This window comes from Ixodes scapularis, unplaced genomic scaffold (genome assembly GCF_016920785.2).
Source record: "Ixodes scapularis isolate PalLabHiFi unplaced genomic scaffold, ASM1692078v2 PGA_scaffold10__122_contigs__length_95168666, whole genome shotgun sequence".
Taxonomy (NCBI): Eukaryota; Metazoa; Arthropoda; class Arachnida; order Ixodida; family Ixodidae; genus Ixodes; species Ixodes scapularis.
In genome coordinates this window covers 4682157-4826335 of record NW_024609836.1, presented here as the reverse complement: position 1 = coordinate 4826335, position 144179 = coordinate 4682157, and the positions used below count along the sequence as shown (strand labels likewise).

Sequence of the window (144179 nt, the reverse complement as noted above, 5' to 3'; positions counted from 1 at the left end):
TTAAGAGTCTTTGTTGTTGTTTTATGGCGACACATCAAAACTTTGTCTGCGGCACATCGAAACTTTCTGCTTGTAGCGCAATCGCACCAATGCCGAAATATTCTGCACAATTATTCTCCCGGCTGCCAGGAGATAGACACGGCCTCATCCTAGAGGTAATTTAGAAGAATACCTTTAGGAAAGCGATCAAATGTCGCGAAGTAGGTTGCAGCGCACTTACGTTGAGGAGACGAGACTTGAATGGTGTAATCCGAAAGATGTCGACACGGCCAACGCAAAACCACCACTCAAACACAAAAACGAGAAGGAATATTCAACACGATGCCGCACAAGCTGCCATTTGTAGAACCGAACACTAAACGCATCACAAAAAATCTTGGGCTTTTTTGAGGAAGCTTTGAAGGAGAAGCAGACATCCGTAGCAACCACGCAGGGCGAATAGACCGATTCCACCAAGCGAACTGCGCAGGCGCGCGCATTCCGGAAGTATTGCCGCCGCCATGCTACTTGTAGTCTTCGCTCTGCGGCTTCCCGGCTGAAAAGGGCTCATGTAGTCGTACATCATAGTTTGGGAAGCCCTGGTGTTAGCTTGGATTCTCCTGCACATCAGTACTTTATAAGATTGTGTTGTTTGTGATGCCTTAGTTTGTCGTCAGGCGCAAAAAAAAGCAGGTTCAGTCGTCTTATCGCTTTAGAATCGCTTTGTCGTCTGCTCCGTCGTCGTCCGCTTCTTCGCCTTCGTGAACGCGAGTGAACCTACTGCGTTCACGCGGTGGTCTTACTGCAACAGCGGAAAAAACAGCGAGGCCACTACTCCCTCGAGCACTCCGGGTGCTCCTACGTCTCAATAAACTTGGAAGCAAGTGGATATCTACCTCAACGTGAAAGAGCACAAAACTCTGTGCAGCACCGCGGAACAGCGTCAAATGTGTCGGTGAAATACTGAGCTATGTAGTGCGCAGGCTTGGGCATAACTTTTATTTGGCAATGAAGAAAGACGTGCTCAAGAGACATTAGCGGAAAGCGATAGTTTTCTAAAACTCGTTCTATTCTGGTTGAGAGCCTTTGAGACAGGATACATATGAACTGCGGGGGGAAGCCTGCACACAAAGAAACGATCTACAAAAAGAATCTGCCTGACGAGCCGTAACAGCTCGCATTTGTCAAAATGAAACGTAACCATGAGAGATGCCTGAGAACTTCGGGTAGAGATGAGCTCTTGTGTACAGTTTCTATTCAATTCTATTTGGTTTGCTCAAGCTCCGAACGGTAAGAGCTGACCGACGGAGAATGCTTTTTCCGCTGTTTCGATTGGTGTTAATACAGAATGGATCAGTAACGCCAGCAAAATGAGGTTGTGGCATAATGGCCCACAAAACAGTCTGATTTTGAAAAAGTCGTTTTATTTCAAGTTATACCGACATACCGAGAATCGCTGCTGTTTCTTCGGCGATTGTACTGATCTTTTGAAGCACAGTTGTGCTCAAAACATGTATCAATAACAGTTGTAACCACCAAAATGCATCAAGCAAACATTGTATTAAAAACGGTCGCCGCAAGGCAGTGTGGAAGTTCCGATTGATATAGACCAACGGATATACCGCTACGGAGCGAGTGCTCTGAAAGATTCTAACGTACGGAACACTTTGGTACGCCCTACTACGTCTCATGCCCTGTGTAAGCTTACACTCTTTAGTTATCGTGCAATGGGGTGAATATAAAGTTTGAATCAAATAACGAAACAAATTTAAAAACGTTTTTTCCTGCCGCTCTTCTATTGCTCTCTTTACCTGTTTTAGACACTTTTTTTCTTGGGCTGCTTTCTTCCGCGAAGACATAAAATCCGATGCCTTTTTGCCTGGTGCTGTTATTGTAGGACCTTGACGCAGAACGGGTGAAGACACCCATTAAAAACCGTGAGTAAACGGCCGACTAAACGTTTCGTGCTAACCTGAAAATTCCCAAACGCCGGACGTACAACGCGCCTTGACGCGGCCAGAAAACTGGGGAGAACTACAGGTACCAGAATGCACCGCGGCAGCGGTGGCGTCCTGCAACTCCTTGTGAGATCGGTCTATTCACACGCCAAACACGGTCCGGCTAAACGCATTCCGAGATAGCCAACGGCTAATGCGTCATCCGTCAAACCGCACGCCTTAACGCGAATAGTGCAGTTCTTCTCGAAGCGAATGTCGAATTGTCTATTATTCGACACTACTATTCAGAATTTCGAATATTCGCACAACCCTAACCTTTATGTTGACCGTCTGAATGGGGTATTAGTTGATCGCCGGTGTGTGGTAGCTTCACGAAAAAGCTGTAAAACCACGGGTCGGTCACTATCGGGCTCTTTTTTTTTCTTGCGCAGCGTTCAAAAAGCACAGATTAACGGAGCCGTCGATCGGAATTCTGTCGTTTGAATGTTTAGACAGCATGAAGTTAGTCAGCCCCGAGGGCGTCTGGTGCCTTCGTTGCAGATGAAAGCCAGTGCAGTATATCTCTGCTCCTCTGGCGTCTTTAACGTGTGCCACGGAATAGTGACATATGACCGCAAGCCGGTATGATGCTCATCCAGTTTACAACGGGCATGTGATTTAATCCACGATCAGCTGGCTTTGCAGCTCGATCTTTCGCTACACGTGCTACCGATCCCCGAGTCACCGGCCATCGTGGTAGAATTCGAGGTCGAAAGAAAAATAACAAGAAAATCTGCGGTTTAAGGTATTTAGTACGAGTGTCGCCATTCCGTCCAACACGATAAAAATAAACTTAACAAAGTGAGAGTATTTACATAAATACGCAAATACAATATAATTACGGTTTCTCGTCATGGTCCTAAAATTAATATTAGAGCCATCCCTAGTACGCACGGCCAAGCGTTTTGCCACGTTTGTCTCCTAAATAATCTTTTTTTCAAAAATGTTTCAAAACGCGCCGAAAGCAGTCAAAACGGTCATATTTTTTTATTTTATTAAAAATTTTCAACGCTTCCAAGGAAAAATGAAAAGGGCTGTACGACCTTCATTACATCTTCATATTAACCTCCAAAAGATTGAGTACTGTCGTGAATTTCTAAAACTCAGGTTTGTGTAGCGAAACTTGCCCATTGTGTGACGAGCGTATGAATCCCCCTTAAAGCTGAAATGAACTAATCCGGTGCGCGCATCGCCGTCTGCATGTTAAACGAGTATACAATTTTATTTGTATGCGTTAGCATAACATAAAAACCTGCATTTCTTTTCCGCCGCATATTTTCAACTGTAATTCGAATGCCTTCAGTGAATCAATTAATCGAAACATAAAGAAATAAACTTGCATATTTGACATGTGTCTGTTGCATAAAACAAAAAACACTGCTTGCGCACGAATGGCACACTGTATATATTGCTTGCATGTGACGCCGTCGCGACGTGTTGGTGATCATTCGTACTTGTTATTTCCCCCCCACCAAAAAAAAAGAAACACTTTTTGTGGTGCTAAATGTATGCCATAGAACGTTCCTGTGTGGTAGCGAGACCACCATAAAGGCAGTTGATGTGACGTCAGTGTAGGCTGTAGAAAAAAGGCAGGCTTACCGAGAGATGCAGGCATTTTCCAAGGTTGCAGTTAATTGCTAACATTAACTTTTATTGCCTCTCAAAACTCCTTCTGGACCTTTTTAGAATATCTACTGGACCTGCGATATGATCATCAGTAGACACTTTGCTTTGGGGCTCTAGGAAAACTTTCAAGACACCAAGGTGTTCATCACGCAAGCGTATTACCACGCCCTTGCCAACCCGGAACTGGAGATAGTCGGCCCCAGGCACGCGCGCTTCGTGGCTTCTGGTGTGTTTACAAAAGTCTCCGTGCCGGAATCTGACATCTACACAAATGACGTCCCTGACACGCTGAAGAAAAAAAACGGTGATTGTTCCTGGAAGATCACGGGTCGCTGGTGAATTTTAAAGAAGAGTCTGGCGATAACGATCGCCCGCCTTAGACGTAATAAAGGGGTACTGAAACAAAATTACGTCACCTTTGTTATTGCGTAATAATCAGCGATGTTATGGTAACACTACAGAGACACCAGTTGTTGTTCGTAAATGCATCTAAACCTTGTTTAAAACAATTAAAACGATTTCTAAATTGCACCTTGCTGATGACCCCACGTTACTTAGAACTTCGTTATGCCAATTGTAAGAGCCACTGCCTTCGGAGCAGACATAAACCGTGGACGTGCCGGCCGGAGTCTGGCGCCTGGGCGTTCCGCATCGTGTTGGAAGAGTTCGTCATACCGCTGGCCTACTCTCTCGCAATCCTACGCGCGGCTCCCGTTTCGCACCCTGGGGACTGCCGGGCGTTCCTTCCTCTGAAGGCTTATTCATACGATCCATTTTTAAATCGCACCGTATGTCGCGGAGGGGGGGTGGCGTTGTTGTTAAGGGAGACCTTTTTCGGTGAGCTGCTTACTGATTACAGTTGCGTTCACGAAGATTTCGAGATGTTGTCCTTACTGATCGATAAAAAAGTTTTCACGGTTTGTTACCGTCCGCCGGGTGATAATCTTTCTCCTTTTTTACGTATTTAGAATCTTTTTTCGAGTTTGCAAATGATAATAAATACAACGTAACATTGGGGGGCGATTTTAATATAAATATGCTACTTGAAACGCCATATAAAAGACAGATGGACGCGTTGATTAAAGCAAGCGGTTTTATATATACGATATCTTCGGCTACTAGGATTACTGTGGAATCTTCTACATTACTTGACCTGTTCGTTACGAGCTTTCCTGAGTCGCAGATTAGATCTGGCATTGTTGTAACTGATATTAGCGACCACTTGGGTATATTTCTCTGTGTAAAGACAAATATTAGTAAAAAGGTCAATCAGTCGGTGCAGTTTCAGGCTATAACGCCAGATGGCCTGGATAAATTTAGACGAGAAGTTTCTTTAGTAGACTGGAATTATGTACTTCAAGAAACTGATGCAGATAATGCATATAACACGTTCTTGTCTAAATTAAAAGAGCTCTATACAAAATGTTTTCCATATAAATCAAGAAGAACTTCTAGAAAGATTCGTAAGCCATGGGTAACAAAAGAGATTGTCGATAAAATACGTACAAAAAATATGCTATATCAAAAATTTGTAAAAACAAGAGAGGCCGAAAAATTTCAAAGTTTTAAACGTTATCAAAACCAATTAAACAAAGAAATTCGATACGCCCGGGAACGATATTTTTCTGATATTTTTTGGCATGTCATAACAGAAGTGATATCCTATGGAAAAAAACTAAACTCAGTTCTAAATCGTACATATGCTCCAAACCATATAGAAAAGATAAGCTACATTGGTAACGATGTGACAAGCCAAGCTTTAGCAAATGTATTCAATGAGTACTTCGTTAGTTTAAGCAAAGAAAGTCCTGAGTGAGATGTTTCCAAGCTTATAAGTTCTCGAAACTGCGCGTCCATGTTTCTTAGCCCTGTCACAGACACAGATGTAGTAAACGTATTTAATGCATTAAAAATTAGTAAAAGTTGTGACTGTGATGGTTTGCAAATAAAGCATGTTAAATACATAATCGACATTATATGCCCTTGCTTGACGCATATATTTAACCTTTGCCTTTTAAACGGCGTGTTTCCCAAGCGGATGTGATTGGCGAAAGTTGCAGTTTTATATAAGAAAGGTAATAAAAATGAATTGGGAAACTACCGACCCGTTTCAATTTTGTCAGTATTCTCAAAGGGCCTCGAGAAACTTTTGTTAACTCAAACGACAGCGTTTGCAGATAATCATAGCTTGATCAGCACATCTCAATTTGGCTTCCGCAAACAAAGGTCAACTGAACTTGCTTTTCTTCAACAAAAGGAATATATTCTTAAATATTTCGAAAATAAAAAACTAACGCTTGGCTTGTTCATTGTCTTTACAAAGGCTTTTGACTATCTCGATCATGACTTGCTTATTAAGAAGTTAGAAATGTATAGATTTCGTGGTCAGTCAGCAGCGCTTATTAATTCATATTTATCTTATCGTAAACAATATGTACATATCAACGGTCATTCATCAGTAGTAAAATCAATTAGATCAGGCGTTCCTCAGGGAAGCATCCTTGGACCGTTTTTATTCAACCTTTATGTAAATGACGCCATAAATATATGACGAACAGCAAAGTTCATAATTTATGCTGACGACACCACTTTACTGCTTACTGGTGATACCGCCACCGAACTCATAGATAACGCGAGTGATTCACTCAGGCAACTAGAGAGATGGAGCAAAAGTAACGCTTTAAAAGTGAACGTAAATAAAACTAAGGCAATTTTATTCCGCCCAAGGAATAAACAAGTAGATATAACCAATGCAATGTTTTTGAACTCCACTAAAATAGAATTAGTTTCAGCATTTAAAACCCTAGGTATATTTTTCTCGGAGACTATGTCATGGGATGATCATATTAATTTCATTATAACCAAATCATCCAGCGTTGCTGGCTTAATATACCGCAATAAGCATATCCTGCCACGTAGAATAAAACTGTTACTATATAATTATTTATTTTATTCCCACATAAACTATGGTCATTTAATATGGGGTACAACCACACTTACCAATTTTCAAAAGGTATTCGTACTGCAAAAAAAGGTATTAAGAAGTATTTGCAATGTTTCACTGGAATACCCGGCAGATTTGCTTTTCAATGAGCTAGGTGTAATGAAAATTTTTCATTTGTATAGATATCGCCTATGCTTAAAATATAAAATAGGACAAAATATGCACATACGATATCTTGAAGAATTATCAAATCTAAAAAGAAGAGAATACAGTTATCAAACACGTATAATGTTATACTGGCAAGTGCCTTTCTCTAGAACAGATTACGGTCGTCAAACCATAGCTCACACAGTTCCAACAATTCTGAATCAGCTTTCTACAAATCACATAGAACTTGATAACTAGCTATCAGTGGGGGGTCTGCGGGAGATGATGCTCTCTAGCCGGAACGACCATGACTGAAAGATGCTTTTGAATGTTTTGTTGTTTTTGAATGTTTTGTTTTATTTCTTTTACGAGAGTGTTTTGTGCAATGTATGCCTTTTCTTGTGGGTGTATTTCATGTGTTTGCGTTCGAAAGCACTGCGGCACTGTCCTCTTATAGAGCTCGACTTGGTTTCTACTATACGTGCAAATGATTCTTCCGTGTAAAAATGTTGATTTTTTTCCCCATCTTTTTTTTTTCGCTGTTCTGCCGCTGCTGATGTCGTGATGTCGTGGGGGCTTGGGACCAGCCAAGCTGTGCTAACAGCTTGGCGTTTCCCGCCGACGACGACGAGGCGTTTCCCGACGACGTTTCCCGACGACGACGAGGGGGAACAACATCCAAACAACGTCTTCACCGTCGGATCCCCGGAGGTCCTCCCTGAAGGACATGCGGACCGTCGCCCACGGAATTTCACCGCTGATGTTCAGGTGAATGGATTTACATAACCCTTACTCATTGATACTGGCTCCGAAGTTTCAATACTTTCCGAGAGCATGTGTCACAAGATCAACTTCAAGCAGCAAATCCGGCTAAGGAAACCGCCGCGCACTCTTGTGCACTACCTCCGAGGGTCGATTCCAGTCATGGGATGTTTCCAGAGCAAAGTCAGCTTCAAAGAACGCTCCGCCGACATTCTTTTTTACATCGTTCGCAATGGCCGATCCCTGCTTGGGACAGATGCCGTGCATGGACTGCGTCTAATTTTATCGGGCGCGCCACTCAAGTGCTTCCATGTCAATGCAGCTGATCCTCGCTCGGCCATCCCGGGACATGTAAAGTCGGCTGGAGTCCCGCAGCCCTCATGTACGGTGGAGCCCAGTCCTCCACCGCGTCCTTCAAGTGCTCCCTGCAAGCACCCTTCATCATCGTCCTCTGTTAATGGCACGCAGCCATCCACATCGTCTGAATACTACTCCAGTAGAGGCGTCTTCGGAGACCAGCCTTCAAGGGATCCGTCGACGTCGGGACCATCTTTGCAACCTTCATCGGTGAGCGATTCATCTAAGTTACCTTCTGGTTTTGAAGAATTTGAGGATCTCTTTTCTCCTGAGTTAGGGTTAGTTAAAAACCAAACTCACAAATCACTGTCCGGCACCATGTCCCGCCGGTACAGGCTAAACTTCGCCGCTTACCCATCACGTTGCGTGATGCCGTCAGTGCGAAAATTCAGAAGCTCGAGCGCCAAGGCGTTATCGAGCGCGTAAACGCGTCGGAATGGGTGTCCCCCATTGTAGTAGTTAAGAAGAAAGACGGTGGAATTCGTATGTGTGTCGATCTGCGGGCGCCAAATCAGGCAGTCGGCATTGATTCTTTTCCGCTTCCGCACATTGAGGAGCTTCTGAACTCCCTCAGTGGAGCTTCCCATTTTTCTAAGTTAGACCTTGCGTCTGCTTATCATCAGGTCTGTCTCGACCCCAAGAGTCGCGACTTAACAGCATTCATTACCCATGAAGGGCTTATTCGTTTCAAACGAGTTTGTTTCGGGCTGGCGTCTGCACCAGCGGCCTTCCAACAGGTCATGTCCAAGATATTAAAACATTGTCCAGGAGTCCAGTTTTATCTGGACGACATCATTGTCTATGGCTCCTCCCAGAAGGAACATGATAATAATCTCAGACAAGTCCTCAAATGTATTAGAGAGGCCGGCATGAAACTAAATAGAAAAGCCGTTTTCAATGTTTCTGAACTGTCATTCATTGGTCATCGTCTGTCTGCGGAGGGTCTAGCACCCCTTCCGTCGAAGATAGACGCGGTCCTAAATTTTCCAGTTCCATCGGAACCTTCGCAGTTGAAGGCCTTCCTAGGTCTAGTAGAATATTACAGTAAGTTTGTCCCCCATTGTGCTACTCTGGTAGAACCCCTCCGAAGGCTTCTGCGTAAGGGCGCATCTTTTGTCTGGTCAACCGACGTAGAGGCCAGTTTTCAAAGTGTCAAGTCCTGCCTTCAGCAGGCTCCCATTCTTGCAATGTTCGATCCAAATCTTCCAGTTGTCGTCTCCACAGACGCGTCCAATTACGGAGTAGGTGCTGTTCTCCAGCAGCAGCATGGGAAGCAACTAAAGACTGTTGCTTTCGCTTCCCACTCTCTCTCCGAAGCAGAGCGGAAGTACTCAGCAGGAGAGAAAGAAGCTCTCGCAATCCTCTGGGCTTACGAGAGATGGCACGTTTATCTTTGGGGTCGACATTTCGAAATTCAGACAGATCATCAAGCCCTTGTCACACTAATGTCCACTCAAGGGACAGGTGTTCGTCCACGACGCATCAGTCGTTGGACTGCTAGACTTTTTAACTATAATTTCACAATGAAGTATCGTAAAGGCAGCGACAACGTAGTTGCCGACGCTCTGTCTCACCTTCCGGTCCCAGATACCGAAGAAGGGACCTCTTTTGAAGAAGAGGTTGTTTCAATTGTCTGTGCTTGTCTCACACAGAAGGAGTTCAAGGAAGAAACTCTAAAAGATCCTGTATTACCAGTTATCATGACATACCTTTCAAACACATGGCCCTCAGAGGAAAAGTTGCCTCCAGAATTCAAGCCGTATTTCGTTGTAAGAGACCAGCTCTCAGTCACCGATGCCTTGTTGTTCCAAGGAGAGAAAATAGTGGTTCCGTCCACTCTCCGCGATCAAGTGATTGATGTAGCTTACGAAACCCATCAAGGTATCTCGCGCACCACCAGTATCATCAAGGAGCTTTACTGGTGGCCGCATTTAAGTCAACATGTCAGGACGAAAGTTCAGAACTGTTCGGTATGTCAGTCGACAGACAAGCCTGCAAAGGCATCTCCAGCACCTCTTCAACCAGTTGAATTCCCCAACCGTCCATGGGTAAAACTGGGCATGGATATAGTAGGTCCCTTTGAACGAGCCCCAGCTCAAGAGAGGTTTTTCATTACACTGGTAGATTACCACAGTAAGTGGCCTGAAGTGGCACCAGCCCACAACGTCACGACTGCTACAGTCATAAAGTTCTTGAAGTCCATCTTTGCCCGCGAAGGTTTGCCGCAGGAGATCACGACAGATAACGGCCCTCAATTCATTTCGAAGGAATTCAGCGATTTCTTGAAGATGCATGGCATCAAACATGTGAAGTCATCCCTTTACCATCTCCAAGCTAATGGACAGGTAGAGAGATTCCATAGAGTCCTTAAGTCTGCTATTCAGTTGGCTCTCGTCCATCATCGTCCGCTTTCCGAAGCCATTACAGAATATCTCGGGGTATACCGGAGTACGCGCCATGCCGCGACTGGAGAAACGCCAGCTTTTCTTTTACACGGTCGCACCCACCGGACGCGACTGCATCTTCAAGGGCGAGGGACCCCAGAGTCCGCCGTCCCTCCGCAGGTCGTTCAGGAAGAGCTTCCTGATAGAGTCAAGGCATATCAAACGAAGATGAAACAGTATTCAGATGCCAGGCGAGCAGTCAAGCACCCTGTTTTTGCTCCTGGGCAAGCAGTAAAGGTTTTCAAACCTAACATTAGAGGGAAAATGCGCAACAAATATGCTCCACCGCAACATACACATGTTGCGGTGGAGCATATTTGTTCACACACAAATTAGATGATGGAACCATATGGAATGCAGACCAAATGACACGTACAACATTGAAACCACCCCAACGTCAGCCGTGGTGGCTTATGGATGATGACATATTACCTACTTCAACTAATGCGGCTCCAGCTATAAGCCTGGGCCATGTGCCACCTGAGGGTCCGGCACCTGCAACTTTGCGTGCTGCGGCCCCCAGCGTCACTCCTGTCCGTGCGGCCCCTGTTGCCGTTCCTGTTTTTGCGGCCCCTGCTGCCGTTTCTGTTTTTGCGGCCCCTGCTGCCGTTCCTGTTTTTGCGGCCCCTGCTGCCGTTCCTGCTTTTGCGGCCCCTGCTGCCGTTCCTGTCCATGCGGCCCCTGCTGCCGTTCCTGCCCCTGCGGCCGGTCCTGTTTTTGCGGCCCCTGATGCCGGTCCTGTCCCGACGGCCCAAGAGGTCGTCCATGTCACTGCGGCCCCTGTGGCCGCCCATGCTACTGCGGCACCCGGCCCTGGCCATATTGCTGTGGTGCCTGGTGCCTATAGTCAAGCGACCCCTGGCGCTGCCCATGATCCTGCTGTGCCAGGCGTCGTTCCTCATCATACGGCTCCTGCAGCCCATGTAGCTGTGGTCCCTGGTGCTGCCCATGTACCGGTAGTACCCGGTGCCCTTCCTGTCCCTGGTGTACCCGGCACCAGTTCCGTGGTGCCCTGTACCGTGCAAGATGCGGTGGTTTTCGGTGGCCTTCCCGCCACCGCAGTCCCCGGTGCCGTTCCTGATTCCGGTCTCCAAGCGGCCTTCCGCGCTGCTGTACCAGTCCAAGCCAGCAGCCAGCCACCAGTCCCGCCGGCTGCCCCGGCTGCAGTTTTCCAAGAGGCCTCCAGGCTCGCTTTCCAAGAGGGTCCTGAACCTTCCGTTCCTACAAGCGGTGCGATATTGAGCACCGCATCAAGTTCATCTCAACTGGGACTCGGGTATTGGAGCGAGCTGCCGTCATCTAGCTCCGCAACGGTCTCAGCGGAGTCCCTGCACTCCGTTGGGCCAAAGACCTCCATGCTTTCCGAGCCTTCAGTGGCTCCTGGTTTAGCAGAAGACCTGGATTCAAGTCCCGAGGCAACCCAAGAATCGACTTCTACATCAGGTGACGGTGGTGCAGACACACCACCAAGGACATATCATACTCCACCACAATCCCGATCGGACACTCCACCACAACGCCCCACGCGGCGTAGACGACTTCCCGCAAAATTTCGTGACTTTCAAGTGGATATGTACTCCAAAGACGCTCCTTAAAAACTCTGGGACTTAAGTCAAAGTGGTTTGCAATTTCATAGTGTGCACTGTATTTTTATGGGATAGATGTGAACAGATAGTTATTTTTGCATTTTCATATGTGTTCAAATGAAGAAATTTTCATGTCATGGACATGGAAGTTTTGGATAAACTGTCTTAGTGATATTGTCCTTCAACAATGTAGTTGCCATCGAGTAAGTTATTATAATGTAGTTTTCTCACTCTGGCAAGTCATGTCGAAGTTTTCCTGTCCCCTGTAGAGGTTTTTCCAACCGTTATCACTGTCAGGGTGGACGGTCACGTTTCGCCCACCCTGGGTAGTTTCCAGTGGAATGGACATATGTTCGGATATCCGTTGTCTTGTGAGCCGCAGGGCTCCAGCTCCATTCATGTTCATACGTGGACGTGATAGCTACCATTCAACAGTAGAGATAACTCTTATGTTCACAAATCTTTTGAAACGATAAATGATACCAATGCTAAACCGACATGTTCATATATAGTTAACTCCTTCGTTGCCATAGGTATAGGTTATCAGTGTCAACGTTTATTTTCATTTTGCTGCCTGAAATTGTATAATTTTGCCTCAAGTCCAAACCCTCCTCATTGTCATGTAGGTCAACAGTACAATGGGACACATGCGAGAATAACTCTAAATGTCAAATGTTCTACTCGTAGTGAAACTGGGTGAACAAAAGTCCAACACATAGTCTCTCAATCCTACCGGCAGACGTCTCTGCCGCCGTGACCGATGATTGTCCGACGGAGATGCCTAGGAAGTTCACTAGAGCTGTGTTTTATTCAGACAGGTTTTCTAAAGAGAAAAATAATAGTTCGATCTTCCTTACCGATATCAAGGAAATGTGTCTTGATATTGTCGTTATATTGTTAATCTTTTGCCTTAGGTCTAAACCTGCATCATTGTATCAGCATTTCTGATACGATTAATTTTCTCGTGAGATAGGTCATTCTTACTAAGCAGTGTTGTACACGTTCCTCAAAAAAAGGAACGAAAGCTCGTTCCTCGTTCCTTCTGATTTTTGGAACGCGTTCCCGTTACAAGTTCCATATGTGAAAAAGGAACTCGTTCCCGTTACAGTTTGAAAAATGGAACGTATCGTTACATACACGTTACATTTATATTTTTTGCTAATTACCATATTTAGTTAAATCAATCAGTTTTTTTATTTTTTTACCTATCCCATTAAGAGTCAGTATACGAGTTTGTATGTCGTGATGGAAGGGAGAAGAAAACACGCGGAAGCAAGGTTTCATTTGTTGATATGTTCATGTTAAAACTCTCAGCTATTAACCCTGTCCATGTTTGTAGTAGATAATTCAGACGAGCCAAATGTACTTTTACCCAAGATTGCACGAGCGTTTACAACAACCTCACACGTTTCAATTCAACAGAGTCCCGTGTTAGAACTTAACAACAGTTGCTTCTCGATGTTGCTGTCCGTAAGACGAGCAAGTGAAGGAGAGTGTAGGGCTTTTGGAAAGTCAGTCTTGAAAGCTACAAATACTTCGTTGTGAAGGTTGGATTTGTTGTTCAGTTTGAAGGTGGGGGACAAAAGAATGATTAAAGATTTTTTTTTTGTATCTTTTAAGTGAATGATGTTCGGAATACAACGGTGAGTCCGATATCTAACAATCTGTGATCTTGTTGTAATTGTAGGTGTCGTTATTGAAGTTCAAAAATGGCTGTACTCGGAATAATATTTCTGGGTGTATGAGGATTCGTGAAACCAAAGAAAGTAGCTGAGTTTGAAACAACCCTCTTTCTTTGTCTTTTCCTACGACTAAAAGTTTTGCTTTTTGTACCGCAGTTTCGGGCAATCACAAAAGTATCAATGCCCACCAGCTCTCCTGCACCCGAAACTGTTAGCAAGCGAGGACCACACAAAATAATCCATAAGATTAGTAGCCAAAAAGTTAGAGATCCTGCACTTCGTAAAGATATTGTTTTTGTACTTTCATACTCTCCCTGTTAGAAATAAAATAAAAATTACCCCACTGGACGAGAAAAGGAACGCCGTTACTCTTTCCGTTCCAGTAAAAATGTAACGCGTTCCCGTTCCAGTTCCAGCGATGCGAAATGGAACGGCGGCGTTCCTTCGTTCCTCCTAAAAGGAACGCGTTCCAGGAACGCCGTTCCTTGGAACGCCGTTCCGTACAACACTGTTACTAAGTTGTCGTTATCAGTAAGTCATTTCTGGAAATTCGGTTTATCGTCATCGTCAAATCAAGGACGATGCTGATCATCCACTTAATGGAACATGTCTAGGATTTTGCATCAATTACGACTACTAGAGTCGTTCCTTTTCAAATGTCTCTTTCAAGAGTGGCCTTCGGTCAGAATGAGATAATGCCACATCTCTCTCATGTTTTAGAATTGTCCCTCAATTCTAGGTAATGTTCCAGTCTATTGTGTTTCCATAAACTGCCAGGTATTGTGGTACATGTCAGTCCTTGAGACCTGAGTAAACTCAATTCACCGAAGTCCTTAACCATCCAAACTAAATGACATAATCTTTATACTTTGTCATCTAAGCATATAAAGGTAAATCACATCCAATGGTCTTTTCACATGTATGTTTAGTAGAGGTGACTACAAAGGTAACATGGTAATTCTTGTCATGCATATGTAAATGGAGTTTTCAAGTTTGACAGTGCAATTTTTGTTTTCTGATGTTGAATTTTATTAGAGCACTGCTGTCGAGCAGAGGAGGTTACTGCCAATCCAGGGTTCAGCGCTGTGTGAATGTCTAAATAATTCCTGAACTTCACCACCACAGGACATATACGGTGTAGTTCTTTTTGTGTGATGTATGAGTTGCCATAAGAGCAGTCGTAAAAGGAACATCTTATTTCTTGTGTTTAGCAGGACTTGCCTCACTGAATTCTTCCAAGGAAGAAAAGACGTTATTTCTCATGTTTTCAGGAATTGTCCAGTTGAATTCACTTGTGAAAGTGAGTGTTATTTTCATGTTTCTAAAGAACTAGTCATTCATTTCACTTGCTGAGGTGAAAGTGTTATTCTTGTTTCGAAGGACTCGTCTTATAGCGAGATTACTTGAGTGTTCTTTGTTTCAAAAGGTTTCCAGTGACATTTTCACTTCCAGTGGAAATGTAGCATTCATGATCGTATCTTTGAAAATGTATTTCTTTACCCTTATTTTCCCCCGACCACTTCACAATTATTTTCCTTGTAGTGATTGGTCGGTAGGGCTTCGTGTGCGTGTGATTTTCCATATCGTAAAGAGTAAGCTGTTCTTTTCGGTCTAGTACCAAGTTATCCAACAGTCATTTTTCTAAGGGGGGAAAAGATGTAGTGTGCCATCAACTAGCTAGATGGCGCATGAAGTCATGGTGTGTGGCGCTGCAACTAGATGGCGCCACTTGTCCGAGAATTGACATCCGCCCCTGCGAGCGGAAGTGTTGACCCCCGCGGATCTGAATGTTTGTATGCTGGTCAGCCGAGTGCAGCTGTAGCCTCCACCGTGGTAAGGAAAAACTAGCGCCACGAGGCGCTAGTGGCAGAAAGGCGGACATACGTATGGTCGGAGATTAAAATTGGTCTCAAAAGGCTGCCAGATGGCGCCACCACTGCCGTTGGCGTGCGCCCTCCGTCCTCCTCCTCCTCCTCCTCCCCCCCCCCCCCCCCCGGGTTCTTTTTTTTTTTTTTTTTCTCTGGTTTGTTTGCTAGGCTGGTGCCGCGCCGGCCGCTGTGAGCGGCCAGCACGGCACCGGTCTAGCAGACGAGCCGCGCGCGATATACTTCACAACAACTGCGCTTCACGTGATATTACCAGTGCAATCAAACAGAAACAGCACGTTCATTGAAATGTATTTTTTTTATTGAACCCCATTCAAATGAGTTGCGGTACTTCAAACACGCATCTACAAACTCCGTTGGCAGTCCACCGCCCTCAAAGGGGAACCAAGAACTGTAGTAGGCAGTAAACACAGTAAAGTTGTCAAACATGTAAAACGACATTAATTACTTTAATGTACAAACTAAGAGAAAAGCACTTATCATCGAATTATCTAAATGCTCTATAAACAACTCCCACAAACTAAACTTCTGAATACCCAAACAAACAAATCAACACCGAAATAAAGGAAAAGGCTTGCAGGTGAGCTGCATAAGAATAAACGATAAATAAACCATAAACAAACTCGCCAATAGGCAATGCAATTAAGAAAGAAAGAAACTACTGTTTTGGAGTGTCTACATCTCTGACTGTAGGTGCTTTATCGCTACTCTATCCTAACATATAAACACGAAGCTGTCAAATTAACTGAAGATTGCTCTGACAGCAACTCACCCAGAGGAGCAAGTCCTAGAGGCGGATTCATAACAAGAACAGTGGGGCACGCGTTTTTCCACAAACGAATCTTCCCACAACTTGCAAACACGGTAGCACCGAAGTGCTCGCTGCACAAACGACGCTGGCGCAGCTTACTCGTCGGCAAGCCGGGCAGCCCGGGCAGGCTTCCAAAGTCCTGGCGATTTGCATACGCAATCCATTTCGATGCTCTGATGGAAAAGTCGAGTTTCGAACGCTGACAAAAAAAAAAATTGATATAGAAGTTCATCTGTCGTCTGTTGGAAAGCGGAAGAATGGGGACTCCGAGGTTACTTCGCCGCGCTGTAGACTCCGTAATACGCCGTCATGAGGCACGCAAAACACTCGGCAGAATCTCTGTCAAATTAGAGACGTACATCTCTAATTATTATAAGCGCGCAGCAGCGTCGCACCGTACTGCATACTGCCGTATAATCCGCACTTTCGACACTTTCGATTTTAGGACGCGCGGAACGGTTTGAAAGCTTGGAGTGACGAGCGAGCGCAAACAAAACAAAAAAGACAAAAACGGTCGTTTCCCTTCGCTCTTACTGATTGGTCGGAAGAGCCCAGAGTGCTTCGCTTTCGGTAGCGAAGATCATATACACGTCGCCTGCGCTGAAAATCATAGCGGCGAATATGAGCATAACAGTTTGGTCGGAGTCGGCTGGGTAGACCTACAAATCTGCTCTTTGGATGGACGTACAAGAGAGAAGCCAGCGACGCGGCGCCCCTATCGGCCCAACCGGGAACTCCGGAGCTGCATTCGGATGTGCTGGTCACGACAATAAGACAGTCTTCACAAAAACTCCGAGCTGGTGTGACGTCTCTTCCTTTCGTCGGGGTTCCCGCTTTGGGCCCGCACCTCGGCACCCCGCTGCCCACGCGCCGGCAATGTAAGCCTTTCCAGCATCTCTACAGGCCTTTCGGGGCGCTGTCTTTATTCTAGCTTTCCCTGTCTCTTTCCACCCATTCGTAATGGCCCCATGCGACCATAACATTTTGGCGACGAGCTATAACCACTACAAAAAGCGTGTAGCCTGCCAAGACGCTTCAGGGCAACCCTTTCCAGTGGTGTTTCTTTCAGCCCGATCGTGCGTTCAAAGAGAGCCAAGGCGGACTTGATCCCCGTTGCATATTGAATATCAAACGTCGAATAGATTATGAGGCTGAAGCCATGGATGACGTCGCCAACATCCACTGACATGTCCTGCACCTGGACTTGGACCGCTGCAGAATAGAAGACGTCCTCTGTAGAGAATAGGACCGTCGGATGAGTTTATATTTCTCCTGGAACCTGCAATATAATAAAGTACCACAATTAAAAAAAATGTATGCAAACATGGGTCATGATTATACGTTCACCTATTTTGCATATTTAGATATATTAATCAGAGATTGCCTGCTTCCGTATGCTGTGTGAGTGCATAATTTTTCTTTTAATGTCACGTAACGATTTCGATGTTCGCAGCTATTAACTTTACATAGACTATTGAGGCCTTTCACGAAATGGTCACCTGTCACAAGATGAAGTAAACAGGTAGTGTTCAAATTGTTTTAACATACATATGACCTTCATGTGCCTAGTACGAAGCGGGCAAATATTTAGGTGATGCATATAATTCGAATATAAATTTAGCTCAATCTGACCCAATTAATGCAAATTCTCGAAACGCCGCACTAGATTTGGTCATGTACTAGGCAAGAAAACTGTGCCAGTTTAACTTCGTAATTTCACAGGACTCATAAGGAACCCCGTCAAGAACTCGCAGGAAAGGAAATATTGTCCTGCGGAGATTTCATTTTCGATTTAAACAGTGCTATGAGCTGCGTCATTCGCTTGGAGAGCTCTGTAGATCAAAGTGATTAACCCACCGCGTATTCTGTGAGGACGTCGACACGAGTTTCGCTGCATTTTTGTGATGGGTAGGTTTTCTTGATCGGTTGCTTTAGCTACTCTGCTCCAACTGCGGATGTTTGAGGAATAGCGAGGCGTCCCCCGTGGGCCCACCTTCTCCATGTGCGGTTCGAGGATCTGCTAGGACTTTGACTCGAAAAGTAGTGAGGCTTTCCTAGGGCATCTTATCACTGCGCTGCTCGAATTTGTTGAGAATCTGTGAAAAAAAAATGATTGTCTGAAATTAATATTGTTCTTAGAAATAATTAGTATAAATTTGAAGAAGCGTAAGAGGTTGAAAACAGTAGATGTTAAGCATAGAAGAAACAGGCACCCTAGTGAATAAAACACCAACCTCTTCGCATTCTCTCAAAGTCCTGAAGAGATCAACAATGATAAACACTTCTTTGCCGTAATGCAAGTGGAAGTTATACGTGTTCCATGCTTTCAGCGCCTGGCGAGAGTTTGTTTAGCGCATAATCAAAGCAGTTCGCTATGGCCGGAGAATATGAAGGAACCTCGTTGCCTCCGCGGCTGGAGTAATAAATTGGGAGTGTGAATGCCTTTTGGTTGATCTCAACTACACATCAAGGTTGATTTAAAATCCTGAATTGTAAATTGCGCCGTTTATAACAATATTCAGCGAAAGCAAAATATATCGTTCTGAATTTTTAAATCTATTATTCGTGGTAATAAACGAAACCGATTAATCAGTTAATTAATAGAATAAGAAAAATATTTAATTGTGCTAACATTTTTCTTTTTTACCGACGTTTAGCCCTACTAGTAACCAAGCGATTGAGATGCTTTGAAAGACGAATACATGAAAGGTTTACTTGAATTCCCTGAGAGCTCTTTCATTTTGTACTCTTTTTAGTTAAGCAAGAATTTTCTAGACAAGCCAATATCTATGTCAATATTTCGGTAAATAACATTGGTCAACCTAAATAAATATTCCAAGAATATTACTGCTTGCAACATGAGCTCGCAAATTTTGCAAACCGTTTAGTATGCAACTTTTGTTTTCGTGCACGAATTATTCGGCTATAACACCAGTCGACTGCAGACTACTCCGATGGCCTTAAATATAATTTGACGGAAACAGTACGCTTTTAGCAATTTGCACTAAGAGAAATATTGCCGCGCGCCAAGTAGGCAGCGCCGCCGTAGCCTAATGGTTATCGCGCTTGCCTCCCACGCGAAGGGCCAGGGTTCGATTCCTGGCCGCGACTATGCATTGTTGTTAACACTGTAATGTGATGTTCTGGTGAAATCGAGAACCGTCTAGCTGATTCGAGGTCAGAATGTTCTACGCGTCGAACCTTCTACGTCGAATGCTCCAGAAGCCAACGTGTGTACAAAAGCGGCTCCGCGGGCAAGCCGGAGCCAGTCTCGCCCCAGCGTTCGACTCTGCTGCCACGCCGACTTCGACGCCCGCGACGCTCTATTATTATCTTTTGTACTCTTTTATTTTTGGCACAAGTTCGCCACATTAAACGTTTATTTCTTGCTGTTTATTTATTGTTTTTTAGTCACCACCCGTGACATTTTGGTGGAGGTGCGGGGTACCGCATGTCCGTGCAGCGCAGCCCTCCGAGTTCCCGCAGTACAAGTCCAAACCCAAGCTCCCGAGGACCCAACGAAGACCAGATCGAGACTCGATCAAGTCGCCGCACCCAAGGGCTACACCCGGAATACGGACTTTTACCACCCAGGACCAGGCAGCAGACGATGGCCAACCAGTCGCAGACCCCCGCCGCTCCTACCGCCGTCTACCTACCCGTCGCTCCTCGGACACCGGCCCCATTCCACGGCGAGCAGCAAGAGGACGTCGAGGACTGGCTTCAACAGTACGAGCGGGTGGCCCAGCACAACCGATGGACGGACGACCAGCGCCTGCAGAACCTTTACTTCGCGCTCGAAGGAACGGCCAGGCACTGGTTCGAGAATCGGGAGACTTCGTTGATCTCGTGGACCGCCTGCAAGAATGAGTTGAGGCGAACTTTCACTAACCAGTATCGACGGGAGAGGGCTGAGGACTTTCTTCGAATGAGAACCCAGGGCGCAAACGAGACCATCACCAGTTTCGTCGAGGATGTCCTGCGCCTGGTCACTCGCGCCGACCCTCAAGCCACCGACGAAAAGAAGTTGCGGATCCTGATGCGAGGCGTACGAGATGACATCTTCGGAGGCCTCGTCCGCAACCCGCCGACCACAGTCGAAACGTTTGTGACAGAGGCGACCAACATTGAACGGGCCCTGCAAGCACGAGCCGCTCACTTCCATCGAGCTCCTGCCGTCGCTGCACCCACGCCGTCAAGCTGCACCCTCAGCCCCAATATTCCGGGGATCCGAGAAATAGTCCGGGACATCGTCCGTGAATAACTGAAGAAGCTGATACCTGCCGCCGAACGTCCAGCTTCACTCTCGATCGCCGAGATTGTTCGAGAAGAAGTCCAGCAAGCGCTCCAGCCAGACGTTCTCGCCGACGCTGCACCGGAACCACCAGCTGTGACCTATGCTGCCGTTGTTCGTCGTCCGCAGCCTCCTATTGCTCGGCAGTATCCATCTGCACCCCAACGAGAAGTCTCTTCGCCGCAGTACGCGCCGCGCCAAGAGCAGCGTGGACTTCGAAAGGCCAACGTGTGGCGCACGGATGACGGACGCCCGGTGTGCTTCCACTGCGGGGAGGCTGACCACGTTTACCGGAGGTGCCCCTACCGCCAACTCGGCCTGCGAGGATTCGCTCCAAACGACCGTCGACCTTGTTTTGGAGAACGACCAAGGGACATCGAGGAATACCTCCGTCGCCCTCCGTCACCAGCGCCCACCGCACCACGAGGTTCCCGTTCTCCATCCCCCCGACGTTCCGCGTCGCCTTTCCGTCGGTCGCGCCGTGACAGCCTGTCCCCCCTATCTCGTCGGGAAAACTAAGTGCGGCAACGCCTGGAGGTGCCGTTGGCGAAGACGACCCGAGTAAAGAGCCTCCAAGAACGCCGGAGCGCTCCCACACTCCCGACGCCACGCATCGCTACGACGCGCCTGCAACGGTGTCCAACAACCTAAACGTCGTCATCGACGGCCACGACGCATCGGCACTCGTGGACACCGGAGCAGACTACTCAGTCTTGAGTGGGAGGCTCTCCCGCCGACTTCGAAAAGTCATGATGCCGTGGGAAGGACCCCAAATACGAACCGCCGGAGGACATCTCATCACACGAGTCGGGAGATGCACTGCTCGCGTCGAGATCCACGGTGAAACGTGCCCTGTCAAGTTCGTCGTTCTGCAAGACTGTTCGAGGGCCGTTATCCTCGGAAGGGACTTTCTCTGCGAGTATGGCGCCGTCATCGACCTCGGAACAAACCTGCTGACGCTACGAAAACCTGCTTCACCAGCGGAGGAACCCCAAGCGACGTCACCCACGGTCCGAGTCCTCGCAAACCACATAAACCTGCCACCGCGGTCGAGTGTTTTCGTACTTGTCGGGATCGATGAAGCTTCCTGTGGCGAAGTTCTTCTCGAGGGAAGCCTCCAATTGCTCCTGGGAAGAGGCATAGGCGTCGCAAGGGGAGTAGCTGAACTTCAGGATGGGCGGACTGTGGCCCTCGTGACGAACTTCCGAAACGAAACGAAACACCTCACGAAAGGTGCAGCCGTGGGCCACGTCGAGAAACTCCGAAACCCCGCCGAAATCACCGCGATTACTGACGAATCCTCGCCGCCCCAGCAAGACAGTACGTCGCCAGCGCAGCTCGACATTGACCCTAAGCTTCCGGACCCTAAACGGCGTCAGCTGGTTAACCTCCTCGCCGAATACCGCGACTGCTTTGCGACGTCGTCGAAGGTGCGCCAGACTGCGGTTGCCAAGCACCGCATCGTTACCGAGGACGACGCGCGCCCTGTGCATCGATCGCTGTACAGAGTCTCCGCTAAGGAAAGGGAGGTGATCCATCAGCAAGTTCAAGAGATGCTGAATGACGACCTAATTCAACCTTCAAGCAGTCCATGGGCCTCTCCAGTCGTGCGGGTTAAAAAAAAGGACGGAACTCTTCGGTTCTGCGTGGACTACCGGCAGCTCAACACGGTTACGAAGAAAGACGTCTACCCAGTCCCCCGCATCGACGACACTCTAGACCGGCTGCGCCACTCTCGGTACTTTTCATCGATGGACCTGAAGAGCGGCTACTGGCAAATCGAGGTCGACGAACGGGACCGAGAGAAGACAACCTTCGTCACGCCGGATGGACTGTACGAGTTCAAGGTGATGCCCTTCGGACTATGCACGGCGCCAGCAACTTTCCAGCGTGTCATGGACACCGTACTGGCAGGGCTGAAGTGGCAGAGTTGTCTCGTCTACCTTGACGACGTCGTAGTATTTTCAGCTGACTTCGACGAGCACTTGAGATGACTCCGAGCTGTTCTTCAAGCCATTTAGACCGCCGGACTCACACTCAAGCCGTCAAAGTGCCGGTTCGCCTATGACGAACTGAAGTTCCTTGGCCACGTGGTTAGTAACGAAGGCGTCCGGCCAGACCCCGAGAAGACTCGCGCCGTCGCGGCATTTCCAGCACCGACAGATAAGAAGGCCGTGCGAAGATTCCTTGGACTTTGTGCCTATTATCGACGCTTCGTTCGGGATTTCGCAAGGATTTCCGCACCACTTACGAATCTCACGAAAGACGCCGAGAAGTTCGAATGGGCCGAGGAGCAACAGCAGGCATTCGACGAACTGAAACGACGACTCCAGACTCCTCCTGTGCTTGGACATTTCGACCAGGATGCGGAAACAGAAATTCACACGGACGCAAGTAACGTGGGACTGGGTGCAGTACTAGTCCAAGTGCAAGAAGGCATCGAGCGAGTCATCGCCTACGCAAGTCGGACATTGTCCAAGGCGGAGAAAAATTACTCCACGACTGAGAAAGAATGCCTTCCGGTCGTCTGGGCAATAACGAAGTTTCGTCCGTACTTGTACGGGAGCCCGTTCCGTGTAGTCACGGACCACCACTCGCTCTGCTGGCTTGCGAACCTGAAGGACCCGTCAGGACGCCTCGCTCGATGGAGTCTTCGACTACAAGACCTTCAACATGACAGTGGTCTATAAGTCAGGCCGCAAGCACAGCGACGCCGACTGCCTGTCCAGAGCCCCCGTCGAAACCCTTTCCGGCTGCAGCGACGACAATGACGACGAGTGCTTCCTAGGAGCAGTTAACACCGACGATATGGCACGACGTCAACGAGACGATCCTGAGCTGCGCGCATTAATCGAGCACCTGGAAGGGGGCAGGAGTACCGTGCCACGTGTCTTCTCACGAGTACTGCCGACCTTCGCCATCTGACAAGGTGTACTCTACAAAGAGAACTCCGGCGACAACAACACACCGTGGTTGCTGGTAATCCCGAGTGACCTTCGAGAGGAGATCTTCCAAGCCTGCCACGACGACCCGACATCCGGACACCTTGGTTACAGCCGGACACTGGCCCGTATTCGTGAAAAGTATTACTGGCCGAAGCTCCCCAAGACCGTCCACCTATATACACGATCATGCCACGAGTGCCAGCGACGCAAGAAACCGCCGACGTGGCCGGCCGGACTTCTGCAGCCCATTTCTCCTCCAACTACACCCTTCCAGCAGATCGGAATGAATCTACTTGGTCCTTTTCCGCCTTCGATGTCGGGGAACCGCTGGATCATCGTCGCCACAGATTATCTCACGCGGTACGCCGAAACGAAAGCTCTTCCTTCAGGGACTGCTGTGGAAGTCGCCAAGTTTTTCATCGAGTCCGTCGTCCTCCGGCACGGCGCTCCCGAAGTTCTGATTACAGATCGCGGATCTTCGTTCATGGCCCAGCTGACGCAAGAGATCTTTCGTCTCAGTGGCACCGGCCATCGTCGAACCACTGCATACCACCCGCAGACCAACGGGCTGACCGAGCGACTCAACAAGACAATCGCCGATATGATCTCTATGTATGTCGACGTAGAGCACAAGACGTGGGACGAGGTGTTGCCCTACGTCACGTTTGCCTACAATACGGCGGTTCAGGAGACCACTGGATTCACCCCTTTCCAGCTGGTACATGGTCGGAAGGTAATGACCATGCTGGACGCAATGCTGCCCCATGAGCCATCTGACAATGAGAGCGACGACGCCCAGGCGGTTGCTCAACGCGCCGAAGAAGTCCGCCAGCTCGCCCGACTCATGATTCAACACCAGCAACGCGTCGACGCGGGCCGCTACAACCTTCGTCGCAGGGACGTTCACTTCAAGCCCGGAGACAGGGTGTGGGTGTGGACGCCTATCCGTCGCCGCGGCCTCAGTGAGAAACTGCTGAAACGGTACTTTGGACCATACAAGGTACTTCGTCGCCTGGGCGAGCTGAACTACGAGGTGATGCCCGACGGAACAAGAATATCATCACGCCGCCCACCACGACCTGAAGTCGTCCACGTCGTGCGCCTGAAGCCGTACTACGCTCGATAGGACTGTGGATCTTATGTGTTTCAAGTGACTCTTTAGTTTGCCGTTCTTCTTATGTGCTTTGTTTTGTTTTGGGATGCATCGGGGCGATGCACTTTTTAAGGGGGGAGTAATGCCGCGCGCCAAGTAGGCAGCGCCGCCGTAGCCTAATGGTTATCGCGCTTGCCTTCCACGCGAAGGGCCAGGGTTCGATTCCTGGCCGCGACTATGCATTTTTGTTAACACTGTAATGTGATGTTCTGGTGAAATCGAGAACCGTCTAGCTGATGCGAGGTCAGAATGTTCTACGCGTCGAACCTTCTACGTCGAATGCTCCAGAAGCCAACGTGTGTACAAAAGCGGCTCCGCGGGCAAGCCGGAGCCAGTCTCGCCCCAGCGTTCGACTCTGCTGCCACGCCGACTTCGACGCCCGCGACGCTCTATTATTATATTTTGTACTCTTTTATTTTTGGCACAAGTTCGCCACATTAAACGTTTATTTCTTCCTGTTTATTTATTGTTTTTTTAGTCACCACCCGTGACAATATGAAGGGCCACATCTTACCTGAATCATCAGTCTCGTTGACGAGCTCCTTGAGGGACGATTCTAAAAACGCTTGGCGTACTCCTTTCTCTGTTCGACTGCCACCAACAACGATAATTTTTGTAGATGTCTCGTAAGTCACGAACAAGTGACACTGGCGCACGCCGTTGAAGGTAGGACGGGAGGAGGAAGCAGACGGATTGCTAGAGACGAGAGGAGGGCACATCCTTTCTTTCCACCAATCCGCCTGCTTTCCCTTCCCCAGAGTACTTTTCCCTCGCCCTGAACCTCTAGTTGTTGCTTTTTATTTTTATTTTTTATAACCTTTTCTTTTTTTACAACACTTGTCGCCGTACCATGTCGCCGGTGACGCCATACGGGTACGGATGATACGGCTGTGAACCGGACTTTAGAGGAAAGTCAATGCCCATCCAAGCGCAGAAGGGAACAACAAACCTGTCGAGTCCGTCCTTCCCCTAGCTTAGCGAAATCAGGTTGGAGGACGTAAGGGATTATAGAGGAGCGGCCGGGTGCTGGCGCACCGGCCTCCATTATGAGCGTACGCTGGGAAAGCTTCAGCGAAAACATTTTAGAGCCTCGGGAGAAATCATCTTGAGGTTAGTTTTCATAATTACTTGGCCTTCTTGAGGCCGCGCTCTGTATTCTCTATCGTGATTTTATGGGAGAGCAGAGCAATTAATAAAACATTGACCAGACTTGTTCTGACGCCTTGTATATTGAACCCACGTCTCGTTTATATATATATATAAAACTCCTGCCTCCAGAAAAGAATATTTATGGAAGTTTTTAAAATTATTTTTAGCTTCTCACTTCAAGTCTTAATACTGCTTATGCAATGGGAAAAAAATGTTGTGAAGTTTTGTAGAATTACTGAGTTAGATCCCGGCCACTGCCCGATTGGATTCGGATTATCATCGTACAGGAGTGCGATAAAGGGACAATAAAACTGTTCTCCTACTAAGAAAGGGTAAAAGCACAGGCGAGCTGGTGAAGAACTTCCATCGTAAACCGGAGACACGGAAACTTGAGACTTGTTGTTTTGTCCGTTTTTTTTATTTTTCCGTGTCTCCGGTTTACGATGGATGTTCTCCTACTATCGTCAGATACCTCCAGTTTATAACCTATCAAACACTTGTTATTGTTTCTGGCCACGCACGAGTAGTCGCAGAAAATGTTTAATAAAAACAACTTGCTCTTCCACATTGGACAGAAAAAGCGGCCACGAGTTCGAGACTGTGAGGTGTGTTGTAAGTTTTTTTTTTTATCCTCTCCATCACAGGGTTTACAAATACAGCATGTTCTTTTTTCTACCAGGTCGCCTGCCCTATGTGTTTCTTGCAGATGATGTGCCGCGAATGATCATTACAGCAATGCGCAGCGGTTGTCAATGAGCGGTGCACCCGCCGCACTCCGCACTCCGTACATTTGGCTGTTCCGGCCGTCACTGCAGTGATTGAGCTCGAGCCAAAATTTTAATGTCCCGCAAGGCATCGACTGCGGCTAAGCCCAAGTGCAGTGCCAACGCAGTGCTCGAGTCCAACACATGAACCTCATTCAAATATCAGTCACGACAGTTCAGAAGGTATACCCGTGGTATATCAACATCGTGGTTTCCCGAAACTGCGTCAGCAAGCTTTGCGTAGGAGCGACTGCAAGAGGAGTTCGCTTGAACTTTGAAGACTATACGAAAAAGAAAAAACGCACAGTCCAGAGGCATTGCATGTGAGCATAAAGTTCACATACTTCTGTCAGCATTCTTTTTTGAAGTGCTTAATCTTTAAATTCAGTATCGTTTCATGGCAAAATTTATTATTATTCCATGATGAACGTTAAGATCCCACGTTAGCTTCCCCACTGCGGTGGCAAAACTATCTGTCTACAGTAGGGACAGTTTCAATCCAGAACAACTTTTGACTGCATAGACCTCCTCACAGAAAATATGTACCTTTGAGTTTGTGACATGTCAAATAGAGTGCATTGCAGCGAACACCCGAAAACATAAACTGAATTTGTTAAGCTTAATCACGGTGTTGTTTTTTTTTGTTTTGTTTTTGGAGCGTGTGTTTCAAACTTTCGATGAATGCGTGGGATTCCTAGACTGCTGTAAAACAAGCATCTGAATAGCCGGTCATCTCACTAATGCTAAATGTTCTAAAAATAAAGGCGTAAAGCACGCCGAAAACATTACGTCATCCAAATTGTTCCCTTTCAGCGGAAACATAAGAAGTCTTGTTTCCTATAATGAACGCCGTGTACATATTCTGATATTTCCCATCTCTTTTGACAGCTTATACCACCAGAAATAATAGGCGAAGCTAAAGTAGTAGAGACAGTGTATGAAACTCACAAGTAGCACAAAATTAGGCGATTTTATTTGTATTTTAACATGGTTGTTTATTGGGTTCTTTGAGTAGCAAAAAGAAAGCATGGGACGGCCCAGTACCTCAAATGAAATAACAATCAATATATTGCCCACAAGCAGTGCCCATAATGGACGGAGTGACGCTGATCAGCTGCTACAGGCTGCATCTCTCCCGAAAGCAGCTGTCCAAAAATGTGAGCTTGACCCACTTCGGCCTTTATGCTGAGCAGGTGCTGGACAGATGCACAGTGCATGCTGCATTGTTCATACAGGCTGGAGAGCCCCTCACGCGTTCCCCCCAGGTGACGGGAGAATACAAGTCTGAGCCGAACGCTCACTCAGCAGTCGGGTATGTCAGCCGAGCGCTGCGTAATTTTTTGTGGTCCGCATCGGTGTAGTTCTAAAGTAAGCCACTTGGGAAAATACCCGCATTATTATTTGCCCATACGGTCATTATGTCGTGGTTGCAAACACATATGACCTCGAAATACCTCATCTGAGTCAAGAGGTGTCTTCACTGAACTGGACAGTCTTCAGCTTCTCGTCAGGATTTTTTTTTTGCTCTCCGCTGGTGCGTATGCAAAGCGGAACGACGTCCAGGGAGCACATTTGCATGTGCTCCCATGAGGCTAGAAGTATTTTATGGCAAAAGTCAGAATAAACCGTATTCTGTGTCGACATTTTTTACGCGAGACACCAAATCCCAGTAAATACGACATCTAAAACAGTTTTTTTTTTTTTTTTTTTTGCTACGGGAAGATGCCATTGTTTGAGTAGTTGTAGTAGATTGGGGTTTTATGGCGCAAAAGCAACATCGCTTGAGAGTTTGAGCAATTCAGACAAATGTTATCTGTGCAAAAATCCTCCATTCTAGGAATAACTGGCGCAACCTGTCTGAAAACGAGGTTCGGCGATTTCCAGGACCAAACAATACTCTCATTAGGAAGGAGAAGTAAGAAGCGTCTTAGAAACGACCTCCGGGGCCAAAGATATCCAACAATAAGCACAAAGGGATGTTGGGGGTCACTGCAGCTCGATGGAGCCAATTGGATTAGCTTTTATAATCGAGGGAGTGCCCGCGCTCGCTTGAACACGTACTTACAAATTTATCTCTTGAACCGGCGATATTATAAAATGGTCTGCTGTGCGATACGTCCACAACTATTGAAACCATAGCAATTTTTAATAGTTAAAATTAATCATATTTGTTATCTTGGTTGCAACACCACAGCAAAGAGGTTGCCCGTTGTCGAGTGCAAACTTAGTGATGGATTCCTAGTTAATGTGACTTGGGGATTATTCATGAGCAGCCTGCTCCCCGACTCGATGAGGAAGGGCGTTCTGTTAACGTTATAATATTGATCGGGACGCAGAAAAGTCGGTGGGCGGACATGAACGCCAGAGAAGCGGGGAAAAGTGAACTTGCGGGGCTCGGGACCTTTGTTTCTCTTGGGGAATGTCCGCCTGCAGGCCACCTTCTATCGTTGAGGAGCGCCCTCCCTGTGCTGTATGCCGCGCCCCTTCCCGATAACTTGCGTCATCAAACTCTAAACCTAGTACAACACGTTGTAAACCTATTTTCTAACCGTGACATATCGAAAACTTAGAGAGACAAGCCCTAACAGACCCCGGAATCGTGAAGCAAAAAATAAAAACAGAACCCTGCAGGAAAAAAAAAACTAATGTTCCGCATTTTGGACACTTCATTCCCCTAAAAAGGGCTCCAACCACAACTTCAGAGTTGCCCGTGAACACGTTTAGCTATTTCAGAGCTCGTGGTATTGGTCATGGCATTCCTTTCATGCTAATTTAATCTGTCATTAATGCGTCTTTATGTTCACCTACATACGTAGACCCACAAGCTAGAGATATTTCATACACGACACTGTTCCAATAAACTGATTTTTCAAGATGAGCCTTTTGCACTCATTCGTACCCGCGCGGAATGGCGTCATCCTGTTCTACTTGAACACCGAAATAGACACAGGTATCTACACCAAAGTCATTCGCATCAAAGCAGGAGCACAGGCTTAACCTGTGTGTCTGGGTTCTGTAAATAGTCTTTTTAAGGTCGAGCCCCCTTTCATCTTCCCTTTTGTGTCTGAACGTGTGTGTGTGTTCGCATTCTTTCACCACAGCATCATAGGGAATGGTTTTGTGCGCCTCATGCAGATGGCGTCACGAAAACTTACCCAGATATACCCAAATATCCGTCACACCGGCCGCCGCGCGTGGTTTAAAGACCCGAGATATTACCGTTTTTCGCTTTGCATTTCACGAAACGGAATCGCGATATTTATAAAAAAAAAAAAAATAGACGTGATTTTTATATATTTTTTTTTTAGATAAACGATACAAAAATTACAAGCTGCAAATTCCTTCAGCATTAAAATCCTTGCATCGCCCCTTTAAATATTCTTGTTTTCGATCCACCGCCCAGCCCGTCTCACGTTGTATCGTTAGCTGGATTCGGTCGGATTTCTCGTATAACAGGGACATAATAAACGAAAACGACCTAAAATCTGCTCGCAGTTTACGCCAGGGCCGTAAGCTTGTCGAAACTGGAACACACAAAATGTAATTTACGGAATGGCGTCTCGGCCCACCAGGCAGTGCGCCAGCGCCGTCCATGAAGCAGTCAAGAAACTTCTCAAACTGACAAAATGAAAAAAAAAAATTATATATATGGCTCCCAGAAGTTTTGACCCTAGACTATCCTAACGCAAACAGAGAGGGTCATCATACCAAATGAAAAATTCCGACGATGTCCCGACTCCTCAGCACTAATAACTTCGGTTGAGCGAGTTAGAGCGCTGTGTAACAAAAACTTTGTGAAAAGTTGTGCCCTGAATGAGTACGTTGGCGGGCTTTTTATTTCCCAATTTATTTGTACGATATATAAAACGCGGCATAAATTTAATATTGGGTAAGCTTTGAGAGTTCGCAAAAACGTCGTGCCCGCGGAACTTCAAATCTAGAATAAATGCTGTCTTCACGTTTTCTCCACGATTTTATCGTTTTGCTATATATTTCCTCAGTTAAAAGTTTTTCGGTCGCCAGCGCGTGCAGCTGACTAAATTGGTTGTCACCAGAATGCACCTTTCAGTGTCTCCCACCGCTGAACAAATTAATGACGAGATATTTTTATTTTCGTTTTAGCCACCCAGATTGTCGCACATTGGTTTGTGTCCTCTATCTTACCGGATCAGACCTGCGACAAAGACATTTGTATCAGAAGCGTAAAAAAAAAAAAACGATCTAAACCTCTTTTGAATGTTACATGCTTAACCGTAAGCTTGTAAAAACTCGATCTTGCAAAATGTAAGCCACGGCATGGTGTGTCGGTCTGTCGACCTGCCCGCCAGCGCCCTCCATGAAACAGTCAGGTAACTTTTCGAACTTGGAAGTAAATAGGAAAACATAAAAAAGAAAAAAAAAACGAAGGAAAAGGGAACGTCAGCAATTTCAATGTATCTGTGAAGCAAAAAAGAAAAAAAAAAGTAAAGTAAAAGCATAAACTCCAGGATCGGATTTAACTTTCACAAGGCTAGGAAAGGAAGCCTGGCCCGAGGGCAGGCATTCCCTTCCCATAATCCTTTCGAATCCCCAGGGGATTCTTGTAGCACCCCGTTCTCTTTCCCCTTGCTCGCTCCTTCTATTCGAGAGAGGATATTCCTTCCGAAGGGGTGCTAGCGCACGCTCTGGGTGTTGTCACGCCGTCTAACTCCCTTTCTTAGAGTGTAGTTTACGTTCCTTTTTGAAAACGCAAACAAAATAAAAACATTTTTTTAAATCGTAGAGGCTCATAATGCTTGTAAGGTTTCTACCTTTAGTCAACGGAGCACGCATTTCACAGGATTGTCGCTCAAATAAAAGACATGCAAACATTACATTTCTAGACTGTTTTCTTTTCTAGTCGACTATTATATCTAAAATAATTTTAAAAAATTCTTTAGGGGGTGTGTAATGGCTGGACAACGCTGATAAAGCAATGAAGGCTTAGAATATTTCATGTATATATGATCAATCAACTACCCCACCCCATCTCCCGCACCTGGAAATTGCCTATAGCGGTTCGGAACTTCTCATTGTGATTTTGCAATCCTATTCGGGTCGACGCGAACGTGAGTTACATATCACTGTTGAGAAAGCCCCCTGCGCTGTGTCGCTACACCGTGTAGAAGCAATCTCTGCAGAACGTTAAGTGGGGAAAATTACGATACGTGGAACGTATACGTTTAGAGCACCTGAAAAAGCTACAGCGATCGCGATGGTCAGTTAAAGACATTTTTGATGTCTCACTGAAAGCAGTAATTTATTTTGATCTCAATATGCAGCCCAAAAGAGCAAAGAAAGCTGGTAGAACCATCTAAAGAAAAACAGTGAAAGCCGTTTACAACTCCCTGTAACGCCGAATTGGAGCGCAGCTCTTGAGGAGGAGGAGGGAAGGGTACAGGGGGAGGGCAGACCCCTCCTCCTCCTCCCCTCATTCTTGAATATGCTCCGGGGGTCACCTGACTTGGAGAGGAGGGCGTCACTTGACCTAGGGGGGGGGTGTCACGTGACTTGGGGGTCACGTGACCTCGAGGGGGGTCACGTGACTTGGGGAGTCACGCGACCTTGGCTGTCACGTGACCTTGGTGGGTCACGTGACCTCCTCCCTCAAGGTTGCGTGACTCCCCCTCCCCGAGGTCACGTGACCCCCTCCCACCAAGTCACGTGACCCCCCCGAGGGCACGTGACCTTGGAGGGTGTCACGTGACCTTGGGGTGACCTTTGGGGTCGCGTGAACTTGAGGTGACCTTGGGGTGACCTTAGTTACGCCGACGGCAACGGCGACGCCGCTCAGGCTGGAAACGGGCGCCTAAGAGCTGCGCTCTAAAATAAGAATTTACGGAAATGAGGTTTTTGAGAAAATCGACTTCAAACTTTCAACATTTGTGATTTCTCACAACGTTTACGTGGAGGTGTTGGAGTGGCTACTCAACATATCATAATGGTATTATTATTTCTATAATCTGCTTGGTTCGGGCTTCGTATGGAGCTAAAAAACGAAAATTCATCTAAAGTACAGGCAAAGTAAGAACCTGTCTAAAATTGACAAAAATCGACCGGAACAGCGAGTTTTACATTTGTTTTGGAAAAGCTAAATTAGAAAAAAAAATATTTGAAGACATCAAGCTATAATTATAGTACCTATAAAATGAGGGGTTAAAGTTAAGACGGTGCAGGGAAAATAGTAGCGGCAGCAGAGGGTGTGAAACAACCGACCTACGACGGCATGGAAAAATACTAGTTCCTGCCACTGCGGATTCTACGCTTCGTAACTGGAGAACCAATAATCTGGGCAACATGCGGTTTGCGCGCTCCTTCATTTGAGAAATGCCTACAAATGCCCTCCTTAGCCTGCCCAATCTGATGTAAAACCCCCGACCTATTAATCGCTCGATGCCTCCCATTCCAGAAAAAGGAATCCCGACCTCTGAAGTTTTTTTTAAGAACGAAGATGGCCGGGGATTGGGTCGTGACAGTTGGCATGTATAACGCGTTTCTGTAGCTGGCGTGGAACAAAGAGAATTCATGTACGTTCCTGTGGTTCGTAGTTACGTCTATGGAGAATGCCGTTGAGAATCTTGAAAGGTCGCGAGCGACGTTCCAACCGTCGATTTTGATGTGGGATCCGTCCCTTCAGGTATTGAAAGATAGACTGTAAAGATAGGTGAGACTGTTGCGCATCGGCTATGTCAGCATTGTCAAGGTCGGCCATTTTTTAAAAGCGGCGGTGTGTTGACGGGAACGTTGAGCAAGAAGAGGGCATCGTGACAGCCCGTCCGCATCTTAATGTCGCCTGGCTGATTTATACCCCTACTGAAAAAAACCATTTGGCGCCCATATGAAAATTAACGGGTCCATACCGGTAACCGTTTAACCATACTGGTCACCAGTTTGTCAAAGGGGTCGCCCGTACGGCTCAAAAGGGTCCCCCGTATGAGCCATAACGGTCACCTATTTGGCAAACGGGTCGCTCGTCTGGGCAAATGGGCGACTCGTTTGGGCAAAGTTGTCGCACGTTTGCTCAAACCGGCGACCATGTTACAAACTGCACCGGTTTAATCAAACGGCTCTCCGGAGCCCGTTTGATATTGAACGTACAGATCGGCGGCGTGGGCACGCCTAGCGTTTCAGCCGTGGCAGCCAATGTTTTCCGGAAGGCTGGGAGCGCCGGTTCATCGATTTCAGATCGTCCGCGTAATGCAAGTAATTATATTTATATTTCAATTGCGCTGATTTTCGATTATACTGCAACTAAAACTAACACCTTTTTTTTTTTTTTGTTTTACGTAAACGCACGACGTTGGTGAGCCGATATTTTTGACAGACCTTTAATACTTTGTCCATCTTTGTTGCCTCAATTTACTTATTCAGCTCGAATCTCTCTCGCAGAAGACGCGACCGCGTGAAAGAATGTACGTCTAGACTCCGTTTCACTTTAATTCAAGACGCAGCGAAGGTAGCACGCGTACACGCGGCTGCAAGAACATCGAGCATTGCGAGAGCACGCCCGCCGTTGCAGCACTCAAACTACGAGCTTGCGCTGAGTAGTTTCTTCTCTCTCGGGCGCAAGCCGAGCTTCTGGCCGCCCCGCCGCCATTTCCAAAGTTCGAGCGCGCGCGCGCGCGCGCGTTTGTTCTTCGGGACTACAAAAACGCATCTCCCTGGAATGCCTGGGGAGAGGGAGAGGGGCTGTCCCGGTGGTCCCAGCGCCTTGACCTCGCCCACTCCCTCCTCTCTTGTCACCCCTGTCACGGTACCCACAGCAGCGCGCGAGCTACACGCTGATAAGCATCGAGATCCGGAAAGGCGCGCCTTGCAGCCGCTTTTCTCTTTGTCTGCTTGTTGTCAGTTGCTGCTCGAAGTTCGCTCGTCCTACCTGCTTCAATCTGTCGCCTAACCCTGCGGTCTTATTGGGTGTGCACCAAAGCTATCAGTGTTCGAAAAGACCCACGTGTATGTCGGCAACGAGCGATTCTTCAAAGAAGTCGCAAATTCTCGCGGTTTGGTTGGGTTCGGCAAGTGACAGCTTGTGCGCCGCATCGTGTTGAAACTTCCAAGGAGCCGTTCCCTCTCGTTTGTGTTTGTGTGGTTGTCCTGCTTTGACCGTGTCGACAAATATCACGGATTACATCTTTCAAGTCCGCTATTGTTATGGTAAGTGCACTGCAACCTACTTCTTGGCAGCGATTGACCGTTCTTCTACGCGTACTCTTCTAGATTATCTATAGAATTTTGCAGCGCCTATTCGCGCGGCAGCCAGGAGAATAATTTCCCCGAAAGTCTAGCTGTATAGTGTTCACAGATCGCTTGCACGTTTGTACTTGTCTACAGAAGAGGTAATAAACTTCGAGGAGAATTGAAAACAATCTTTTGTGTCGGTTTTCCTGTCCACTTACAAACACCTACGCGAGTGCATTTGTTCTACGTGTTTTCTCCATGTTATAAATACGTTTATGAGTTTCGGGACGTCTTAAATATGTTTAAGATAACCAACCTCCCAGACGATACCCATTTAGGGCTAGCGCATAATTTGCAAATTCGAATGGCACGTTCAAACGTGTGGTCACGTGCCATGTCGAACGGGTACTCGTACCATACGGCACCCGTATCAAACGGGCACCTGTATCAAACGGGTACCGTTTCGAACGGGTACCGTTTCCAAACGGGTACCCGTATCCCATAATCACGTTTGACCTAAACGGATCGACAAGTTTGATTCAAACGGGCGACCAGTTTGCCACCCGTTTGAATTTCAAATGGTTTTTTTCAGTAGGGACGCCACGGTGAAATCGCATTCGTGTAGCCAGACTTGGGAAGTAATCCATTAGAAGCAACAAATTACCTGTAATCCATTACTTTGTCGAGCACTTTTGTAGTAGCCACGTTACTTCTTTTTTCCGAGGTAATTTGCAGTGTAATTTTTTCACAAAATAATAGTAACTGATTACTTTAATTACTCGTTACTTTTTAAAAATACGCACATAATACAGTAACGGGAGCAATACGTGCAGAAAAACATGAGCAAGCTGAAAAAAAATAGAAAACATCAGGAAGGGCAGAATAGCCGAAAAGGAAACACGATTTTTTGTATGACCGGTAACTAGAACCACTAAAAACACGGGCAAGGTATGTACAGGTAAACGCAAGTCGTGTTTCTTTTTTTTCCCCGGGCAGGAGAAAGCTCCTGGTGTTTATTTGTTTTTGTCTTTTCCACCGTTTCACCCTTCCCAATTTCTTTGAGGTCTCCCGCCACAGCCATCAAAGCAGGGTTCCCTCTCGCGTAACTGACGATGTAGCCTCGCGCGAAAGAGTCGAACTCTATTTGTGTCCTAGCAGGCTCTCGAGGCACCGCTGAAAAGCGCCCGGCGCGAGGCTAAGAACATATTTGCCTCGCGCCCAACTTACAACACTTCTGCTGAGAACATCGTCTTCGAGGGTATAGACGATATTTCTTTTGGTTTGCTTCTTTGGGCATGGTCCACTCCTCCCTTTACAGTCAACTGTCAACATAACGAGGGGGGTCATCTAAGGAGTGCTGACAGAGAGAGAACACATACAAGTGGTGCGATCCTCTGTTGCTTTGTGAGACCGGTGGCCACCGCTTTTCTCGCTCTGCATGCCCTCCTATCCCCTGGCCTCCACAAATATTGGTATGAAAGTGAGAACCCATGAACGATCGATAACCCGTAAGCGCCACTTTTTCTCTGACTGGTCAGGTGTTTGGTCATGGAGTGTCCGTCGTCTCCATGGCTTTCTCTTAATGAGATGTTCAAACTTCAGGGTATTAAGAAGAACGGAAACCTGGAGTTTCAGTCCACACTTTCCTTGCAAAAAAAAAGAAAGAACGAAAAAACGCATCGTCTTCAGCAAGGACAACAAACTCTAAACTACGGAAACACATCAAGGTAATCTGGGACATCTGTATTCTGCATTGGCTACACATTGTGCCGATGGAACCAAGTTTTTCTTTCCTTGGGAATAACAGGGGAATCAACCGAGTCAGAAGGGAGGTTTCATAAATCGCTTCTTAAGCTCCGAATCTCGTAGCGGAGGTAGACGCTGTTACTGACCATGCGTACCGCTAGATTTGTCTGCACAATTCCAGGGATAGTTTTTCGAGGCCGTAAGCTAGCAGGATGGCGGTTGTGGTTGCAGCTTTCGCTGCCTTGTCAGCTTACAGGTGAACGGAGTGAACTTACAATTTTTGTCTTAAACATATTATCTTATTTTTACAAGGACTTCCATAATACGGCGTATGAGAAATGAAAAGTATTGTTCCAGAACATTTTTTGAAAAACATCAAAATTATTTCTATTGTTTTCAGAATAATGTACAGAAAAAAAGTGAAAGCCGTTTACAAATCCCTGTAACGCCGAATTGGAGCGCAGCTCTTGAGGAGGAGGAGTGAAGGGTACTGAGGAGAGGGTAGACCCATCCTCCTTCTCCTCCTCCTCCCCTCATTCTTTAATATGCTCCGGGGGGGGGTCACTTGACCTGGGGGGCTGTCACGTGACTTCGGGGAGGGGGGTCACGTGACCTCGGGGAGGCGTGACCTGGGGGTCACGTGTCCTTGGGTGTCACATGGGGGTCACCTCAAGGTCACGTGACCCCCACGTGACCTCAGAGGGGTCACGTGACCTGGGGGTCACGTGGGGGCCACCTTGGGGTCACGTGACCTTGGGGAGGAGACCACGTGACCTCGGGGGTCACGTGACCTCAGAGGGGTCACGTGACTTGGGGGTCACGTGACCTTGAAATGACCTTGGGAAGGGTCGCGTGACCTCGAGGGGTCACGTGACCTGGAGGGGTCACGTGACCTTGGGGGTCACGTGACCTTGGAATGACCTTGGTTACGGCGACGCCGCTCAAGCCGGGAACGGGCCCCTAAGAGCTGCGCTCTAAAAAATGAAAGCCGTTTACAACTCCCTGTAACGCCGAATTAGAGCGCAGCTCTTGAGGAGGAGGAGGGAAGGGTACTGGGGGGGGTGGGTCAAGTGACCTCGGGGGGTGGGGGTTCACGTGACCTTGGGGGTCATGTGACCTTGTGGGAGTAACGTGACCTTGGGGCGTCACGTGACGTCGGGGGGTCACGTGACCTGGGGCCGCGTGACGATGCCCATGACGTCATCAGTGACGTCACTGATGACGCCATCAGTGATGATGATGATGACGATGCGGATGCCGGTGACGTCATCAGTGACGTCACTGATGACGTCATCAGTGATGATGACGATGACCATGCGGATGTCGGTGACGTCATCAGTGACGTCACTGATGACGTCATCAGTGGCGATGACGTCAACGGGGGGTCACGTGACCTCGGTGGTATCCCCAGGTCACGTTACCCCGGGGGGGTCACGTGACCCGGGTAACCATCGTGACCCTCGTGAGGGTAACCCTAGTAACCCTTGTGAGGGCAACTCTCGTAACCCTCGTGAGGGTAACTCTCGTGACCCTCGTGAGGGTAACTCTCATAACCTTCGTGACCCTCGTAAGGGTAACTCTCATAACCCTCGTGACCCTCATGAGGGTAACCCTCGTGAAGGTAACCCTTTTGAGGGTAACTAACCCTCGTAACCCTCGTGAGGGTTACGAGGGTAAGTAACCCTCGTGGCCCTCGTGATCCTCGTGAGGGTAACCCTCATGAGATTAACCCTCGTAACCCTCACAAGGGTTACGAGGGTTGCGGTTACGCCGACGGCGACGGCGACGCCGACGGCGACGCCGAGGGCGACGCCGACGCCGCTCAAGCCGGGAACGGGCGCCTAAAAGCTGCGCTCTAAAAATAACGAGAAACTAATTTGTAATGTAACGAGTAAAGTAATCCGTTACTTTTCAGCGCAAGTAATTTGTAACGGCAATCCATTACATTCGAGGCTCGGTAATTTGTAATTGTAATCCATTACATCTTTCAAATAACGAGCACAAGTCTGCTTGTACCCTTGTGCTCGTATGCTTGTAACCGTCTGAGTCGGCCAGATCGGTCTCTCACAGTAGAAAGCCAACAGAGCGCGTGATGGTCTATGACAATGCGGAAGCAAGCACCGTAAAAGTAGGAAAGGAATTGAAAGATTGCTAAAATGATTGAAAGACACTCCTCTTCCCTGGTAATATAGATTCGCATCTTTGCCAGTGCAGCTGGCACAAGCGATGACGAGTTCTGTGCCGTGAATAGCCCAAAGTTTTGAAAAACAGATGTCCCGCCTACGAGATTCCGGATGTCTAACTAGTCTCATGGTACCAGTCTGTAAGAACATCTGCAAAAACTTGAAGCGTACAAGGCAGGAGAACGGAAACGCAGACAAAACTCGAAAGAAGATCGCGGTGCTACCTTACATTCATGGGATTACGCACAAATTTAAAAAAAAAAAAAGATTGCCGCAAGAAATGACGTTCAAGTCTGCGCCTAACAAAGCCTACTCTATGTGCAGTGAAGTGAACCGGAGAAGACAACGACAGAGCCCGCGAGCCTGCAGAGTCTCTTAAAAAGCCTCTGACACGCCAAAAAAAAAAAAAAAAAGTTCATGCTAGGCGTTGAAATGGCATGTCAGGACATTACAAAAAAAATTGGTTCACTATAAAGGTGCATTGTTTTTTTTTATAAAAATGAGAAATAGGAGGCCCAATTGAAAGTTCCCTCCAGTGCACTGTCACGTAACAGTGTACCGCAAGGTGTCGGGGCGGTCAGAAGGGAGGCATCGACATACGTCACTAAAAGTGGGTTCGCAGGAAGTCACGTGAGTTTCACTCCTCGTGCTCTCCACGAGCGTGCCTGCGACATTTTTATTTTCTGCTCTTTGTACGAGCGATTGTAGAAAACGGAGCTCTTTATCGCTGCACAGTTGGTTAGTTTGCGTGCTGTAAAAGTTGAGGACGAAGAGTCAGTGGATCGACGTGATGGAGGTTAATGATGAAAGCGTTGCGAGTACATGCCAGTGTACGAGTGCGTGCCGTCAGTCCGATGATACAGAGCCATACTGGGCACAAAAAAAGCTATCAAGTTTTGAAAAAAAAAATTAGAACGCTCGCAGAAATTAGGATAATTGCTTGCGTACGACACGCCCAATTGCATTGCTGAAGCTTCGGAGACGCTTTACACACGCGCCAGATTACAGACGCCATTGCCGACCTTCTATTGTCTTACCGTGATATTAAATCACTGAAGCGGGATTTGGCGAGCCTCCACAAAGGCAAATGCTGGGGAAAAAGACACCGTCGTATCTTAAATGCCAGTAACCTGTCCTCCTGTGGTAATGATGGAGCAGAGTGAAAAATATAAGCGAAAACAAAAACTGAAGGGCGGTTATGGCGGCGCCCATGCACAGCTGCTGTAAAGCGTCGATACTCTCGCTGAAGATGCCTACCGTCTCTCGGAAATGCATGCATGTGATCTCTTCTTCGGTTGCTGAAATACCGGGACAATCCCTCACACAGCACCTTCTAAGCATTGTAGTTGATCACGTCCATTCACTGACTCCTTTTCTGCTACCTTTACAGCAACATTAAGCGATGAAAAGCAAATAAAAGAAACCTTGTCAACTTGGACCGCTCGTGGAGGTGCAGAGAATAACAAAACTATTTTAAAAAATATTACACGCGCTCGCGGTAAGCACGGGGAGGGATACAACTCACGTGACTTCCGGCGATGCCTCCCTTCTGACCGCCCCGACACCTTGCGGTACACTGTTACGTCACAGTGCACTGGCGGAAACTTTGGATTGGGCCTCGTATTTCTATTTTCTTATAAAAAAAATAAGCACCTCTATAGTGAAACAATTTTTTTGTAATGTCCTGAGATGCCATTTCAATGCCTAGCAGGAATTTTTTTTTTTTTTTTCGTGTCAGAGGCTTTTGAAGGGAACAGCGGGAGGACATCTGGCAGGTCATTGGAGGACATGCCAGTGCATTGTAGCTCTTAAAGCTCTGTTCACACGATGCATCTTTTAGGCGCGCAACAGTTTCGCAAAATGTGCTCGTTCACACGTACCGCTTTACGTGCAACAACGATGACGTTTAGACTCGCGAAAATAGTTTGGGTGTTGACCATAAAGTGGCACTTCAGTTGAAAGCCAACATCATCATCATCACCACTAGCCATTCAGCGTCGTGTTCTCCATCTCCCCCCACATTCTAAAAACCGCGAGCATCGCCGGCAGCTCCGCCGCCGCTGGTTCGAACACTCCTCCGTCCCCGCAGCGTCCCGTTTTCGGCACGGCGCCCACGGCGCTTTCGCAGGGACGGGGCCAGACGCCGGATGTGGGAATGAGGCCTCATTGTCTTCGTCCATCGCTGGATTTCTTTCCGATATGCTACTCACTTTTCCTTCAGTGGTGCTTGACGTGCTTGCGGAAGCGCCGGCAGTATCCATCGTTCGTGGTTGCGTTTTTTTTCGGATTTGGCTCGGCTACAACACCGGCAGTGAAGTGGTCTTCTCAAACAGCTCGCTCCCCCCTCAAAGGCCACGTGAAAGCGTTTCTGAGCGGCCATTGGCGGCGCCCTCAGAGTGATTGACAGGACTCGGCAAAGTTTCAGCAAAAGCTCCCTTCAAAAGCGAGGTATGCGCGCAACTTTTTTTAGACGCGCGCGTCCTTTTCGGACTCGTTCAGACGGCTCAACCATTTTGCGAAACTACGTTTCGCGACACTAGATGCGCGAGAAAAATGCATCGTGTGAACGGGCCTTAACAGCACCACCATTCTTGCCAGAAACAACAATCCTAATGCACGCGAAATGCTCGAGGCGCTTGCGATCAAGGAGCACGCAAAGGATTGCGTCAGCACCCCCATCAATCACCGTTCACAAAAAAAAAAAGAAAATACCTGCAGAATGTCACGCCTCAACAACAACAGCACGAGCTTGTGGCGGGTTAGGTTAATAAAAACACAATAATTTTTAGGGAATTTTGTTTAAATGCTTTGTATATTTTGTAAAAATGTAAATATTGGCAGTGATTTCTATTAGTGGAATAGGGTAATTTATATAATAGGTTTATTGTGCTCTACTTGGGATTCTAAATGAAGGAGCAAAGGCGCAAGGAAGAAGTTTACACTCAAACATGGTTGGTAGTCAGCTGTGTGTCCTATCCTGTCCTTTTTTTCTTCGTGTTCTATTGTTCAATTCTAAAGTTCAGGCTGATATATTTAAGCCTGGTCGAACGGCCACGAAGCTCTATCGGGAAGGGCGGGAAACAACCTGAGAAACCGAAGCAAAAACGCTTGAAACACGCTAAAAGCCTGCAGCCCCAGCCGCAGGTTAGACCGCGAGTTCCATAGGATGCGGAGCTCGTGAGACTGGAGTTCCGTAAAAAGAGTGATTTTTTTTAGCAAAACAATTAGATATGATGTACACATATGTACCGTACCTTTTGAGCGCATAGAAAGAACTATAGGGTGCTGGGAGATATAAAGCCCTTCCTGTCAACTCTATTTATGAAGCAAAGCCGGAACAAATACAGCACTTTGAAAAATCTTAAAAAGTAAAAACTGCACTCTGAAGTAGCGTCAATTTCTTTTTGAGGTCCAGTGATAAAGCACTTTAGTGGGTTACTTTTTGGCCCAAAGTATTTGTAATTTATTGAATTCCGTGACGTGCACAAGACTTTTCTGTGGATTGGGGTGGAGAGTTGGCAAGAACGCGTACACGAAGCGAGGGAAACAAGGGCCCTCCTGAAATCACAGGGGGAGGTACATCGTCATCCTCCTACACATCGACAGGAATGTCTCCACATCTCGTAAGAAGCACACCAATCAAAGAATTTTACATAACCGGGGAATGTCTGTTTTCTGAAAGGAGGTGTTCATGCATTCAAATGAAGTGCAATCGAAGAGGATATCTGTAATTCAGCTGGTAGAATCATTGAATCAGTTGCATTTCGCCGCCATATTTGGCTCTTTTTTTATTGCGATTGCATTTTTCCGCAAACCTTATCACTCTCAATGATGTCCGACGGTTCGTTGCCAGCGAAGTAGGTGACATGCAGGCGCACACAGTGGAATTAGACAGAGAGGAAGTAATGCGTACATCGAATGTGGTATGATATAATAGCTTATGAACGGCGAATAAACTTACGAAGAGTGTCATCATGTTAAGGCACATTGGGCAAAATCAGTTTGCGCGGCAAGGGAGCGCCAGCCGAAGTGACTGGCTGCGCCTTCTCACGATCCATTGCCACGCTCAAGACTCCCGCTTTGCGCTTCCTTTCGTGTTTGCAGTCCCATTTCGCTCGCTCCGTCGCTTCCGTCCTAGATAACAGGGACTGGCTCAAGGTGCCGCTACATGTTATCTGAGTCATTCACCATGCTGGCTGTGGGAGACGCGCGGCAGGACGGCTGACAACGCGGGATATTGCGCCGGTCCCGGTGACATTCCACACCCCCTGGTGATAGTTACGGAATTGCAGAGGGTAAGCAAATTGGCGATGGAACGAAATCATTTTCTTTTTGTTCCCTAACTTTTAAACTAGGTGGCGCAAGCTAAACGCCCGATATAAAGGGCACAGCCGTTAGCATGCATCAGTCCATTCACCCCGGTTATCTCGTGTGCGTCGGTTGGAAGCGAGAAAAATAAACACGACTGCGAGCACGAAAAGGTAACCTATTCTCGAGGAGTGAGTACTGAGAGCGGCAGCACGCCGGTCAGAAGGTGCAGCCAGTCATTGCGGCTGGCGCTTCTTTGTCGCACAGCCTTTTTGTTTCCGACTGTGCATATTAGGCTCCTATCGTTATTGTAAGGTAATACATTTAAACTGCAGTACTTCTACAGCAAAAGTCGTTAGTTGGTTGCGGGCTGACGAAAAATGTAAATTCAAATGGGCGTTTTTTTTTTAATGCAGCGTAAAGTCGGTCTGATTTTGAGGTGCGGCGACACTGGTTGAAGCTGTACTTGAGAAATTTAGCCAGTGCAGCACAACCGCTAGCCTGCGGTCTTTAACCTGTATCACGCAGTAATGATACACGACCGCATGTCGGTACGGCGCCCATCCTCGAGAAGTTAGATTAGGGAAGTAAATTGGGTTCAAACCTGACAGATGACTTCATGGACTCGTACGAAAAATACTGCTTGACTTTTCACGGAAGCTCCTAATCAAGTAACTAAACAATAGTTTACCAATTACCGAATGGCGCGAAATTCTTATCGCCGATGCACAATGAAAGTCATGTCACCGCTTCATTTGCGATCAGCTCTCTATTTCTTCGTCACTTCGGTATAATAAAGTTTAGAAGAACAGTCATGGGTAATATTAACTGCATGTTCATGCTCACGGTTTTTCAGCGAGACGACGGTCCTCTGGAGTTTTTGTAAGACGGTAGTGGTCGCTTTGCGGTCGGTGCCAAAGCAGCCGCATCACGCACAGTGCTCACAACAATCGCCCCGACGCCCGGAGCAGTCATTTCCCGGGGCCTGACAAAGGCGCGCAACCTTTCGCCCGGTCTGGGAAAGTCCCCGAGTGCGTTGCGATGGTTCCCCGCGTCTTCGGCATTGTCCTGGAGGTGCCAAGGCGTGTTGCATGACTGCTTCTTGGGAAGGTAGCGTTCTGGATAGATGCTACGCTCCGGCATTGATGGTGATGCAGTGGTGGAGTGACCATTCCCACGGGGCCGCTGCAAGACGCCGGGAGAGGACGCTGAAGGGCCCACAACCCATCCCGGCTTGGATGTCGGTAAGACGTTGCCATCGCCGCTCGCACCGGGCCGCGGCAGGAAGCCGTGCGAGGAAGCCGAAGGTCCCACAGCCCAAGCGTAATGATCCTGGAAGAGCCCTCGGTCGTCCCACCACTGCTGGTTGTATGCGTCGTCGGCGTTCAGGTTGAGCCGGTGTCGGTCGCCGGGCCCGATGGGGCCGTCCCTCTGGTTCCGTGTCCATTGACAGAGACAACAGGTCAAAAAGAGCGATTGTAGCAGCACCGGCGTAAGGAGCCGTGGCGTGGACGTGCGCACTGTCAGCATGATGTTGGGTATACTTCTGTAGGTTCGGCAAAGTCAATAGGAGCTTTCTCAGAAAGGCGGCCCAAAGCGACCGTTAGGCAAGGACGTACAATTTTGATCTGACGATAGACGAGGGCGTCGTGGAAGCTCTTTTAACTGATGTCGTAGAGGGGAAATTTAAATGGCGTCGGGGTAGCGCTTGCTCTAGCATCCTCTCCTGTGCCTCTTAGTTCTGTTGGAGAGAAAAACAACAACAACAAAAAACGTTGCGAAGTCAAAAGCGGTGGGCCTACCCCCGACGGGGTAGGCCAAATGGGTATTACCACGCTCCAGTTTCACAAATGTGGGACAAGAATACTGTTCCAAATGTCCGGGGAAACTCTAGCTTAAAGTTGTTGAAAATGGGAATATAGACAAAGACATAATAATGATTCTGTGAATTATTACTGCACACTACGTGGTTGATTGACGTCTGTAAAATGTTCGACAGCACACGTCAGCTCCCGTCGTTTGATCCAAGGATAGAACTGCTCTCCAGAATCTGTGTAATCTCACTTAATATGTGTGCAGACGAGGACTTGCGGCTCATCTTCGTCTAATGGCAGCTTTACTCAGTTTTTAAGGGATACTTACAGGGTATTTATAGTCGCCAGTGTTTTTATTTGTACATGACTTACCCTAGCAAAAGGCCATTTGTATGAGATATTTCTTGCTTCCAATGAACACATGAATCATACAAGACATATAAGAACAGATAAAAACCATATGAGAACTATATATTATATATAAGAAGAGGATACAAGTCCCATATAAAAAACTTCTTACAAGTTTCTTATATGGTTGTTATATGTTATTATATGGTTTATATAGTTTTTATACAGTTGCATGGTTCCTACATGGTTTGTGTATGTTCTTATATGGTTCTTATAGTTTCTACATGTTCTTATATATCTTGTATGATTCAACTCTGTTTATCGGACACAAAAATATTTTTCATACAAATAAGATTTTTATGTGGGGATAGGAAAGCCCATCTACACAAAGCGGTATTTCCGCCTCAACATACAGTTTTTGCCCTTCCAAAAAACGCCGAACCAGAACTGGTCGGTTTCAGTCACACTCACTTCTCTTCGTGGCCACGTGCCGTTGAGACGCATGTACCAAATATACAACTATAGACTAACTCGTGGGTCAACAACGGCAGACATTAAATATTAAGAATAGAAAAAAAAACATATAAAACTGATCTGTTCTTTTCGGGAGGGATTATCTGACACTCTGGAAGCATTGATCAGATCGGCAGCCCCGGAACTGAAGTTTACGGTCGAACGACCTACGAATGGTAGACTGCAGTTCTTTGAACTTATGATTCACAATGAAAAAGGGCTATGTTGGGAATATGGAAAAGAAAACGCAAAACCGCTGCTGTCAAAAAAGAGTTGCCATTCAAAAACAGTGAAAGCGGGTATTGTAGTCTTTAATCACAAATGCAATTGAGAAATCATGTAGACATTTCTTGAATGAATCGGTAGAAAGACAGTGGAGAAGGCTAAACAGTGCTGGTAATGAGGATGAATTCGTAAGGAAGCAATTATCCGTAAAATTCGCAAACAAATGTACAGGAGAACCAAAGCAAAGGCCGAAAAATAGAACTATTGTAATTCCATTTTATCACAAAATTTCTCACAACTTAAAGGCTTGTGCCAAGAAGTTCAATGTAGATCTGGTTTTTAGTTCGGATTATAAGTTGAGTAAGCTCACACCTTTCCACAAAAGTGTAAAGGAATGCGTAAAAACGCATCGAGAAAAGTCTGTTCCGTGTGGTAATGGAGTGGTATATGAAATCCCCCTACAATGTGGCTTTAAATATGTGGGGCAGACGTCAAGGTGTATAAATGACAGATTGACTGAACACAAAAGGAATGTCAAAAACAAGGTGGCCAATTCGGAAATAGCGAAACATGTTCAAGAATGTAATAATTGTATACCCCACTGGTCTGAAACAGAGATAATACACAGGGAGTTAAACGGCATCAAAAGGGTTGTAAAAGAAACAATAAGAATGAAATCAATGGGCAACTGCATTAGTCAGGTGTCGTTACAGCTTAGCAGCAGTGCAAAATCATTCTTGCGGATTTGAAAGTTTTGTAAAGTGCTTGTTGAATGTGAAGATAAATGCTATTATCAGAACACTCGCGGTTTGAGGACGAAAGCAGATGACTGTATGTCAACTATTGTTTCCACTAGTTTTGACATGTTCTGTTTAACTGAAACTTGGCTATTGAAAGAAATTTCCAGCACAAGTTACTTTCCAACATCATACAGTGTTTATTGAAGGGACAGGGATTACGGTGCAACCGGGAAGAAATTTGGCGGGGGGGTGTTGACAGCCGTGCGGGATAACATTAAATCATGCAGAAGGGTAGATTTGGAAACCTATGCAGAGTGCGTATGGGTTGAATTATTAACACGCGATGGGTTTAATTACCTCGTCGGAAACTATTATTTTCCTCCGCTCTCGGATTCGAGTGTGTTCGTAAACCATTTACAAAAGCTTGAACAGCAAATTGGTTTTTCGAAATTTAAAGTACATATGTACGGCGATTTTAATCTACCAGGAGTGAACTGGTTGACCGGCATAAGCAGTAGTGGAAATAATCAAACGGTGGTAAAAGTGTCACGTCTAGTAGATTTCATTAATTTTAATGGTCTAACTCAGCATAATCAGTTCACAAACACGGCCGGGAATGTTCTTGATCTTTTTCTTTCAAACTGCCCCATACACAGTGTCATGCCAGTTAGCGATACTCTTGTGAAACCTGACGTTTTTCACCCGCCCTTCTTCGTATGTTTTTCTTTGCCGGTGAGGTCTCGTGACAGAAAAAATTTAACCAGATGTGACTATCATAAGGGTGATTATTTAGGTTTATATACGTTCCTTCGTGATAATAACTGGTCAACGGTTCTTCATGATAACTGTGTAGATTCTGCGACTGAATCCTTGACGAAGATAGTGAAAAATGCAATCGATGCGTTCATTCCAAAGCGATTGTCTAAGCCTTCTAAATACCAGTTCTGGTTCTCAAGGGAGCTGAAACACTACATGCGTAAAAAAGAACACTATCATAAATTGTTTAAAAGAACCGGCATCGAGTTATGGTACATAAAGTTCAGTGTTTACAGAGCAGTTGTAAAGAAACTGTTTAAACACGACAAATTCATTTATAAAAAATTCGTAGAAAATAGTCTCTACCGTGAGCCTGATAAATTCTGGCGATTTGTCAGGAAGCACACGAAAGAGTCTGCAAGAAATATTTATTTACGTACTGATACGGACTATGTTACAAACCCTGAAAAAGTAGCTAATTTATTCCAAACTTACTTTCGTGAATGCTATTCCAAGGAAGAATTCAAAAGCAAGTCTTCAATCTGCGCTACTGGTTGGAACGACAATTTCACATTTAATGAGGTCGACATAAATGAAATTTTAGAGGCAATTCAAAAATTAAAACCGAAGAAGTCAGCGGGAGATGATACAATACCTAACTTTATTATTAAAGGATGCGCTGATTTGTTTGCCCCTTTACTTATGCACATATTTAACCTATCGCTGAGAAATGGTGTTTTCCCATGTCTTTGGAAAAGGTCAGTGATAGTGCCAATACACAAAGCCGGTGACGCGTCTAGGGTAGATAACTACCGCCCCGTGTCTTTGTTGTGTTCCTTTTCAAAGGTTTTTGAGGTAGTTTTACATGCCCGTCTTTCTTTTTACTTTTGTCGAAAACTAAGCACCGTTCAGCATGGATTTATAAAAGGGCGTTCAGTAGAAACGAACCTTTGTTCTCTCCTTGAGTATACTGTCCCATTTGTTCTTACACGTGGGCAAGTTGATATTGTGTATTTTGACTTATCAAAAGCCTTCGATAAGGTTAATCATGACTTACTCTTGTATAAACTCTCTTTATACGGCGTTTCGTCGTCTCTTTTAAACTTATTCCGTAGTTATCTGTCGGATAGAAAGAGTAGAATAAGAATCTTGAATAATTTCTCAGATATATTTACTCCAACTTCGGGAGTCCCTCAGGGATCGAATTTGGGGCCGCTACTTTTTCTTCTATTCATCAGTGATATAGAATTGTGCATACAAAATGCGAAACTGCTCTTATTTGCGGACGATATCAAGCTTTTTCTTAGTATCCAGTCGGAAGATGATTGTGCTCTTTTGCAAGAAGATGTATTACGTATCTCAAACTGGTGCTCATGTAACTTTTTGCTGGTCAATCCAGATAAAACAAAAGTGCTATCTATGTGCAGAAAACGCGAAAGAATTTTACATCAATATTTTATCGGCAATTCCACTATTGAACGTGTGGAACAAGTTCGTGACATTGGTGTTTATTTCGATAGTAATCTTACCTTTTCATATCATGTTACACAAATTGTTGCTTCTGCCTTTAGAACAATGAGGATGATGACACGTTTGACGCATGATTTTTCAAATATAATGTGCGTAGTTCGATTGTTCTGTTCCCTTGTACGAGTTAAACTTGAGTTTTGTAGTTCAGTGTGGAATTCGCTAACAATGACCGACGCTGCACGGATAGAAAGAGTTCAGAAGCGATTTATACGCCTTGTTTACGATAGATATTTTGATAGAAAATGTTATTTTGATTATGAATACCTTCTTAGAGAACTTTCACTCCAGAACCTTTCAAAAAGAAGGATTGCTCGTGACATTATATTTTTATACAAAGTGGTTCACGGCCAAATTGAAAGCAATCTTGTGTCGTCTTTAAACTTTCATGTACCGGCCCGAGTCGTTAGAAACTCCAAGCGTGTTTTATAGATCTATCCAAACGAGACCGTCCCCTTTGGCTCGAATGCAAATTTGTTTAAATGAATTTTCGACTCATGTAGACATATTCTTAAATTTTGCTGCGTTCAAACGAATACTTGATATGTATATTTTTGGTTTATTATTGTGCAATGTTTTAATTTCGAGAGCATATGTCGGGGGGGGGGGGGGGGGGGGGGGGAGGGGAAGGGGAGGGGGGGGGGGGTTGGGGTTTAGATTGTGTACTGTTTTAGGTGTTTTTTTTTCTCTTTTTAAACTTTTTATGTGCCACCACACTGTAACCAATAGGTTGTTCTGGGGCATTATACAAATAAAGGGTTATTATTATTATTATAAGGTGTAAGTGGTTTCCTCCTTTGTGTATCACGTGGATTGATATCTTCTGTTACCGGGATGCTTTGTGAATGTGGGTCGGAGAGTAGAGGGGGAGAGTGTACTGTGTACGCGAAGGATTCAGTCAAGTGTCTTCCGGATGAGGGGAGATATTGTTGTTGCTTGTAGAAAACGTCACCGTCGTTTGACAATTGTGGTGGAAAGATGTGAGACCTTTGTTATCTTTTGGCATTCGAGATCGGGAAGGTTCTGTGGTGAAGTTCGTGGAGTGTATATAAGAAGGTGACCAAATAAACTTGTCAAAAGCTGTGTTAGAGACGTGTCCTCGACTGTTCATTTTTCTTCTACTTTGAAACTTTCCTCTTTTCCTGCCTCAGTCTCGGGCTAAGAACAAAATGGATATATAAAACTCAATTTTTTGTGGGTTCGAAAAGCTGCAAATAGGTTGATTGGAAAAGAAATGAGTTGCCAAAAGTGCCGGAAGTACATGTACTGCGTAATTATCAACATGGTGTCGTATGTCTGGAGTCGCGGGCTGGACGCCTAGACAAAGTGGACGGGAATCTGTTTGGCTTCGAATTACACATTTTCTGACTATCAAAACAACTAGGATTTATTCCGTACGACACGTCCGACCTCCAAGCTGGTTCGCAGGTTGTCGTCGCCGAGTCGTTGCCCCTTCCCTGGCTAGTAATCAAATTACTAGCGATTAATGGCTTTTATTTAATTTTAAACTTAATTAAAAATTACAAAATACTTTAAAGGTAATTGCGTCTCTATGTGTAATTTGACTGATCGTGTCGCCATGGAAAAAACGCCTCCTCTGTACGACCACAGCTAAAGAGGCATTAACGCAAAATGCCTTTAGGATTTTCAAACCGAATTCGAGCTGAACCGTGGCAGATAACAACGTTGTGCACGGCTCAGCCTGCACAAGTACATTGCTGCAAGAAGCACAGAAAAGCGTCAGTGGGTTGCGACCTCGGGGTTTACAAACTTCTTCTGACATTTGGCGCTTTTTTGTTGGATCAAACGGCTGGGTACATGGCCACATATTGTGTGAACAGAAGCGAGCGTTTAGAACATCGATGAATTTTCAGGATTAGTTTCAGATATCTCTTTTTTTTTTTTGAGGACTGTGGTTTGTTTGGAAAGAAACAAAAGAATTTGATAAGAAGAACGATGAGTGTCTGGTGGAATAATGTTAGCAGCGCATCTTGTTTCTTCAGTATTTCCGTTTTTTTTTTTAGTGACTCATTTCTGGGTTTCTTTCTCTTCCTGGTTGTCCCGGTTTCTCCTGTCGTTACCCCGCCCCCTCTCCCTTTCCCGTCGCCTGGGGACATGGTTCAATGTCTCCTCGACTGTGTGTTTGTTTTGTTGACCTGGAACCCTTTTCCGTCTGGGGCCGGTTGCTTTCTCCTGTATTCCGTTGCACGTTGCGATGAACCGCCGAAGAGGATGCCACGAGCCACGCAAACCATTCCAGTGTCGCATGAGTGTCACGTGCACTTTTGGGGGTGGTACAGCGACAGGCGGAGGGGGTATACTTCTTTTCAGCATAACTGCAGATGTAGCCGATGCTGCAAGCGCGAGCTCCGGGGTTTTAACGTCTCTGCAAAACGCGCGCGCTCGTGCAGTGCGAACACCATTCAGGATCACATGCTCGCGCTTGTAGCATCGGCTGCGTCTGGACTTAAACTGAAACGAGGTATAGTTCCGTCCACGATGTAAGATGTAAGGTACTCTTTAGGTGGGCACCATACCACGGCGAACGCTATTGACCAGACAAAGTCCCGTTGGCGCCCTCCCGATTAAACTCCTCAGGGGACAGCATCTCCGCTGTCCCCTGAAGACAACGGAGACCACACCGTTCCTAAAAAATCGCGCACTAAAAAAAAAAAAAAAAAAGAAAGCTTGACGAGTCGATTTTGGCGCCGGGCCGCACCGTCCGCAACAAAGAAAAAAAAAGAAAAAGAAAGGGAAAAGAGAACTCGCGTTTTCCGGCCCGCAAGATGGACCGCACGCGATGCTACAGACAAGCGCTCTGAGAGCGCGCGCTCAGAAAGCTTTTAGGAGCCGACTGGCGCCGGTCGCAGACCGTCGGCAAAAAAAAAAAAAAAAAAAAAAAGACCACATCTTCATGTGGCGAATGATGTTGATTGGGGCGAAGCTCTGGTGGTGCTGATGATACAGATTTCGTTCATAGGTAGTGCTGATGGTGCTGATTTTTTTTTTATTGCTCATAGGTAGTGATGAGTTCCGGGTTGCGTTTCGACTTCATTAGCCAATGCATGCAAAGTTTAACGCGATTATATACGCATTTGACCGCACTGCCGTCTCCTGCATAGACGTTGAGCGGCTACATGCAACGTTTCATCCATGACATCCCCAGTTCTTGAGTTACCACCATATCTCAGAGCCCCCTACTCGTCCCGCAGTCGTGGCCGAGTGGTTAAGGCGATGGACTAGAAACCCATTGGGGTCTCCCCACACAGGTTTGAATCCTGTCGACTCCGGAAACATTTTTTCTTTTTTTTAAGAACACAGATGGGATGGCAATCGATGTGAGCACGGACGCCGGACAAGGCTAGACCCTAAGGAGCTTCACCCCTAAAAAGGAAAAGAAATTTGCGCTTCCCGGCGCGCGCGCGAAATGGAACGCACACGATGCTGCAGACAAGCGCTTTCAGAGCGCGCTGTCTCCGCGCCCGACCACGTGCTATGTTCTCCGCGCTACTCCACGCCAGATGGGTTGCGTTGGCTCGTGCCATTCGCTACGGTCCATCTCAACGGCGTAGACGAGCAGGCGCATACTTGCGCACGTTCGGCTTTGCAGCGAAGGGCCCGTGTTTCACCCTACGTTGGTGGTTTTTCTGCCGTGGTGCCGTTCAATGAGAGCCGCGCGCATTCGCTCGGGACGAATTATCCCATTCGCTCGGGACGAATTATCCGATCCGGAGTCTTTCCGAGTTTTAACTATCAAACTTTTCCTCCCGTAGAAATATTTGGGCGCTCGCCGGGACTTTTGAACACGATCGAATTAAACGAAAAGTTGAATTAACCGAGGTCGAACTAACGAAAGTTTACTGTCCAAGCAAGCTATACCCATAGTTTGCGTCTAAAAAGAATTAGAATTCTTCTAATGTTATCGTTTTAGTTATTCACCCTCAAACGTGCCCCCTCCATCAGTGCGCGTTAATGCTCTTCATGCATTACAATTTTTCCTCTCTCCAAATATTTTTTTTCTGAACAAAACTAAATGGGGATTTGTTTATACCAGACACCAGAAAATAGCATAGAAAAACATCAGTTGATTTAAAAATGTCGACCAAACACCCTTTGGTCCATCTTATCTGAAATCACCCTATAACCGATCGTGGCACTCGGATGATGGCACGCTCGACTTGAACTTACCTTCAGCACCGTGGCATCCAGCACTCACCTACGACAGCCTACCATCCTGTTGCGAATGGCCCCTGCGAACAAGCGGACAAGACGCTCGAGCAGATGATCAATTTGACAACAGCCGGAGGCGACAAGTGGGCCGACGTCCTTCCCTACATAGTCTTCTGCTATAATACTCGATTCCAGGACACCGTTCGTCAGTCACCTTTTTTCCTAGTCTACGGCCGTGACCCTGCGTTCCCCCTTGATGTTGTTTATGACCGCCAGGAGCTCGCTGAACTACGTGATGCGTCGGACTATTCGGTCGTTGTTCAGGAGAGACTGAACCAAGCTCGGAAACTGGCCGCCAAGCACATCAAGCTCGCTCGACAAAAACAAAAGAGCTACCTGGACAAGGGAAGGAGAGAAGGGCCACCTCGTGTTGTTCAAGACACCCCCCCTTGGGGCTCAAGGCAACCCGACGGTTCTCTGGCCCCGAATTGTGAGCCGGCTCTCTCCTGGGAACTACGAGATTGAACTCATGGACGGTAATGGTTGCGATGCAGTGCACGTGGAGAAACTGAAGCCGTATCTTACACCAATCGCTGAATTCAGACAGCCTCCACCCGAGGACTGAACTTGCGGAATTTATAGTGTGTGCACTATAAATTACGCAAGTTCAGCAATATAAATTCCTTAAATTTCGGCGGGAAAATGGGCGTACTCGGCGGACTACGAAAGCGCGGCAACGTCTTCCGTCAGTTTGGGCGCGACAGCGAGCTGAGAATGCCGTCTCACTTCGTACCACAGGTCTGTAACTCATCTTCTTATCGTGGTAAGAATGTTTCGTGTTATAGCGGTGTTCTGCCCTCACAAAGTGCATCAGCGTTTTGCCTTGCTCCAATAGAATAGTGGCCTGTATAAAAAGACTCCTTTTACTCTGCGGTGACATTGAAACGAATCCGGGCCCCTTTCCTTCTGATACGAGTGAAAACCATGACCAAATTTTTGTCATGTTCACCAAGTTGACGGAGGGTCAATCGCCCATTCTAAATGAGATCAAGTCTCTACAACACAGACAGAATCAAACTGACAAAGTACTGGGAGCTTTAAGGCGAGACACTGGTTCTAAAATGGAACATTTTATTTTTGCAGCTATTCTATTGAAAGTCACTGCATATGTTTCTTCTTCCTCCATTCAAATATGAAATAATTTTTAAAATATCTCAATTAGCTTAAGTTTAAAAAATAGCATTGCATAATTTGGTAATTTTTACGGGTCGTTAAGACCATTTTCTACAAAAAATATTTTTTTATTAATGTAGATGCATAGCTAAAGGTCTGCCATGCATTATAAAGCTATATAAATTTCACAAAATTACATTATTATAAAAAAATGGGCTAATTACGCCAATTATGACATTAATGAGATCACATTATTTATCATAATTTTTTTTGGCACTCTAGACTGTAAAAAAATAGCTTTACTCCGTAGTCCAGTCCTTTCTGAATAAAACAGTATACATTTCCAAAATGCTACGATAAAAACCTTATGAAAACCCCCGCAAGGGACAAAAAACACGAAGATGAGAAAATCAAAGTTAAAGTTTTGACGTTGAACATAAAAATTCTGTGAAGAATGATAAACAATAATTGTCATCAAGGTGTAGTGTAAGTCCTCCTGAACAACTGGACATAAAAATGACGTAATCCATTCATGGAAATTTAGAAAAACAAATATGAAAGAATTAGAGAATGAGTGAAATGTTGATAAAATCCCATTGCGAGGAAGTGGGTTCTCCAAAAATATTTTTTGTTTATCTGTATATCAGTGATTTTTCTGCATAGGCATGCAGTTTACTATAATGATTCCGTAACTGCAATGAGATTTCAGATATCTCTTCTTTGTCAAAAGTTATCAACAATATAAAATATTAATTAACTAATTTCAGCATGGGCTTAAAAAAACCTTATTAAAATTTTAATGCAAAAAAAGTATCAATTGCTTCCGAAAGAAATGCCATGCAAGCTAAAGCTATTTTTATTTCTTTAGCACAATATAATGTAAAGGAATTAAAGTGAACAGAGGTCATATAATACAGGCTATAAGAATGTCTAATAATGAAATGCCACTTCTATATACCTAAAAAATATCAAAATAAAAGTAGCTTTAGCTTGCAGTGTAGTTCATTCCAAAGAAAATTGTACAAAGTTTATGAAAATCGGTTGGGCGCAAGGGAATCAAAAGCCTATGCTGGAAAAACAAAGCTAGTATAGTAGACTTCGAAATTTGGATATGCATAAGTAACAATGTTTTGATGGGATGCCTTTGGTTAGAATTTCATACTAAAAAAGAGACACGGGTAGGGAAAGCAGCCCCATATGCAACAATTGGTTAGCCCTGAGGGCTAACCAATTGTTGCAGTTGGTTTTTTTTTTCCCCTAGGCATCGGCGAAGTTGTCGAACACGAACTTGATCCAGTCGCTTCCACCAGTGGTAGAGCGACTTGTGACATCGGCGAAGTAGAAGGTTTTCGTCGATGCGGAGGTCTAGCCACGTCTCCTCTTTCTGTTTAGTCTGTGCGTGTTGACTTTCAAACCGGAACCGTCGAACCGCGCAGAACGAAACAAAGAACAATGACGCAGAAAAAAGCAAAGCTAAATAAAGAGGAGGTATCAAAATATTTACACGAACGATGCGAAGAAGACAGGGAACATACGAAATACTGGAAAGCACAAAGAAAGCACTGAAAATATCGATGTAGAAAGTGGAGAAATCCGAATGTAACCTGCGTCTCGAACGGCGAAGCGAGGGAAAGCAGACGACGCGGGAGTCCGCGGAGCGACTTGGACGTCGCGCCGAGGAAGCCAGGAGAGAAGGCGCGCGTCTCGGCCAATGAGAGAGCTGCGCCTCGGAGGAGCGCGTGCTTTGCCCAATCAGCGACTCTCTTGCGCTGGTGACGGCCTTTCGTCTGGCATCGATGACGCCACGGCCTTGAAGGGTACGCCGCTTTGGAGAGCGGGAAAACTAAGCGTGGGAAACCACCTTTCGAACAAGACCAAGATGGCTGCAATCGGTTGAGCCGTTGCACGAGCTCAGACGGCTTGAACTTTGTTGACATTTCAGAGATTAGGCTTCAAGTTTGTCAACGCTTACAAATTGTCATTATTTTCCTATTTAGACATCGAATTGAGCATTTATATTTTGTTAGAGTTTTTTGGTTAGAGCCCTATTTTTCGCTTCATGTCTACTCCTAACCAGGCAGAGGGCTGCCGAACGTTTACCTTCAGGACGTACTCTGGACTATATAGGCCTCAAAATCGTGAATTTTGAAAAGTGGCATTTTTTTTCATATTTTAAGTCTCCCCTTAAAGTCCCAGATTTAAGAAATTAGGGGCGAATGCGCTGGCATTAAACAAGTGAAGGAGGAGGTGGAGAGGTTTCGGCGTTGACCGAACAAAACGCTGCTATCCTTGATTTGTAAACACAAACGTGTGAGTACCTCGAGAACCAGTCAAGGCGAAATAACCTCCTACTTACAGCATCCCTGACGTTTCCGGCAAATCTTGGAGTCAGTCAGAAGAAAAAGCTATGAACTTTTGTGCAAGCAAGCTGGGAGTTCAGCTTCCTCCCCCAGCAATAGAACGCGCTCACAGAATAGGGCCCCACCGCGGGAATGGAGAGAACCCTCGTCCGATAATAATAAAATTCAGCTCTTACAAGGAGAGAGAACTTGCTTTTTCGAAGGCGCCCGCTTTTAAGGGCACTGTATTTCGTCTCAGTGAGGATTTCTCCCCAGACACACATACTGCAAGGAGACCGCTACTGTCGTTTGGAAAAAAGTCCGGGGAGAGAATTTAAGCTACGCCATGACAAACTTTTTATTGGAAACAGTCAATACAGACTTGACAGGTCATCTAGCTCTGTGCAGCCTACGCAAACCTAACATCGAAGCAATGTACACACCTGTACGAGCCGCTGTACTTTGATGTCTTTTCTTCTGATCAATGCAAAGAGCGCTTATTTTAAGCAACACAGTCTGTACTCTCTCATGCATACATGTTCTGCGGACGTTGTTATTTTAACTGTGTTAAACTCTAGTATAATGAATTCTGAGCTGAGTGCTCTGACCTCTTACAATATATTCACAAATGATAGGCAGGGAAAGAGGGGAGTGCTCACCTCTCTGAAAGTTCTTCAATCTGACATTGCGCCTGACCTGGAAGCTGTCTGTGTGAGCACTCCAACTACTCCCCTGCTTGTGCTGGCTTGTTATAAACCACTTGGCACTACCAACTTTAATACCTTACTTAATGAACATTTACAAACCCTAGTTAACCAATTTCCTATGGATACAGTTATACTTGCCGGTGATTTTAACTATACTCCGTTTCACCTTATGTTGTACCGCAGACAAGGCTAGAAGGGCGAGCTCATAGCGTTGGGAGCTACTCTTAACGCACGAGAGCTTGTGCCGCCGATATCTGTCCCAGAGCAAGGAGCTCGCGCTTTTAGCCTTTCCTGCGGTACATCATAATGTGAAACAGAGTATATCCTGATATCGAGTGGCCTACAGTTCCCGTGTACGAAACGGCTTTTTACGGATCCTCAGTGTCCACTCCAAGCAGGGAGTTTGTTAACGTAACCGCCTCATTTTCGTTATCTCAAGTAGTAAACCAGCCAACGCGGGTGCCAGCTGTACTTGACCTCTTTTTTATTAATAACCCAGAACTCGTCAGTAAAAGTTCATATCTAGAAGCGCTTAGTGACCACATTCCAGTTAACGTCCAACTTTCAATTCCTCCGCTACGTCAAACGCGATTTAAAAAGACCATCTTTTCTTATCCCAAGGGGAAATAAAGACGCAATTCATGAATGCATGTCTCATTTTGCAGCCACTTTTTTCGATGAATTTGAAAATAGAACCGTTGAAGAAAATTGGAAACTCATTAAGGGGGCTTTGGTCGAGTCACTAAATAAATCTGTTCCCAGGATTTCAATACAGTCTGGCCCCCAGAAGCCTGGGTTCTCTGCTACACTAAGAAAGCTTCTAAGGAAAAAGAAATGTTTTTTTCGAGCCGCCAAGTAATCAGGGTCTTCTGACAGATGGACGAAATATCACGAATGTGCTTCAAGATACAAGTATGAGGTAGAAAAATCTAAGCACAAGTATTTCAATTACAATCTTCGAAATCTTCTAAACACTAACCCTCAAAAGTTCTGGCGAACTATTGACTATAGCGCACTATGGGCGGCACCATTTTGTTCGACAGCAGCGCCCTCTCCATACATCCGGGAAATTCAGCGGGTTCGGCGGGGTAAAACGAGAGAGAGGGCACGCGCCTGACTCCGCTAGCAGACGACAAACCGGGAGGTAGCCATTCTCCATCTTTGGGCTGTATCGGCGGGCTGTGCGGAACATCGAACTTTTGCTCGTGGTTGTCGTTGTGAAGTGGTTCGCGTTCTTAGAATAGTTAGGGCTACTCCAAAATCAGCCTAGAGCTCTCTGTTCTACTACTTCGGTAAATGGTCAACTGAAATATCTTTTTTTCCGTTACTTAAACAGCAGTTGAGTCAACCGGCAGTACTGCGTGTATTGCGGCAAGAGAGCACGTTTTTATTTCTTATTTCAGACTTCCACTCACGGTCGCTAAAGGCCTACACCAGTACGAACTTCGTATAGTGAAAAAGGTACAGCAACCGGATTTACTTTTCGCCGGAGAGACCGGCCAATCTGACACAGTTTCCCCTATTTTTTTTTATTCGCACCCAGGTAAGAGCGCAATTCGTTAGCCTTTTAATGTAGCATAGTATTACACGATAACTGGCATACCAAAATCTGTGTATCTGCGTTTGAAATTTCCCAAGTGACGCGATTTTAAACAGAGTTTGTACGCCAGCCAGATGGTACAGCCCACTCGGCGGAGCAGACTACATGCGGCTGAGAGGGGGAGGGCATTTTTTCTCTTTTTCCCCTCTCTGCTATGACCCTAATGGATCGGTCTTTACAAACTCCCAAAAGCTCTCTACTAACCAAATTTACCGATTCTGACAGAAATTACCTAACGGAATCCCAGGCGTCTGAGACTTTGAGCCGTGTTTTTTCTAGCACGTTCATGGAGGAAATATTTCCGTTGCCTTCGCTGCCCTCTTCACACAAAATTGTCGATGAAATGTCTAGGTTTGATATCTCACCGACTGGTATTGAAAAATTAATAAACAATCTCCCCTTCGATTCCGCCCCTGGTCCTGACGGAATCTCAACCAAACTTTTGAAACTAACAAATGAAGTGTCGTGTGCTCTATTATCCACTTTGTTTAATCAGTCTCTTAATTCCGGTGATGTTCCAGCTGACTGGAGACATGCTAAAATAACTCCAGTGTTCAAAAACGGATCTAAAATATGTTTACCAAATTACAGACCCATTTCCTTGACTAGCCTGCCTAGTAAACGATGGAACATGTTATATTTTCACCGATAAGGAATCACCTTTCTTGCCATAATCTACTGTTTTTTACCAGCACGGTTTCCGGCGGTCCCTTTCATGTGAATCACAGCTCTTTGAATTAACTACTGACATTCATGGAAGCTTAGAGGCCAGGACAGATATCCATGCCATTTTCATTGATTTTTCCAAAGCATTTGATCAAGTTCCCCCCCATTGCCGGCTAATTCAAAAACTTTTCTCCTTCCGTATTGACGAAGGCGTTATAAGATGGGTAGAATCATTTTTAACACCTAGAACGCAGTATGTTTCTCTTCATTATCAGGCTTCTTCATCAACGCTCAGGTGTACCACAGGGAACCATGCTGAGACCATTGTTATTTCTGCTTTAGTATATTAATGATTTGCCTAATCGTGTTAACTAAACTTTAAGATTGTTTGCTGATGACTGCGTTATGTATGCTAGAATTACTAATATAGCAGTCTGTATTTCCTTGCAAAATGACCTTTTTAGCATTGAGTCTTGGTGTCAGAAATGGCAGATGGAAATTAACGTTCACGAAACTAAGTTCATGGCATTCAGCACTAAGCAAGTTCCCTTTGTATTCCATTACACTTTATTTAACGCCTATGTGGAAAAAGGTATGAATTATAAATACCTAGGAGTTGTTCTGACCAGTAGCCTCTCTTGGGAATGTCATATCAATCATATAGCCGCTAAAGCTAACAAATCTCTTTGTCGTACTTTATATCTTGCATCTGGAAAAACTAAACTTGTAGCTTATAACTAGGGTTCGAAGTTCTCGGTTTAAGCTGATAAAAGCCGATAAAAGTACGCCGAATCCATTTTCAGAAATTCGGTTTCAACCAAAAAAGGTCAGTTTGTAGGTTCGCCATTTTCGACTTAAACCAATAAAAACCGATAAAAGTACGTCGAATTCATTTTATTAAATTCAGTTTTAACCGGAAAAGGTCACTTTGACTTTCCAGTCGTACCGCAGAGCCGTAGCGAAAAAATGGAACGACAGTGCCGACCGAAGCGTGTCCGAATGTATGGGATACACGGATGCCATCATAACGTTATGGTTTAATGTGCGCATCATCGATCGGAACGTAAAGTCCGACATGCCCCATGACTTCGCCATGTACAAGCCTGTTTTCAAAGTCGCTGTAAGGAAGACTGGATGCAAGCTCTGCATGTTGTGTTGTGCTTCAAAACGTCGCACCGTGTCTCTTTTGGCCGTCACAACTGGTTGATGGGCCGATTTTTGCTCAGGCAGCGCTTCATCTCCTCAGCCTGCCAGTGTCCAGTATTAGTCTTGAGTGGGCATTCTCGAAGCTCAGGTTAATATTAACAGGAAAGATAGAGTGCGGATCCAGGAAGGTAACCTGGGAAAGTACGTGTGAGTGTACTCTAATAAGATCACATAATCCCGATGTACAGAAGGTGGAGTTCCATTTGTTTTGGGCATAGGCTTCATATCTGACTTGTTTGTACTTCCGTCTTTTTTTGTTGTTTCTTTTACAGTGGCACACATTTGCCAAATGAAGTCTAGATTTCTTTTTCAATGTATCTGTGCAGTTATTCTTTGAATGATCACAAATATCAAATCTACAAGGATCGTCTGATCCGGTGTCCGTTAGTGTTTATTTTAACTCACCGAAAGAAGCCGATAAAATTTTTTGGAAAAAAATATAGTCCGAAAAAAACCGAAAATTGAATTTTAAAATAAACACCAAAAACGTACGCCGAATATTGAAATAATGGAAACCGAAAACGCGGAAACCTACTTATAATGCCTTAATACGCCCCATTTTAGAGGATGCTTGTTCCATTTGGAACCCCCACTAAGTCTTCCTTGAAAGAGAGTTAGAATCCATCCAAAATAAAGCTGCATGTTTCATCCTAAGGAATTATAACCACTCTGTAAGCGTTCCCTCTTTCAAGTCAATTCTCAACCTTCCTCCTCTAAGTGAACGTAGAGCTGTATGACAACTAAAACTACTTCATAAACTTTTCTATCACTCTCCATCTCGTGAGTCTATTTATTGCATACCTGCCTCTTTCATTTTTCGCCGACTTGACCACTCCTGCAAACTTCACCTAGACATTCCCAGGACTAATATTTACAAGTTTTCACCGTTGCAGTTCGCCATTAAAAATTGGAACATGTTACCAGATGCCGTTGTCACGATAACTGACCCTAAAAAATTTGCCGAAGCTGTTATCGGTTACCTGCACCTGTGATACGCCCATTCAATTCATTTTTTTTCTCTTGTGGCATTATTGTATTGTGTTTCTTGACAATGTCCGCCCCCTTTGTTATACCCCTCGTGGGTCTTAAGGGGAACTAATAAATGAAATGAAATGAAACTTGTTTATAGCATGCCTTCTCATTAAGCATTTCGTATGTACATATTTATTCACTCGCGTGCCTATCTCAGAGCACGGTATTCGTTTAGTGTTGTTTTGTTTTTGTCTCATGAAAGCGCACTGTCGGGTCGACAGTTTATGAAACTCCGGCATGTGACAAGCCGCAAAAGACGCCTCGTGCGAGCTCCGGTGCCGCGCATGCGAGCACGAGCAAAGGAGATATAAAATAAAAAAGAAGAGAGAAGTTCTGCATGGAATCTCGGAGGTTGACGTGTCTTTCCGAGCCCACTTCTCTTAACGACCACAGCAAATCGTCACGTTCACCTTTGGGAAAGACTTAGCTACGGCATTCCTATCTACCAGAACGTTACTCTCGAAAGCACGGCTTTGAGATGTATGTTTTACTGACGCTGAGAGTGTAGCCTGTGGGAGCACACTCATAGTAAAAAACAAAACCAGACAAGGAGCTATAAAGGACAAGAACAACACAAGAGCCAAACGGCTCTTTTTACACCGCTTCGACCCCATTGGCTAGCGCATGTCCACAGCCAACGGCACCTTTTACGTCGCTGCGATGCCGTTGGCTCGCCCGCGACGATCAAGCACCCGTTCGCGGGATGCGCAGCGCCACTGGTTGAACAGTCGTTGAAACTGACGCAGCAAAAGTCGAAAGCCAGTCTCGTCTGTTTGTCTTCAATGTCCCTCTTTCCTTGTCAAAAAAAAAATAGAAACCAACATGCTCGATTGTTTACAGCAAGATTGGTGTACATGCTTTCGCCTTCGCATTTCATAAGAAGTGCTTAGGCGTACCTCGATAAAGTCGAAAGCCTGTCTTGCCTGTTTGTCTCCTGCTTTAGCCTTCGCAACTCATAACAAGTGCTCAGGTGTAGCTTGATCTTTTTGCTCCCAATTGGCGTACATGCTTTCGCCTTCGCAACTCATAACAAGTGCTTAGGTGTACGTTGATCTTTCTGCTCCCGATTGGTGTACATGCTTTCGCCTTTGAAACTCATAAGAATTACTGAGGTGTACCTCAATCTTGTTGCGCTCCCGAGAGCACGACTTTGAGAAGTGCATTTTATTGACGTCGAGAGGACGACACTGATAGTAAAAGAAAAACCTGAGACAAGGAGCTCAAAAGGACAAGAACAACGCCGTTTAAGGACACTCACGCTGAATGCTCCCCTGGGCCCTGTAGGCCTCCAAGTCCTCCTGGAAGACCTCGGAGAAGGCCTGCTGACGCTCCCTGAGCACCGGCCGTTCCCTCTCCTCCAGCTGGTGGACCATGAGCAGGTGGTCATCGTCCAGTTTCTCTGCACATGGGCACAAACAGGGTCTGGAACACCGTATTTATACGGCAAATAAAAGCTAATATTATTATTATTATTACTATTATTATCTTGGCTGCAACCTCGAAACCACTGCAATGGACCAGGTAGCCATGCCGTGGCTGCTAAACAGACAAAGTATACACACTGTGTCTGTCTGCGTCTATCTGCAGACACTATCTCTTTCTGTGTCTGCAGACGGAGAATGTCGCGGAGTGGGGCAAAATCAAGAAAAAAAAAACTTTGTTCCAAACTCTATTCTACGGCGACGGCGCAGAGAAACAATCGCACTCCAAATACTCATAAAGAAAAACAACACGCGCTCAACTTACAACCCTCACGTGTTCGACTACTTCATTCTTCTCTTCAACATCTGGGCTGACTTTCAAGAACGTGTTAAACAGAAGAAATAACACAAACTACGAGGAAATTGCTCAAAATACAAGAGATAGCACAAAATACAAGGAAATAGGACAAAATATGAAAAATGGCAGAAAATATAAGAAATTACACCAAATACGAGGAAATAGCACAAAATACAATAGAAGAAATTGCACAAAAGACAAGTCTAGCATTTCTGTTTTTCCGAACAGAAATGCTAGACTCTGACTGGCGACAAACGATGGGTCTGTGCCCTGTGTGGAGTCGACCCAAGACCGCTGTGTGAAACGCGGAGGTAAAAAAAAAAACAAAACAAATTTAATTGGGGCGGTCGACAGCCGCTCACGGCGACACAAACGCTAAAAAAAATGCATATGTGCGCTTTAGCTCAAAATCAAACTGCAAAGAACAAAAAAAAAAAAAAAAAAATCCAAGACTCCAAAAATTAAGACGCGGCGAAACGATGCTCGGATCGCTGCAAAAAATGCAGCCAAGATCCGAGTGCCAGCCAGACGCCCACTCACGCTAACTACAAGGTGTTTCCGCGCTATATACGAAAAAAAAAAAAAAAGGTCACAGCCACGTTCTTGGCAGACCGATTCGCTCTTTTCGTCTTTTCGGCTTTTGGGACGTCGAGCTACTACGAATTTTTGAGAGCGGTACTCCGAGATATGTGATCGGCCCCTGGTTCCACGATATCCCCGCAAAAGAACGTGGTTTTGTGGCCCAGGAATCGTACCAGAAGCCGTTGCATTTAGATGGATTCACTGAAGCCCCTGTGATTGCGCAGTAACGCGCTGTTTGATCAAGCGCATTCTCGTTAACGCAAAAAAATCCGACATTGTCTGCGTATGCGAGGACTTTTACCTCAACATTTGCTACAGAGTACCCACGAATACATTCTGTTTTCAGGATGCTAAGACATAAGGGCTCTAAGTACAATGCAAAAAGGAGGGGAGAGAGAGGGCAGCCCAGCCTTACGGAAGATTTGATCTTAATTTTATCGCAAAGTGTGTTATTGGTTTTCAGTCGTGTCGAACTATGCATGTAGCAAAGTCGGATTCCTTCCAAAAGCGTCTCTCCCACGTTTACGTGCTCAAGAAGGGCAAATAAAAATGAATGGCTCACACGGTCAAAGGCTTTTGGAAGGTCTATTTGTACAAGTGCAACCTGGTTGTTATTTTCTGACACAAACTCTAGGACGGAACGGGCAACATGTACGTTCGTTTGAATAGCTCTGCCGTGTATCCCACAAGTTTGGTGCTCACCTATCAGTTTTTTTTATTACCCACTGAAGTCTTTCCTTCAGAACTTGTGGGCAACCTGGCGATTCCAAGCGGTTGGCCCAGGCTGCCCCTCCGACAATCCCACAAACTTTAGCGTAAATTTTATGATCTACGTTGCAGAGTGATATTGGCCTGTAGTTTTCCATCTTTTTAAGCATTTCAGCATCTTTCGTTTTTAGCAGCAATACCGTGTGTCCACGGTAAAATGAAGGGGGGAGTGTTTTCTGAATGTAGGATTCCTCAATTACAGCGAGTAAAACAGGAGATATGATGTCTTGGAACTTTTCGTAAAATGCACTGCTTAGTCCATCTGGTCCTGGTGTTTTCCCATTCAGGAGAGATTTAATGGCGGCCTTAATTTCGTTTAATGTTATGGCGCCTTCAATTAGATTGCTATCTTCCTCGTCAAGTTTTGGCATCTGTGCTAGAAGCTGTTCTATTTCAGTTTGCTGTTTTGTACGTGTTACTGTTCCAAAAAATATTTGTGTAGAAGTGGTGAAAAGATTTAACTATTTCAGTGGCGTCGGTGATTATTAATCTATCTTTGTTCATTTCTACTATTTCCTTTGACAGTGCGTTACGCCTTTCGTCATCCAGAGATCTTTTTGTAGGTTGTTCGCCGAGGGGAAGGCGTTTCTTTCGCGAGCGAATAAATGCTCCACGGTACCTTTCGGTTTCATATTTTTTGAAGCTGGGCTCGTACTATGTTAACATCATCGCTGTACGCGCCTGGATTTAAGCATTCAAGTTCGTGCAGGGTTACTAAATTTTTAAAAAGGTCACGCTGCTGTTGTTTGTTCTTATATGATGCAACTGTAGAGCGTTCGATTGCGATGTTTTTTACTTCTTGCTTGGAACTATCCCATTTTGCAAAGATGCGCATGTCATTGTTTTGCAATGTATTCGACAAAAGTAAGAAGATGTTAGTTGAAAATTGCTCATCACTTAGAAGCCTAAGGTTGAGCTTCCAGTGTTCCCACTGCTGATGAACACCTCGGAGTCTGCGCGGCCCAAAGCAGACAGTTACCAGGCAATGATCGGAAAAGAAAACTGGTTTGACTCGATAATTACTCATGGAGTCGATTATATCACCAAAAACATATATTCTGTCCAATCGTGCGTGAGAAGTTCCTTGGAAATGGGTGTAGCTTATCGATTCACCTTTCTTATAAGCAACATCAACAAGGTTATGGTCTTGAAGCGTGCTCCGTGGAGCAGTTGCACTTCCGTCGTACCTAGTTTCTGACACCGATCGGTCGTCTGCACTGCAAACACAGTTAAAACTTCCCATTGCAACTATTGTTCTGTTTGTGTTCAAAAGCGGCGAAATAAGTTCAAAAAATGATGTTCTTTCTCTAGGCGCATTTGGAGCATACAGGCAAATAAGGCGCCATTCCATCTGCTTAAAACAAATGCCGCAGGAAATAAGACGCCCTTCCAGGTCATTAAGAATGGAAACTGATGATAGCTCAAGTTGCTTACGAAAAAAAAAGAAAACATCCGGCAGAGACTCCTCTGGCTTGGCTAACGCACATTTCGTAATCCTTAAGAAAAGGTTCTAATGCGTCCGCGATGCCTTCATCCGTAGATAATGTTGTCTCCTGTACTGCCGCAACGTACACTTTCTCTTTTTCAAAAAGGCGCAACAGCTGCAACTGCTTCCTTCTAGATCCTAAACCTGTAACGGTTAGCGTTAGAATATGCAATGGAAGGGCGGGATACATCAGGACATTTTAGTGCCTGTTCTCGGTACCCTTGAGGTTCTCCAGTAGCTTGGAGTACGGCTTGTGCTGCATTCCTGCCGGCTAGCGGTCTTTCTTGGACCTCTTTGAAGAAAGCTCTTCGGAAGAGGAACTTTTGGTCGAGCGGGGCGTTGATGTTCCTTCTGGTTTATCAGTTGGTCTCGACGTCTCAGAGGCCTGTGTGATGATTGTGCGTTCCGCATCCGCCTCGTCATGCTCATCGTCGCACTCTGTAACCACTTCGCCGACAATCGTTGACTCCGATGACGAGGATGACGTACCGTTCTCGTCAGGCGGTGGAGGCTCCGAGAGGCCCCCAGGGTGATCCTTACATTCGTTGATAACGGGTGCTGCTGTTGGGTGCACCTGTTCCACGAACTTTTCTATCGTTGATGCCGGTGGTGTGTGCCCCGAGGCGTCGAGAACCTCCGTGTCATCCATAAGCAGCTCACTTTGTTCTTCGGCCTCTTGGGGTCTCGGTTCAAGGAGCTTACTTGCGTACGTTGTGACACACGTATCAGTCGTGTGCCCGTACCTTCCACATTTAAAGCAGCGGGGGGTCTTGCACTGGCGGCGTACATGCCCAACTCTATTACACCTGAGGCATAGAGGTGGACGTCCTGGAGCGAGTAGGAGGCACTGGCACCCAAAAATCTTCAGGAGATGTGGCACCTCAATCGTGATATCGTCGTGAAGTGTGACGTTCACTTTTGCGTTTAACGTGTCCATATGTTCCATGCCGGGGCATCTCCATTTCTCCTGGCTCATGCTCCGCACAGTTCCGTAGGCCTGCAGGGCCTCAGCGACACGTCGGTCTTCAAGATGGTCTGGTAACCAAATGATTTTTATCTTGATGTAACGAGTGTCTGGGTCTACGACCACACATTTTCGTCCTTTGACGAGAAGTTCTCTTTGTTGGCACAGCTTCGCTTTCGCGAGCGCGTTTGTGCAGGTGACCATTCAAATATGGCTCATCTGGTATTGTCCCGTTGCCTATACGTCTCGGAGATCTATTACGTCTTTGAGGGCATCCCGAATGTCTGGCGCTGAGTAAGGCCTAGCGCTTATGTCGGCATGAAGGAACACGGAGTTTAGAATGAGGTTGCCGGTTGGAAAACGGGGAAGGATTACCTTGTAGTCGCTTGTAGTGTTGTCGGATGATACAGGGTTAACTCGGCCAGTGGCCGATACGGTGTTTCCACCGAAAATCATGTTTCTGGCTGCCGTTCCGAACGGCTTTTTCGTCCTCCCCCACGCTACTTTCCAAAGTTGAATGTAGCCGCTTAACGTCTACACAGGAGAGGGCGCTGCGGTCAAATGCGTTTTTTAATCGCGTTAAACTTTGCATGCATTGGCTCAACGTTTATAGACGAGAAAGCACTGCGGTCAAATGCTCAACTGCGTGTATAACCACGATCCATACCACACATTCTCTTTCTGACATGGACCGTTGACTTAAGGTGCAACCCCACCGTGCATGACGTTTTGGTGCTTTTCCGACGGCTTATAACTTTCTTTCTATGTATTTTACAATTATAGAGTTAGTGTCAAATTAAGGAGCAGTTTCTCAACAATGCTTTAATGTCTTGATATCACGATTATTTTCATTTGTTAGTGAATTATTTGGCTTTTAATAAACCACAGTCTCTAATATTAAAAAAAAATTTCTTGAGTTATGACGTCCCATCGTCCACGATATTTTACGTTAGCGTTCGGTTAGTTGCAATAAAATAAAAAAGTAAGCAACGAACTGTACAGATAGTGTATATTCTAAAATAAAAAAATCAAATTTAAAATTGTAATATTTTATGGCGCTATAAAAACGGAATCACGTCAACTAATCAAAATAACGAGACATTAAATTATGAAGCATCCTTCGATATTACATTTTTCAGAACTTCCATATCGATATTTTACACGTTAAGAATGTTATAAGACCTCAAACTTTTCCCATTCAGTTACGGCGAATTGTAGTTTCTTAATATAAAGTACAAATGGCGACACGTGTTCAAGAACAGCTTGATGTGCATTTTCCGTCGTGCGCCGCTTGGAACGCCACGTGAAAGACAGAAAAAGCGCCAGATGTCAGGATGTCAGATGTCTGGATGCCCGCAGTGAGCTAGCCAGAGATGTGAGAACAACAAGCGCGAGGCTGCGGGTGCATTACAGCTACTTTTGCACGCGTTCTACTGTGCGTCGGTACACATGCCCGACGCGATTGAAATGAAATGGGCGCTATGAAATTCATTCTTCCATTTCAGATTCCGCCACGTATGCGATTACATTTTAATGTTTTCATCACTTGCATAAATCATTTACGATACCAAACTATGCTTGTCGGAATGGTTCGACTATATTTTGTTTCAAAAATCACCTCGGTGGCTCTTAAGTGCCAATGACGTTAAAACGTCTCAGTTCCTCTCAGCCAACGCGCTGGGTAATGCATCTATATTTGTCGGGTTTAAATATCGGCCGAGGCGCCCGTAATCCGACGGAGGCCAATCTGAGATTTCGGTTGCACATCAAAAGATCTACGGTTAGTCAAAATAAACCCGCAATAATTTTTTTTATTTGGGCGTGTTAAGTGCTTTTTGTCAGTTTGGCTTGTGAAACCCTAAGATCTGAATATTTGCTTTGCTTTACCTTAGTTCGGAGCGCAACCAACGCTACGGGCTGATGAAGCCACTGAAGCAGCGCCAAGAGTGCGAAGTTAAGCTGTTCGTTCTCTTTCTGTGCCTATGCGGTCGGGCTAAACCATGTACCCACTAAATAAACTACGCTTCATACAGCTTCATACTTAAAATGATGGTTGTCAGTTATCTGAAGCTTTATCTGAAATCACAGGAAACGCTTTTCCGTCCTCCACAAATGTTTAAACAGTTCGCGACAAAGCAAAGCAATATTACGTGAGCTTCCTGACACCGAAACTATTGCTGAGGAAGTCGCACTTTTTAATCATGACGACAGGCAGTTGCATCTGATTTGTTACTAACCACCAACATGGCGGTGCCCAAAACAATATCGGGAAAAAAATTGCCGATACTCTAAGTGTAGCTCATTTGGTCTAGCTCACAGGATAAATCAAGTGCGGTGGGGGTACGTTGGCCGAGTGTGTTGTGGCACCGCAGATCAGAGCACGTGGAGAAATGCTCGAATGCTAGCTCCGTTCAAAGCACGGAGCTCCCGATGCAGAATGTGCAGGGACTAAATCCCCTCGATGTATTTGCGTTGGTCTTTCAAATAACATCAAAGGTGCCAGTGCACGAAGCGCGCGTCTCGACCGGCCCTTGGACACAAATGGCGACGCAGCACTAATACATTCGAGTTGCCCGTGTGGCACGCGTGCCACACGGGCGACTCGAATGACATTTACAACGAATGGCATTCATGTGATCAACGAATCGGCTCGCGATCTGTCGCGCGTGGGACGCTCACGCTCGGAGTGTCGCGCGCTGATTGTCCGATCCTTCAAATGTTATTCGTTGTAAATGGAATTCCAGTTGCCCGTGTGGCACGAGCACCGTGGGCATGGGTATATAATGACTGGCCCTTGAAAGCGAAAGACGGCGGAGCGCCCGCTCGTGGCACGTGTCTTTCGCGTTTTCACAATGATGGTTGGCGGTACTTGTAAAAAACGCCCTTATCAAGGGGCTTTAGCAGGGACCCTGGGTTCAGTCGCCCATCTGCATCCTACCGTCGTGCGATCGTGTATCACATATACTGCGTAATGCACGTTAAAGACCGCGAGCTAACAGTTGCACTGCACTTTTTATAACCTTCATCGGGTAACAATGTCGTCCTACGAAATTGCTGCTCTCTAAAAAACTAACGACTAATTTTGAATGCGCCGTTACATCGCAATTTTATTGTGTGCGTGTTCTTTTTTTTAATTTTTTTTTGTCTACATCTTTGATTATGTGGCTCTTACATATAAGGAAACAGACTATAGTTGTCAGACTTCTGAAAAAAAATATTATATAACTAAGAAAATGGCACGTGAACGTAAAAGTAAAAAAAAAAAAAAGAAAAACGCATAGGCGCATTTAATAAAAATATTTGAAATAATAGAATTGATCATAATTGTGTTTTCGAAGGTTTGAGCGCCCTAAACGCTATAAAAGCGAGCTCGGTGCTTTGGATGGTGCGCTTGTTCCAGTGGGGGTCGTCGAGCGCACCAAACGCTATAAAAGCAAGCTCGGTGCTTTGGATGGTGCGCTTGTTCACTGGAAGTGAAGTTCAGGACAGTATGCTCGCACTTGTATGTTCCGCTTTGTTCGCAGGATAAAACCAAATACTTTATTGGTAATGTATTCAGTGAGACAACGCTTACCTTCTGTATATGTGCAATGCCCTCAGTTTTCGCGTCATTACACGCTTGTTTATCATTATTGTTTTCGTTTCCCACAGCGATTCAGTTCGTGCTCTTTTGTGTGCTACATGAATTATTAGTGACCAAGGTAACCCAAGAGCAGGGGTGGCCAAGCTGTGGCTCGCGAGGCGCATGCGGCTCTTCGCGTAGTAAAGTGCGCTTCGCGGCTTCCTCCCTCCCCCCACCCCTCCCCCACTCCCCCGCCTCCCTCCCGGTCACACGAGCACTTTCCCAAAAAGAGAAACGAACGCGTTTTAAATCGAAAGACAGGTTGCGGCTTGGTAGTCTTGTGCTACTGCTAGCTTACGTAGACTTGGACGGCTTTTGACTCCGACAGATTGAAAGTAGTTCCAGTTTCGTTTATTGCCTAAAACAACCCCCCCCCCCCCCCCCCCCCCCCGCCGCGGCTCTTGGAAGTTTCGTGGTTTCGTTTGCGGCTCTTAGGCCGGGTCATCCTGGCCACCGCTGCCCAAAAACATTCCTTTTCGCAAATTCTAAAAAAAAAAAAAGAAAAAACAATATGCAACTTGACACGTGTGCCACAAACAATAGAAAATATTCTAAGCTTCACATATGACCGCTTGCCTGACTACACTTTGTTGTTTGTCAATAACAATTGCGATCGCATGAAATCACGTGGGAAAAACTCGTTCTAAGCACGCGACCATTGGCATGCAGTGAGTACTCATAATCGGCGCCGAGATGATTGGTGGCCGTCAGCAAATGGTGTTTTTCTACCAACCCAGAGTTAGAATGTTTCCTTCTTTCTCTTGTAAGCAATCAGGAGACAACTTACACCAAATCTGAGTGTAATAAATTACTATGAGCATTCAAACACAATGGCCTGAGCAGTATATGTGTACAAGCTTTAGCTTTTGATATACCCTAAACTTTCGACACGCTCAACGCTAGTGTAAAACGTCCCTGGCTGTTTCATTCGTAATCAGCGTACCATGTGCATGCTTACACTATATCTTATACAACGTCAAAGCCTACCCGTTTGCAACGTTTTTATTTTTGCACACCACTACTTGCGCGCATGAATCACCAAATTAAGACTGGCACAGGATGTCACAAAAACAATTTACAGGGTTTTTTTTTTTTTTTACCGCAAAAATAAACTACGCATTGCCTAACGCTCATTTTCCGGCCGAAGGTAGCACTAGGTCACAACCAGATGCCAAAGTTTCATCCCGAACGGACACCTTATTCAAACGTTATAAGTGATTTTCTGAAAATTCCAATGGGAAAAATGGAGTCCATTTTTGCCTGTCTTTCGTTTCTATTGCCATAAAGCCCCGTGTATTCGAAAACTCCGTCGGCCGCTATTTTCCCATGAAATTTTTCAGAAAATCACTTATAATTTTTTAAGAAGGTATCCTATTGGGCTGAAACTTTGACATCTGGTTGTACCTCTAGCGCTACCTATGGGCGGAAAATGAGCGTTCGGCGATGCCTAGTTTATTGAAAAAATAGTCAGAGTGCAGTCGGGCTGGTGTAAGTTGAACATGATTGTAAACCTGAGACTGGGGCAGGAAGAGAACACAACAGAAGGTAGTAAAAGAGGAGGCAACGTCTCAATCAGAGTGCAGGCGAGCTGGTGTAAGTTGAACATGATTGTAAACCTGAGACTGGGGCAGGAAGAGAACACAACAGAAGGTAGTAAAAGAGGAGGCAACGTCTAAACTGGTGTAAGTTGAACATGATTGTAAACCTGAGACTGGGGCAGGAAGAGAACACAACAGAAGGTAGTAAAAGAGGAGGCAACGTCTAAACTGGTGTAAGTTGAACATGATTGTAAACCTGAGACTGGGGCAGGAAGAGAACACAACAGAAGGTAGTAAAAGAGGAGGCAACGTCTCAATGGTGTAATTAGAACATGATTGTAAACCTGAGACTGGGGCAGGAAGAGAACACAACAGAAGGTAGTAAAAGAGGAGGCAACATCTCCATGGTGTAAGTTGAACATGATTGTAAACCTGAGACTGGGGCAGGAAGAGAACACAACAGAAGGTAGTAAAAGAGGAGGCAACGTCTCAATGGTGTAAGTTGAACATGATTGTAAACCTGAGACTGGGGCAGGAAGAGAACACAACAGTAGGTAGTAAAAGATGAGGCAACATCTCAATTGAGACGTTGCCTCCTCTTTTACTACCTTCTGTTGAGTTCTCTTCCTGCCCCATTCTCAGGTTTACAATCATGTTCAGCCTAGTTTATTCTTGCGGTAAAAAGAAACCCTGTGTTTTTTTTATTTTCTGACACCCTGCAAGTTGCTTAAATTATGCGTAAAAGCTATCAACAGACCCAGAATCTTTGCATGGTCAGTCATTGCATTTATCACCGAATTGGTATTAAAATAATAATTATTCTTTATGGCTGTGAGTTTATTTTTAACCTCGGCATTTTTTATTATGACCCCCGCACCAGTCCTACTTTGGGTTTACTAAACTCAACATCTAAACCTGAGTGTCATTTTTCGTGTTTTCCAGTCTCGTGGTTTGGGTCAAAATAAACGCCCAGCTACCTAAATGAGACACCTGACCGCCCAAAAAATAGTCTTTTCTTTTAGGTAGTTAATTCGTCAAGCTAGAATTTTGGAAACCAAACTATGACGTCATCACATTTTGCTGGAAATCCACAAAGATCCAAACACATGCACGATAAAAGGGCCGGCCCGTCATATTGCCGCCCGCAGAGCCGAGAAAGCGACGCTCGGTAACGGACTTCTAGAAGATTCGCGTTCATTCTTGCACCAGACGGAATTTTCGCCCTATTTTTTTGTCCTCGAAAGTGCCAGTTCATCCTCGCCCCGAACGCGCGACGCTCGAACCTTCTTTACGGAACTTTTGAGATGGTGACGTGACGCACTCTAGATAAGCAGCTATCCCGCGACCTTGTCGAGTCAGTCTCGCTCTCGCTCTTTGTTACGCTGCCGAATCGCCGCCTGTTTTCTGCTGCCTCGACGCTCTTTGTTTAGTTTTTTTTTGTTTGGAACAAGTTCGCCGATTAAGGCTGCGGTCCCACGGCAGCCATTTTGAACTAGGCGTTAGTTCAACCACTAGATGGCGACACGCACACGTGGGGTGGCCGAAATATTGGTTCACCGTGGGATGGCTCGAGCACCATCACGTTCCCCTCGTGGCCTTGCTCGCGCCGCTGCCAGCTGTGTACAGCTAGCTCAAGTAGCGTGGCCCAGCAAACGAATGTATGCGAGAATGTCAGGCTGGGTATAAATTGTTCTCTGATATAGGGAGATGCGGTTCCCCGGCTGTAACGGGCTTTCGCAATAAGTCTTACCAAGAAGGAATCAAATGTTGATTGACGAGTCAATATTCATTCAAACAAATTTTTTTCTGCAGGAATGCACGCTCAGTGGACTCAATCTTCCAAGACACCAGTGGAAGTGGACGTCAAGTGAACTGCTTCATGATTTACGGTACTTACCTCACCATTTTAATGACGACTAAAATAACGTCACGAAATATTGTGGTTCAGGAGGTCCGGAAGATGTTGTAAAGGTTTCCGGGAACATTATAGTTCCCAGAAAACAAACACCGTTGCAATATTTTGGGAAGTACCGACACGCATAATGTTGTAAGTGGTGGAATTTGATGAAAACCATCAGAAGAAATAGGTAGACGTTTATTTGCAATGAAGACGCTATGAATGAACGGCGTTTAGCGACGGCAAGTTATGAGCGTTCGGGAATTTATAAGTTCACGTGATTGCTAACTATGGACATGCGGACAATGAAGACCAGTTTTGTCGAGAGATGGTGTTGCGGTGATGACCTGATATCGGACGACTCGTGGCAGGCGAAGAAGCAAGCTTCTTCTTAGCGAACGGTAAGTGTCCACTGTCAAGCACAACACGTGGCTACCGACGATGTCGATGTTTCGAACACTTACCGCTTTCGACAAAAGTCCTTGCACCTGGGCTAACTTTCTGGAAAGACTCGAAGTCTTCCTTGAAGCCAACGCCATCATGAACAGTAACTGAAAACGATCCACTATTCAGTCGGTGGGTGGCGAAACGTATCCACATCTGCGGAGTCATGGGCGATGCGTACTCTTAGTGGCTGGAAGTTTACACGATGCCTGCCACGACGTCCTAACACGTCATTGACGTTCTACGATCTCCTTTACCTACTTTTGCCCTGCCGAATATACTTTTCTCTGATAACGCGCCAAATCTTGCTTTAAATAAAATAAATAAGTTTTTGAAGAAAAAAAAAAACCGGCATCAGGCATCACATTAGTGCGCTATACCATCCTGCAACTAACGGGCAAGCGGAACAGATAGTGTGCGAAACGAAAAAAAGCCCTTTTGAAGCTTGCGGAAGAAGCAGTTCAGTGAAGAATCGCCAAGTTCTTGTTCCGGCAGCACGCGTCGGTCTCATCTTACACGGAAAAAAACCCGCCGAACCAATATTCGGCGGACGAAGAGCCACACCCCTCGATCTCATGATACTATGGCTTACGAACAAAGATCGAGAGATACCCACATCGGGAGTAATGGCAGTTTATTCGGTTGGACAACTCGTCTACGTGAGGAATTTCAGCGGAAGTCTGGCCTTCCATGTAAAACTTGAGTAAAAAAGGCTCTATGTTGGTTGACCAGGAGGTGTCATCTTTCTGAATACGTCGGATATCAATGCCCTTAAGTCGAAATATAACTAAATCACAAAACTTTCTTTGTGTATTGTGTAATTGCCCTTGTATTTGATAGTAGAAGCTATGGTGGTGATCTGGACCTTTCACACGAGGCTCCTTTTTCTTATTTTTCGCCTCATACTCCTTTGCGGTGTAAGTATCCTTCAAGAATCTTTTGGAACGGGCACACTTTACGTCAGCGAGGCCATTTGTTCCAACTAGTCAATCAGGGAATGCTGCTAGAAATCCGTCCCTCATATTAACGAATAAACCGCACTTCTGCACGGTGCAGTTTTCCTGTCCCACGTACAGTTGTAAAGCAGCATCCTCATTAGGGAGTTTTAGAATAGCGCACGCTAGAGCTGCTAGAGCTTTGCGCACGCAAAGAATAGCGTCGTCGCCACTGCGCATGCTCCGAACGCAAACCAGGTTTTGCGCTTTGCGTGCGCAATTTTAGCGTGCGCTATTTCTCGGAAATAGCGTGCGTACGCAAAGAGTTTTTGCGCTTCTCCAATGAGGATTCGCGATGACAAGTTGGCTAAAGCAAAGACGAGCACAGTTAAAAAAATGGCGGGTTGCAGGATTATGTCGGCGGCTGCTTTGGCGGCGTCGTGAGTGCGACGTCGGCGGCATCTCGCGACTGGGGTTTTCAATACGGGACGACTTTGTACTCGGTTTGGCAACGATCACCGGCAACTTGATGCTTGCGACACGCGAACATTTCTCGGCGAAGGTACGATGTGCGATGGTCAGTACACGAGACCTCTCTTGCCGAGGCGACGCAAGCGGACATGATCGGTCAACCGCTCGCGTCGCATTCTCATGTTTAAACAAATCTAAAATTCTAGTCTGGACAAGGAAACTTTTTTTTCTGAAGTGACAGCATTTTATGTGTGATATAAAAATTGTTACCTTATCTTGGTGGCGTTGCAAGCGCGGGATGCTTGGGCTTTTGCGTCGCGACCGTCGCGACAGAGAAACGCTATTCTAAAACTCTCTTGCGTCGCGTGCGCCAATACAAGCGCTAAATTTAGCGCTAGCGTGCGCTAAAATTACGTACGTTATTCTAAAACTCCCTAATGATTCTACCATATACTGTTGCGGGTGAAAAAAGTCTTTGGGTACACGATACTTGAAACAAGTCTGGCACTGTACGTTGTGGTTCGACACCCACTAATGTCGTCGTCCTTATAGAGCCTCATCATTTAATCATTACGTCGACACCTTATATTGCTCTTCATCAACAGTAAGTACAATAGGCTACCGCCACATTACAATTCAAGAATTGAAAAATTTAGTCGTTCAGTCCTTCAACAAGTTTATTATTTATATAGTGTTATTACGTTACATTACCTCGAGACGATCGACGTCCATTGTCTATCTTCAAATACTTATACCTGTGTATAAATTAGACGCACAAAGGGGGGGGGGGGGGGGGGGGGGTCGGAGGCAGAGTGCATGGTCTAGCGCACACCAGCTCGGAGCACTTGGAGCGAATGCTCGCGCTGCAGAACCCACCCCGCCCCTGCCCGTTTCGATCTAGAAGAGCATCGTACCGGCGTGCGGTCGTGTATCACTACTGCGAATGTCAGACGCTACGCGCGGGTACACAGCCCAGAGCCTCGGCAATTTTCGCCCAAGTGATAAGGGCTGTAAAGGCGCATAAAAGCAGCCGTAGCACTCCACTTCGGGTCAGTCACCCTTCCGTTGCTGTCGAAGTATGAATGGCTATCTTTCATTTTAGTTTCAGGCACGAGTCCGCCCTATAAAATATATTTTTTATTTTGTTTTTACATTCGTTTACTTCTTTTAAAATTTGTGGTAGCATATAAAGAAGCGTCGGGTGCACCTAAAGCTTATTATCGTCGTTCCGTCGACCCTGGTGGGGCTTGGGCGGTGGAGGGTTCCAGAGCTTGGCGTAAGCGTTGGCACCCAGGACCCCTCGGAGTCCCAGGCCGTGGCCAATGGCGACGTCGGCGCAGTTTCGGTACGTCTCCTGGGGACCGCAACCGAGTCCCGAGGTGCCGTCCTCGCAGTCGCCCCAGTTGTTCGCTGCAATGAACGAACAGAGGCTTAGGGCGCAGCTTCCCTCGACACTGTAGCGCGCTGTTTCCGAACAAACCCGCGCCTGCCCACACCAGGCGTGGGCACTGAACAAACCATAAACTTCCGGTGGGGCGTCTGCCGCTGCGCGGGGTCGACAGCAGCGCCACCCTAGCGGCGTGACGTTGAAACCACGCATTGCGGTCATATAGGAGGCTCTGTTTCGGAGTACAGTGTCATTGCAGGAACAATGAACAAATTAGGGCTGCCGTGTTTTTTTTTTTTTTCTTTTCAGGTGACGTTGAGTAGGCGAGGCAGCTTTCCAAACATGCGGACGTCGTCTAATCCTGTCGTTTTCATACTGCAGGTGGTCAGTCGTCATTGCTACTCGAAATTAAAAAGCCGCTATTTGTGTCTCGTAGTGTTGCCTCGCCCAGAAGCATTGTGTCTGTGTTTCCGACTCTGTTGATGAATTGTGTTTCCGACTGTGTTAATGCATTGTCTTCTTTGATTCTGCTTTTGCGCGCCGATATTGAGCCTAACGCGGGACCTAAGACAGAGTGCCAAGGCAAGGAGCTCGACGAAAGGCTCAAGTTTCTCCATGAAGTGAATGCTCGTAGTCTTAAGTTTGAGGAGGGGCGAATAGTCTGATGGCATCAGTAAGCGAGATAAAAGCCACCAACAATAGATTGAAAAACAACTCGTTGCAGTAAACACTAGACTTACAGTTGTTGACAGCAACGTCTTAATGTCCCACGAGTGGCAGAATCAACTGCGGGCAGCACAGATGATCGCCAATGACACAAAGAAAAAAAATACGCTCCTACGGGCCCGAGTGGATGAGACAGGTCGAGACGGGGCAACTTTATATTCGATGAAGTCATTGACACTCTATCTGAAACATGGGCTTTATCCCAAGAAAAAGTACGGGAGGTGCTCCATTGGGAAACTAACATGCAGATTGCTGAAGACGGCATAGCTCGGGCTCATAGACTCGGCGCCTTTGTCACAGACAATTTTCGCCCAATAGTCGTTAAATTTGCATTTTACAGGCTTCGAGAAAACGTGCTGGCAGTTCGATCAAAATTAAAGGGCAGTAGTGTGTCTGTCTGCGAGTACTTTTCGCCAGCTGAGCGTCACGCGCGAAAACGTTTGATTGAATTTGCGAAGGCTGGAAGCCCGGACAAGTAATTTAGCTTACATTAGAATAAACTTCACCCCGATAAAATATTTAATGCGCTGCTCAGACAGTGACAGCGTGATTGAAGTTGGTAATCATGTTGTACCACGGAAAGCAAATGCTGAAAATAGCGCGGCTACTGGGTCAGTGCCTTCTGCTAGCCCCCCATATCAAACAACAAATAGGCAAAGTCGACAAAGGCCTTGTCAGTCATTCGACAAGGTTTGAATGCTTTTGGCCAATGTATGAAGTGTCATGAACAAGCGTTATAAATTGTGCGCGACTGTTGACTCTTCTTCGTCGGATATCGAAGTATTAACTGAAACTTGGCTTTCGTCTCAAATCCGTGACAGTGAGATATTTGCTTGCGAAAAAAGTTTAATATTTACCGATACGACAGGGAGTATAGGCTACGTTTACATGAATGCGATCGCAGCGCATCGAATCGAGGAGCGACCAATGACACGCAGCCTGTCTTCTCACTTCTTCCTCTTCTACCCAACTGCTACCAATCAGAATCGTGGAATCTCGACTCGATGCGCTACGGTCGCATCCATGTAAATGCAGCCATAGATCGGGAGTATTGATAAGAATTAACGAGAATATTGAATCATTCCACGTAAATATTCTTACTGGGCTTGCGTTTAACTGTGTTTGCTTCCAAGCGGGGAATAGACGAATTGTACGTTGGGCTTGTTATAGACCACCTAACTATTCCACTGGCTTTGTCAATGCCTTACATGAGGTGCTAAATATGGTTACTGGAAGATTCCCGGATTCTCCAATATTTTTGTTAGGCGATTTTAATTATTCGAATATTGATTGCTCGGATACGTACCCTTCTCTCAATTGACATTCTTCGGAGTGTTCAAATTCCTTAAGGTTGTGCGCTTATTTCATTCTTTTACAACTCGTCACTGAACATACACGAGTCACAGCTAAGTCAGCCAATATCCTTGATCTTGTTTTAACTAGTGCACCGGATCTTGTTTTTTTAGTAACTCATTTACCAAACCTCAGTGATCACAGTTCATTATACATATCTCTTACGGTTCCTAAGCACAACCCCTCTAAAGTGACTAAACGCATTCGCGACTATAGCAAAGCGAACTTTGAAGCTATTGATAACCACTTAGCCCTCCCTCTATATGTCTTTATGAATAACTTTTCTGAACGCATCATTTAGGAGAACTTGACCTTGTTTAAGAATCAAGTGGCGCTTCTCACGGATGAATTGATTCCTCTCTGTTAGATATAAGATCACACACTCATTCACCCTGCCTTAATGTGACACTAAAAAGGCTCTCTAACAAAAAACAAAATATTGTTTCGCTCTGCAAATGCCACAGGCTGCTCGAAACTTCGGTAGGCTCATCAGAACATGCATACAAATCTGCTATTCACAATGCGAAGCTTGTGTATTTTAATCCGACTTCGCCGAATATGTTGTCTAATAATCCTAAGCCGTTTTGGAACATTATTGGTGATAACAATTCGAACGAAATCTCAATAAGGGTGGATGATTGTTTTATACCTAGTTATGACTGTGCTGAAAATTTAAACGCAGCTTTTGTTAAATATTTTTAATGTAACTAGCATGTCACCTTCTTCAGTACCTCCAGTGCAGCTTCCTGCCTATGGAACATTTTTAAATTGATCCCATTATCATTGTTCCAATAATCGATAACCTTAAAATATCGTCCATTGCTGGTGTCGATAATATTCACTCCGAATGTTTGAACAACACAACCTACCCCACTGTCAAAAATATTCATCCAATCGTTATATCTCGGTGTCCTCCCAGACGACTGAAAATTTGGGAAGGTGGTTCCGTTGCACAAAGGAGGTGATAAACATTGCCCTAACAACAATAGACCAGTTTCACTCTAGCATACAATGTAAAATACTTGAACATGTCATTTATTCTCAGCCTGTTAATTTTTCGGAGTCTAACATGGTTTTCAACGTGGCTCAATATAGATTGCGAAAATCATTTTCAAGCGAGACCCAGCTTTTACTATTTAGTAACGACTTGCACTCTGTTCTTGATAGGGTTCCCAGATAGACTGCGTATTTTCGTAATTCTCGAAGGCGTTCGATAAAGTCTCACATTAGTTGCTTTTGTTGAAACTAAACAATCTTCGCATTGATGCTAACGTTATGAATTTGATCCAATGCTTTCTTACTAACCGATTCCAGTTCGTTACCGCCAATAACCATACATCTCCGCTCGCGTCAGTGACCTCCGGCGTGCCTCATGGTTCTGTACTTATTTATCTGAGAGTTTACAAGGCCGTCTTTGAAGGCGTCTTCGAAGACGCGCTAGTAAACTCTCAGATAAATTCATCGCCGCCACCTAACGAATGTCGGCCTTCCATGAACCCAGGGTGTCTGATCTGTAAACAGATGCAGCACGCCAACACGGCCAGCAGGACGCACTCGCAGTTCTCGATCAAAATTAAAGGGCACTTAACATGTGCCTCGTCGAACGTCGCGTACTTACTCGAGTGTACCGTATGCAAAATGCAACCCTTAGCGAAAAGTCGTTCAAAATCAGTACACTCGAAGTGTACTGAAGTATACTAAAAGTATACTTTCAGTGCGGTCTTTGTACTGATTGTATACTTTAAGTGTACTTAAAGTATACTTCCAGTAAAAATGGCGGAGGACTGAAAGTATACTCGTCCGTACAAAACTAGTACATGTAGTAGAATCGTCGTGCCCACGGTAAAAAGTAGTTCAAAATTAGTATACAAGGAGTGCACTCAAGTGTACTAAAGGCTTACTTTCAGTGCTTGCAGTCGGCGTACTCAAATTATAGTAATGGGTATGTATATATATGTATAGATATATATAGTGCGGTTGTTAACATCAACACACTAAAAACGCGATAGGCCGATGCCGTTTTCATAGAATATTTGTGGGGCTCGGTGGACATTAGATGAGTAAATAAGCGTCACAGTATACGTTGTCTAATTAGCTTTTTTTAATTGACAGTGTAATTGACCATGTTGAATTTTCAATTTTAAAGGGGCTATGAATAAACTCTAGCCCAACTGAAACAATTTGCGAAAAGGTGACGAGTTTTGGGTTGTTCATAGCTATGAATAACCCCAAATAATCCGGTGTTTTTGTAATGCAGATCTCAGCGTAACTATGCGCTGTTTCAGATATCTGCATCCACAGCAATCAAAAAGACAGGAGGCAAAAGAAACCACGGCTAATAATGGGGACATAAGATCCTCCACCTTGCATGGTCGCATGCAGCGCAAATCAACTTCCGAACCGCGTAAGCGAAGTGATGTTATGAATGGAAGCTCGCTCTGAAATTGGCTGGAGAAATCGGCGCCTTTATGCAACAACCTCAAGCTTTCACCGAAAGTGTTTCATGGTGTAGATTTATCTTGCAAAACTCTAAGGACATCTCAATTCACGTGAAAAGGGATTGAGAATTGCAACAACGAACAACACCGTCGATCGAGATTTCCACACTGTAAAAAATCGACGTAAATTTAACGTGTCTTTCCCTCGTCAAAAAAGACGGGCACGCTCATTGTTTCAAAACGCGAGGTTGCCCTCATTATTTATGTGCCGCGAGAGCCGATCCTTCCAGAAAAGCCAAAATACCAGCGGTGCAAGCATGCGCTGATGAATCAAAATAGCCTTGGCGACAAGGGAGAAATGGCTTGAGATAGTTTCGGTTTTACACTGAAAAATAAAACCGAAAGTTTAGATAAATCCTAAGATAGACTAAACGGTTTGTTAATTTTTTACGAATATAATAAAGTAACATTATTATTATTAATATATTGATTTGCATAGTTTTGTCTTAAAAAAAAAAGAAAAAAGAACAAAAAGAAGACACTTTTGAAAACTGCGCAAGACCATCGCTATTGCAATCAGCTTCCGTTCGGCCGCCGTTGGAATTCCGGAGAGTTGGAGCATCGCTTCCTTTTTACGTTTTAGCCGTTTTTGCGGATATTTTAGATACCTTACTTACGAATACCGTGTTCAATAATAGCAAGCGACTACTGAGAGCTGTGAGACACAGCGTCGCAAGTGGCGGATAGTCATGGCCGACTGGTGCAAGCGAAGGTGAGGAAGTTCCTTTTGTTTCTGCGAAGTGCGCCGCTGTTTCAAACTTTGTCTTGTACCGTGTGCTTGCTAAGCTATGCTGGACTCTCACTATGCTCTACCCGGTTTTATTTCGTTGTTTGAAAAGAGCGTATCTTCAAAATTTATGGCTCTCTCCGCAGAGTGAGAAAGATTCGCGTGCGGCGGAACCGATGGCCAGCCGAGGGCCTGTCCTGGGCGCCGTCCGTACACCGGTCGCCCGACGAGGCTTTTGCGGAGCGTTCAAGTACAGTCTGACGGCAGTTCAAGCACTCACAGGTCATGCTAGTTCTGAGATGTGGTTCCAACAGTCCCTCGTCAACGATTTGTTTCATAAAGCGTTAGCGTGAAAAACGTTACAACAGCGAGCAGCATGATTTCTTGCCCGTGCTGATGCCTGTGCCGTAGAGACGGACGATCTCTGCGTATGCCGAAGCGGCACGCTTTCCAAGTTTGCGATTTTGTGTTGTGAATAAAGTGAGTATCTATGTCACGTTTTTTAGTGGCGGCGAAAGCCGCTACAAAAGGCAGAGCAGTTAGAAAAAGCAAAAGCATGAAAAAAATGTTAAAAGGACCTGAATATTCGATGGAGTTGAAAGACTACCAACGTACCAACTCGCCCAGTTATACTTTGTCAAAGAATAATAGCCAATACTAATATATTAAATAAATGCCAACTTTTAATTGGTTAGAAATTTATAACTGATGCAGTACAGCCCTACCCTGCTCTAGTGCTTTTATGATATCAGATAATGTGTAAATATATAGGATAGTTCATAGCAACCATTTATGTCCGACCCATTATATTGAATATTTTCTCTAAAAGCTCGAAGTTATATAAAAAAGTACTTATCATAAATCAAGCCGCACCACTGATTGTGTAATAGCGTATGACTTGTATGTGTGTTCACAGCAAAAGAAAAGGAGGCATTAAGAAAATGCCAATCATTTTGTTTGCTCTGTGTTAGAGCTTCTTTCAGGTATCAGGTTTTCAGAAACGATATTGCCCGATTTTCCTCGCCCTTTTGTCAGGATGAAGTTGTTACTATGTTGCCTTCCTCACATAGTGGTCCTTTGAGCGAATTATGTGATGTTATATCATAGAGTGGCCATAGGCTAATTTTCTCTTCTCTTTTTACGCAGGATGTAATGGCATACCATCATCACAAAGGAGAGTGTACAGTGAGGCAGGCTCGGAAACTTGAATAAAGTGATAAGTAGGATTTCAATTTCTGTCTTATCAATTACGTGAAGAACACTGACCATAATGTTTGTATGCTACACATACATACTTTCAGTTGAAAAATGCAGTGCACCTCTTCTTTAGGGCTTTTCTCACACAGTTTCAGAAGACGCCGGTACGTCATTCTCACGAGGAATAGAGCTGCCAAAGATTCCCTCGTTAATTTCCTGACTCATTTTTAAGAGTGCATCTCCCTATGGTGGCGCCTCTGCATTATCATCATCAATTGAGTTGTCAACGGTGTTTCTTAACATTTCACGAGAATGGAGCTGTATAAGATGAAATTTCACAGGTTGGAATACAGCCGTTCAAAGAAACACCTTTGAAAAGTCAGCTTTTTAAATGCAGGCGGCGATTTTTCTGGTCAATTTGAGACCCTGCTTTCCATTCAAAACGCCCGACATACACGGCGTCCCAGATAACTTGCACCATACTTAAGAAACACCGGAGGGCTCTGCAGGAGTGAAATCAACTGTCGTTAGCAAGTGTCTTGAGAAAGTGCACAGATTTTTTTAATGCGCCTGGTTATGTAAATAACTAAGATTATTGAGCTAACCTTTCGAATATTCTTTTAAGGGCCAAGATGTTAAGTGTAAATTTGCCGGGCGCATTGAGAAACACCCATTTAAAGTGTTTGAAACATAATACGTTTTCGTGCTTTTTTCCGGCCTTCAAAGCACGCACATTCGCGGCGCGCTCGCACGCCGTGATTGGGGAAGCGAGTTGTCACGCGGTATTTTTTTGTATTTCGCGGGCGTTTCTTTGAAGGCTAGGAAAAAGGAGCATGCGAAGCGCACCTTGTTGAAAATGGTTTAATTGGGTGTTAATGCGCTCTACAACTTTCCATTTCACACCTCGGCTTTTAAACGAAGATTTAAAAAGTTAGCTTGTTATTCTTAATTAAGTAAATAGGCGCACTGAAACAATTTCGTGCACTTTCGCAAGAGACTTTCTAACAGCGTACAGTCGGTTTCACTCCCGGAGAACGCTCCGTTTTCTTTTTTCTTTTTTTTAAAGTTTGGTGGAAGTTATCTGGGACACTCCGCATATATGTACTGGTAGTAGGAGGCACTCACTTGATCGAATGACGTTTTAGCGAACGCCCACGTTTCATCGAACGACACTTTAGTGAATAGTCGCACGCCGCGAAGCGGCGTTTTCGGGTGGGCCAAGTGAGTTCATATTTTTGTAATGAGTTGCCGCAGACTGTCGCCGCGAAGCGGCGTAAAGCGCAGCGCGACGGATGGGTTAACGCGCGCCCCCGTTATTCGCTAAAACGACCATTCGCTCAAATGTCTCCGTTCGCTAAAATGTCATTCGCTCATGTGATATGGACCCACTGGTAGTGTACATTTAGTACACTAAAAGCATACATGAAGTGTACTAAACGTGCACTTATAGTATGCTAAAAGTACACTCGAGGTGCACTTATGGTATACTACATATGTACTTGGGGTGTACTAAAGGTACACTATTTTGTTTCATAAAAGTGTGAAACTAGTACGATTTCAGTACATACCCTAAGTTCACTATTAGTATACTTTCAGTATACTTTCATTATACTGATTTTGAACGACTTTTCGCTAAGGGAATACATAGGGCAGACGAGAACGGCACTCAGACTCCGCTTTTATATTCACAAATCTGACGCCAAAACTCTTCCGACACTGCCTTTATTCAAACATCTCGCTCTTAAGAAACACTCGTTTGATAAATGGTCAGGGACGCTCCTAGAATCTGGATTCAAATCAAATCGCGAAAGTGAACAGCGTGAATCCTACCTAATTTACGGATCCAACGCAATTAGACAAGGAATAAATGAAGGCCCCGGCACTCTAGCATCGATTAGAATGCTATCAGAAGAACAGCAACAGCGAACAGGAGACATTTTTTCAGGTCCCAGACCTTATCTTTAGCAGAGGTACTGTGTTTGTGGCCGGAACTGGATCATCAACTTTTCTCTTTTGTTTTCAGTTTTTGATATTCATTTTCTTTCCTTCTATTTCTAACTTTAACATTGTTCCCTTCCAGGTCTGACTCATGCATGCCCCTCGGAACAACCCCAATGACCATGCCGTTTTTCTTTGTTTTTTTTTTGTTTTGCGACAGCACTTTAGTTTGCGGGTGTAACTTTCATAATCGAATAAAACAGCGCAAAGACACGAAAAGGAAGAGACAAACCAGACAGGGCCGAGCGCTGACTTGCAACCACTGTGCTCGCAACTAAAGCTTGTTAACTGAACAAAAAAGGGAAAGACAAAGAGAAAGAAAAAAAGAAAAAAAAATGAAAGAATAAAACACACATTACTCTACGGAATCGCACGCACACCTTTCTCCCATGGCAGCTGACTACGGCACGCGCTGGACCCTCATTCTCGGCTTCAGGAAATCCAGCTCCTTGCCTGACAACGCCACTGATGCTGCGCTGATGCACATTTTTCCTCTACTCTGGATGTGGAAGGCCCCTGGCACCTCGCGTGTCACTTCGTCCCTGTGTGGTCCCAAGATGGTTGTGGCACTAAACAACGGCTCGCACAGGCTCTTTTTGCAGTGAACCGATACGTGTCCTCCCACTGTCGCTCCGAGTAGAGTTCCTGTAGAGGCTCCCTACTGGAGCCAGAGTTGCGAGTTCACTCCCGGAGCGCCGGCTTTCCTGCACGGCATGCGGAGTCTTCTCCTCACGGGACTAAATTCAACGAATTCAGTACGCCGGGCGCGCGCGACGTCTAAGCTTCTTTCCTGCACGACACTTGATACGGCTCTTCACGTGATCGGATCTCGGCGAATAGCGGCGTGGCGGCACGTGAAAAACAGACGCGCAACTCTGGCTCCCGTAGGGAGCCTATACAGGAACTCTAGCTCCGAGGGAGTACCTGTGTTCGCGGAGCTTCTCATTCAAGCACCGTCTGTCCCTCATAGGTGCGGCCGCACGAGAGGGGGATACTGCAGACTACTCCCGTGACATATTGGACGAACGGCCTGACGTCCTTTTTACTACACTTGTTCCTTGCGATTCCCTCTACCTTCGCCTGAACTCTCTGGGGCAGATCTGGCTCATTTTTTTGTGGTGCGGAGAAAACCACTGGGATTCCATATGGATTTCCAACATTTTTTAAATTGTGAGAAATCCTCTGTAAGTACGGGATAACTACAAGTCGCTTGCCTTCCATATCCCGTTCTGTAGGCTGGCTACCCTTTAATTTCTTCAGCATGTTTGCTTGCGACGTCTGAAAGTAGTGTCCCTGGATAGCCAGCTTTCCTCAGTCTCAGTCTGTAGCCTAAAGCTCTCCCCCAGAGTGTGGAGGCATGATTTTTCGAGCGCTGAGCTCATACACGATATAACGATGCCCCTCGTCACAACTTTCGAGTGGGCCGATTTCCAGTCCAGGATGCATCTCTTGGATGGTGGATGATAGGTCCAGCAGACACGCGAGTCTCCTAGGCGCAGAGAAAGGTCCAGGTACTGGAGTACCCGGTCTTTTGGAACCTCAAAGGTAAACCTAAGGCGTCCCCCATACTTCTCGAACACCGCCACCACTTTGTCGACCAGCGTTTCCAATATTCCAGATCTTCGAAAAACACCAAAAAGTCGTCTACGTAGCGGACTGTAGGGACCCCGTGCTAGACGCTTCGTTTTTTGTTTTTTTTTTGTTTTCTCTTATAGACGCTTTACGCACGCGCCAAATAACAGCCGCCATTGCTGACCTTCTCTTGTCTTTCCCAGATGCCGAGCCACTAAAGCGGGCCTTGACAAGCCTCCAGAAAGGCCAATGCTGTGGAGAAGGACACAGTAGAACCTAAAATGACAGTAACCTGCCCTGCTGTGGTAATGATGAAGTGAAGAAAAAAATTTAATAAGCGGAATAAAAAACTGAAGGTCGGTTATGGCGGCGCCCATGCACAGCTGCTGCAAAGCGTCTATGGCTCGCAGCACCGTGCACAAACGCTGGTGTGGTTACGAGCGCGCGTGATTAAAGGCATTCCATCCAAGATCTCGGAGTCTTTTGACGTTTTTTCTACAAAATAGGGACCTGAACGTGATTTGCTCAAGCATCACTCATCCAGGGGGGCTATGTTGCGCTTTTTGCACTCCCAGGAGACTAGGGAGAGGAAAGTGACGTCAACGACACAGCAAACGCAGATTGGGTGTTGATTTCGTTTTCTTCTGTCAACATCCAATCTGCATTTGCTGTGTCGTTGACGTCACTTCCCTCTTCCAAGTCTCCTGGGAGTGCAAAAAGCGCAACATAGCACCCCTGGTGAATGTTTCCGCGAGACACTACAACGATGTGGCTTCGGACGAGGGTGCGGAGGTCAGTAGCGTCTTCCTCAAGCTCGGCCTTTGCAACTGCGGCCTGCATGACCTGATCTCCCATCGCGTCTGCCGCCGGCACGTCGGGACACATCCACTTCGCTCGTTCCTGCCGGCTCGGCACGCTGGCCTGCGGCTCTATCTTCTCCGCTGCCGTCACTGCTCTGCCATCGGCTACGGCGCGTCGTTGACCGTCAAGGGCAGTGCGGCTGTTGAGTCGTATAGAACACCAGCGTCGCTCGTCAGCTCAGCACCGCGACTCTGAGGAATGTACCTGCAGCGACCGCTGGTCGCATCATTCTGCGAGTCCGCGTGCCTCCTCTCTGGACCCTCTGCTTCGAGGTACTCTACAAGCTTCAAAGAATTGAAAACTCTGGAAGGGTCCTTGATATTCAGTGATGACAACTGTTTTTGTAGGTAGGAGGCCAACTGCCTTTGCCACGATCCCTTTTCCGTGACAATGGCTCGAAAAGGGCACCCTTCTTTATGCGTTTTGGCGCTGAAAAACGTTTGCAGAAGTACATTCTCCGCTTTTCCTACTCTCCCCGCCAGCTGGGTTAAGGCCAGGCCAGATGTGCCCCAGAGAGTTGATGCGAAGGCAGAGGGAATCGCAAGGAACAAGTGTAGTAAAAAGCACGTCAGGCCGTTCGTCCCGTGTGTAACGGGAGTAGTCTACGGTATACCCCTCTCGTGCGGCCGCACCGACGTGGGACAAACGGGACGGTGCCTGAATGAAAGGCTCCGCGAACACAGGTACTCCCTCGGAGCTAGGGTGCCTCGATGTGCGTCTGTCATAGAGTGAAGACACCCACTGTTGTATTGAAAACTGCCTGCGCGTGCCAAATGGGCATTAAAATGGCGCCAAAGCATCGGGCAGAGCTAAGCGCTCGCTCCGAACGAGATCGAAGCGCGTGCATTCTGGGGACAGAAATGGCCGAGATGCCGCCACCCTAAGACAGACGTGGCGAAAGTGTATGAAGGCTCCCTACTCGGAGCGACAGTGGAAAAAAAAATTGGGTTGTGTGTGTGTTTATACAGCCTAGAACTTGGTCTGCCTCAGAGGGGCGACGAGTCTCCCAGCTGTAGATGAGAAATTTAGCCAGTGAGGTACAGCCGCTAGCCTGGGGTCTTTAACGTGCACCACGCAGTAGTGATACACGACCGCACGCCGGTACGATGCTCATCCAGATCGAAACGGGCAGGGGTGGGGCTCGAACCCAGGATCCCTGGGTTCTGCAGCGCGAGCTTTCGCTCCACGTGCTCCGAGCTGGTGTGCGCTAGACCACTCGGCCACCGATCCCCCGAGCGACAGTGGGAAGACACCTATCGGTGCACTGCAAAGAGTGCCTGTGCGAGCAGTTTTTGAGCGCCACCACCATCGTGGGACGACACAGGGACAAAGTGACACGGGAGGTGCCGGAAGCCTTCCACATCCAGAGTAGAGGAAAAAGGTGTATCAGCGCAGCATCAGAGGCGTTGTCAGGCAAGGAGCTGGAATTCCTGAAGTTGAGAATGAGGGTCCAGCGCGTGGTGTATAGTCAGCCTCCATAAGTGAAAGGTGCGCGCGCGATTGCGTAGAATGTGTTTTTTCCTTCTTTTTCTTTTTTCTTTCGCTTTGCCTCCTTTTTTTCGCTGAGTAAAGAAGCTTTAGTTGCGAGTCAGCCCTCTGTACTGTCTAGTTCGTCTCTTCCTTTTTGTATCTTTGCACTGTTTTATTCCATTATATACAACGATTACCAACTAGCCCAGCTATCAACCTTATTACGTGTAACTTTCATCTATTGTACGCTATTGTCCCGGTCACCGCTGCCCGCCCGGACACAAAGTCACCCTGCGCACCCTCTCATGAAACTACAACCGTCATCCACCTTTTTTGAAACTTGGCCCCGACCTTCAAGCTTCTTCGCCCGGATACAAACAGCCCCTCGCTTCCCTCTCACAGAAGCTCCATCCGTCACCCCGCCGAAATTTGGACCCGACCGTAGCGTTGTATAAACGTGTGCCCATCCGGAACTCTCCCTACGCCTTAACTTTAACCGTCATCCCGTAGTTTTTGAAACTGAGACTTGACCGTAGCATTGTATAAATACCACCCGCGTTTATCTGTAAAAGTTTTTCCTGACGAAGGCCGGACTCCGACCGAAACGTTGAAGAATAAAGCGCGGTTCTAACAGACCCGGACTACAAACCCGGGCGGCGGAACCCGTAGTGACGTCAGCGCTTCCTCCGTACGGGCGGTGACGTAATTACGGCTTCGGCTCCCGGAGTGGAGTTGAAAAATTTTCAACTTTCTCCTTCCCGGGTCGTGACGTAGGTTTCCGTATTTTCTCCACGGCCAATCAGCGCGGCGCGCCAGGCGCGCTTCCCTCCTCCGCCCTTCTTGCCACCGGCGTGCAAATGCCTCAGACGGTCCGTGCTTGCTTGCAAGGAAAGCTCCGGCGATGAACTTCCCGCTAGTCTCCGACGCGAGGAAAGCAGCTCAAGCTGCAATGGAGAGTGCCGCCGCGTTTGACGTACCCGAGAAAGCCTATGGATTAGTTCAGCTAGTTCAGCGGTACCCCTGGATCTACGAACAGGTATTGCAGCGACCACAAGGACCGGGACAAGTGAAAGAACTCGATACTGCTTTTAATAATTTATTGACACGGTTTCGGAAACACGGGAGGTGGCTGCAACCCGATAAAACGGCATCTTCAATGCAAATATGAGTGGCCTTTAGAAAGGCCGATTGTAGAGGCAGGCAGTGGTTGGTTTGCTGGCTGCAAAAAGAGCGGAAAGGCAGTGAGATGTTATTAATAAGCAAATGTGCTAAGCTTCCAGCTTTGAGGGCATGCTTGTTCACTACAATTGCAATGAAGCAACTCATTTGTTCATTTTCTTCTTTTTACACAGAATGTTTTACCAGCCTCGAACAAGCTGCGACCGACAAAATCCCCTCCCCCTGAAACAAAATCCTGGCTAAGTGCCCAGCTGCAACCATTGTACGTGCGAGCTATATCCGGCACTTAAAAGGTTAAAAAGGTCCACGACACTGGTACGCGCTGTAGACCAGTTTTTAGGCAGTACTGTACGACTGCTAGCCTAGGGTCTTCAACACCCGTCACGGAGTAGTGAAACACGAAGGTCTGCTGGTACGATGCCCATACAGATCAAAACGGGCAGTGGTGGGGATTGAACCCAAGATCCCTGGGTTCTGCAGCGCGAGCTTTTGTGCAAAATTCACTCATAAGCAGCTTGTAAGCACACATCCTAGCTAGCACAAAGGACAAGGATGCACAACGGGCTTCCGTCATACATGCACTTAAAAGAGCGCAACACCGTGACCAGATTTAGTGGACCGAAAGAGTGTGTCGTACGAACTGCACACGTGCATGCCACTGCTATTTTTTTATAGCACAGACGCCGTAAAATTTGACAAGTGTGTGACTCTCACGAATGCTGCTCTCGTAATCCTGCCGCGTTAAAAATGATATAGAATACAATACAATACAATACAAACTTTATTCTCACCACAAATACATGTGGTGAATGGGAGGCCGGAGAAAAAGCTGCAGAAATGCAGCTTGACGAGCTCCGGACCCCCCACTCAGCAGCTATGACGGAACACAAAACAAATAAAATGCGTTCAGAAATAAACGATGCAAATATAGTGCTCACATAAAGAATACATTCTTAAGTATTAAAATACAAATTGAGTATACTGCAGTTTGACGTTTTCACTACATCTATATATTGATCACAATATTCATTCAACAAAAAAGGTAAAGCATAACGTATTGTTTGTTTTCCATAATCTGTCCTGCATTTCGGAATTTAACGTGCTTTCACTGCGGGAGCGCACGCTCCTGGTGAGTATTCCTGCGAATGACGCGCGGGCCCATGTGGAACGCCACTTGATATATAACATGAAAATAATCCAAAATAAAAAGCAGCACACCCTACCTGGCTCGTGGCATTCGGAAGCACTCGAAGAATTCCCGGCCGTCGGGGTCTTCGAACATCTGTCTCACGATGGTGGCATACTCGCCGACCATTTTTCGAGGCTTCAGGATGCTTCAGGATGCTTCAGGATACTTCAGGAGCTCGCGGACTGGCCTTTCGCTTCTTCTTTTTCTTCACTCTCCGTAGGTACTGCTCACACGCTGCCGCGAAAGTGGTCAGCCGACGCCAGTTGATAGTTGTTGCATTTGTGACGCACCTCTCTACACAAAGGTTTATAAGTGAGGCAATTCGAGCTTCGTAGCCGGGATCCTGTCAAGACGACGCCATCACGAAACGAAGCGAGTGCCGCTCTAGACGGAGCGCGCCGCGCGCCCGGGCCAGCCGAATGCAGCTCCGGAGTTCCCGGTTGAGCCGATAGTTGGCGCCGCGTCGCTGGCTTCTCTCTCGTACGCCCATCCAAAGAGCAGATTCGTTGGTCTAGCCAACAGTCTTACACCAGACTGTTTCGCCGCTGTGCTTTTGAGCGCTGGCGTCGTGTATAGGATCTTCGCTACCAAAACTGAAGCACTCTGGGCTCTTCCGACCAATCATCAACCTTCAGTGTGAGGGCAAACGACCGTTTTTGTCTTCCTTTTTTGATTGAGCTCGTCACTCCAAGCTTTCAAACCGTTCTGCTCGTGTTGAAATCGAAAGTGAAGATTTTACGGAGTACGAAGCTGCGCGTCTTCGCTCAGAAAATGATTAGAGGGTTTAGAGACGTCTCTAGTTTGACGGAGATTCTGCCGAGTGGGTTGCGTGCCTCATGACGGCGTATTACGGAGTCTACTGCGCGGCCAAGTGGTGCAACAGTTCTTCAAAAGAACTCGGGAGTGCTTATTCTTCCGGTTTCCAACGAACGACAGGTGAGCCTTTATATCAAACTTTTTTTGTCAACGTTCGAAACTGGAAGCATTGAAATATATGATCTCTCTATCTTTCCATTACAGCATCGAAATGGATTGCGTATGCAAAGCGCCAGGTCTTTGGAAGCCTGCCAGTGAGCAAGCGGCGTCCGTGTCGTCTGTGCAGCGAGCAAGCCGGTGCAACCGCGTTTGCAAAATGTAGAAAGATTCGTTTGCGGAAAAACGCGTGCCTCACCGTTCTTGTTACGAATCCGTTGCTGAAAGGACTGGTTCCTCCAAGTGAGTTGCTGTCAGAGTCTTCAGTTAATTTAACAGCTTCGTGTTTATATCTTAGAATAGCGTACCTAAAAGCACCCACAGTCAGATATCACTCCAAAACATCCGTTTTTTTTTTTTTTGCATTGCCAATTAGCGATTTTGTTTATGGTTTATTTATCGTTTATTCTTATGGAGCTCGCCTGCAACCCTGCATTAATTAACTTAAAGGGGTACTCCACAGGTTTTTTCATTGTCTCCGATTTGCTTGAAATTTTGCTAAACTAACCAACAAACATCGCGAAAATAGTATCCCAAATATTAGGTCAAAATATTGTTTTTTTTCGCGAAGTTATTGAATTTACAGTCTTGGTCCACACCGTCTTTTTCAAGCTCGAAGTCTCTACTGGCAACAATGAAAAAGTGACGTCACTGGAAGGCAGGGGTTCACTCTTTGGGCTGTAGATTTTGTTTTCAACTGATTCGAAGCAGTTTCATGGTGTCAAATGAATGCTTGGGAAGCTCGCTTCAGTACCCGCGCTAAAGTACGGAACAAATGATTGGCATATTCTATTTTTTGGCTGCTTGCTCGACTGGCAAGCCTGCCCGCCACTGACGTCATGGCACTGAAAAGTGCGCGTATATTTGAATGTTGGTTTTTGCACCATTTTCATTTGCCGATCTCACAATACCTATTATGAATATCGCGATTCTAAATAGCATACAGGAGAGAGTAAAGGCCGGGGAGTCAGAAAATATAGTTAGTTGAGGTAGCTCAAAAAATCGGTGGAGTACCGCTTTAAAATGCAAGCCTGCTTTATATCGGAGTTTATTAGTTTGTCTGGGTGTTCAGCATTTTGGTTTGTCGGAATACCGCAACTCATTTGAATGGTGTTCAATAAAAAATACATTTCGATGAACGTGCTGTTTCTGTTTTATTGCACTGGTAATTAATAACCCGCGAAGCGGATTTGTTGCGAAGTGTAGCGCGCGCGGCTCGTCTGCTCGACCGGTGCCGCGCTGGCCGCTCGCAGCGGCAGCGCGGCACCGATCGAGGAAACAAGCAAAACAAACCGCAAACGAAAAAAAACAAGCAAACAATAATAATAAAAAAAAAAAGAGCGGGAGAGAGAGGATGAGGAGGAGGGCCGGAGGGCGCACGCGCACGCCAACGACATTGGTGGCGCCATCTGGCTGTCTCCCAATATTTCATTTTATTTTACTTTATTCACGATACCAGAGGCACTCCTCCAACAAACGCCCGCCCTGTTTTAAAAAAAAAAGTTTTGGTCCATCTGACTGACTGACTGACTGACTTTTTTTAGTCACACGCTGTACTTACTGCCACTTGTGCCTTGTGGCGCTAGTTTCTCCTTACCACGGTGGAGGCTACAGCTGCACTCGACTCCCCGGGCGGCGACCCGGCTTGACAACAGCCGCTGATTGGTTGCCTGGGGAGCCGCCGTGACGTCAGTTCCCGTATACGGAGACCCGCGCCGCGAGCCGTTCAAATCAAACCGTGACGTCAGCGCCCGTAAACGGGAGCCGGAAGTGATTACGTCAGTACGGGTTCCGGCTCCCGGGTTCCGTATTCCGAGTCTGTTTGAACCGCGCTTAAACCGTCCGTGGTTGCTGTTTTCACCAAGGGTCTTTTTTTCTTCCCAGTTATATAGATACAGTGTAATTTTTAAGCTTAACAGAATTTGCAAAAACAAACAATGAAAGCTAGGCTAATGCGGTCTGCGCAGGTGAGTTATATGGCCAGGGGGACAAAGTATGGGGGACCAGTTGTAACGATCAGTCGGCTAATTAGTTCAAATTTTTTAATTAACTTTTAACTAATGAAAATACACATATAGTTCCAATTAGAAACTGGCTTAGCGTCATGGGAAACCACTAAGCCAGTCATTTTCAGACAGTTTGAGCGCGTGAGAAGCGTAGTAATGTACTAAAGTTACCACTCGTGGAGCAGGTACAAGGCTGGGGCTAGATACAAGACGGAAAAATCGCGCGGGCGCCTGACCGCAACCGCTAGCTTTGTACGTGTTCCACGAGTGGTAAATTTAGTGCACTACTACGCTTCTCACGCGCTCAGTCTTTTTGAAAATTACTGATCTAGTGGTTTTCGATGACGCTGAGCAAGTTTCTAATTCGAACTATATGTCTATTTTTATTAATTAAAAAGCTCATTAACAAATTTGAACTAATTAGCCGACTGATCGTTACGATTAGCCTCCTATATTATGTCCCCCTAGTCGTATAACTCACCTGCGCAGACCGCATTAATCTAGCTTTCATGTTTTTTTTTTAATTGTGTTAAGCTTAGAAAAACTCCCTGTAGGTATATATATATATATACCTTATTGAAAATATTTCTAAAGGGCCCGTCAGCCTTGAAGGATTATGGGACCTCACAGGCCTTCAAAACCCTTCAAAAATACCCTACAGAAAAACCCTTCAGGGATACCCCATAGAAAAACCCTTTAGCCCCACGGCCCTTTAGCCCATCAACCCTTTAGACGCCCAAATGACTGTGAACCATAGACAAAAATGCAGTTCAAAACATTATTGTAAATGTATTGCAGACATTTAGTTTTACAAGCACATTATAACTCAAAAAGGTGATAAAAAGCAACGTTTGTTCCAACCCGGCCCAAGGTGCAGTAGACGAGAGAGATCACATCAAACATTGACAACTGTCTTCTTTATCACGAAGAAAAATATCTTTCAAAGTACTCACAATGCAACTCGGTGTATTCCTGATGTACGGTAGTTCAGCTAATAAAACCGAGCAGGTGCACCTCACGGACACATACACAGCCTCAGTAAACACGTTTAGCGAAAACCACGAACTCGCAAGCAGCACCCGCCGCCGTTGAGAAATCCAGAGCACAGTCACGGTTTCGTCTATGATGGCGTTGCACCGGCGTCTTCGGCGTATTTTTCGCTCGCTGGATGCTTCTGAAGTCGGACGGAGGAAGAGGCGCAAGGAAAAAGTCTGGACAGTGGCCGTCATCCACCGTCTCAGGACTCACAGTGCCGTAATCCCGGTGCGCAGGCACAACATGCGGTGGGTCGCTGACCCCGACTGCCAGGCTTTGCAGCGAGTAAGCGGGCACCGGCCACCATCTCCTTGAACGCGCTGAACATGATGGCGCTCGAGCGGTGCTGAAGGCGGCCAGCGCCGAACCTGCGGAACCAAGGAAGAAACTGCACGGATATCAAAACAGACCAAGGGGCGAGCCCTCAAAGCCATGCACACTCACCTTCCTGGAGGAAATTGGTCCGATCCAAACATCTGCGGCGATTCTTGGGCTAGCCGGAACCGCCCAAGAGCAGAGAGAAAACGGCTGTACTGGCGGCTGGCCTCTCCCGCTTGCACACACCACCCTTTCCCGCCTACCGCTAGCCTGGCAGCCCTGCACCCTCTCTCCATCGGCGGGCGGAGAGAGGCGCAGCTTTTGGGGACCGTCCCCGTGGAGGAACCGGTTCCCGGAACGGGTCGCTCCCGCGTGCGTCCCTGTTCCTGGAAAGCGCACACTGCTCTCGGCTTTTTTTTATTTTTTTTTTATTAATTGTTGCACGGATTTCACCTTGAGCGGACAGGATTGCGTTCACCTAAAAACGCCGCTCGGCCAACACCACTCAGCCCACGCTCGTTAATTCTCCACATAGGGGCGGTCGCCTTCAGTGGCCTCCTCGGCGACCGAATACCCGGGCAGTGACAGACGGGTCCAGGAGCCCACTCGTATTTGATAGAAGAGCAGTAATAAAAATCTGACCGTACACACACACGATCGGCATTCTCCAAATACTTATTTTTCCCCCGTAGCGTACAATAAGCAGCTACGTTCTAATTCTGCGAAATGTGTTTTCTCCACCTAAGCCGTTGCTCACAAGCATCTCAAGATGTTTGAAGGCTTTCCCGATCCCATTAGAAAAGTTCTTGACAGGCTTTCAGACATTTCAAGGCATTGTAAAGGGCACTTCAGACATTTCAGGAGAGCCTCTGACGGGGCCAACGAACCCACCAGGAAATATCGGTGCTCCCTTCAAACATCTCAGAAATTCCTTAAGTCCCTTTCACACCCTTTAAAAAAATCCTGAAGTCGCATCAGAGCGATTTTCAATAGGGTATATATATATATGTATATATATCTACAGGGAGTTTTTCTAAGCTTAACAGAATTTAAAAAAAAAACATGAAAGCTATATATATATATATATATATATATATAAATATATATATATATATATATACGGGTGGATTCATCTCAAATCGGGCAGGCTAAAGCGGCCAGCTTTTCATTTTGACGAAAAAGAATGTTTTTGGGGCATTTCTGAAATGAAGGAGGGCGCGAACCGCATGTTTCTCAGATTTTGTGTAGTCGAGTTTCGAAGCATAGAAGCCGCAGTGGCAGAAACTAAGGGAGTTTCTGCCACTACGGAAGCTAAGAATCTAAGGGAGGGCATGGTTCAAATTATCCCCGGATATCCTAAAGGACTAGGACGAGAAATTATTTGGTTCTTTAGGATATACGGGGATGATTTCAACTATGCCTCACCCTGCCTTATTTTAACCAAGGCAGACGTAGAGTTTCTGAGACAGGAGTTGGAGCAGTGAGGCTCAAGGTGGTTAAGCGCTTTTTTCTTTTTCCGGCGGTGCTTTTTTCTTTTTCAAGGGCACCTGCGAACTCAATCTAGTCACTTTCCACAAACTCCAAGGTGCATATAAATCGGGTCGTGTCCGCTTTTCAAGGTGTCCGTTCTTCAGGAATTGCAGCCAGCCATTGGTACCGATTCCGTTGATCTTTCAGAAACTTGTGCACACTCTACCGCACAATGCCACTTTTGGATGCAGAACCTGTATGACATCTCTTCACGAAACATTTTGGGGGAATTCTTTTCGGAGCCGGTCGCGGGCATTCACCACGGGCACTCACTACTCATCTCCAACTCTTCAATGTACAAAACAACGCACATTGAAGTGCAGAACAGCGAGCATAACAAACATTATTACAAAGCAATCGCACGGCAAACGCTTCCCGGAATGGAAGTCGTCTAGTGCGCGCGCAAAAAAAGAAGAAGAATGAAGGAAAAAAAAAAAAGCGTACGGTTGGGTACGTGCCGCTGCGTGACTTTCGGCACTCTCTCCTCTACATTACTGCGACCTCCGGGCGCAGGTTTCGTTTTTAGTCTCGAGCAGTTGAGTTTTTTTGGCATTATTGAAAATATACGTGACTTCGAAAGAAAATATTTGTTGTGCAATCTTCTGACACCATATTAAATCTCCTAACAAAAAATTAAAAAAAAAACAACCTTTTTTTGGAGAGGGGGAGGGGGGGTAGTGTCCCTTTACCACGCTATTACGAGAACACCACAGCCCTCTAGAAAGGTGTGCGTCCTCACAGCTTGCATTGCACTTCAGGCACTGCGCATGTGAGCCTGCGTTTGGGGACATTTCATGTTCAGACATAGGAACTAAGAGAAATATATTTGAGGCGTATCAAATAACAAAAAGAGATGCAGCATCGTGTGGGAGCCACTCATCAAGAACCCTTCTAGACTGGGAAAGAGCATTTACATCTTGGATTGAAGAAGTTTTACGTCGAGGGGCTTTCTTTTGGGTTCTCGTGGAAGACTAATTGTTTACGCCAATTTCCATAAAAGCAAAGTTAGGATACTTTTCTTTATAAATCTTCAGTTGATAGCGCTGCTTCTTGCAGCTCCTGTTCTTTGTCCATTGCTTTTTTTCTTTATATTTTTATTGTGTGATAGTTTTAATTTAGGCACAACATTCATGATATTTCAAGAATCACTTAGTAGAGCTAATGCATGATTTTGTGTCTTTAGGCTGGCCCAAGCTTCCTAACCTTTGGACAAAAAAAACTATTATCTACTGTGTCAAGTCCGATCCATAAGAGGTTTGGCACCGACCGAACCCTTTCGCACCTCTGAAAGAGGCAACGCCACCTAGCGGAAAAATCACGAGAGGGCAGCGAGTGGTTACAGCCTATTCAAGTGTGCATCAAACACTTGCACGGCCTGGCGGCCAGTTTGTGAAACAGTAAAATGGGCATTGGGTGCACGGGCTTCGAGTTCTAAAGATGGCCCCCTTACCAGACTTCCAGTGCCAACGAAGGACGCAGTAGTCGCAGGTGAGGTCCTCGGGCAGTTTGACTCGGAGGAGGTAGAGGCCGTTAGCCGCCGTTGGAAGTCGGTACCGCGTACTTGGATCCGGAGACACCTTTTTCTGTAAGAGGGGTGTCATATACACAGTGTCATTTATGCTGTGCAGGTTTGTTTTAAAAATCAGCGAAAGGTACTCTAATACGGTAAGTACATATGACTTGTACGGCCAGGGAGCTAATTGCCAATGTCAGATAACGAACTAAAATATGTTAATTAACCTCTCAATTCGTTAAAGTGAAAATGGTTCCAATTAGAAACATGTTGATCGTCATCAAACATCACTAAATGCTGCAAATTTCAGGAAGGCGTTGATAGCGTGAGAAGTGCTGTAGTGGGATAAATTTACAACTCTTGACAGCACATCATGAACGGGCAAAGCCGATGCAAAGGTGCGCGCGATCATAAAGAACGTTAGAAAAGTGCCGCCATTCGCGGCTGCGAAATGCGTCCCGCAATCTCAGAAATGTGCGGTTGCATCCTGTCCAAGGCATTCGTACTCTTTTTAACTTGACGGCTAGCTTGTCACGGAGCAGGCCAGCAAAATTATCATCGGTATACTTAGGAGTTGCAACAGCTGATCGCGGAGCAGTTTACCATGGTTCTAGCTGTGAATAGCCGTCGAGTCAACCACCAACATGGTGGTTGCCCGTGTTCACCACAATCATGTTGTGCAGGTGCAAGATATGTACGAGGGGCGTCTTAAAAGTCATCGGCCTTACCAAGAAGGAGGTGACAGAGGTGAATAAAGTTATGCTACTTCTCGACATAGCGCACTTCGAGGGTCACACACTTCGTCCAAAGATGCTTCAACGCCTGGATTCCACAAAAAAAAAAGAGAATATCAGTTTTTTTGCTTTTTTAATTGGGGAAATACATGGAAGTTTGATGGAGGCAAGATCTGGCGAGTACGGGGGATGGCTGACCACAGAAAACACGCAGGAATGGATGGCAGCCATCGGCACACAAAGGCGGGAGAGGAAAGCATTGTCCTGATGAAACAACACACCCTTCCGGACTATACCGCGACGTTTCACCTCGATGGCATCCCGATGGCGATGAATCAGGGTTACGTAGTAGTTACCGGTAATTAAGTGTGTTTTCTGAAGGAACTCGCTGAGCAGCACACCTTTAGAATCACACAAATCGATGGCCATCCCCTCACCTGCTTACCTTGCTTGCTGGTGGGACATACCGAGCCTTCTTCGGCTGAAGAGGGAATGGATTTTCCACTCTTTGGAGTGGTCTTTGCTTTCCGGTTTAAAATGGTGGACCGAGGTTTTTGTTCACAGTTCCGAATCGGGCAGGAAAGTCCCCGAGATGACACCTGAGTAGATCGATATTGTCCCTGACTGTGGTGTAGTGGGTACAATTTTTGGTCACACGAGAGGAATCATGGAACCCACCAGGTGTAGAATTGTGCGTGTCAGGATAGTGGGTCAAGATGCACTGAAGCGTGATTTGAAGATACATGTGACCTGCGAAACGGTTTGTATTTTTACTCGGCGATCTGGCCTTTACCCCACGTTCACACGATCGATGTTTCCATGGGCTATCACTTCCACATGTCTGTTAAGGCAGGGGTCGATTTCGAGGTTCTCCCATCCTCAACTGAATTTCGCTGCCCTTTTTTTTAAATCTTGCTGTAGGATGGGTTCTGGGCCAACGTCAATAACATGTTTTTTAATAGATGTCTCCCGTGGTTAGGCCTTTCCGAGCCAAATATTAAGTCGCCGACCCTCTCGCGTAGATGTCGCGTAAATTGCCACCTGTTGGCGGTCGCCACAGGAAACCCGCAATGTGCGCAGGCGCCAGTTTTATGTCGGGAATCTCAAGAAGTGTCCATACAAAAAGTTTAGCCTCTGTGGTCTCACTCCCTCCGTGTCAAGACAAGAACTTTTGGGACGCCTCTTGTATACACCTTTCCAACGCCCATCACCCAGGCGACAAATACGCTCAGCCAAATTGGGCTGTTGGACGCATGCTCTTCAACTGATATTTCGTAGAAGGGATCCACTGTGCATACTCAGAACGTGTTGTGCAGCCCAATAGACAAGATGGCAGCTCGCGGAATGTGATCGTTAGAGTTTTTTTTTTTTTTTTTTTTTTATAATATTAAAGCATCCCTCCATTCTGAAAGTAAGGCAAAACATTGCAACTGCCGAAAGTCTTTGAATTCCTGTCCACTCGCCGTTTGGATCGAGCCTACCGCACGACCAAATGTTTTAACGTGACACCACACGATGCCGAAATTAGTCACAGGATTTCCGGATTGGGAAAAAAATAGTCAAATTGGCTGATTGTTTTTGTAGGCTCTGGGAAAATATGTTGTTTGGATATTCGGCTACTTTACATCCGAGATTCAAGCAATTTCAAAGCACTCGTTTTCTAAGCATTAAAAATGGTATTTTCGAGTCATGTAAAAAACAAATACTAATTCAAGAGAGCGGAAAAAAACTATCCAAATCAGAAACGTTAAAATGCAAGTGGGTTGTCAATTGCGTTGCTCATGAAGATGCGAACGTTTTTGTCTCAAGCAGGGGGGGGGGGGGGGAAGGTGCCGCCGCTTCCAATGCACCCTCCTCAGAATTTACGGCGCTCCGTGGGGGCCGCCATGTTAAAACTTGACACCAGTGTCGCTGCATCTGTAGGTCATCTTTAAGTTAGAGCTGACGGAGAAAATCTGGCCACGGCGCAGCGCCGATGTACGCTGGAAGCTAGAGCCGGTTTGCTTTCGTTGTTTTTGTTTGGTCGGAGAAAATCTAGCAACAACGCATGTTCAACAAGGCGGCGGCGGCGGCGGTATTGTTTTGGTTTGACGCGGTTTGCGAGCACATGTAGCGACGCGGTTTGCGAGCACATGTAGCGACGCGGTTTGCGAGCACATGTAGCGAAGACGTGACCGGAGAAGTGCCCCTGTGATGGTCCCGGAAGACGGAGAGTATCATTCCTAATCGTCGTATGTGTTCTTTGAAAGCGAAGGGAGTCACAGGGCCCACGAGTGCGCAACCACAAGCCAAGGTTCACGGCAGCGCTCCGTTGACTTCGGCGATCTCGTTCTGTTTTGTGCGTAGAGATAGGTGTGGTGCAACACGGCGATGCGTCAAAGAGTTGAAACGTTCGTGGTGTGTGGTGCGGTGCTTGGAGGTAGAAGCCCATACTAACACAAAGCGCAAATTGGTTATTGTGGGGTTGAAATTCAACGGGTTCAGCCCCGTCGTCGTCAGCTGATCCGGTCCAGCTGGTCCGGGAGAACACAGCGAGCGCTTTTAAAAGTAAATCTTCCTTCGTTCCGTTTCAAAATGTGGGAGATTCTCGACGCATACCGTGAGTAAAAAGCTGCGGGTGTTTTCAACAAAATTGCATCGTTTTAATTGAACAGTGGACTCAAGATTATTGTCCTAGACCTGCTGTTTTTATGCTTCGTGTTGTTGGCGTTTTCACAGCGACGCACACTGCCCGAGTAGATGATTCGGTCCTGCAAACGACCGGTCATACAGAATTTCAGGGAAACTTAAGTCACTACCGATATTTTCTCGTAAATCTCGTGTGAGTTTGTTGCGCTTATCATGCGGTGTGAGGCAACGTTTCCTACCTGCCTACGGATGCATGAACTGAGACCATCTTTTACGTAGTAAACATAGCGTTTTTTCTTCATTTTGGAAAGAGGTGTTGGTGAATTTATTATGCTACAATCACTTGAGAGTTCAGAAATTGGGGAGACCAAGCACGCTTTCCCAACTTTGTCTATTTTCTCTCTGGCATTGCCCCTAGTTTCAAGTTGCAGTTTCAGTAGACATACCTACTAGCAGGTACAAACTGCTCTAAAGCAGGTAAAAGACCGGTAAGTCAGGGTGGTGCGGACTCCGTGTTTCGCGCTTTTCGCAAGGTGACCGGGTAAGTGCTTTCGCGAGGTATGCGGAATACGCAAACGATTTTGTTATGCCCGTCGGTTGCGTCTCTCCAGCAAAACGAATAAGATGATCGGCAAAGGCGCAATCACATGCCAAGATTTGCGATAGCAGTGAATTTGATTCGGTGGTCCGTATATACTCCGTTTCACCTTATGTTGTACCGCAGAGAAGGCTAGGAGCGCCAGCTCATAGCGTTGGGAGCTGCTCTTAACGCACGAAAGCTTGTGCCGCCGAGATGTGCCCTAGAGCAAGGAGCTCGAGCTTGTAGTACCTTTAACTGCGGTACATCATAAGGTGAAACAGAGTATAGTTGTATTTTACCCTGCTCTCTGCAACACCGTGTCATGACGAAGAGCTGGAACGTTCACGGTTTGTGATGGACTACCGGTTGACCCAAAGGAAAATCCAGAACTCCTTTTTTTTGTGTGTGTGTGTGTGTGTGGAGCGGGGGGGAGGAGGGGAGGGAAAATCTAAAGCAAGATAAACAGGACTCCGGTTGCGCCTTTTGTTTGAACCGCCGCAGAACCACATTGCGCCGCCACTGCGCCGACTTTTGGTTCTAAGCCGTGCTTTGAAACCGCCGCCGCGGACTTCAGTCTCGGTTGGAGTGACGGGGTGGTTCTCCAAGTTCAGAGTACACCTGTGCCTGCTCGGGTGCGACCTACCTTATTTCGAACCCTCGTCCTTGAGTATCGAGGTGATCGAGTTTTCTAGTCGTAGTCGGTTTTATTTCGGGGGATCCACCCATGTCAAATCGCTCTCCGAGAAGGGGGCGGGGGGGGGGGGGGGGGGTCGACTGTTTCGAGGAAAGCGGCCCCCCCCCCCCCCCCCCCCCCCCCCCCCCTTGGGCCCACCCCCGGGTTCACAGAAGCCCCCGTCGCCCGCATCGGCACTGAGTGCACTTGGGCTGTTGTAGTGGCTCTAGGCTGTTGATCTCGACGGTGAGGAAGCGGCGAAAGTGACCTCTGAAGTAAATATAAATCCTTGTTCATCCAGTTATCCGGTGTCAAAGTGTGGAAGGTCCCCAACGTGTACTGAGAGCGGGAACTACGAGCGTTTTGCCTTGCTTTCGTAACCGAAACGAGAACAGCGAGATAACTGCCTTGCGTACTCCACAATGATGGAAGCAATAAGTCGTCAAAAACCCGTTTTGGGGTTTCAAACCATGTAAACAAGACAAATATAATTGAACTTCGTTGTCTGTATGCAGGAGGACTTATGTAACACAACAATACATTCTCTTTCCAAAACGAAAAAGAAAGTAAAACTCTGTCCGCCATATATGGCAGCAACTTCTTCGCTGCAAAACCTATGCTGGCAACGTAAGCGGTTTTAATATGGCAGCCTCCGCTTTGCGCCGCGTTCCCTTTCCCTCCTTCCCCCCTCTGGTCTCAAGTACTGCCGGCTTAGATTTTCTTCTTTTTTTCCGCTTTTCAATACCGCAGTGATGTAATCGTGCTCTGCCATTTGTTTTGGAAACTAGAAATGTGTGGTCTTCTTTTTGCATTGTTTTATAGATACATGTATAATTGAACATTGTTAAGAATTGCGCGCACAGAGAAAAACAACCGAGGAGGGAACACAGAACACAGACAGGCGCGCTCTCACAACTCTGGTATATTAAGTGAAGAAAAAAAAGATGAAGCACGATTCATGACAAGGAACAACGGTACCAGGGGGTAAACAGTTCAGTCACAGTCTAATATTCCCTAAAAGGCAGCTTCTTTTTCGCTGAAAGCTACCGACGGCTGACTAACGCAGCGATCGGCCAGGCTCAAGATGGTGAACGCCTCGCACCTCGCGCGTTTGTTTTTCTTTGAAGCGGCCAATGATTGATGTATCTTTCAAAAGATGGTATGCAAGTACAGGGCTTGCAGTGCACCGAAAGGGGGGATCGGTGGCCGAGTGGGCTGAAGCGCACACCCAGCTCGACGCGCGTGGAGCGAAAGCTCGCGCTGCAGAACCCAGGGATCCTGGGTTCGAGCCCCACCCCTGCTCGTTTCGATCTGGATGAGCATCGTACCGGCGTGCGGTCGTGTATCACTACTGCGTGGTGCACGTTAAAGACCCCAGGCTAGCGGTTGTACTGCACTGGCTAAATTGCTCATCTACAGCGTGTGACTCGTCGCAACTTTAATGGCTGACCAACTACACGCTGTATAAATATCCCCACAACCCAATTATATATGTGCACCGAAAGGTGACCTCCTACAGTGGATGTTAAAGACAGTTTGTGTGCTCGTAGCCAGTCGTTCAGACCCCGTCCAGTGTGTCCTATTTAGCATCCTCCACAGGAAAGAGGAATGCTACATACAACACCCGATGAACAGTAAACAAAAGACACACATGTTTCTTGTGGCACGTGTTTTTGATATTTTTCTTTTTGTTGTGGCGAGAACCTTAAAACAAATATGTCGAATTTTTTGGGGGGCTGATAGTACTGCGGGCACACCATACCTGCTTGCCGCTTGTTTTAGATTAGACGAAATTTTGTGTAGATATGGCGTAAGCACCACCCGGTTTTTGTCAACAGGGCGCGTGGTTTTTTCACCTTCTTTTACATATTAAAACCAACGTTCCTATCACTTCCTTTAAGACCTGACTAGGAAACCTTGAAGATATTAGTCTACCGATTCGGCCTAGAAACTACGATGAATGGCATGGAGACGTGACTTTTTTAGGGGCTGAAGTGCGGCAAGAGATAGCAATGGACTCTCTTCACTATTTTTGAGTGCAAAAATGTGTAGTGAAGGATACCTTTTTTGGAACGTGGTGAGCATGACCAGCACAAGCGGTGGGCGTTCAATGAGAGGAAAAGCTCTAAAAATTGCAACACCCCTTCCTTAGGCTTTTTAGAACTATAAGTAAGCCGAAAACCACACGTATAATTAATGTCCATAATCGCAATAACTAAATCTTGATCCGCAGTATTTTTTTCCTTTTTACAATAAAAGCGATTCATCTACATATTTCAGCACGTTGGTAACTGGCGTGGACTCAATAGCTAAAGCAAAAGATTCCAGATTCGTCGGAAGGAAGAATGGGGTATTTTTACGAAATCGGGGGTGTGTAATGGGTCTTTTGTCGCGCCAGTCTTGAGTGATATTTTTCTTGTGAGAATCGACCGTTCCATTGCTTTAGCTATTGAGTCCACGCCAGTTATCAAATTGTTCAGATATGTAGATGATTTTATTTTATTATACAAAAAGACTGCGAAACAAGATTTAGTTACTACGATTATGGACACTTTTCATGCCGCGATTTCGGGCTTACTTTTTCTTCTGAGAAGCCTAAGGAAGGGGTGTTGCAATTCTCAGAGCTTTTCCTCTCATTGCACGCCCATCACTTGTGCTGGTCGTTCTCACCACGTTCCAAAAAAGGTATATTTCGCTACACATCCTCGCACTCCAAGGTAGTGAAGAGAAACATCGCTATCTCTTGCCTCACTGCAGCCCTAAAAAGTCATGTTTCCATGCCATTCATCGGAGTCTCTAGGCCCAAATTGGTAGACTAAAATCTTCAGGGTTCCGGAGTCACCGGAAGTGATATCACCGGAAGTGATATCACCGGAAGTGATAAGAACGCTGGTAAAGAATGTAAAAAAAGGCAAACAGCACGCAGAAAACGGGGAGTAGAGGAAGTGCAAACAGGACAAGCGCTGCTTGCACTTCCTCTAGTCCCCGTTTTCTGCGCGCTGTTTGCCTTTTCGTCAGTATGAACCAACTAACCCACATCGCCACCTTTATTAAGAATGTAAACTAGGGGTGAAAAAACTATGCGCCCTATTGAGAAAAACCGGGTGGTGGTTATGCCACATCTACGCAAAATTTCGCATAATCTAAAACAAGTGGCAAGTAGGTATGGTGTGCCCGTAGTAGTATCAGCCCCTAAAAAATGCGACATATTTGTTCTCATGTCCGCGCCAAAGCGGAAAAATGAAAAAAAAAACACGTGGCACACAAAACATGTGCGGCCTTTTGTTGCCTGTTCATCGGGCCTTGTATTAGAGGCGAAATGTTCCGGTGACGCCCTCGTTCGGTTACCTTTCGTGACGTCATTACCTTGTGAACAATAAATTCGATGGTGTTTGTAATGGGCATGGTGGTAGCCTGAAATCATGGCGCTTTCAAAGAAACACTGCCAACACTGTCAAAATTGAAGTTCTTACATTCCTCTTATATCCGGCGATGAGACATCTTTTGCTCTCGTCATAGTCAGCATTCGGCCATCCACTGGACGCCATATTTGAGGTTGATGTTTAGAGCGCATGCTCAGAACGGGCTCACCATGCTAAGACCGGCAATCTTGATGGTGCGGGATGCACGTGGCAAAAGAACTGTGGAAGCTCGCCTTCAGCACGCGCTCAGCAATCACGCACAGATATGGCCGCCAGTGAATACTCCCTATAGTGTGGGCCGACCACAGCGACACTTTCGATCGCTCACGTCGCCAATAGAGCATTCCTCTTTCCCGTGGAGGATGCCATGTCGGACAGACTGGACGGTGTCTGAATGACCAGCTACGAGAGCACAGACGTTCTTTAACGTCCACTGTAGGAGGTCACCTTTCGGAGCATTGTAAGGCCTGTACATGCACACCATCTTTGGAAAATACACCAATCATTGGCCGGTTTAAACAAAAAAATAAAAAAAGAAACGCGCGAGGTGCCCGAGGCGTTCACCATCTTGAGCCAGGACGATCGCTGCGTTAGTCAGCTGTCGGTAGATTTAAACGAAAAAGAAGTTGCTTTTTGCGAACATTTAAAGGGCCTCTGACACGCCAAAAATATTTTTTTTCTTGCTAGGCGTTGAAATGACATGTCAGGACATTAAAAACAAATTGTTCCACTATAGAGTTGCGTAGGTTTTTTTTTTATAAAAAATAGAAATACGAGGCCCAATTCAAAGTTCCCGCCGTGCACTGTCACGTAACAGTGTACCGCGAGCGGGGGGATCGGTGGCCGAGTGGTCTAGCGCACACCAGCTCGGAGCACGTGGAGCGAAAGCTCGCGCTGCAGAACCCAGGGATCCTGGGTTCGAGCCCCACCCCTGCCCGTTTCGATCTGGATGAGCAACGTACCGGCGTGCGGTCGTGTATCACTACTGCGTGACGCACGTTAAAGACCCCAGGCTAGCGGTTTGTACCGCACTGGCTAAATTTCTCATCTACAGCTGGGAGACTCGTCGCCCCTGTGAGGCAGACCAAGTTCTAGGCTGTATAAACACACACACAACCCAATTTTTTGTACCGCGAGGTTTCGGGGTGGTCCGGTGGTCAGGAGGGAGGCAGAGCCGCTTATAGAGAGAGTTTGGCCATACATTGGTTTGGGTAGGCGAGCATCTCGGGACCAACCACAGGCCGCGAAACAGCCCCTTGTGGTGGTCCTGTGCTCTAAGTATGTGACACGACTAATTTGAGCCCTTTTAGCGTTGCTAAGGTGAAAAGGTTTAGCTCTCTGTGACTGAAAACTTTGTGCATGTGAGGTTTTAGTCACGCCAATATTGAAGTGTAGAATAAACGAACGTGTGCTCCAAACCAGGGCCGACTTGCTAGAAACAGCGTCTCATCCGAGACGGGGAAAGAAAGCACTGCGAAAGCCAGCGCACGAGCCGAGCGGGACTCCGCGTCTCAAGACGCTCGCGCTCCCCATCACTGTTTTTTTTTTCAGCTAGTTTCAGCTTAGACGCTATTCTATACTCCGTTTCACCTTATGTTGTACCACAGCGAAGGCTACAAGCGCGAGCTCATAGGGTTGGCAGCTGCTCTTAAGTCACGAGAGCTTGTGCCGTCGAGATGTGCCCCAGAGCAAAGAGCTCAAGCTTGTAGCCTTTCCTGCGGTACATCATAAGGTGAAACACAGTATAGCAAGCCGGCCCAGAGCGAACTGTCACCTATACTTCATCTGCACAAACATCAGCAGTGCAGACAAACACAAGGTCACGAGCGCGTGGCTTTGGAAAGTGCCTCCTATGCAGGAGTTCTCGTACAAACAAAAGCGTTTTGCTGAGCTAGGCTCACGCGCCTGTGCCTTCGTCTTTATAGCGGACGTTTGTGGGATGGAGCAGAGAGGCCGAGATTGAACGCTTCTATTTCACGCTTTAAATGTCGTTTGCAATATTGTGACGTCGCGGTCTCCTGATTGGTCGACGCTGTGTCACAAATTTAGTTTACGCTCTAAGCGCGGGGGGAATATTTGGCGCTGGCGGCGGCCTTTGCTCCGCCTATTGGCCCAACTCTCCCAATACACGGCTCTGGAGGGAGGCATCGCCGGAAGTCACGTGAGTTGTATCCCTCCTCGTGCTTACCGCGAGCGCGTGTAATATTTTTTTTAAAATATTTTTGTTATTCTCCGCACCTCCACGAGCGATCCAAGCAGACAAGGTTTCTTTTATTTGCTTTTCATCGCTTAATGTTACTGTAAAGGTAGAATAAGCGGAGTCAGTGAACTGACGTGATCAACTACAATGCCTATAGACCTTTCCAATGTTTTAAAAAAATTGGGTTGTGTGTGTGTTAATACAGCCTAGAACTTGGTCTGCCTCACAGGGGCGACGAGTCTCCCAGCTGTAGATGAGAAATTTAGCCAGTGCGGTACAGCCGCTAGCCTGGGGTCTTTAACGTGCATCACGCAGTAGTGATACACGACCGCACGCCGATACGATGCTCATCCAGATCGAAACGGGCAGGGGTGGGGCTCGAACCCAGGATCCCTGGGTTCTGCAGCGCGAGCTTTCGCTCCACGTGCTCCGAGCTGGTGTGCGCTAGACCACTCGGCCACCGATCCCCGCTTCCAATGTTTACAAATCCACAGCTCAGCGTGCGATCTCCACAGCTCAGCACGCCCGTGTACGTCGCTTCGGAAAGCGAGCAAATCACGCGCGATACGCACGAACACTGAAAATGAAACCGGCCAGCAGCCCTTTTCTGGAAAGGTCTATACACTGTTTCACCTTGTGTTGTACCGCAGCGAAGGCTACAAACGCTCCTTGCTCTTGGGCACATCTCGGTGGCACGAGCTCTCGTGCAACAAGAGCAGCTGCCAACGCTATTACCTCGCGCTTCTAGCCTTCGCTGCGGTACAACATAAGGTGAAACGCAGTATAGATGGTGCTGTGTGAGGGACTGTCCCTGTATTTCAGCAACTGAAGAAGAGATCACACGGCATGCATTTCCGAGAGACATACATCGGCCGCATGTGCACCTAGTAAAAAAGTTCTATTCATGTTCTAGACAAAATACGTACTTTGTGCTCGACGTTTAAGGCCTGTTCACACATGTAGCGGAGCGCTACAAGCGTAGCGCTGACCTCGCGCTAAGCGCGTGCTCACGGGAGCGTTCACCAGCTTTGTATCACACCGTCAATACTGTTGTTCATGGCAGACAATAAGTAGCGGACGACACGTGAGAAGCGCTACATTAGCGCTTCGCTGCATGTGTGAACCGGCCTTTACTTGAACTTGGTACACAAACCAGTTTGTATTCTTTAGACGGCAGGAATCTTTAGCCTGGAAAGTATTTGATGATTCAACGACCTCGGTGTCTTAACCTTTAGCAATGTGATCGGGCATGTCGTATGCTAGCAATCCTAATTTCTGCAAGCGTTCTAAAAAATTATTTTTTCAAAACTTGATAGCATGTTTAGCGGCCAGTATAGCCCTGTATCATCGGACTGACGGCATGCACTCGTACACTGGCTTGTACTCGCAACGCTTTCATCATTGAACTCCATCACGTCGATCCACTGACTCTTCGTACTCAACTTTTACAGCACGCAAACTAACCAACTGTGCAGCGATAAAGAGCTTGTGAAACTGAAACTTCGTTTTCTACGATTGCTCGTACAAAGAGTAAGGGAAAAAAATCTTAGGCACGGTCGTGGAAGAGCACGAGGAGTGAAACTCACGTGACTTCCGGTGAACCCATTTTTAGTGACGTAGGTCGATGCCTCCCTTCTGACCGCCCCGACACCTTGCGGTACACTGTTACGTCACAGTGCACGGCGGGAACTTTGAATTGGGCCTCGTATTTCTATTTTTTACAAAAACACTACGCTACTCTATAGTGAAACAATTTTTTTGTAATGTCCTGATATGCCGATTCAACGCATAGCATAAAAAAAAATTTTTTTTTGGCGTGTCGGAGGCCTTTTAACTGTGGCTGAACTGTATACTCCTTGGTGCCATAGTCCCCTGTCATGAATTGTACTTCAGCTCTTCTTTCTTCACTGTACGCGCCTATCTGTGTTCCTTCCTCGTTTGTCCTTCTCTTTTTGTGCGCGATTTTTAACCATGTTCAACGTTTACCAGCTCTCTCAGCTTACTTCTTTACTACAGGTATCTTATCATTATTTTTCCAAAGGGTGGCTTCAAATACATCGAGTAAAGTTTTGCTGCTTTCGTTTATTTTTATAGCCCGATATTTGGCTATTTTTGGTCTAATGTCACAAATATTTGGCGGGATAATCAGCGAGTATCAGGCAAGTCTCATTCCTAAAACACGACCGGCATCAGGAGCTTAAGCATCACCCAAGCGAACCGGGCCTCAGGCCGTGCCGCGTCAGTATTCGGTTGGCAATCGTGTTCAGTTGGCGCATTCCGAATGAAACACGATCCCTGGCGCGGCCTTCGGCTACGTCAGCTGAGGGCTCCGACAGACGCACGAACAAATATTTTGAGTTGTTGCCCCCGGGGGTCTTGTTCACAACTTAGCCGCTAAGGGCGCGGCGGTACATGCTCCTGTGCGAAGAGGCCCCACCGTTACGCAAATTTCAACTTTCGGTTTTGGAGAAGGTGAGATGAATGTGGTGCATAGTACCGATGTGGGATCCTTTACCAGGCCGTAACAATTTCAAATTTAGAAGTCTACTATTCGGCTAGGTGGCGCAAGCCGCCACCCGACTAAGAGTGTTCCATTCATCTATCCATCCATCCTCCGCAATGCCATTACCTTATAGATGGCTCCCGTGGCGCCGACTACTTCCAGCAGGTGGGGTTCGAAGCAGCTCTCGGTCTCCAGCTCGTTCCACGATTTCCTCGGGCAGAGCGCGAACTCGAAGTAACCCAGGTGGTTGGTCTCGATGTCGACCACCAGGTCAACCACGTCTCCGGGCGAGTAGTGGCGCACGGTCAGGTTGCGGGCGAACATGTTCCCCGTCTCGTGCCGCCGTGGACGGGGATCGCCGAAGTTGTCGCCGCACTCGCCGCAGCGACCGCCGTGGTCTTGCCACTGAGCCTGCGCGGAAGAACGCCGACCTCGCTGTGAGCACGACGAGGGAAACGTCAAGCGGGTTCCGAGCTTGGCGGTGCACAACTTTCCAAGGCCTATTGTTTCGGCGAAAGGTTCAGAATCACTCGGCAGTGAACGCATGCGCGGAGTTTGACATTTCGCAGAAGAGAGTTATTGCACATGCTCGGAACGTCCTCCACATTTCAGTACACCAACTTCGCCAAGCGCATCAGGTGGTTATTGAAGTAGTCCGAACTTCGTTTCATCGTAAGTCAGAGCGCAGTCGAATGCTCGACGCGCAGAAGCACGGGCACGCGTACTAAAACCGCGTGTCACGAGGCACTGACTGCGGTTGATCGGTTTAGTCGACGATAATAGAGAGTTTTAGAATAGCATAAAAACCCTCGCGTCAGCACTGCGTACAACGCACACAAGCTGTCGACGTAACGTTACGGACGGAGCGCGTGGAACGCGCACTTTTACTATAGCGGAAGGCACACGTGTACGCAACGGTACGTAAAGACTTGCAGCGCCATCTAGACGTGCGCCTGCGAACTGCTTCAAACAATCCAAGGTGGGTATTCGGTCAAGCCAATTTAACACCGCGAATTTCCGCACTTTGCTATGAAGTGCATGAATCTCTTTCCAGTTGCCTCTTGTGAACGTGTTTTGTCTTTTTCTTTTTTTAGGGGGGGGGGGGGGGCAGCATTTTGATTTATGGTTCGCTCCAGTGTGTTGTGGGATCCCTACGACGCTTTATACGCGCGCCAGATTACAGCCGCCATCGCCGACCTTCTCCTGTCTTACCAAAATACCAAGCCACTGAAGAGGGCTTTGGCGAGCCTCCACAAAGGCAAACGCTGGGGAGATGGCCAGAGTCGAATCTGAAATGGCACTAACCTGCCCTGCTGTCGTAGGGATGGAGGCAAGTGAAAAAAATAAGAGGAAACAAAAACTGAACGTCGGTTATGGCGGCGCCCATGCACAGCTGCTGTAAAGCATCTTTACCCGTGCCACACGGGCAACTTGAATGCTATTTACAACGAAGGGCATCTGTGTGATCGGCAAATCAGCTCGCAATCTGTCGCGCGTGGAATGCGCAACGCCGGAGTGTCGCGCGCTGATCGGCCGTCCGCTCAAATGACATTCGTTGTAAATGGCATTCGAGTTGCCCGTCTGGCACGGGTATTACGTTGGCCTCGTCATTTGTTTGGAAGTATGCAAGCAATAGGTCTCACCGCTCGCGTACCGACCGCACGGTTAACGCAATTTTGGGTTCGACGGCGTCGCCAACGTTCTTGGCTATCGACACCCATCTTTGTGGGCGCTCGAAAGGGTTCGTCGCGTTGATTTCTTTGAGGAGGTTGCGGGTCGCCTGTCAATACCTCCCGATCAGGCCGAGTTCCACTCGCTCCGAGGAAGTCACACGGGGAAGCGCTACCATCGGGAAAAGGTTTTATCTGCAATTCAGTTCAGAGTGCGATGAAGAGGAGGGCCAAGGCTGTCTGGTGGTCCGGGTCTTCAGTTGGAGGCCTTGCTCGGCACCGGCTCTTTCGTCTATCTCCAGCTTCGAACTCCGCGTGTCCTCACCCGCCACGGGCCTCGCCCTTTTTCCCTTCTTTCTCTTTCTTCCACAAGGTTGAGGTCATATTCAATGGTGAAGCGTACCCGTACAACGCGCGTAGCAGTTGCACTGGTTTGCCTCACCGCCTCCATTTTCCGAACTGGAGTAGTCTCGCGCTTTCCCGTGCGCGACGAGAGCAACGGGAATGGCACGCAGGGGACCGCTACGTACGCTCGCAAAAATCGATAGCGAGCGTACGTACGCATAGCTCGCTGCAGTGCGTACGTATGACTCATGCACAGTGTGGAGGACGCAACGTTAACGCTAACGTAGGGGGCTTGCGTTTGCTCTTATACGCAATACCAAAACTCTCAATGAAGCCTGCAAAAAGATAATGTTGCGTTTTCGACGCTCCTTGAAGGTCTCCTTCCATGTCCTTCCACACCGTGTCGTAGCATCGTTTACGCTCTGACTTGAGATAAAATTATGTATGATGGCCTTGAAACCACGGTCAAGTTAAACCATGGAAGTAACTCTTGCCTTTTTACGATCTTGCTTTCTTTCTCATTTTTCTATTCCGCTTTCAACTTCCCCCATTTCCCCCTGCTCAATGCGATTGAGTCGCATTCTCGGTATTGCTTGTACGAAAACTGACAAGCCTCAAGTCGAATATTCATGTCGTTAATTTAAGCGTAGAAGTGAGCAAGTGGCTACGTCGCAGTCGCGAACAGACAGCTTTCAAACAGTATCGCTTAAACGCTGGAGCGAATCAAGAAACTAGAATGCCACCAATAATCGAAGGCCCGCGAGTAGTTTTTCTAATTGAATAGTGCTGAGTCATTCATATCCTTATAGTGCAAGTATAAAATTCTGACACCGCGCTATTCCAAATAACGGACCATTCGCACATGTCTTATTAATCTATGTCGGTTAACCGCTTTACTCTATCACGTTTTGCTTTGCAACCGCCTTTATGCAAGCCACTGGGCCAGTTGCTGCTTCGTTTACAGCGTTTGCCGAGTTAGAGGTTAGCCATTAGTTAGGGTTAATCATTAGTTGGAGATGATGCCGTACGAGTGACACTTCGGTTGCACGTCAAACGATCCACAGGCGGTCCTAAAGTTGTTGCCAACTGCAAGCCTGTGTCGTCTGCATTGTCTTCCTTGTCCGTCTTTCATTTCGAAGTTTAGTTACCAGCGTGCTCGGCCGTCCAAGTGGGTATAATACACTTACGATTTCGTAGCTGTTGCCGCCCTCTTTGCGTAAACTTGATATCCTCTGCTGGTTTTGTATGTAAACCCCAAACTTCATTTCCTCTTATACGTTGAGTTCCTGGCGCAATCCATGGCTTACCTTTAGCACACCTTCAATCAGCTTGTGTAATGTTAATAATTTTCGCGCATCATTCTTTCATGGTGGGTTTGATATGATTCTGACAGCGGCATAAATGACCGTTCCTCATATATATCGCGTATATTTTATCTGGTAAATTCTGCAAAATCTTCAGTCTAGTTATATTGGCAACATCTAATAGATGTTGCCAATGTGTTCTCTGGAGACTCTGGATTGAAGAGAGGATCTATTTCAAACTGTGAGAAGCGTTTTCGATTTAATAAGGGGCCACCCCCTGCGGAGACTGGTCGGAAGCGCGAATACGCTGGGTTGTCGCGTGGCGAGGGGGAAAGCAGGTGCAAAGGCCAAGACTGGTACTGTGCTGCGCAGAAAGCCCCGGCTCTTCGACATTTATTTCATAAGGCAACTAAAGGCCTCGATCAATCAGTATTCATCAGATTATCTCCTTGCGCCAACATGCCATTCTATAAACGGATGGATAGATGGTAGTGGCTAAACATTTGGCGTCGAGTGGTAGCTAGCCTTACGTAGCCTAGAAACCTTTACACCTTTTAAACCTCTTCACATTTTGCTTCATTTTGCTAAACTGCGGTAACGTGACGACCAGTGTTGCTCTCTTAACGAGTATCGTACTCGTGTGCAGAGAGGTTTATGGTGAACTAATTGGCGGGTGAGCTTATATTACGAGCGACGGAATTTGAGCCAAATTAAAAGGGAAGGGATACAGACTTTTCTAGGCCTGGTGGCGCAGGCTACCGCCTGATAATAAGGGCATAGCCCGTACGTTCAATCTAATGACATCAAAACACTCCAACGAAAGCTTCAGAGGCTTCCGCTAGGTGAAATTTGTGAATAATTTGTTTGGCTTTAAATATATTTGTTGCCTCTTCTTTTGGACAAATGGTATTTTTTAAGTATTTTTACTTGTCGGTCCTTAAAGAAAAGAAACCAGTGCTAAAGTTTCGTTTCTGCTGCTGCAGCATACTGAACATGATGGTAAACCCTAAAATAAACGGCTTCCACCTCGAAAAAGTTAGCTATTATAAATATCCCGGTGGCATACTATAAAAAATCTGGATTGCAAACTGCATATTGATTACTTCGTTAGCAAACCAATTTAAAGCTTTGAGTACTTTAGTATAAATTTGTAGTCGGCGCCTTTTGAGGTTTGTTTTTTAGCTGAGAATCCCTTCATTTGTTCGGCGGTAGAGCAAGTTTGCGTAGTTTGGAGTCTTTGGAAAACTTACTTGATTAAAAAATTATAGTCTCCCCAAGACAAAGCCATTCTTTCTCATTTTAGAGATATCTTTTTTTACGTCTTGTGCGGCAGCACTAAACCCTAAGCTGGCCTCGCATCTCTAGGCCACAGACGCGAAGTATCAAGGTTGACCCTTCGTATACTGCCATAATTCCGCAAGCTAGAGGTCAGCTTTTACTTCCCCCTCGCCAAATGTTTCTTAGGCGCGATCACCAGCACAAAATGAGGTTACCCTTTTGTCGCACCAAAAAGTATTCCAAGTTTTTTTTAAGTCTGTCTATTAAGGAGCGAAATGACCTACCCTAGAGTGTGGCAAACATTTGGATTGTAGTTAATTTAAGAGTGCTCGCGCGGTAATATTCGCCTCATTTTACCTTTGTGTAGTAAACTGGTAGGTAGCTATTGCCTTCGTTTTGCATGTTGTTTATTTAATAGATTGTAAAACATCTTTTGAATTTTATGTGTCTTGAATTCAAAGCTTATCTATTGTTTCTTAGTTCCCGCTCATGTAGCATTTGTGTGACGTGAGGTAATGAAATTGAACGCAACTAAACGACCCAAAACGACCCGAACTACACAAAGCAAAGCAAAGCAAAGCACAAAAAAGCATAGCAAAGCAACGCAGGGGAAACCAAAGCAATAGCAAACGAAACATAACGAAAAAAAAAAGGAAAAATGTAATGAAATGAAATTTGAGTGCAGCAAAAAATAGCAAGGGAAAAGGGGGGAAAGGGAGAGGACTGACGGTATAATGCACGGCATTCGCCGGGAATGGAAACCGGCCCACCCGCGTGGCAGGCGAGTATTCTACCACTGAACCATCGACTTTTTTTTTTTCTTTATTGCTTGATTTTGACAGGGACAAGGCAATAGCATACACTCAAAATAAGAGGTTAAAAACCATCAGCTCACCTGGCTGACGCAAAAATGTTAATATTCTTTGAGGTTAGCAAGCCCCTCAAGAAGTGGCAACCATTCAGGCCAAGGTTGCTGGGCCTTATACAATTCCTTCATAAAGCACATTGGCTCTGCAAAATACTTGTGCACAGGACGCAGATCGACGTCCGCATGGCGCACGGCCATGCGACACCGCCAGAGACTGTGAAGGCCCAGCAGCCTGACCATGTCTAGAGGTATACCGTCGTCCCCTTAAACAGGTAAAAAACGAATTCCATGCGGCGCAAGAGGCAGGTCCTTTTTGAGCCTTCTTTGCAGGACGTCCCAGAAAAACACTGCATCCCAGCAGTCTATAAAAACATGTTCGATTGTTTCTTGCTTTTTGCATAATATGCAATTATCGGCCCACGCAATAGGCACTCCCTTCTCGGCTAGCCATGCTTTGACAGGTAAGGTTTGGCTGTGCAACTTGAAAAAAAAGAAAAACGTTTTGGTTGAGGCGGTAATGACCATTTTTTTACACGTTTTAACACGTCCTGCCCTGGGCCTTCACTGAAAAACATACGATACAAAGGAGTGGGAAAAATTAAATCAATAATGTCGTTTGTCAACCGTTTCCGCGAGACACCGCACAAGTATTCCAAAGAAAAGCGTGTTGTTAAAAACTGAAAAGCACCAACGACTTTTTTAGATAACCGCGTACAGGACCACTGATGTCTATGCCAGACGACAGAATGAATTCAGGAAGAGCGCTGCGCAGCCTCGCTTGAATGACCGTGCACAAAAAAGGATCTTTCTGGTTTCGAAGAAATACAAATCTGAACCAGCTGCCTTACAAACAAATGGGAAAGTCCCAGACCGCCAACACTGACCCTTCGGAAAAGATTCCTTCGGCTCGTCCTCTTCCATACCGAGCTCCAAATGAAAACGGCAAATACACGATGAATGCGGTGAACGCTAATACGTGAACAATGCAATACCTGCAACACATACCAAATCTTCGCAGCAAAAAATATTTTGCGCACAGATGCACGCGCAAAAATTGATAAACCATGGCCTCCCCACTTGTTCGCCTTCGCGCGTAAAGCCTCAGTCTCATCGCGCCAGTATTCATCAGTGTTGCGATAGTGATTCAATGGTACCCCAAGATACCGAGACGGCGAATCCGCCACGTAATGCGTTCGTACACAGTCGGCGTGGAAGGCGATCGCCGTGCCAAAGACCCACACACTTTTCAAAGTTAACAAAACTGCACGTATGGTCGCGAAACATTTCTGTCAACTCTACGGCTTTCTTTACATTGTCTTGGTTGCTCCAAAAAATTGCCACGTCATCCGCATATGACAAGATGCGGACTTCAACAGTTTGTAACTTAAAACCTCGAATGAATAACGCTCAGACTAAACTACTCTGAATAACGCTTAAACAAAATGGTTCGAGAAAAATACAAAAACATCAAGGGCAAAATCAGACAGCCTGGTCTCACGGAAGAAAAGAGTGAAACGCGCTCAGTCACACATTTGTTCACCACAAGTCGAGTGGCGCAATTTTTGTATGCCATACGTATACCATCACACAAAACTGCCCCCACATTTACATGATCTAAAATAGCAAAAATGACTTGATGGGACACCCGGTCAAAGGCCGTTTTCAGGTCGACTTGTAGCATTGCCACTCTTCTTTCCGTAATGTCGCAACCTGGCTATAGGCATTCTTCCAGCATCAACCTTTGAAGCAAGCTGTTTAACTCGGGCGTTTCTTTCTTTTCGTTATACTTCAATAAGCTGGAGCGCTCGATGGAATTCCATTTTCTTTCCTGTTTAAACAATCCCCATTTTACTCCAAATCCTTGCCCTTTTGCGCTCGCTGAATCTTCAAGATTTTTCCGGACTGCTTGTACAAAAAGCTCGTCTTCAAGGAGTTTGGAATTAAATTTCCACAAGTCCCACGTGAACATTTAGGCGTATCTTTGGAGGAACAAATTAAGAAAGAAACAAGACAATGATCGCTGAACGACACGTGATCAACGGCGCATTGCTTGGACGCTCTTACAAGGTCGAGGGAGACATACGCCCTATCCAAGCGTGCATGACCTGCACATTGGAAATGCGTGTTCTTTAAACCCCTACCGCGGGACACGCAGTGGGCAATGTCTTCTAAATCGCACCGCTGAAGCATGTCGCAGAAAAACACGGTGCTCGCGTCCCGAAACCTCACGCGATTTGACCTATCCTGCGGCGCGCACACACAATTAAAATCGCCCAATAATATAACTAATCGATCAGTTTGAACGTACTTTTCAATAAACTCGAAAAAAAAAAACGTTCCTCCGTCTTCATAGGGGCATAGATGCACACCACATGAAATTTGTAGTTGGAAATTAAAATCGCACAAGTCAAAGCGCCCCGAATCACAACTAACGACTTGTTCGACGGTCCCGATAGATTTCTTTAGAAATAAAAGACAACCCCCCGACTTCCCCCTAGCGTGGCTGACGCACACGTCATACCTCGCTTCAAAAAGCCGTACCATGTTCTCCGTCGGGGCCTCGCCTTCCATTTTCGCCTCCTGAACCGCGACTATATCCAGGTCATTCTCGATAAATAAGCGGTTTACCTGGTATTGGCGACGCCTGGCACAAAAGCCGCGCACGTTTAACGTGCCCACCCGTAAAGATCGTTCAAGGTTCATGAACGGTTGAAAGGGAGGCTAGACGGAGAACAAGGTAGGCTCGCAAAAAAAAAAGCGCTCGCGCAAGAAAAAGCCAATGGAAATAAAAATACGGTTGACACTTGCACTGACGTTTAGGCCCGAAAAGACTCACAAAGAGTCCTTCCTGTGACGATCGTCCGGCGGGACACGCGGCTTCGCCACGACCCGAAGCTTCTTGATTCCTGGCGCAGACAGCCCGCTGGCGACCATTCCGCCGGTTGCAGCTGGTGCTGGCACAGGTTCCCTCGGTCGCTTGAGAGTGGAGTTCATGTCTGTGTCCTGGCACTCTTCCACTCCGGCCTCGCTGTTTTGCCCACCGGGATGGCCGGGCTTCGTTGCCGATGGACCGCATCTGGAAATTGCTGGCTCATGGGGCAGGCGCTCCTTAGTGTCGTCGCTGGGCGTGACTTGCGCTTCGAATTTCTCCTCGGAATTGCGCACGAAGGACGCTGCGTCAGGGTTGCCGTCGTCGTTGGGTCTGGGCGTACCACTAGGCTCCGTCGATGGTAGGTGACGGGCGATGACCCTCAGACGGCTTCCTCTGCCTCCGGGTCGTCCATGACGTAGTCGGTGTTGTCCTCCGACTTGCGGTCACGGGCGATAGACGCGTAGGTTTTGACGCAGTCTTCTGCTGCGTGGCCGTACCGGTGGCAGTCCGTACAGCGAGGGACGCGGCAATCTCTCCGGATGTGTCCCGTACGCCTGCACCTAAGGCACAGTGGGGCCCGTCCTGGCACAACGACGAGGACCTTGCAGCCTTCTAGGCGAATTTCGTGGGGGAGGCTGTCGACGGTACAACCGTCCTTGAGAGCCAGGCGTACCGTTCGGGTGTTTGACTCGACCGCCTCGAAACCCTTTTCCCTGAAGAGGTCTCGCGTTACGTCAGTCACTTTGCCGTACCGTTCCATCTCCTTTTTTACGTGACAGCTCGGCACGTCTTAGGGCAACCAGTGCAGCTTGAGCCTGACTTCCACGTTGGCAGGGTCCATTACGAGGCACCGCCCCCCTTTTACGTTTAGTTCTTTAGCGTCCACTAACCTCTGCTTTGCTGCAAGCGAAGCCAGTCATCCTGCTGCAAGCGAATCCAGACATGGTTCATCTGGTGCGGTCCCGCCGACACCAGATCTTTCAGCACTTGCAGCCGCAGCAGTTCGTCGCGGAAGTCTTGAATCCGGTATGGCGGGCCCTTTACGTCACAGTGCAGAATCACACAGTTCATGGTGATGTATGCTTAAACGATTCTTCTTCTTTGTCCAGATTTTGCTGCTGCCTTTCGGGAACCTTGACGTGATTTCTGCGGCCTCGGATGAACAGTTTCAAGATCGCATCGTGGTGATTCCAAGCGACGTGACGGGTACCGTGAATTGTGCTGACGCACAATCTTCCCCGATACCCGAGACTGTTCTCTGTGACAACGACAACCGCGGTCACGTGTTTACGGGCTACTCTGTGACGCCCACCGGGATGACTACGGCGCACATCGACGGCATAAAAACCTTCGGACAAGGCTTCGACGCCAGTGGGCAGGACAGCAGCAGCTCGTTCACCATGCTTAAACGAGTCTTCTTCTTTGTCCAGGTATGTGGAAGAAGGAATGATCATTGTTACCGATCCGATAATCGTTTTTTACTGCTGGTGTCTTGCCCACACCAATATGTGCATTTTTTTTAGTGTGTCAGAAACACTGTTCAGTCTTTGCTATGTTGTGGCGACGTTGAGGCCAATCCGGGTCCCATGAGCGATGTTCAGGCTAAGCAGTTTAGCCAAATGTATGATCTTTTACAGAGCTTGAATGCTCGCTCGCTTCAGTTTGAACAGGGACAGGCAAAGCTGCTTACCAGTGTAAATGAGATAAAGGAAAACCAGAAACTTATGCAAGAAGAGGTGGCTGACATTAACAAAAGGTTGCATATCGTTGAGACTAAAACAATCCTTCTTGAAACAAAACAGCAAGAATACGGTGTCGCCGGTCAAGCAGCTGACAGCTTACGGAGCGAAAACATCGCTCTGCGGGAGCGTCTTGATGATATGGAGGACCGGTCTCGTCGAAACAACGTTATCTTTTACTGTATTCCTGATCTTGCTTCAGAAACGTGGAGTGACGCTGAACAAAAGATAACAAGCCTGCTCTCCGAGTGCTCCTTGACTTCCATAAGCGGAACATTTGGTATAGAGCGCTCACATAGGCTAGGGGAATTTGCTGCGAACAAATGTCGCCCCATCATCGTACAGTTTTCTTCTTTCAAAACAAGAGATCTTATCTTATCTTGCAAAATGCAACTAAAAACGGCAGGCGTGACTGTCAGTGAAGATTTTTCTTTTGCTACTCGCCTGGCTAGGAGAAAACTAATAGAATTTGGCAAATTCCAAGAAAGTACTTTCAAACTGCGTTTCAACAAGCTTTATCAAAATAACAACTGCTATACGTACTATCGGGGAAAAATGAAATGCGAACAGAGGAGCGCGTGGCTCGCGGTACAGGCTGCGCCGCCTGGAAGTGAGCCTAGGAGCGAGGGTGCGTGGCCTACTTCGATGTGTTCACGCCCCTCGATTGGCGTTCCCCCAGCTTCGGCAGTGCGCCTCTCAGTGCGCTGAAAGCTGTCACCACTATCTTTGCCTGCTCGGCGAGTGCGGCGAGCTTCTTTGCACCGCACGCGCTGAGCCAGCAAAGATAGCGGTGATAGCTTTCAGCGCACTAAGAGGCGCACTGCTCAAGCTTGGGGAGCGCAGAGGGAGGGCCATGAACACGTCGGAGTAGGCCACGCACCCTCGCCCCTAGGCTCAGTTCCAGGCGGCGCAGCCTGTACCGCGAGCCACGCGCTCCTCTGTTCGCATTTCATTTTTCCCCGATAGTACAACCCCCAAGAAGACCGAATATGTGTGTCAACCTCGTTCCAACGCTCTGAAAGAAATGTTAGCGTGCTTCCACTAATTTCAGCCCCCCTTTCTCAACCGTCTGGCTCCGCCTAGCGGTCCGAGAGGGGCGGGGGACCAGTTAATGTGCCAGTTGTTTTTTCTAACATTCGAAGTCTGATTAAAAAACGCGATGACTTATGCTCAATGATTGACTCATGTGATGCTGGTTTGGTTGTGCTCACTGAAACTTGGCTTTCCTCTCAAGTTAAGGATTCTGAAATATTTCATTGTAGTAAAAGTTTTGATGTTTACCGGAATGACCGCAGGGAACGTTCTGGAGGCGGAGTTTTGATAGCAGCTGTGCCTGAACTTAAATCTTTTTTGATAAACATAAAATCTGATCTTGAGATAATATGGGTAGGTCTTTCCATTGGACACAAAAAGCTAGTATTAGGCTGTTGCTATCGTCCTCCAACAGGATCAAATACTTTTGTGGAGCAACTTCATGATGCAATTAACCTTGTCCGTGTTCGCTTTCCAAACTTACCCATTTTTCTTATGGGCGACTTTAATTATCCCGGCACCATCTGGTCTGATTTAAGTTCTTCATCGAAAAACCCCTCAACTGAATGTAACCAGTTCTTAAATCTATGTTCTGACTTCAATCTTTCGCAAATTGTAAGGTTTTCGACAAGGACAACAGACTCCTCGGCGAACGTGCTCGACCTGATACTGACTGATACACCTGATTTAATTTCTGATATTTTATACCTTCCTGGTCTCAGTGATCACTCGTTGCTTAATTTTTCTTTTATAACTCCCGTGTGCCGTAATACAAAACAGATCAAACAAATTCGGGATTACAAGAGGGCCAACTACGCAGCGATTAATAAAGGTCTGTGCTGTTTTTTGGAGGACTTTTTGCCAGAGTTTTGCGAGCGTTCCGTTCAAACCAATTGGGACTTATATAAAAACAAAGCCATTTCTTTATTTAATGAGCACATTCCATTACGCTCAATTATAACAAACACACAGTCTCCATGGTTCACTCCTCAACTCCGAAGGCTCTCAAATAAAAAGAAACGTTTGTTCAGAAACGCAAAGCGCATTGACTCGGAGGAATACTGGCAACGTTATAATCTCACAGCGAATGAATACAAAAAAGCAGTCGGGGAGGCTAAATATTACTTCTTTAATGAGTGCCTACCATCTATGCTAATTAATAATCCTAAACAGTTTTGGAGTGTAATGAATCCCAGTGTTGAGCGTTCCCTTGCACTTAGAAATGAGTTCGGTGAAATGTTTTCCAATTCACTGTGTTCAACTGTTCTCAATGACATGTTTTCTAGTGTTTTTAATAATGTTACTGATTCATGTTGTCCATCATATCCTTCATATGACTTTTTTCCCATGAATCCAATTGTCATTGATGAGTATGGCATTTTAAAGATTATAAAGTCAACTAAACAATCATCGTCATCTGGTGTTGACAATATTAACTCAAAGTTTCTAAAGAATACAAAAGAATATACATCAATCATTTTGTCTAAACTATTTGAGCAATCTCTTTCACTGGGTCAGCTTCCAGACGACTGGAAAACTGGAAGGGTGATTCCACTGCACAAGACTGGAGACAAACATTCCCCTTCTAACTTTAGACCCATTTCACTCACAAGTATTTGTTGTAAAACGATGGAACATATAATTTATTCTAATCTGGTTAATTTTCTTGAATCTAATTCATTCTTCAACGTTAACCAACACGGTTTTAGGAAATTTTTTTTCATGCGAGACACAACTTGTAAGACTAACAAATGATTTCCATCGCGTTCTAGATCGTGGTTCACGAATTGACAGTGTTTTTCTTGACTTCTCCAAGGCGTTTGACAGGGTCTCTCATAACCTTCTTCTTAAGCTTCACAAACTTAACATTGAACCGCATGTACTTTCGTGGATTCGCGCATTTCTAACTAATCGTTCACAGTTTGTAAGTTGTAATAATACCGACTCGTCCAAAGTTTCAGTAACGTCCGGAGTACCTCAGGGATCTGTGCTTGGCCCTCTTCTCTTTCTCATTTACATTAATGACTTACCATTGAATGTAACATCTTCTATTTGTTTATTTGCAGATGATTGTGTTGTATACCACGAAATTGTTAACAGTTCCGACATCTTACTTCTTCAAAATGATCTCGATTCCATCTCAAGTTGGTGTGACTCTTGGCACATGTCATTAAATGTCGACAAGTGTAAACACATGATAATTTCCAGGTGAGTTAACGATCCTTCTTCCTATATCCTTAATAATATGACTTTAGAGCGGGTTGACACTAACAAATATCTGGGCGTTCACATCACATCTAACCTCTCATGGGAATCGCATGTTAACCACGTCATTTCCAATGCCAACCGCATGCTTGGCTATCTGAAACGTAATTTTTTCCAGACTCCTTCGACTTAACTCTTTTTCTATAAAACACTAGTCCGGCCAAAACTTGAGTACGCTTCTGCTGTTTGGGATCCTAACACTGAGAGCCTCGTCGGCGCCTTGGAGGCTGTCCAGAATAGATCTGTGCGTTTCATTCTTTCTAATTACCATCGTACATCAAGCGTAACCTCTATGAAAAAATGCCTATCCTTGCCAGCTCTTTCTTTACGCCGAAAGTTTTATCGATTAAGTTTATTTCAGAAAATATTTTTTCACAACCCTATACTTAAGACTGAACTCCTACTGGAGCCATCCTACATATCATCACGCAATGATCACATACATAAAGTCGAAATTCCACAGTGCCACACTAATACCTACTACAGATCATTCATACCTCGTACGTCTGCTGACTGGAATCACCTTTCCACATCCATCACCACAATTGTTAATCCTGTTGATTTTAAAAAAGCTGTATCAATACTACTAGAAGTTGATTGTGATTTGAGTGTTCCATTAACTTGTACGTAATAATCCCACCCCCTCTGTAATGCCTTCGGGCCCTGAGGGTACCAATAAATGAAATCAAAATGAAATCCGTTTGGCAGGGGAGGCAAAATAATTTTGTACTCGTCAGGGTTTCCAGTGGCAGAATTAGCAGAAGTACCACGGCCAGACGCGGCCGCTGTCACCGCTCCTACAGAGCTCATGATACACAAGTCCGTTCACTTCGGGTGCCGGAAGTGGAATCACCACTGAACCACCGACGTCGCGAGAAACCCGTTTCGAAAGGTACGTGAAGCAGCTGTCTTATGGCAACCGTAAGGATGTAAAAGGAAATGCGTCGGGCGGGAATCGAACCCGGGCCACCCGCGTGGTAGGCGAGTATAACCACCGACGCCATGAGAAACCGGTTTCGAAGGGCACGTGAAGCAGGTGTCTTATGGCAACCGTAAGGAAGCAAAAGGTAATGCGTCGGCCGGGAATCGAACCCGGGCCACCCGCGTGGCAGGCGAGTATTCTACCACTGAACCACCGACGCCATGAGAAACCGGTTTCGAAAGGTACGTGAAGCAGGTGTCTTATGGCAACCGTAAGGAAGTAAAAGGTAATGCGTCGGCCGGGAATCGAACCCGGGCCACCCGCGTGGCAGGCGAGTATTCCACCACTGAACCACTGACGCCATGAGAAACCGGTTTCGAAAGGTACGTGAAGGAGGTGTCTTATGGCAACCGTAAGGAAGTAAAAGGTAATGCGTCGGCCGGGACTCAAACCCGGGCCACCCGCGTGGCAGGCGAGTATTCTACCACTGAACCGCCGACTTTTTTTTTTTTTATTTATTGCCTGCTTGGCAAACTAAAAGAATACATGCAACACAAAGAACACGAATGTTAAAAAACGCCCGCCCTTCCCAGGTCGGCGCAAATGGTTTAAAATGCCTTCAGGGCGACCAGAGTATCCATCACAGGCAGCCATTCAGGCTGCTCATTTTGGGCTTTGTACACTTCCCTGATGTACGCAACACTCTCAATAAAATAGTCCTTCACGGGACGTGCATCTGCGTCAGCGTGTCACACGGCCATTCTTGTTCGCCACATACTGTGCAGGCTCAATACCATGAACATGTCATAGGGCACGCCCCCTTCACTGCCAATGGGGAGGAAACGAATGCCATACTCTGTTATTGGCAGATCCTTTTTCAGAGTTCGTTGTCAAATGTCCCAATGGAAAACTGCATCCCAGCAGTCCAAGAAGATATGGTTTATAGTTTCTGGTTTTCGACATAACAGACAGTTAACTGACCAGGGAACAAATATTCCTTTTTTCTCAAGTCAGGGTTTAACAGGGAGTGTGCCACTATGTAGTTGAAAAAAGAATGTTTTTACAGATGGCCTAACAGGCATTTTTTTCAGTCTTTTGAGAACATCTTTGCCAGGGCCAGCGCAATAAGAAGATCGGTAAAGAGGCTCTGGCAACACCACATCTACCAAGTCTCTGTACAAACGCTTTCGCGATACAACACTCAGGTACTCCAATGAAAAACGCACCTTCAGGAACTGGAAGGCTCGGACAACTTCATGCAGAAAACCACGCACCCCAGGACAATCAACCTTACGAGACGAGACAACAAAATCAGGTAGTGCATGACAGAGGCGAACTTGCAATACAGTCCTCAAAAATAAATCCCTCTGATCACGCAAGAAAATAAAAGGGGCCACAACCTGCCGAAGAAACAAATGGGCTAATCCCAACCCCCCACTTTGCACAGAGCGAAACAGGTTGGTAGGACTGGTGCGTTCCCATCCAGATCCCCAAACGAAAACTGCAAAGAGTCTATGCAATTTCTGAACGCTGGCCCTCGTCATCCAGAGCGCTTGAAGTAAATACCAGACTTTAGCCACAACAAAAAGGTTACGAACTGTCGAGCGAGCGAACATTGACAAATCACGACCCCCCCCCCCTCTTGAGTGTTTTCGCTCGGACCTCTTCCATTTCCTCTTTCCAATACTCCGTGGTGTCACGGTAATGCTCGAGTGGCACCCCGAGGTACTTTGCCGGTGAACGGGTCCATTGAATATTTTCGAAAACACGAGGTGCACTTTCCCAGCTGCCGTGCCAAAATCCCACGCACTTACCCCAATTGACGACACTGCCTGACATCTTACAAAATAAATTAGCCACCCTTAGGATTTCTCTATCACTTTCTGTATCCTCACAGAAAACAGCTATATCATCCGCTTAGGCAAGAACCTTAACTTCACTCGACATCAACCGATAGCCCCTGATTTGTTCATTATACAAAAGATTTAAACAAAACGGTTCGAGGTAAACAGCAAACAACAGGGGTGATAACGGGCACCCCTGTCTGACCGACGACTGAACTTGAAAACTTTCACTAACTTCCTTATTAATAATAATGCTCGAAAAACAGTCCGTGTAAGACATCTTAACGCCTTCTAGAATTACCGAGCCAACATTGACGTGCTCTAAAATGCGGAAAAGAACATCATGCACAACGCGATCGAAAGCCTTTTCCAAGTCGAGTTGCAGCATGGCTACTCGCCCTTGAAATGCATCACAACACTCTAAAATACTTCTCGCGACATGGATATTGGTGAAAATCGTTCGTCCCTTAATTCCATATGTTTGATGAGGCCCAACAATTGATGTTATAACGCCTTGCAACCTTCTCGCTAAAACCTTCATGAACACTTTATAATCTACGTTGGTCAGACTTATAGGGCGGTAGGACTTCGCCGATATAAGCTTTACGGGATCATCAAACTTGGGTATTAAAATGATATGAGTTTTACGGAACGACGGTGGCATTGCTTTTTCGTCATACGCCTCTATTACCACGCGGTGCAAAGCCACAGCTACATCGCTTTTGAATGCTTTGTAAAAAGCAGCGCCTAAACCGTCGGGCCCAGGCGACTTTCCAGGAGTTAGTTCATCGATTGCCCGTTCAATTTTTTGCAGACTAATTGGCGCCTCGAGACTCGTTTTAGCTTCAGCATCTAACTTGGGCATGAGTGGTAGAAACTCGCGATTAAATCCTTCTTGTACACGCTTACTATGCCCCAGAAGATCTTGATAATGTTCGACGAATGCGCGTTCAATTAGTTCTTTTTCGCGAGTTATGGCGGCGCCGTACTGTATTTCTATTGTGTTATTTTGTGACGCGTATGTCTTTTCATCGCTAAGCGAGCGCTTGGTCGGCGTTTCACCCGACCACAGACGCTCGGCGCGGGCTTTTATCGCAGCTTCTTTGTATCTTTCTACATCAATAAGTTCCAGTTTGCTTTTAACTTCTTTAATTTCTTTTGTAAACTTTCTGGGTTGCGCGCTCTCCATCCTTAACACGAAATTTAGCTGACACTGCAACTCTTTTTCTTTCTCTTTTTCTTGCCGGCGTAAAATACATGATCTTTCGATCGCTCTTATTTTAACGTCATTCTTGAACTGCTCCCAAAGTTCAGCAAAGTTTCGCTCCCCAGACGCCAGCATTTGTCCAATGCGTTCTTTCACATCATTCGTAAAAGTTTTATCATTCAGAAGCTTATCATTAAATTTCCAAAGATCCCAGTTAAACCGTGATCTTACTTCTTTTCGCCCAATTGTAAAGAAGACTAAACTATGGTCACTAAAAGATACGTTCTTCATTTCATAGTTTTCACACAGTGGAACAAGGCACGCAGAAACGTACGCCCTATCCAAGCGAGCGTGGCTCTCACGTTGAAAGTGCGTAAACTGGGGAGAATTAGTATGGGACAACACACAGCCAATATCCTCTATATTACTCTCTTGCACTACCAGGTTCAAAAATAGAGCACTCTTATCCCGAACAGGCTGCCTGCGTGAACTGGGACGTGTTCAGCCTAGCGCTGGACCTGAAACAAGGCGACATACAAAGTGCCGTCATAGCAGCCATTAAGAAGGCCACAAAACAACAAACATCTCGGAATGGCTTCCAGAGCCAGACCTGATGTATTTGAACCTGGCGGCGGCGAGAACCCGTGCACAGCGAAGGTTCCGGAAGACGGGATCGGCCCACGACAAGTCCGACTTCAACAAGATATCAACCAAGTTGAGACGGCACGTAAAATCCCTCGTAAGAAACCCTTGTGCCTTACTTTGCAAGAGCCCGGACGCCCACACTTCCATGACCAAGCTGTGGAAAATTCTGGGGGCCATGACTGGAAAAGGCAGGTCAAGACTCTCCCTTCAGACCTTAGCACTGTCAAGCAACAGATCGGCAGAAGAGGCTGCAGAGGACTTGTGCGCACGATACGCACCCGTAGAAAGCTCCAGAACGACCCAGAGAACCCAAAATCACGCCCGAGCCAATTGATTCCCCTTTTACGGTCCAAGAGCTCCAAAGCGCCCTGAAGAAATGCAGAAAAAAAAAGCGCGGTCGGCCCGGATGGGATACCATGCCAGGCCTTAACAAACCTGACACACGAGGCTCAGCAGGCCATGATAAACTGGTTCAATGAGATATGGGAAACAGGAGACGTTCCTGAAGGCTGGAAATCGGCAGACATCATCCCGTTGTTAGAAACAGACAAACCGCCTGGTAGGGTGGAGTCCTATCGACCAGTGGCACTGACGCCATGCTTAAACAAGGTTTTCGAGCGCCTCTTGCAGGCACGGCTTTCTTGGTACCTGGAGAAGCACGAAAGACTTCCAAAATGCATGACGAGGTTTCGGAAAGGGCTAACAGCTCAAGATAGCGCCTTGGATCTAACGAGCGATCTCGAAGACAACAAATACAGACGGAGGAATACCGTGGTCGCCTTTCTCGACGTGGAGCGGGCCTACAACGGCGCTCCAATCTCCACCATTCTCGGAAGGCTTACCGAGATCGGACTCACTGGCAAGATTCAAGCCTTCCTAAGAAATTTCTTAACTGGACGAAGAGTCCAGATACGGGACAGTGGCATCGTATTCACCCCAAGGATCATTCGGGCAGCGGAAAAAAGCTCACCGGAGAAAATTTCACCGGACTAAAGCTCACCGGAGAAAAGCTCACCGCAAAACTGGCAAATGCGGAGAAAAGCTCACCGACCTTTGAGCGGATGCGGAGAAAAGTTCACCGATTTCTTTCAAGTTTTCCTTAGCTTAGTGGATTCTGCGTCACACGTGGCAATTTAACAGAATTCGAATTCGTCACTTCATTAAAAATATGTAGTCATATTTGTAATATTCTTGAAGGTCATTGGGCATATTTACAAACTCCTCAGAAATCAGTAATCGCCCATTCTTTATATTAATGAAGCCGCAAGTATAAAGTCAGAACACCGGTAAAAAAGACAACAATTTATTGACAGCTGACAGTGCGCCGTCGGTAGCTCTGTCAGATAAAGATCGAGGTTTGTTCTTGGCGAGCTAATATGAATAGCGGTGTGTGAACCGCTTCAGCTCCAAAGATTGTGCAGTGCCTGATAGATAAGTATGTGTTTGTTGATGTAATCTGTGTCTGCTACGCTGTTTTATTTCTGTTCATTTCAGTAACAAAACTTTAGTTGCGAAAACAGCCTCGTCCTGTCGTGTTCGTTGACTTCATTCCGTTGTCGTCGTTTGAGCGGTTTTAAGCATGTATAATGTTAAGCAACTTGCCCAATTTGCTACCTTACAGAAGACTAGTTCTTATATAGGTCACGAGTAACAACGGTGACAGTGTGCAGCTCTGAAGGTCATGGGTGCTTCGCCGTAGAAGGACACTATCACACAAAGGCAACGTGTGGAAACACCAGCACGAGCGGCTAGAAAACGTGCATGTCCGTGGAAGAAAGAAACCTCGATGTCCTACTAACCCTTCTATCCTATTTTTAAAGGTTTCCAAAGGCTTCAAAGAGAATTTCAGGCACCACATTGTTCCGCATGCACTTTCGAATTTTCGGCATTTACAGTTTCAATTTTTAGGTTTTAGGCAGACGTTATTAAGTTTTCGAACTTTTTCATGTTCTTCAAGTTCACAAAGTTTACAGTTAGGCTTTTCTTGCCTAGGAAGTACACCACAGAAAACACTCGCCCGCAATTATATATTTGGGAGCAATATACCCAATGAGCTTAACAAAAAATAAAAAAATGCATTTTCTTTTTTACACAATTGACGAAGTTTAATGATGCAAAATCGGATATATGTTGTGCATGATCCAACAGTCTTCATATAAAAAAAATATTAAAAAAACGGTGAGCTTTTCTTTGCATGCGCTTAATCGCCCGTGAGATTTTCTCCGCATCTGCCGGTTTTGCGGTGAGCTTTTCTCCGGTGAGCTTTTCTCCGGGATTCGGATCACTCACCTCGGGCTTCCCCAGGGAAGCGTGCTAAGTCCGACACTTTTCAACATAGTGGTGGCCAAACTCCCACAGTCCATTCCCAGAACCGCACTCCCAGTACAGATGTCAATATACGCAGGTGAGATCTGCTTGCGGGTATCTGGAATATACGAGAGACAAATTTACCACTGCATTCAAGAAGCCATCAATGCGACGGAGGGTTTCCTGGTGAAATCTGGGCTCGCACTTTCACAGGAGAAAGCAGCCTGTACGCCAAAACGGGGAAATGGACGGCGTTTCCCTCAAGCCGACGTAACACTGGTGGGGTCAAAGATCAAACAGGTACACAAACAACGGTTTCTAGGAATGATACTCACCAGACAACTGAAATGGGCTCAGGCCGTGAAAACTGTAATGAATGTCTGCAACCGGCCGCAAATGCAATCCGCTGCATGACAGGGACCTCTTGGGGATGCTCAGAACGGACATTTGCAGCCGCCCTCAGAGCCTTGGTATTATCACGAGTCTTATACTGGCTTCCGTACATGACGCCGTTACAAACAGACCGGGACAAGCTGGAGCGGGTACAGAGGTGCGGACTACGCACAGCATTGTGCGTCCCTCGAGCCGCAGGAAATGAGGTACTTTTAAGAGAGATTGGCGTAGACCCCCTTTGGAGACAAGCAACAGCGAGACAGCTGCAACAACTAGCAAGACTTTCAACCTCCACCCCAGGTTGATGGATGCTCATACGACTACAAGACCGAAAGGAGTTCAGATGGAGGACGGTGATAGGCGAGTTCTTAGGTGCGGCATCCCCGTTGCCAGTTGTAACCAACGACCCAAGAGTGGCCCCTGGGAAGTGGCAGAGATTTCATATGAGATCAAAATTGAACACCTGAGATTCAAAGAAAGCTAAACCACCGCTGCTGGTCAAGTCAGTGGTGTAAGACCGCAAGGAAAAGAAGCATGGTGGGAAACTGCCCATCTACATAGACGGGTCTGGAAACAGGGCTAGAATATCAAGCACGGCGGCTTTTTACATTCCCTAGACAGGCGCAGAGTGGAGCGGAAAACTCGAGGTGGCAACGTCGTCCACGACAGCAGAACTAGTGGCCATTGAGAAGGCCCTAAACGCAGCAGCGGAGCTACCACCGCAGCAGATCGTCATCTTCTCGGACTCCAAGTGCGCCTTACAAAGATAGGTCAAACCGTCCTTCGGCGACCCACTACCACGGCTGTAAAGAACACAGTTGGTGAAATGGAAAAGCAAGGCACAGCGGTACACCTCCAGTGGATACCAGGACATGTTGGAGTCAAGGGAAACGACAAGGCAGACAGCCTGGCAACGGAAGCTAACAAAAAGACTGCCAGCATCACCATACCGTCGGACCCTCGAAAAGTGATCCAAGATGTGCAGTGGCACGTACAAAGCGAGAGACCAGAACCGGCCTTGCCCAGAGGGACACTGGTCGGGTTCTCACGAGCAGCGTCGACCCTCGTGTGTCGTCTTCGAACAAACACGGCTTACACCAACGAGTTTCTGCACAGAATTGGGAGAATAGCGGACCCTAGTTGCCCCAGGTGCAACGAGGTAGAGTCAGTAGAGCACATACTGTCAGTATGCACGGAGTATGAGACAAACAGAGCAGAAATGCTCTAAAGACTCTCATCCTGTCCAGCAGTATCACCTCAAGATGCACTGTTTCCTGACAGCACGCGGAGAACTTGCAGGAGGTCTTTTAAGGCTTTAATAAGGTTCATCACAGATACAGGGCTCAGAGACAGACTGCAACCGCTCTCAAGGCAGCAGCTAAAAAATTAACAACATCAATTTTTTTTTTATAATTGTAAAGTGCTCTTTTTAGGGGTCGTCGCTTACAAGTGCCAGCGTCAATAGCTAGGCCAACCTAGGCGACGTAAAGCCACAACGAGTCACCACTACTACTACTGATCAAAGTCAAGGTAAAAAAACCCAGGATTGACATTACATCTTCAGAAAGCGTTTTGAATTGCTTCCGAAATGAATCAAAGCCTGACTTATACAGTTACCGAGAACTTTTATCCGCACAGTCTCCCTTACAACTCTCCTTACACCATCCCCCTCTTTGTGTATGATTTCCATCTCCGTCCAGAGCGCCGTGCAGTTGTTACATTCATAAATATGTTTTACAATTTCCGGGTTTTGTGCATTGTTCTTCACAATTTTTTTTATGTTCGTTTAATCTGTCATTGATGCAACGTGACGTCTGTCCTACATCTGCAATGGTGTTTAATACACAACAGCAGTCTTGCAACATACCGATTTTTTCCGATTGTCCTTTTGGCACCCGCTGACACCTGTTTGAAATTGCGTCGATTTACTTAACCTGAACTCTGAACTAAAAACCGTGTCCACTCCCAACGGCCGGGCACATGCCTTCAGGTTGTGAAAAATCTCATGAAAATATGAGATTACAGCAAAGCGGTTCCTTGATTTCTGTTCAGTTTCTCTCCTGCCTTTGATAAACCATTCTAATTGCCGTCTGATAAAACTATCATCATATCCTACATTAACCAACCTATTCCACTTGTTAATATTCACCAGCTCGCCTGCACCCTTGCGATATTTTCTCTAAATAAAAACAGAGGCATAATGCACGGGAGGATACTGAGTAAAACAAGCCACCTTCGACAATCGCAAAAAGAAAAGTGTTGTTACCGCGGCCGTTTTTTCGCTTCACAAATCAGGAACAAAAAAAAAAATATATATATATATATCCGAAACCGCGGCTTTCACCTTTTATCCAGATGGACGATTCCCTACACTACATATTTTTTCGTCAAAAATAAGACAAATTCGTTATGTCTCTTTTTTTCCGGCACTATTTGAGGTAAAATCACCTCAAGTAGATGTCGCAAAATGTTGCAAAGTAACTATTACAAAAACAGAGGTATCCACATGACTACTGTGACTAAAAAGTCCCCTAGAGGTTCGTGTTCCCCAAGCATCGATATATTGCAAGCACTCTTTTATCATATCTCCTCAGTTAGCCTCAAATACCCTAATCACACAACCACCCAAAACCGCATTTAAGTCTGACCATAGTCATATTTAAGTGCTGTCAAGGGTGCTCGCGTAAATATAGTTTACAAGACGTTACTTGTCTAACAGTCTTATTTAGCAGCTCTTCATTAGAGGAGTATTCAGCTATCCCGTCAGATACGAGACTCTCCTCCACTCACCGAACACCTCTAAGATGAGAATACCGAAGTGCTGAATTTCCCTGCGTCACCAAAGAAGGCCGCCGTAGGTCAGAGATTAGACACGAATGCGTCGTCAGTGTTCGGCTGGGAGTCGTGTCCAATCAGTGAGAACACGACTCCTAGCCGAACGCAGACGCCATAATCGTGACCAATCTCTGAGCTTCGGTGGCCTTCTTTAGCGAAGCGAGAAAACACTTGGACTTTCTCATCGAGGAGGCTCAGCCCTAAGCTCAAAAAGCGGTGAGAGCTACGCACTCGCCGGAACGGTCAACCCTTTCACCTACTGACTCGGCCTTCGTACGATCTCTGGCAAAAATATCCAGGTCTGATCCAACGAAGTCGTAGCCTCCACCGCACTGGCAGCTTACGGCTGCACGCAGAAGAACCTCTACGAACCGCCTCTTCCTTTTCATTATTCTAGAAACGACCTCACCATCATCGCCAGATTTACTGGGCGGAAATGGGACGCCGCACTTCATTGCCGAGTTCATTGTTCAAGAAGCACGCTCTCCTGTCCTGTTCATCCTCTGGGGTTTTCCAGCCTTTCCAAACAAAACAAGTTTCTTCAGATAGCGAGCGATGACCGCCGGCACGGGACCGGTTTCTCAAAAATGTTTTTTTTTTCTACTTGCGTCTTTTTTTTTTTTTTTTGCACCGGCAAAGTCGACGAAGACTAGAAATGAGCTTCCGAATTATTTTTCTCAAAACTGGATTTCTTTTTTATGTGAACTGTCGCGTCCCATGTTTTTCAATTAGCCTTTCTTTTTGGCGTCTGCGTTTTATATTTGCTGTGTCTGCATGCCCGCGAATCGATTGCCAAAACTTCACTCGAGAAGTTTAAACACTATATCATGAAGTCAATTTTATGTGATGAAAAAAGCGCCGCAAATCTAAAACCCTCGAGGCGAAAAAGATTTTCTCGTCGTATTTCCATCTATTCATGACATCGTCAGTTGCAGAATTTCATTTGAGACGAAACACAATCCGGGGCGTCTTTACGAAGCATCGCGTCGTCCAGTCTTCCTTTTTTGGACGTCAGGCGACATGGAGAGGGTGCACATTGGGGCGATGGAGGGTGGTGCGCTGTGACTAAGAACTTCCAAAGTCATAACTGGGCTTACATGTTTTCGGTAGGTATAGACAAATCTCCAAAATGAACTCCAGAGACTGTTTTTTTTTTTTTTCTAATTTGGGAAAACCGAAAAAACAACATTTAAGCAGTCATTTAAAGAAAAAAAAAAGAAGCTTCACGAAAAAACATACATAGCTATAGTTGTATGTCGTGTTAATCCGAAATTGAAAGGTCTGCGTGGCTGCGTCTTTCTTCCAAACAAGAGCTCTTATTTCGTTTCCTTCTCTTACGACACCCGAACGTTTTCCGAATGCTCGAGTCATGCCCATGTTTCCTGAAGATTGAGGATCCCATCCGCGTGTCCTAGTTTCTTCGACATAACCCCATGAAACTCCAATTGTTCGTCCGACACCGAAAGTTAAAACCGGAAAACACCGACAGCCGTATTCACCAATAAAGACTAACTAGCGCCGTTTTAAAGTTAGTATCGCGACTAAGTATTCGCGAACTAAGAGAAAAAATCAGCGACTAAGGATCGACTAGTTCTGCGGTATTCACGAGCGCGAATTGAGCGGGTGACTATCGAGTCAGAACAAGCGGAAGTGACATAACAGGATAGGACACCCTTACGCGTACTTAAACGCCGCAGCGTAAATGGGTATTTGATCGTATAAAAACCAATATCTCAATGTGTATGAGGAAAAAAAAAGTTACAATGAGAGTCTAATTGACCGAGAGAAGACATTACAAAGAAAAAGTGAAAAGAAAACGCAAGGGAGAAAGAGGGCAGCTGCATTGCTAGCGACATAAAAAAATAAGGAAGCGCCCGTAAATGCGTTTTTCCTCCTCGTCCAGCGCCTTGCTGAGATCTTTTTATCGGCATCTCTGACCGTTGAAGATGGCTATTTACGCAATACTTGCTCCTCCATTTCTTTCTGGCTCTGTCCTCCAGCGTTGCGGAGAGTAATTACTTCGTTAGCACTGGCGGTCTGCGATGATATGAGTCAGCCATGGCGCTGAACCGCTAGTCACCCGCTAAGCACGGGCTAAACTAGCTTTACCCCATGACTAAGATTTGGTATACCCGTGCCACACGGGCAACTCGAATGCCATTTACAACGAATGACGTTTGTTGGATCGGCGAATCAGCTCGCAATCTGTCGCGCGTGGAACGCGCTACGCCCGGAGTGTCACGCGCTGATTGGCCGTCCGCTTAAATGGCATACGTTGTAAATGGCATTCGACTTGCCCGTGTGGTACGGGTATTAGTCGACTTCTTAGTCGCGCGGACCGACTAGGCCCTAAACACGACCGGTGAATACTTAGCGGCAACTATCGCTCGCCACGTGATAATTTTAGTCGATGACGTCGATAGTCAGTGGTTAAACAGGCGCTACCCACCCCTGGTAAATACGGGTGCAAATCTGTGAAAAAGAAATCTCTGATTTGACGAAATGTTAGTCATAACGTCCCGACACGCAACGATTGCGAACATTGACCGTTGATGGGCGTCATGTTCGGCAAGCGGCCAACTCTCCTGCCTTCGACAGCACTACAGCACGCTTCGCTTCCCTCGGAACATTATTTGAGTTTGCTTCCTTTAGAGAGCAATCCTGCATTTTAATAAACCATTGGCCTAGACACTGCGAAAAAAAAGATTGTATTCCTTTGTCTTAATTGCATGGAATTCGCAATACATTCTTAGTGGATGTGAGAGGCTGAGATGGACAATTTCAAAATTATAAATTAATCGCTCTAAATGTTGCACAAAAGTACATTCAGTCACGACTGCGCCAACTTAGGAAAGCTATCGTTGATTCCATGAGTCAGTAACACAGTCTGTCATAGACTTAAAAAAAAAAAACCAAAATTACGCTTTTTTTTTAAATTGAAGTGTAAGAAAATTACTAGAGTTCTTTTATAACCAAAACATAAAATTTTGAAAAATAACTTCGCAGTCACAAATAAGGGTGTTTGCGCCGGCGAGCTGGTGAGCTGGTGCGACGGTGCTGTGGTATGTTCTATTTTTCGTTTGTGTACTCCCCTCACGGGGGATTTTCAGTACGTTCGCAACCACGTTCTTTGCCAAATTTAGAAATAAAAACTCTAAAATATATTAAAAGGCCCCTCTCAATATGATTGTGGCATGTCGAAAATAACTTATTCTGGAAACGAGTGCTTTAGTTACATGAATAACATTTTCGGACAGCATCCGCCAAGAAGTCTGCAAACTGATTATGCTACCTGTTGAAATTTGACTCTAAAAAAGAAATTCATCCGCAGGTAGTATTTCTCCTTTAAACGTTGGCCCAAATTCGAAGAAAATCTAAACCATTGTAACATTACCGAGTAGTGGTCATAATATAAACAACGCGACTGGCAAAGACGAAGAAAGACTGTATCGTCCAGTCTTTCTTCGTCCTTGCCAGTCGCGTTGTTTATTTTATGAATACGCGCCAACCAGACAGATTTCCGTTTTGTTGAGTCGTGGTCACTGTGAAAAGAGCAAAGTTACGATAGTTTAAAGGGGTGATGTTGTGATTTTCCTACTTTCAATAAATACGGATTTGAATTTTTCCTTGACAGTTATGACACAAACCTTGCTCTTTTTCCCTACGCAATGGCAGTCGCAGAAATACATGGCAAAAAACGAACACCGTTTACCCCCTAAACTCGCTGCCAGAAAAAGCGGCCAGGTGATCTGGACCCGATTCCATGCCAGAAATCTTTTTTTTTAACCTGGCCACGCGCTGGAGTGGGCTGAGCACAGTGCCCGCGCTCAGTTGTACGCATTGTTAAGGTTCGGCTGTTCCCGTCATCTGGAGCATTTGGCACGAGCCAGGACCCGAATGCACGTCGAGGCATTGATTGTCACGAGCCGAAATCGAATGGCTACGCAGACTTCGTGTCCGCTGTTTGAGCAGCATTCGAGGATCGTCACAGCGGGGATCGCGAAGCTTCATGACGCACTCCTGAAGATCGCATTCTTGGTGTTGTCCCCGCATCTCCGGGATCACATTTTGCGAAGGAGAGACTGAAAGAAAAAAGATCACTCTTATCCTTGGAGTTCCAGCACGACGAAGACGCTTCTTGAGAAGTGGCGTTGCGTTCGAGTATTCTTGGGTCCCACAAGTGCCAGGAAGCTGGTGTAAAGTGACAAACGTTCCTACACAATATCGTAGCACAGCCCTTTAAGGTCACACGGAAATGAGCAGTGCAGTTGGGATTGGTGAGGACGAGCGATGTTATATCTACTGCTCACAGTTGTAAAGCCAGTTGAGCCATTTCCGCTAAGTTATGCCAGTTCCAAAGCGTGATATCCATTTCTTTCTATCCATTCTTACGAAGCACTTGGAACTTGATCGGTGTATCGGCGGCTATTCAGTTCAATACTATTCACTGTAGAGTACAGACTGGTCTAGCGTTATCCGAAAGCGATTTCATGTGATCGTTGATTTCCAGTCCATAGCCGACCTCATCTCGGTAATATACTTCCAAATAATATATATATATATATATATATATATATATATTCTAATCTAGTTTCTTATAAAGCTTGGAAGTTATCCACCGCGGATATGTGTCTAGAGATATAAAACATACGATACGCGGATATGAGTGATCAGTCTATTGAAGCACGGGAGTGTTTATAATCTCGTCCTTTCTATTTTTATATTTGTGACCTGGTAATTAAGCTCTCCAACAAGAGCATACCAAAAACCTACAGGAGGACACTTAAGACTGCTTACGTGTAAGAATGCCAAAGCATTCCTACATTCCTTCCAGCAGCGCCCCACGTCTTGCTATCGCACACGGCGCTCGGGCGGGGACATGAGGCACTGGGCAGGCGCGGGAAACGCCGCCGGCTCTACGCCTTCGGTAACGATGCGCGTTGCTGTGTTTTTCTTTGCGCTCTATTACTGAGGCGCGTCCCCTTTGTCCTGGAGCGGTGACGCCGGCTTCCGTTACCAAGCATCTTGCTGCGATGGGAATTCAACTACCGTTTCGCTGCTGTAGACGTTTGCAGACGACGACGGCTTCGCTCCATGGGACAGTTAGTGTTGTAAGTTTCCATCGTCCTATCACAAGAAAGCAGTTTGGAGCATAGGTTCCCGCAAATGCCGTTTTTTTAATGGTTTATGCTGAAATTATGTCCTATGGTGTGTAGGACTGATAATCTGTGACATATCAGTATCAGATTTAACACTGTTCACGTTTCAATGCCGTTATATTCATTCTAAGTGTGGCACCGCTCAAGGAGGTGCAGTACAAATTATTCAATAGCAAAACAACAGATTTATTATTCACACGTCAAATAACTGAGAAAATGTCAGTATTTTCTTAAAAAAGACTATTAATTAATTAGTCTATCCTCGCCACTTAAACATTACGAATTGTTGAGTAAAAACGTAGGCACGTACTCAAGAAAATGTGTTCAAACGAGATATTCGGCAAAGAAAAAAAAATAATATAATAATAATAACGCCTAATTTTCCATTGCCCACAAACAACCCAGTAGTCTACTGTGTGGTGCACAAACATCGGTGAAGTGTTGTACATATAACTGTTGCAAGTATTGCGTGTGTTGTTTAGAGAAGCGCCAGAACTTTTTAGAACTTTTAGTTAGACTATGTTCAGTGTCATTTAAGTACAACCGGTTTTCTTGTTCGTAAAGTGTTGAGACCAGACTACGATGTATACTGAACTCTCGATACCATATCTGCAATTCTGACTTTCTTAAACATGCGATGATAGTGTAGTTTCTTTCGGAATGCGATTTTAAAATCTTTTTGAAAACCAACTGGGATAATGAAAGGAGCATGCCAGTGGTTTCAGAATAAAGGCCTCGAGTGCGTTTTGCACAACTGAGGTCATTTTAAAAGTAGCCGAGTCTACTTCACTCTCTCTAAAGATATCCGACCAGTCATATTGCTCTAGCTATTGATACAGACCAAGATAATTGCCACGGGAGTACGAGTTTCCAACCGAATTAGTGTTTACTCGTTGCCTGCACGATTTTCACAAGTTTGTAGGAGGAGCAGGGCGATAAGTATGAACAGGCGCTAAAGGGTTCAAAGCGGGAGTTGCAATTTCGAGCGGGGTGCTCGATAAACACAGGTCAAGTAGATTTCCGCAAGAATTCAAAAGTGCATTACACTGACAAAAATGTAGAAAGCTTAAAAGTGAAAGCGGCCAGCAAGTCTTTTTGGTCCGCAAAAGCCTCCCGCAGTCTTTGCCCAGGCGAACCATGAAACATGCCAGAATTATGTGGTACAAAAATCTGAACTCACTGTGTAACGATGATCAAAACTCGCACAAGTCTGACCCAAGCACTAAACCACTATATTTTGCTGTCTTAGATCATCTTCACACTCATTACCGCCTTCTAGGCTTCGTACAATTAGCCTGGCTCCTATTATTATAGGTATGAATGTTGTATCTCTTCAGTAACATTTCAGTCTAGCCCATTACTAACCTGCGTTGCTGAATGTACATATCCCTTATTTTATTGGTCTCGGAACTCTAAATATAAGTCGATCTTCTTTTTCCGTAACGTTAATATTGTGGCATGCGTGACCGAACGCTTCTCCATACATCTAGATGATTTGTGTGTTTCCTCTTACCCCGAGTGTAACCCCAGGGTAAAAAATAAGAGAGGCCTGATTGACTTTGGCTAGTTAGTCTCGCCTCACTCCCGAACGTTCAAGGTCGCATCGTCCGAGCACGATCTTGCCGACTCATTGAGACCCTCCCGACGACGACTCAGTCTTTCGCCGGCCCTTCCCGAAAAAAGAAATGGTCCGCGCTGTGGCACTGAGCACGGTGAAACGCCATGCTTAATGGCCAGACAGTTTGTTTTGTTTACCCTTGGGTAAGAACATGTTACCACCCCCGTCATTCGCAGAGCACCCTCAGTAGTTTGCAACGATTAGTTCTCCCAGTTGCTTGGTGAAAGAGCCCTAGGTTTTTTTGGTATAATAAATCTAGCTAAATAAATTTGCCAAATTCAATTCAATTGAAATCGCATAAACGACCTCACCTTGATGCCACCGCAGAAGAGTTCCGAGTCCTCGAAGTTGAAAGGCGTATCGTAGTTGAACCTCCACATGGCGTTCCTGGCCGGAGGCTCAATGAGGCGGCCATGGGCGCGGACTCCAGGAAGAAAAGCCACGAACGCGAAGACCACTCCGAACAGTGACAAAACTCCGGACTCTGAGCGGCAGCCCAACTTCGCGTAGTCTGGAGTTAACATCATCGTGGTGCCCTCGTCTCAAAGAGTTTGTACCTTCAGAGGCAACGATGGAGCCAACCCCCTAATGTCTTCCGCGGCACAGAGGTCCCCTGCCCTTCTGGTCGTAGCTGACGTGGGTCCGGAGGTTTTGAGCTTTTTTTGCGCGACTAGTTTCCTCAAACTCTGACCGGTGCCGGGAACCAACGGGTTGTTGTTTTTACGCCTTATCTCGTCTTTTTTTTTTTCTTATTTGCCGAGTCGTGCTGTTTTAACGATTGCATTGCGGAAGTGGTCGAAAGGGTTGTCGGGCCAGTTTTACGAAACGGGATGGTAGGGGCCGCGCACGTGCCGACTTCGATTTGTTGCGTCGACAGTGCGCCGCCCGAGAGCATGTCGCGAAAAAGGTTTGGGAAGCACTGAGACACCACAAAGAAAAAAGCAGCTGAATAGGATGTAGCTTGGCGACGGAAAGAGATGTATGCGATAAACGTTGACCGCTATAGGCCATCAAGGCGTAGCTGTTTCCTCGAAGGTTAGTGGGTCTGTATTCTAAGTTTCCCCCTCAGTCGGTCACTTTTAGAGGGCGCCGTAAATTACGACCTCAGCGTCGAGGCTGATCAATAGCGGTCAAAGATATGGACGCAGGGCTCTGATCAAGCAAGCCTAATGCTGCATTCACACTCATCATACTATATAATTATTATTACTCGGTGTTACAAAGTATATAATTAGATTCCTCGAATTCTCCAGAACAAAATAATTTTGTTCGCTACTTTAAAAGAAACCGTTACTTCTCTAATTCTGTCAGATTTTCGAAATGACAGATTGTTTTGGAGGCTTC

The 144179-nt window shown here is 46.2% G+C and overlaps 1 protein-coding gene and 2 non-coding genes across 3 annotated transcripts; all 3 read right to left on the bottom strand.

The window, feature by feature from the left end:
• Window positions 1–77468: 77468 nt before the first annotated feature.
• On the bottom strand, window positions 77469–143362 carry LOC8040963. Its single transcript, XM_029980088.2, has 4 exons — window positions 143147–143362; window positions 112659–112943; window positions 99730–99862; window positions 77469–77671 (listed from the first exon to the last, which is right to left on the bottom strand). Exons 1-4 carry the CDS (start codon window positions 143360–143362, stop codon window positions 77469–77471), a joined length of 837 nt encoding a protein of 278 aa, XP_029835948.2.
• On the bottom strand, window positions 126977–127047 carry Trnag-gcc. Its single transcript has one exon. It is a non-coding gene; the product is annotated as a tRNA-Gly (tRNA).
• On the bottom strand, window positions 127118–127188 carry Trnag-gcc. The gene has a single exon. It is a non-coding gene; the product is annotated as a tRNA-Gly (tRNA).
• Window positions 143363–144179: the final 817 nt, after the last annotated feature.

Bases quoted from the DNA above. Each gene is read 5' to 3' on its own strand.
- LOC8040963 (XM_029980088.2), bottom strand. From the start codon at position 143,362: ATGATGTTAACTCCAGACTACGCGAAGTTGGGCTGCCGCTCAGAGTCC. The intron at 112,944-143,146 runs GTGAGGTCGTTT...TCTTCCGCGCAG, and splicing joins TCTTCTGCGGTGGCATCAAG to GCTCAGTGGCAAGACCACGG. The intron at 99,863-112,658 runs GTAATGGCATTG...CCCCTCTTACAG, and splicing joins CCACGGGAGCCATCTATAAG to AAAAAGGTGTCTCCGGATCC.